General features: G+C 39.8%; 1 protein-coding gene across 2 annotated transcripts; it reads right to left on the bottom strand.

Moving 5' to 3' along the window:
- Window positions 1-20,865: 20,865 nt before the first annotated feature.
- SLC6A2 (solute carrier family 6 member 2) lies at window positions 20,866-93,808 on the bottom strand. 2 transcript variants are annotated; one of them, XM_061469028.1, is made up of 15 exons: window positions 93,498-93,808; window positions 91,363-91,654; window positions 69,681-69,812; window positions 65,784-66,021; window positions 48,887-49,025; window positions 47,965-48,099; window positions 43,578-43,681; window positions 42,042-42,166; window positions 41,179-41,291; window positions 38,310-38,438; window positions 36,391-36,490; window positions 31,274-31,374; window positions 28,399-28,566; window positions 26,167-26,238; window positions 20,866-24,561 (listed from the first exon to the last, which is right to left on the bottom strand). In XM_061469028.1, exons 1-15 carry the CDS (start codon window positions 93,525-93,527, stop codon window positions 24,538-24,540), a joined length of 1,902 nt encoding a protein of 633 aa, XP_061325012.1. In that variant the 5' UTR covers window positions 93,528-93,808; the 3' UTR covers window positions 20,866-24,537. The 2 variants fall into 2 exon arrangements, with proteins under 2 accessions (XP_061325012.1, XP_061325013.1); XM_061469029.1 differs by lacking the exon at window positions 93,498-93,808 and having other exon boundaries at window positions 91,363-92,140.
- Window positions 93,809-114,758: the final 20,950 nt, after the last annotated feature.

A 114,758-nucleotide genomic window follows, 5' to 3' on the forward strand; every position in this document is an offset into this window, starting at 1 on the left:
ATACCCAGAGTTATGGTCAAGCTTAGAAGGACGTATAAGATAGCTTTCTTAATTGGATCATTTTATTAATTTCAGTGTGTTCATATTTTTAAGGTGGCCTATTGTTCATAAGCAACAGTTCCTCAGCTGGAATCACTAATGAGAAAAGATAGATACTTTGGAATAAAAGAGAATGTTGTTGGCATATACATTAATGTGCAGAGTAGGTGTGATTTAATAGGTAAATTATAGTAAGTATGGTCAGCAGTAGTCAGACAGCTTTGCCTGTGGAGGTGGGCTGCTTCAGATCAGTTAAAGGCTGTGCCGACGTGTGATTTTGTTCTTTTTATTATCAAAACTTGCTTGATGTTCCTATTATTTCAACAGGCTTATTATGTTGTCATGGTTTAACCCCAGCTGGCAACTAAGTATGACACAGCCAATCATTCACATCCCCCTTCCTCTCCTACTGGTGGGATGGGGAGGAGAATCAGAAAAAGGCAAAACAGCCAGGTTGAAATAAACACAGTTTAATACTTGAAATACAATAAAATGGAATAATAATAAAAGGAAAAAGAGAGAGAGGAATAAACTCCAGGACTGCAAGAAACCCAAGTGATGCACAGAACAGTTGCTCCTTACCCACTGACCAATGCTCACACCATCCCCAAACAGTGGCCTGCCCCTTCCTTCCAAATCCCCCAGTTTCTGTACTGAATTAAGTGTGAGTAATCCATACTGGATTACTCCTTTGGCTAGTTTGGGTCAGATGTCCTGTCTCGGTTGTCTCCTGGCTTCTTGTGCCCCTCCTCACTGGCAGAGCATAAGAGACTGAAAAGTCCTCGATTTAGAGTAAGCATTACTGACCCACAACTAAAGCATCAGTGTGTTATCAGCATTATTCTCACACTAAATCCAAAGCACAGCACTGCACCAGCTACTAAGAGGAAAATGAACTCTATCCCAGCTGAAACCCGGACACATACGTCATAACAGGATGTGGGTTAACACTGATTAAGGTTTTAATGCTGCTGCCTGTCATTGTGATTAATGACAGGTAGCAGCATGGCTTGCAGTATTTCCAAAATTGTCTCTTCTGGCTAGAATGTAAGAAGTAGTTTAGTGGGGCATCCAGTGTTCTTCCATCAAAAGGGAAGGGAGAATTTTGACAGTAGTAGTACAGGGGTGTGTTGCTCCTGCTTTTCTAATATGCTTAGTAATATTGTAAAAAATAATAGTACATGACTTAGCTGTAAAGTATGTACTGTATGGAATACCAGATTTCAGTGACCTCTTAGTACATTTTTAAGGGTTCTTCAGACCATAAGATGTCAGAGTTAAGTATGGGTAGACATGGGATTTTTAGTCAAGACAGACTGTGTGAGAGAATAGAGGGAACTATGGAGACAGGGTTAAATTTAGTCCCACATTTAATGTCCTGTATCTTGTGAATCCTTGGGAAATTTCCTCCATGTTGAACGATGGTATCTGACCCTTTCTGCAGCAGTTATTGGATGGGCAACTCTCAGTAAGGCAGGCAGTACTATCAGAGAATACTGCTATTGCAGGCCTAGAGATTACAATAGAAAAACATTTTCTGGTTTGTGAAGTTTTTTCTATGATTTTTTTTTTCCATTTTTCCAAATTAAAGAACAGGCTGAAAATACGCAATATTGATTATGAAGCTTTCAATTTTGCAGTTGAATAGCTGTAACTGTGGTTGTTTCAGTCATGTTCAATGACAAAATATACAAATTTCTCACAAGATTTTCTTTCATGGGTACCACAGAATGAAGTATTTCCTTTCTGAAATGTAGTAGTATTGTTTCTCTGTCAGAAATGATATCTTTTAATATTTGCTATCTACATGTGCTTTATTTCTGTTGTCTGGGGAGGCTTAAGTAAGAGTCATGAACCCCAAAATTTAATGGGAATATAATGATGTACGTGCAACTTTCAAAGGGAATGGAATTTCCAGTTAACATTAGGTGACAGCAATAGGTAAGAAGAAAACTTCAACTGCACAGTCACTGCCAGGTTCAGAACAGGGTCAGGAACAGCTTAGTGTAATATATAGTCTGAAAGCCAACCTGTGACACTGAATCACAATGAATAATATTGTGTAAATAGACAAGCAATTTAAGACTGAGATTAAAAGTAGGTCTGCTTGAATTAGAATATGATTTGGAACTGGATCTCTTGCATTCTGTTCAAGTACTTACCTATCAATTGGATATAGGGAGTGAGGAATAGAGCAACATCTCAGTTAAGACAGCTTGAACTTCAGGGGTTGTTTTACAAGACCAGTATATAGATAATTTGTGATCAGGAATTTAGAAAAGCAGTATTGACCAACAATATTCTCTGCTTGATTGTTTTATGGCTTTGACAGGAAGGAAGGAAATTACAAAAAATGGATTTTCATTTTAAAAATGTTTCAGTGTTATGTAAGTATCTTAAATCATGTTGTTTTTATTGGAGTCTCAGTAACTAGGTAATAAGGTACGGGTAATAAACCCCCAACATTTATGCCTTCTGAAAATGTATGCAGTGTCATATATTTTGGTTAAAGTTGATTTCTGTCCATGTAGTTTGAGAACTAAATCTCTAACAAAATGGAAATCAGTGGTTTGACCATACATACATTTTGCCTGAAACAACAGTAAACTTTGCAATTTGATTTTAACAAGACACTGAAAAGAGGTGGATTAATGGGTGTCTGAACTTAAGGTATAAGCAGAAATTAAGACCAGTAGGTATTGGTGTTCAGCTTTTCTGTTTGGTTCAGTGATAGTGATTTGCATAATGTAGTTCATTACAAAGTGTACACCTTCCCACACACACTGTAGATGCATAAGAAGAATTTGATTCTTTATTGCAAACCACAAGGGGAAAATTAGAGTTGGCTCTGCCTTATCTTGCACAAGTGATGCTTAGTCCAGAGTGATTTATAAGACCAGGGATTCCTTTTCTTCCACTAGTTTTCTATGTCTATGTCAAACAAAGCCCCCCAGCATCAAACAAAACCCCTCAACATCTGTCTCTTTCTCAATACTCATTACTCGGTAATATAACTCAAGTTGTATTCTTAAATGGAGTTTTGAGGAAATGTTTGCTTATTTAAATATTTCATACTTAGGGGGGAGGGATAGTTCTGCAGTTAGTGTGTCACCATGTTTGATTTTGCAGTAAGTTGCTCTAATGGTCCTTTGGAGGTAATGTTGCTATGAAAGCTTGAAGAAAAAAGGACAAGCAGTAGGAAGGAGTTAAACAAGTAAACTGTTCATCAAACGTTTTCTAGAGAATTTCCTTTCATGTTTCACAGTGGAGACAGAAAAGTGTAATGAACACCAAATAGCAGTGCTGGCTTGTGCTAGTAACCCAGGTCATCAAAATAAGTCACAATCTTCATCTGGCTGTAATTTGAGTATCAGAGGAACAAGTTAATTTTCTTTAGGGTAACTCTGTGTAGGAGGAAGAAAGAAATTATTCTGTTTGTGTTTGGTTTTCAGATTATTGCATCAAAGCAGGAAATGGGCTTGAGGTATATCAGAAGAAATTTTTAGAATGAATTAAGCAAACACTTGGAGCTGACAGCCTCATCAGATGTAAGCACAATAGCCCATGTTTCTGCAGCATGACATGCTTGTTTGGTGCCTTGGGGTTTTGCTTTTCTAAAATGGGCCCAAAGCAGGGTAGTGATGCTGAATTGAAATTCTTCTGTGCTGTAGTTAGAACAGGTAGGAAATTAAGTTCATACAGAAACCATAGAATAGTAGTCTGGTTTGGGTTGGCAGTGACCTTACAGCTCATTCAGTTCCAACCTGCTGCCACGGGCAGAGACACCTTTCATTAGACCAAGTCGCTCCAAGCCCCATCCAACCTGGCCTTGAGCACCCCCAGGGATGGGGCAGCCACAGCTCCTCTGGGCAACCTGTGCCAGTGCCTCACCACCCTTACAGGGAAGAACTTCTGCCTTGTATCTAATTGAAATCTACTATCTATAAGTTTAAAAACAGTTTATATGAAAAAAAACTTTGCTACCAGGTTTAGTGTGTATGGTTAATTGGACTAACTCTCTGTATTAGGAAAGAAAGAGTTGTGAACAATAGGTTACACTTGTTCCTCTAGAAAATCTGGCAGTTAGATGATTGAAATTTAAAGCACTCAGCTTTTTGTACTCTAATGGGAAATGCAGTCACATATCTGTAAAGATCATCTAACTTGAAACACATTGAAAATGTTACTTTTTCTGAAGTATTTCAACTGTAACTAATTGAATTTTTTTTTATAACAATAAAAATAGAGAAAAAGAAGTGTTAAGGCACATGAAAATCAACAAGGTGCTTGGTGACAGCCAGCATGGCTTCACTAAGGGGAAATCCTGCCTGACCAATTTGGTGGCCTTCTATGATGGGGCTACAGAACTGATGAACAGGGGCAGAGCAGTTGATGTCATCTACCTGGACTTGTGCAAAGCATTCGACACTGTCCCACACGACATCCTTGTCTCTAAATTGGAGAGACATCAATTTGATGGATGGACCACTCGGTGGATAAAGAACTGGCTGGATGGCCGCACACAAAGAGTTGTGGTCAATGGCTCAATGTCCAGCTGCAGACAAGTAACGAGTGGTGTCCCTCAGGGATCAGTGTTGGGACCGGTCTTGTTCAACATCTTTGTCGCTGACATGGACAGTGGGATTGAGTGCGCCCTCAGCAAGTTTGCCGATGACACCAAGCTGTGTGGTTCGGTTGATACGCTGAGGGGAAGGAATGCCATCCAGAGGGACCTTGACAGGCTTGTGAGGTGGGCTGTTGCCAACCTCGTGAAGCTTAACCATGCCAAGTGCAAGGTCCTGTACTTGGGTGGGAGCAATCCCAGGCACAGCTACAGGTTGGGCAGAGAAGAGATTCAGAGCAGCCCTGTGGAGAAGGACTTGGGGGTGTTGGTTGATGAGAAAATGAACATGAACCGGCTTCGTTGTCCTCTCACAGCCCAGAAAGCCAACCGCATCCTGGGCTGCATCAAAAGGAGTGTGACCAGCAGTCAAAGGAAGTGATCCTGCCCCTCTGCTCTGCTCTTGTGAAACCCCACGTGGAGCCCTGTGTGTAGTTCTGGTGTTCTCAACATAAAAAGGACGTGGAGCTGTTGGAGCAAGTCCAGAGGAGGACACAAGGATGATCAGGGGACTGGAGCACCTCCCCTATGAAGACAGGCTGAGAAAGTTGGGGCTGTTCAGCCTGGAGAAGAGAAGGCTGCGTGGAGACCTCATCGCAGCCTTCCAGTATCTGAAGGGGGACTACAAGGATGCTGAAGAGGTACTCTTTGTCAGAGACTGTAGTGGCAGAACAAGGGGTGATGCATTTAAATTTAAACAGGGGAAGTTTAGATTGGATATAAGGAGGAAGTTTTTTACTATGAGGGGAATGAGGCACTGGAATGGATTGCCCAAGGAAGCTGTGAATGCTTCATCGCTGGTGGTGTTCAAGGCCAGGTTGGGTGGAGCCTTGGGTGACACGGTTTAGTGTGAGGTGTCCTTGCCCATGGCAGGGGGTTGGATCTAGATGATCTTGAGGTCCTTTCCAACCCTAACTACTCTATGATTCTATAACAGTTTATTTGTAAAAAAACTCAAATATAATTGATATTGTCTAGAAAAAAATGCAGGAATTCTTGAAGACTAAAGGTGTATATAAGTTACATATCTTCCTCTAGCCATAATTTTTTCCTGTTATTGGGTAGCTGAGGTTTAAATGTCAAGTGAGCTTTGCATCTATTTGGATGAATTCCTGCCCAAGGTAACGTGGATTGGCATTGTGTCAGATGTGGCAATTTGAATAAGAATCAGCCAGTATTATGAAAATCTAAACATGTACAGTAAGGATAATACTTAGCTTTTACAGAGCCCTTTTCATCTGCTAAAATACTTTTGTCCTGGGTTCAGCAGTAGCAGTCATGTTTCTCCTTTGTGGTAGCTGGTGCAGTGCTGTGTTTTGATTTCCAGCCTGGGAACAGTGCTGGTGGTACCGATGTTTTCGGTTGTTGCTAAGTGATGTTTACCCTGACCAAGGACTTTGTGAGGCTCATGCTCTGCCAGGGAGGAGGGGAAGCCGTGAGGAAGCAGAGATGGGGCGCCTGACCCAGGCTGACTGGGAGTTACGCGGAAGGACACGGGCTTCCAGGTGGGACTCGTTTCTTGGCCGGTGGTATCGTATTCTCTTCCCTTGTTATTTTCTGTTATCATTGTTGTAGTTGATGGTAGCGGTGGTGATTTGTGTTGTACATTGGTTGCTGGACTGTTCTTGTCTCAACCTGTGGGAGTTGCACCCTTTCGATCCTCCTCCCCGTTCCTCCGGGAGCGGGGAAGGAGAGAGCCCGGGGTGGGGGGGGGGGGGAGGCCTTAATTGTTGTCAGCCCGGCACCACTCAATGGGAGTGAGTGAACAGGTTGCCTGACTGGGTTTAAACCACAACAGTTCTTTTTGGCACCCAACGTGGGGCACGAGGGGTTGAGATAACGACAGATCAGACCGGATTAATAGTCACTCATCACAATGCTGATTTATTGGCTCTCAAGGTTGTTGCTCTTGATCTCACAGTTTCAGTATATCGTATCTTACTTCCATCCGGTATTTGTCGTATTAGTGTTTTTCAAGTGTGGGGCTTGGGCTAAGGTTTTTGTCTCATTGTACTTTATGGTAATGACTTGTAATACAATAGAATCATTGATCATGAAACTGATCCGGCTTATGTTCCCAGTGTGGTCACCACCTTTATACTTTGGGAGGTATATAGTAGAAGTGCTTAGCAATTACACATCTTTTTTCTCCTTCTCAGGTGCTCAACCTGTGAAGGAGACATCCTTTTACCCTCCCAGTCGTCCCCCCAGACCATTTACATTTGAGAGTTTTGAAGTTTTTGAATTGCCTTTTAATGCTGTTGAGACTTGTTTGCTGATCTTGATGGGAATCACCATGCTAGCACGCATACAGAGTGTGTTTTGCCCACGACTGATTTCAAGAGTTAAGCAGAGTCAGGTTTGAGTCTTGTCCGGGGTCAACCAACGATGTAGGAGGACCAAGAGGTTTTCCCTGAGGCTGGACAACCATGAGCGGCCGGGTGTGTGGGATAGTATGGGCAAGTATCTAGGTCAGTGGGCCCCTCCAGTACTTTGGAATTTCACTACCAAACAACTGCAAAATCCAGAAGAATTAGTAAAACACTTAAATGAGGTGTGTGGTCATTCTGGCCATACCGGAGATGGACAAATCATGGCAACGTGCTGGGGCTTGGCCTATGCTTACAGGGCCTTGTTCAACACTATCCAGCACCTTCAAAAGGAAAAGAATGTTGGCGGATCTGAGGGCAAAGCAACAGCCAGCGCAGCTACTCCAGCTCCACCAGCTTCACCACAGCGCAGCTACTCCACCACAGCAGCTTCACCACCCCCAGCGACAAGTACAGTCGCTACTCAAACTTTGGCTGCAATGAACAGCGCAGCTACCCCAGTGGCAAGTACAGCAGCTGCTCAAACTTCAACTGCAACAGACAGCGCGGTTACCCCAACTCCAAGCACAGCAGCTGCACCACCCCCAGCAACAAGTACAGTCGCTACTCAAACCACAGTGATAATCACTGCAGCCAAACCAGAGGACCAATTTGTACCAATATCGGTTGCCCCTGTACGCAAGAGAACAAGTAAAAAAGAGGCAAGAAGGGTGAAGCGAGATGAAGAACCAATGAATTCACCACCCGTTCCAGAATCTGATCAGGAGTCATCATCAGATGACGAAGAAGAAGAAGAAGAGGTAACTTCTCGACCTCGGACCTCAACTGAGCTGCGGAATATGCGAAAAAGATTTTACCAGTCAACCAGGGGAGCACATCATCACCTGGTTACTCTGATGCTGGGACAATGGGGCCAATGGACACGAACTAGAAGGTACAGAAGCCAAGCAGCTGGGATCACTTGCTAGAGAAGGGGGAATTGACAAAGCAATTGCAAGAGAGAAAAAGTCCCTCAGTCTTTGGAGGCGGCTCTTGGCAGCTGTGAAAGAAAGGTTTCCACACAAGGACGATGTTACGAGTCATTTGGCCAAATGGACTACTATAGACAAAGGCATCCAGTCTCTGAGGGAATCAGCCATCGTAGGGATGATCTATCACATCAAGCCAAATAACGGGGATACACCCATAGATCCAGATGAAGTTGAATGCACACGACCCATGTGGCGAAAACTTACACGGAATGCCCCATCATCATATGCCCATTCATTGGCAACAGTAACCTGGAATGACATAGTACCACTAACAGTGGATGAAATGGTTCATAAACTCTGAGAGTTCGAAGACAATCTCACCCCTTCCATCATCTCAGATGTGGAAAAACTGTCCCAGGACCTCAAACAATTGAGGGATGATCTATCTGATTTATCCAGCTCCTCACATGTACCAACACATGTCTCAGCTATTAACAAAAGGCGTCCTATTGTTCAAGAGAGGAGATACAGGAGGTATACGCCACGGGGTCCCCTATGGTTTTACCTGCTGGATCACGGAGAAGACATGACAAAGTGGGATGGAAAACCTTCTTCAGCTTTGGAGGAACGGGTGAGTGAACTGAAGAGGGGAGCAAGGGCCAAGACTGATCGTCCCATAAGAGCTACAGCTTCAGTCTCTGGTGAGCAGTTTCCCAAATGGAGCGGAAGAGCTGATTTTACTCCAGCTCCTGTGATAACGAAGAATAATCCCTTTCACCACAACTTAAGTGTCCAACTCTGTGATGACCATTAGAGGGGCCCTGCCTCCAGCCAGGTGGAGGTGGGGGACAATCGGATTTACTGGACTGTGTGGATCAGATGGCCTGGCACATCAGTCCCACAGAAGTATAAGGCTCTAGTAGATATCGGTGCACAGTGTACCCTAATCAACCTATCAAGGGGTGGAACCCATCTATATTTCTGGAGTGACAGGAGGATCCCAAAAGTTGACTGTGCTGGAGGCTGAAATCAGCCTGACTGGGAGGGAATGGCAAAAGCACCCTATTGTGAATGTTCTGGAGGCTCTGTGCATCCTCGGCATAGACTACCTCAGGAGAGGGTACTTCAAAGACCCAAAAGGGTACCGATGGGCTTTTGGTATTGCTGCTTTGGAGACAGAGGAAATTGAGCAGCTGTCCACCTTGCCTGGTCTCTCAGAAGATCCCTCTGCTGTGGGGTTGCTGGAAGTTGAAGAACAACAAGTGCCAATTGCATCCACAACAGTGCACCGGTGGCAATATCGCACCAACCGAGACTCCCTGATTCCCATCCATCAGCTGATCCGTAGACTGGAGAGTCAGGGGGTGATCAGCAGGACCCACTCACCCTTTAATAGCCCCATATGGCCAGTGCCAAAGCCTAATGGAGGATGGAGACTAACAGTAGACTATCATGGCCTGAATGAAGTCACACAACCATTGAGTGCTGCCGTACCGGACATGCTAGAACTTCAGTATGAACTAGAGTCAAAGGCAGCCAAGTGGTATGCCATGATTGATATTGCCAATGCATTTTTCTCAATTCCTTTGGCAGCAGAGTGCAGGCCACAGTTTGCTTTTATTTGGAGGGAAGTCCAGTACACTAGGAACTGACTGCCCCAGGGGTGGAAACACAGCTCTACCATTTGCCATGGACTGATCCATACTGCACTGGAACAGGGGCAAGCTCCAGAACACCTGCAATACATTGATGACATTATTGTGTGGGGCGATACAGCGGAAGAAGTCTTTGAGAAAGGGAGGAAAAAAATCCAAATCCTGCTGAAAGCCAGTTTTGCCATAAAACGGAGTAAGGTCAAGGGACCTGCACAGGAGATTCAATTTTTGGGAATAAAATGGCAAGATGGACGTAGACAGATCCCCACAGATGTGATCAACAAGATAACGGCAATGTCTCCACCAACTAATAAGAAAGAAATGCAAGCTTTCTTGGGTGTTGTGGGGTTCTGGAGAATGAACATCCCAAATTACGGTTCAATTGCAAGCCCTCTCTATCGTGTGACCCGGAAGAAGAATGATTTTAAATGGGTCCCCGAGCAACAACAAGCCTTTGAGCAAATTAAACGAGAGATAGTTCATGCAGTAGCCCTTGGACCTTTCCGGACCGGGCCAGATGTAAAAAATGTACTGTACACTGCAGCTGGGGAGAGTGGTCCTACCTGGAGCCTCTGGCAGAAAGCTCCAGGGGAAACTCGAGGTCGACCCTTCGGCTTTTGGACTCGGGGACACAAAGGATCTGAGACCAGCTATACCCCAACTGAGAAAGAGATACTGGCAGCCTATGAAGGGGTTCGAGCTGCTTTGGAAGTGATTGGCACTGAAGCACAGCTCCTCCTGGCACCCTGGTTGCCCGTGCTGGGCTGGATGTTCAAAGGCAGGCTCTCCTCTACACATCATGCAACTGATGCTGCATGGAGTAAATGGGTTGCACTAATTACACAACGAACTTGAATAGGAAATCTCAGTCGTCCAGGCATTCTAGAAGTCATCATGGACTGGCCAGAGGGCAAAGATTTCAGAATGTCACCAAAGGAGGAGGTGATGCGTGCTGAAGAGGCCCCACCATATAATAAACTGTCAGAAAGTGAAAAGCAGTACGCCTTGTTTACTGATGGGTCTTGCCATGTTGTGGGAAAGCATCAGAGATGGAAGGCAGCTGTACGGAGTCCCCGATGACAAGCTGCAGAAACTGCTGAAGGAGAGGGTGAATCGAGTCAGTTTGCCGAGGTGAAAGCCATCCAGCTGGCCCTGGACATTGCTGAACGAGAAAAGTGGCCAGTACTTTATCTCTACACTGACTCATGGATGGTGGCAAATGCCCTGTGGGGGTGGTTGAAGCAATGGAAGCAGAGCAACTGGCAACGCAGAGGTAAACCCATCTGGGCTGCTTCACTGTGGAAAGATATTGCTGCCAGGGTGCAGAACCTGGTGGTGAAGGTACGTCATGTAGATGCCCATGTACCCGAGAGTCGGGCAACTGGGAAACACCAGAACAACCAACAAGTGGATAAAGCGGCTAAGATTGAAGTGGCTCAGATGGACTTAGATTGGCAACATAAAGGTGAATTATTTTTGGCCCGGTGGGCCCATGACACTTCAGGCCATCAGGGCAGAGATGCAACATATAGATGGGCTCGTGATTGAGGGGTGGACTTAACAATGGACACTATTGCCCAGGTTATTCATGAGTGTGAAACATGTGCTGCAATTAAACAAGCCAAGCGGTAAAGCCTCTTTGGTATGGAGGACGATGGTTGAAGTATAAATATGGGGAGGCCTGGCAGATTGACTATATCACCCTGCTGGTAACCCACCAAGGCAAGCGCCATGTGCTTACCATGGTGGAAACAACCACCGGGTGGCTGGAAACATGCACTGTGCCCCATGCCACTGCCCGGAATGCTATCCTGGGACTTGGGAAACAGATTTTGTGGTGACACGGCACCCCAGAGAGAACTGAGTCAGACAATGGGACTCATTTCCGGAATAACCCTACAGATATTTGGGCCAAAGAGCATGGCATTGAGTGGGTATCTCACATCCCCTACCATGCACCAGCCTCTGGGAAAATCGAAAGGTACAATGGGCTGTTAAAAACTACACTGGGAGCAACGGGTGGGGGAACTTTCAAGCATTGGGATACACACTTACCAAAGGCCACCTGGTTGGTCAACACCAGAGGATCTGCCAACAGGGCTGGCCCAGCCCAGTCAGAACTTTTACATATTGTAGAGGGGGACAGAGTTCCCGTGGTGCATATGAAGAATTTGCTGGGGAAGACAGTCTGGGTTATTCCTGCTTCAGGTAAAGGAAAACCCACTCGTGGGATTGCTTTTGCTCAGGGGCCTGGATATACTTGGTGGGTAATGCGGGAAGATGGGGAAGTCCGATGTATACCTCAAGGGGATTTGATTTTAGGGGAAAACAGCCAGTGAACTCAATTGTATGCTGTTGCCTGCTGTGTAATACTTTTATAGCCCATCAACTAGACGTCTTCAGGTCACCAGCGACTAGCCCTGACTTCCCTCCAGCCATCATCCCAACAGAGAATGAACTTTGATAGAACCAGATGCGTTCTGCAGTAAAGGAATGACCAGCATCAGCAGGCAACGATCCAATACTGCACACAGCCTTTCCTGCCCTGAAAGATTGTTACAAGAGATGGAACCTGACATCATGGACCGAATGGACTTGGCGGCATTATAGGGATTGGTCCATGCACTAAGAAAATGATTTCTTTCTCTTGGTCTGTATGTATATGGATCTATATATGTGGGAGAGCGATGGTGTATTGAAAATGTGGGATATGAGCATGACGTGAATGGTATGGAATAAGGGGTGGATAATGTCCTGCGTTCAGCAGTAGCAGTTGTGTTTCTCCTTTGTGGTAGCTGGTGCAGTGCTGTGTTTTGACTTCCAGCCTGGGAACAGTGCTGGTGATACCGATGTTTTCGGTTGTTGCTAAGTGATGTTTACCCTGACCAAGGAGTTTGTGAGGCTCATGCTCTGCCAGGGAGGAGGGGAAGCCGTGAGGAAGCAGAGATGGGGCGCCTGACCCGGGCTAGCGAAGAAGGTATTCCATACCACAGCACGTCATGCCCAGGGTGGGGGGTAACTGGGAGTTACCCGGAAGGACACGGGCTTCCAGGTGGGACTCGTTTCTTGGCCGGTGGTATCATATTCTCTTCCCTTGTTATTTTCTGTTATCATTGTTGTCGTTGGTGGTAGCGGTGGTGATTTGTGTTGTACATTGGTTACTGGACTGTTCTTGTCTCAACCCGTGGGAGTTGCACCCTTTCAATCCTCCTCCCCGTTCCTCCGGGAGCGGGGAAGGGGAGAGCCCCGGAGGGGGGCCTCGATTGCTGTCAGCCCGGCACCACTCACTGGGTGTGAGTGAACAAGTTGCCTGACTGGGTTTAAACCACGACAACTTTACAAGAGATCAACTGCCTTACCCTGATTAGCTGTTCTGATGAAACATGAATTGTTAGAGTGTGTGCCTGTAAAGAATTTTATTATTTTTGATTCCTTCTGTTATCCTTGTGTCTTACCCTTTTAAGTCTTTTGCTGTTTGAAAACACACTTGCTGTTAATATTTATTTAATTTGCAAGATACATCAAGATTCTGAATTACTGAAATATTTGATAAGGAGCTGTCATGTTTTCACTTCCAAAAATTCCTCTGGGTTTCAGGACAGATGAGGAACTGTTAGCTATAGAATCCATCCTGATAATGGGAAACTGAACCTATTTATTGTTATTTCAGTTCTTCAGGAGCTTCTTTAGAATGTCTCTATGTTCTCTCAATCATCACAGTTATTACCTGATCTGATTTGATGAGAATCTGTACTTTTCAAGTATTTAAGTCCCATAAGCGAGTACAGGGCAGAACACTGTTCGTTTTCTGCCTTGTACAACCTGAAACAGAGGTTTTCAAAGTAGCACCTACAGACTTACCTAAAGTTGTTTGATGTGTAGATGACCAGCCTCATTTATTTTTTACTTTCATTTATTTTTAATCTGTCTAAATAAAAGGAAAAATCTTTTAGTTCTTAAATCCTGAATATTTCGGGTTTGTCCTTTCACCTCTGCTTGTGATGCAAGGCAATCAAGCTGGAATTTGTGTTTGTGTATTTATTTTTCAGGTTTATTTTTTCCTATAGAAGTGTTTGGGCGTAAGTTTCATTTTCTATTTTTTTCTGCTTTTTAAACCTCTTTCTTTTCTTAAGTATTTCAAGCCTTTATAATGGTAATGCCTGGATATGAGACTTTCTCTGTATTTTTATGCCATTTAAACCTTAGTGTTAAAGTCAGAAGGAAATGAATTCTCTGTCATGATTATCTTGCAAAAGTAATTCTGAGAATAATCTAGCACAGTAATTTGTTTAATCATGGCACCAGCTGTGTATATTTCTGTCACAACTCATCACACTCTGTTTGCACATTTGCCCATAACTAATGGTGTTTTCCAGTCTAATGTAAAAGCAACCATGCAGATTGTGCTTGGATTTAGCCTAATGTTTTGTTTTTTTTCTTGGTAGATACCAACTTTATGCAGCTCTAGAAAGTGTCATTTTATTTTGAATGTGCAAATGGAAGATATGGTGGTCATTCCCTTCAGCACCTTATGTGTATGTCTGTGTAATATTGCTCCTTTAATTGGGTCCATGCTGCCTCCAGATTTTCAGTGTTGGCAGAGAAGGACAGTTAAATCTAATGAGCTGCTTACAAGACCAGAAGATTGGTTCATTGCACTGTTAGTATGAAATTTGATAGAACTGTGCTTCAGAATGCTAAAGATAATCTGATAGCTAGCATAAATCAGTGGAAAATAATCGATATTTGGATGTACATGCTGCCTGGACTTATAAACTTATGATGTGCTGTTGTTTCTGTATTCTGAAGGAGCATGATGGCACTGACCTATTCTGCCATGCCACAGAATTATTAATCTGATAGCAAGAGTATAAAAATGATTTTAATCAAAATACGCGATAAATTGTGATAGTATAGGCAAAGATGGTATTGCTGTAAGAAGAAAACTGTAGTGATTTTTCAAGTCTGTCACTGGCCTTGTGAGTGTTCTTTCTTTTGCAACTTTGTCCAAATCTAGAGCAAGACCCACGAGGGGCTTGGCATCCAAAAGCGTAGTTCTTCAGTTCTTGACTGGAATCCACAGTACTGATTTAGTCAGTAAGCTTCCTGTATATATGTGTGCGTGTGTGACCTTCTCGAAGAGCAAGGTCTCTGAGAGGAGATGGTGAACCTCTGGTATGGTGGGCGAAGGCATGTACAAGGTGTATCTTGTATAGCTGGACCGTTGTCTGCCTGGGACTGCTGTAAGTGGCATTAAGTCATGCTATTATGAGGATGTTAGGCAGATATAGACACAAAGAGGCTACTTGGTTGCTTTCAGAAATTTACCAAACCTTCCCCCCCTCCCCCAACTCATAGGTGACTTTGAAAATAGTGCTGAAGAAACTAAGATTAAAAGAAGCAGACATATGGCTGGATTGGGTGAAGAGGAAGCAGGCTGAGGCAGATAATTTGCCAGAAAATTGTTGAAAATATGCTCAGAACCATGTAAAATGCAGACCCTTTCAGAGACCCTTTGGTACTTGACTGATTGAAAGTCCTTAGCTTTAATATTCTTCATGCAGAAGTGAAAGAAAGGTAAGGCAAACTTCTTTCCAAAATATAGGAGAGTTTATAGGAGAGTACAACATTCTGGAGGCTTTTTTGTGCTTTAGTAAGTTTTAGTAACTGTCAGAGTGAAGAGTTCTATTATTTGCCTTGTGCATGCCATTGCTTTGGTCTGTCCAAGATCTTGTAGAACTTCTATGGAGATATGCAGTATTATCACTGCTTTCACATTTTATTATCACTGCTTTTACAGTTGAGGAGGCAGACAGCCTTTCTGTTCTCTAGGAATTACTTTTGATTTATTGCTGGAATTGCACATTGGTGGAATATGCAAGTGGGCATTTCTGGTTCTCTCTCAGTTATAGCAGTATACTGTTAGTTTAAAAGAAAAAAAAAGCTTAGCTGGTTTCTCTTTAAACTTTCTTTAAAAAGTAAGACTCTGTTACTTGTAGTTACTTTTTAAAACACATCTGCTTTTTTTCTTCATCCTCTTTGCCTTTACAAGACTCCAGTGTCTTAACTTTTTTGGCAGCACTGTTAATTCATGTTATAATGAAAAAAAAATCAGATATATTCTAATTTTTCTCCAGCCTTCAGTTTTCTTTTCAAAGATGACAATTTTTTTTTGTAGTAGTTCTGCATTTTAAAATAACTATAAATATATAAATATTGGCTTATGTAGGAGGACAAACTGAAATTTCTTACTTGTACAATCAGAGGTGCTGAAGCAGTTGACTTTACTACAAGCAGCATCAGTACCGACTCTGCCTCTTTGTTTTGGGTGTTGAAGAAGGATGTAACTAAAGTTCCTGTATTTAGAATAAATTGGGGGCCTATCAGAGGAGATGATGTAGTTATCCAAAAGCAGATAGGAAACTGGCTTTCTAGAATATTTCCAGGAAGACAAAATTCCTCCATTATTTTAAGCCCTGCCTAGTTTTGCTTTCATAATAGTATGCTAGTGGTGAGTCTTAAAAGAGTTACCAGTTGACGGAAGCTCATTGAAAATACTAAATGGGAGAATGAAAAGGAGGGACAAATGAAAATTTTGTAAACGGGCTTTTGTTGAAGAGGAATATAGATTAAAGAAAACTTCTGTGAAACCCTAACAGAACTTTTAACTTGATTATTGTAATACTAACATGTGGTTTGGAGTGTTTTACCTTATTAAACACTGATGTACAAACGCTTTATTATTCAGTTTTTCAGATGCATCAAAAATAATTTAAACCATGTTTTTCTCACTTGCTTGAAGGCAGTAGAGGAATATGAAAAATTGAAGTCTCTACCTTAATAATGTTGAGATTTGATATAAAAAAAAATTGTGGACAGAAGTAGATTAGTCCCTGTATGTGTCAAGTATGAAATTGTTTGTAGATAATGGAGATTACCTAGCAAACTGTACCTTAGGAAATGGTGTGTCTCATCATTTTGCGAAGTCCTGTGCAGAGAAATACAAGAAAAAAGGCCTGAGTTTAAGTAAAAAAAGTCACTGTTGCCTACTGTTCCTTCATGTTGGATAAGAATAGCCTTTTCCTGACTGATACATAAATTAAGACTAATGCTCTTAGGCTGCTGCTACTTAAGGCAAAGTTAATGGGACAAAAGGAATTGCTTGTAAAGAGGAAAACAATGTAGCCTTGGGGAATTACAGGTTTTGGGCTGCGCATTTTGATTCATGCTCCTAAGAGGTCTTGATTCGTTCCTTTCAGTGTGTGTTTGTGAAAGCTGCATTGCACCACTGTAATTACATTCCTGAAAGGAGTTCACATGCAGAAATGAATCTGTTCACTACATCTGCTGGGCACTGAAAATATGTGAAATATCTCATGAAGGTTGAGAGCTTTATAGGGCTCTGGCTTTTGGGCTTTTGTTCTTGGTTGTCTGCCAGTTTTTACAGCCAGCTCCAGGCTGGCTTCTAGAGGCTCTCTTGGCACTGCTGTTGGACAGGCTTGCTCCAGAATGCCTGTGCCTGGGAGGCAACCCTGCCACTGCTGCAGTAGTCACCGTGGAACTAAGGACCGGCTGTCACTGGGAAGCTTTTGTTGGGAACAGTATTGACAACAAGCAAAACTTTCATTTAGGCTTTTAATTGGCTGTCATAAGTAAATTCTTGGTACATAAGACTTTTCTTTATACTCTTTTTAGATGCATATTTGTCAGTTTTTATTTAAATAATTTTATACACAATATTGGATAATTTGTTACATTAATGCACAGCTTAAAACAGTTCTTATTTACACTGATCACAGACAGAGGAATGAGGACAAATACTTTACATTCACCATCTTTATCAGCATTTTAAGTATAGTTAACCAGCACACATCACACACATCCATATCCGTATTTATAAGAAATGTAGTTGTTTCTAACCACACACATGGACATGTAGGTGTCTCCCTTTCAAAATAAAGAAATAAATTGAAATGCCATTTCCCCCAGACAACCAAAGACTTACTTACACAAAAAAAAAAGTCAAAAGGACTTGCAGATTGCACAATTAATGGAATAGGAAGTGGAAATGTGGTGGCTATGTTTGGACGCTTTTGGTCACTGGGCACTTTGGAGAATATTTTTACTAGTGACAAGTTTTGAACTCTTATGAAAACTTACTCCTGAAAACTGCAATGTGATCTCTTGCTTTGGAAATAGACTTACTGGACACTAACACATTGGGTTTAATGTTGTCTAACAACACAAAATTGCAGCTAAAGGATGCTTTGGATTTGTGTTTTTAACTTTTTTTAGAATATAAAGTAAAAACATATGACTTCTTTTATGAGATTAAGGCAGCAATGGAGAAAATTGTGCTACAATGTGCATTCACTGTAGATAATGTTCTATTCTTCTTTTTCACGTTTTTACATTAATAATCAAAGGCCAACATATTATTGAACTAGACTGGTTGACTACAAAATCTTTTAATGAAGAAATAGGTCTTGTGTGATAACCATGGTACATCAAAGTTGAATTTTTCGCCTTACAATACACACTTATCTCTATGAAAATTAAAAAAACATGTAAAAATATTAAAGTATTTCCTGTATAGAGGTACCCTTACCTAAGGTAAAGTCTAGTCACTGCTATAAAAAGGTATTAAAAATGAAGTAAAACACTAGTGTAAACCAAGTAAATTCTCGCTATAAAACTTTTATTTGTAAGGCAAATCTTCCTTAGACCTGTAGAAGCTATCTTCAAAATGTACTATTTGGAGATTTCTCCCTTTGTAGCTGATACTACCCATGGCAAACAAAAGCAGAGTCCTGTAGATAGGTTCACAGAGAGTGCAACATAAATTGCAAACGCAGGTCACCTGCAAGTTTGAGGCCTCTTGACAGTGACCAAGAATATCACCATGACACCTTTAGAAGAGAGTTGGCTTAAGGCTTAGTAATTATGCTACTTCACTGAATTTGTTCAGTTCCCTTATTTAAAAGAATAAGCAATTTTCATTTACTATGGTAGCTAAACAAACATCTTTAAAAAGAAGGAAAGCAAAGCCCAGAGATGGCCCAATCTTGTCAATTCTTAGGCAAAAAAAGCCCACATGAAAACTGAAGGCAGGAATGGTTAACTTACATAAAGGCTGCACTGCTGGGCTGAGACCTAAGCCTCTCTGGTTCTCCCCCTCTCATCTTTCTGTCAATCACTTGCATCTGAACACTTACATATTTGTCTATGAGGGACAGTTTCACTGTCATGATATCTGTGTTACTTGTAGTCTTCTGGCCGCCTATTGTTTCTCTGTGTGCTTCTCAGTTGTTAATACATGATTACAATTTGTCTAAACATATTCTGGTTTTAAACAATGAAGGAAAACTGATCAAATTCAGTAGTTAGGAGCAGCTATGTTACACTGCTAGGTTTTTCTGCTGGTTAAAGCATCTTTATCTGCCATCTAGTTCTCTTTAGTAGTCTCTGGTGCAGGTAGATGCACCTAAATTCAGTCTCAGGCAGTGAACAGTAACAATGTATGGATTAAGCCCCAGCTGATGATCTTAGTCCTATGTTGATTTAATTTTCATTAGGAACAGTGTGCAAAAATTTAATTCTTTTGCCCTGGGAAAAGTTTCTTTGTGCATGGCATGGCTTACAAGTCTTGTCATTCACCAGCTAAACTTAAGCAGGCAAACCCGACTAATTGTACTTCTAATCTCAGCTATGGAACACTTGCATGCCGTATTGGTCAGCCCAAGTGGTCTTGGCTGACTATCAGCAGAAAACTGTTCTTTGAGAATATGGACTAGAGGGGAAGAAGCGCTTGGTGAAATGTTCCAGCTGAAGTCTGAGTTACAGCAGCCTGAAATGGATGACCAAAATCCCATTTTCCAGCACAGAAACACTCAAACATGAATTCTTTGAGATACAGCTATACCCTGTATATCATCCTCACTGAAACTCAGTGATCACAGATGTGGCAGGGTTTAACTGGAAGCTTAACTTCTGTAAATTACTTTTTTTTCAGACTGCTTTGCAGTATCCTATACTAGTGTACCCTTTACCTAAATAAAGCCAGAATGTGTCTGGTTTTCTCATGTGCCAGCTAATATTAGTTGAGTAACTGGTGATCTTTAACCATCCAGGTGTCCAAGCAACTCACAGATTCAGTCCTGCATGGTGATTTCTGGCCAGCTTTGCTTAAAATAGTCCATAAGCTACTTTCAGCTTGTATATGGATATGAACCTAGTAAGGTCATGACAAGGTCCTCTTTCTCACTTGTGTGATGTATTATGGACAGTTTAGCTCCATATTCTATAGCTTAACTTTCTATGGGTCAACTAGGTCAGCCCACAGGAACAGGAATATGAGTATGAGTCAGAGGAAGGCAGACTGAAAAATTGTTTCCCTTTGGGGGAGATTTTCTGGAGGTGTTTCCAGAAGATCTGTCTCCCTTTACTGCAGCTAAAAGACTCAGTCTTTTCAAGGGTCTAATCTGAAACATCATGTTGGCCTTTAAATTAAGGAGATTGAGTTCTTGCTCATGACCTGATCTATGGACCTTACGTATTCTTAGCCCTGGGAAAATAAAGCGTATAAGAACAAGTATATTCTATTTTACTGTTTTGAGAGGCTCAGAGTGCACACATAATTTCTGCAGGTAGAATATATACTGCCATTTGTTGAGCTGTGGGAACTGCCTGATGTCTTGAGTCTTTCAAGCCCATTTAAAAATGTTTTAACAGGGTACTGCAAATAAAATGTAAACCTTGACTCTTTTGAAATTGCTGATCTAAACTTAAATTTGGTTCATAGGGAAGAAATTCTTAAATATTTGCTAGCGTCATGTGAAACTTGGTGAATCAGGTTTCAAGACCAGGTTGGACGAGGCCTTGGCTGACATGGTTTATTGTGAGGTGTCCCTGCCCATGGTAGAGGGTTTGGTACTAGATGATCTTGGGGTCCTTTCCAACCCTAACTATTCTATGATTCTATGATATGAGCAAAAGCCATTTACTTACCTAAAAACAAGTATCTGCTAATTAGTGCTGTATGAATCAGAAGAACTGCAAGATATTAAAAGCAAAAGAACTTTCTACATGGCCTCCTACAACCTAACGCTACAAAATAAATTGAATTTATGTCAAAACAGTAGTGTAAGAAGTGGATATACATCTGAAATGTCTGGGATTGACCTTTTTAAATAATAGCATTCAAATGGTGTTTTGCTGAGAAAAAATGTCCAATTATAGGAAATTTCCTCTGGGGAAATTGTATACAACATACTTTGCACATGCAGTTAAGGAACATGTACAACAGTAACTGCCAAGGATCTCTCCTACATTCTATATTTAAAATATCATGTTTGATCCTGGTTTTCCTGCAAAATCCTTCACTATGGTAAGATGTCTTTCAAATGTTGCCAGGGTGGATGCCTCAGGACATGACAGAACACAAGAGGGACTGACAAAGAGATACGGTTCAAATAGGGGCTGAACACTAAATAGCACTAGTGCTTTTTGGACTACTGCCCAAGAAAGAGCTGCTGTGTCTACCAGAAATCTAATAGTAATGTAGCTTTAGGAGAGTATCAAGTATATAAAGAATTACTCTGCTAAATGACAGCAGAAGGAGCACAAAGAAAATGGAGGATCTCTTTCCTTGGTGCTAACTTTCTGTAGCTTGATGAAACAATACAGATCATGGCAGAAAAGAAGGTCAGAAGAAAGATTATGATGTATGACAGCTGCTTCCTTTATCAGATTAAAGAAGGCTTTGAAAAAAATATTTTCTGAAGCTGTCAAGTGAGCTATTTAACTGCTTCACTAAATTCTTCCTATTGGCTTGTTACTAAAACAGACAACATAATTAGCAAGCAGATGATACTGCATCTTGAATAAGCTTGTATCAAATATATTCCTTTGGAAGTGGGCTGCCTACTCCATCTGCATACACTCGCCATCCCATGAGGGTGTCTCGGAGAGAGGGCTTTTTCCCACAGTACTTATAGCTGAGTGAAAGAGTGAGCTGTCCGGCTGAAAATTCAAGACTGAATTAGAGAAAGGCTTGCAGTTAAAACATATGGGTGGTAAGGACCTGGATGGTTATTTTGTTTTAAACTACAAGTGGTTGAACTGAAGGGAGATGAATATGTTGGTGGCATTTAGTATTTTCCATACTGAAAACGTATTCTGGAGCTCAAAACAGGTGCTTAAGAGGAGCTGGATGCCAGAGCCATGGCTTCTTATTGGACTGTCTGCACCATATCACAGAGTGGAGAAAAAGAGCATAAACTGTTTTTCACAAATGTGTTTGTCATTTGAATGAACACTATTTAATATCTAATGGCATCATTCATCATCCAAGAGGCATGAGGTAGCTGAGCATTTTGTTTTGTAGAGAAATGAAGACATTGTTCTTCATCTCTGGGATATAAGTTGTATTATTTTTGGGGATACTTCCTTTGGCTAACATCTTGAATTTAAAATCTAGCTGTGCACTCAGGCAATGTGTATTATCTTTCTTTTTCATTTGGGCTATCCCTGGCAGTAAGATTCCTGCTTTCTCTGACTTGCCTATCATCTTCTATGCAGATTGTGAGCTCTCTATAAAGCCTCAGAACAAGATGGCAGTAATGCAGTGGAGTTCTGAGCTATAAATACTACCTTAAACCTAAGAAGTTATTCAGTAATAGAAATAATGGAGTAGATAATTGCCTTGTGAGTTGGGATTAAAAATACAATCAAACCCTAATATGCTGGGTAAAGCTGCTTGCACTCCCATGTTAAAATAGCTTTGCTCCTATTTCAGAGCAGAGGGGTGATGACATGCAACTTCTCCTGCGTGGGTTTTGCTATATGGATGGTGGTGATGGGGTGTGTCACAAGTGATGTAGGTTGGTAGCATTTCCAATCATGAGTGAACCAAACAATGCATAATGTGACAAGCTATTAAAGCTCCATGTAAAAGAGCCCCCAGGAGTTTCAAGCTTAGTACTATTATATCTATGCTAAGAAGCTTTAGAGCCATGCCAAGACAGTGACTGAAGCTGCTGTATTATTGAAAAGTAAGCTTTATAACAATGAAAGATTCTTACATAGTTTTTCAAGCAATAAAAATGGGATTAACTATGAGGTTGGTAGGATGGCTTTTTTTGAAGCCCTCAACATATTTTCACTGTTTGGCCTCTTGAGTAATTACAGGCTACCCTTGAAATTCCTTTATTATTGAAATATATTTTATAACAGGTTTTAAACAGCTATCGACTATCAGCTGGGCCAGTAAATATGACTTTATGATTAGGAGAAAGTATCCTTTGGGTTTAAACCTTACTTAAGTAAAACTACTGTTTGTCACAGGAACTCTTCAAGAAAAGGACAATTTGTGATATATTCCAAAGTATTGATGATATTGGAGAAGACAGGTGAATAAGGAAATTTCCCTTCCATTATTGTGAACAGAAATCAGTGTTAAATGGAAAAGTCCAAAATCACTTAGGACTTTTAAATTGGGCTATTTTTAAAAAATTAAAGAAAACCTCAACAAAAATTGTTTCATACATAAAAAAGCTCCATCCTTTTAAAGAGGAACTGCTACATACATTTGAAAGATGAGTTCAATGTATAGAGGCTAAAAAAATCAGAGGTAAGTTCTGGAGGTAAACTCTGGGCTGGATTCATGAGAAGCTACTGTCTCTGAAAATTGCTGTAGATGTACTGACAAATAAGTATAAGAAGTAACTCAAAGCTATCAGATCCAGTGATCACTGGGAAGATACTACAGTGATAAGTGACCACAGCATTAGAACAGCACCCAAATGCAGTTTGTTCCGTATCTTCTACCTTGCATAACACTACCAGAGAGAAGAGCTGGAACATGTTTAGAGAGCTGAGTATGCCGGAAATACCCTAGACTATTCAACAGAATCTTACTACGTGTTGTAGATGACTCCAGGTTAAATTATAGTAATAGCATATTCACAGCAGGAGAATAAAGCCGAAGTTTGGTATTTTTTGTGCCTCTGGGTAGATTACGTAATTCTAAAAATTGTTCTATCTTCCTATGCATTTTACATTCTTTATTTCCAACAAAATATAACACAAAAATGAATGTCATTATTTGGGTTTCACGTTCATACTTAGCTGAAAAAGTCTGTGGAGTACGGATTGCATGATAAAACTATTTCAATTGTTAACATAAGGGAATATATCTTTCATGAAGTATAGGGTGGTAGTAAACTGTATTCTGTACTCAGTGTCAACAACAGGAATTCTGTTCCTGCTGCTCTTCAGCTTGTGTAATTAAACTGGACAGGAAATGGCATGGACATATATAGGAGAGACAACCTTCTTCACAAAGAGAAGAAAACCAATATCAAACCACTGAAAAAGTAGTAATGAGTTTTCAGTTTATATCCCCAAAGATAGTATGGCAAGAAAGCTAATGATATTAGTACATAGTTAAAATTGCTCTTTCCTCATAATGGAGATGCACTCTTTCTTTAGGTCTAAGAACGTTCAGGTGTTGTTGGTTTAAAATAGGTCGTGGCATGAATATCTGAAGTAATCATTACTGTCAGAAAATTTTAATTGACTTCTTCACACTAAAAGAGCATTTAACTTATGTTGATTGCTTTTTTTCTCTGCTCCCGCCTCCTCCACTTCTACCAATAGCAAAACTCACAAGTTTTGGTCATGTAGGGATGTCATGGCACCAAAGGATGTAAGGAAAATTAAACAGTGTCTTTAAAGATCATTTGAAGCCAAGTAATAGAAGGGAGGCATTGAGAACAGAGAGTGGATGTCTTCCCTCAAAGAGTCAGTAGATAAGCTCTGAGCCAGCCTGGTCCAAGCATTGTCGAGGGAGCTTTGAAGTTGACTTTCCTGTATTCTCAGTTTACCTTAATATATTGACTTTTTCCTCAACCTATTGGTTGTCATATTGTTAGCCAGTGTTGAAGCTGTAAGGGAACAGAAGTATTTGTTAAATAACACCATTGATTCAAATGATGATAGTAAGAAAGTTTTTAAATACAGTGGTTGACAAATCTAGAGTTACGAAGAGGTTTCAAAGTAACATAGAGATTGTAACTAAATTTCTGTGGATTCCAGTTTCCAATGAGAAATGTGGAGAATAGAAAAGCTATTTTAGTCAACTCCTAGTTCAGTTTTAAAATTCAGAACTGCTGAACATATATGAGCAGGAAATTTTTGTACTTGTTTGGTTATGGTAGTCAGTGTTTTGTTTACAAGCTCAAATATTATGGACAAAGCACAACTATGAACTAAAGCATAACTATGCTTTAGCAATAACAAATCTATTCTTTGCTGTTAGTTGAAAACAACAAATCAATGCTCCCTAGTGTTTGGTGTGGTTTGAGGTATTATTAGAAATTTATTTCTGAGTACAATCTTTCCTAATTTATGTGAAATTCATTTGCTTCTTTTTTTGCCATCAGAGATTTGGGTTCAGAAGAGCAGTACTCTTTGTAGGAATGGTTGTTTATAGCCCATTCACACAGGACCATCTGCCTCTGGAAAAATCAGGTTATTATTTACAGCTGGAACATTAAATCCTCAGACAACTGAGGGCAGGAATGAAGGAAAGAAGGTAGGAAAAGGTGCTGTGCTAGTTCATATTTTTGGGCACATCAAATAAATTGTGGTCATGAAACAGGAAGTCTTTTCTTCTTGCTTTCATTCTGCATCCCATAAACCTACACTTGGATTATATCTTATAAAATTAAAAATTATGCTTCAAACACTTTTTTTCAGAGTAAGCAAAAGACAAATTTCTTTTTTCAGTACCAACGTACAAACCACCGCTATAAAATCTGGGTCACATTTTGAGGTGGTGTACATAATTCCAGTTGCTTTCAACTTTGAAGAAAGAAAGTGGTCAAACATGAACGCTGATAAGTGTAACAAGCTTCACATTTGCATCCTTTTCATCTTCTACAAAAAGGACTTTATTTCAATAAGCTCATTTTGTTTGCAGAAAGGAAAGCACGATTTGGAAGCCTATAGTATATTTTTCATGGCTGCTTAATTGAAAGTCTCCAGCAGTACTTTCAAAGAACTGCAGGCCTGTGGGGAAAGCTAATTCCACATAAGCTATCACACTATTTCATTATGGCCGTTGTGCCTAAGATCTGACACTGGCTATTTATTTTTCTGTTTACCATGTATTGTGCTACATAATTGGAGTTTAGGAAACATGACTTCAAACTGCTGTGCATGCCTGAGAGACTATGACCTGTACAAATGTATGTGATAGTTTGGAAATGCCTTTGTCTCTTAGTGAGATCTCACTGTGTTCAGATTCAACCTAAAACACTGGATTTGGGTGATCTGTAAAATAATGGGTTCTGCTTAGTAAAAGAAGGAAGGTACCAAAAGCCTTCCAGAAGAACTGATGCGTACGGTACTGATTCCTTCTGCATCTTGTCATGCTGGCAGAAATAAAGGACCACAGACCTGCAGAGGTTTGGCGCAAACCTGTAGCTGCTGCTAAAGACAGAAAAAGGTTGATATTGGGAGACAAGTTTGGTGAAAGGAGTACAAACCTTAAACTGCCTGACATTTCCTTGGGCCACGAGTTGGTGCTCATTTTCAGGTGTGATGCAGTAAGCTAGTCTCTAAACCAGATGGGAAGAAGAGAAAAAAGTCAGCCATATGAGGTGGGGTTATGTCTGTAATCCCCAATCTATAATGGGGAAGTAGCATGAACTTTATTTAAAATGGTAACTTAGATCTTTAATATCACTGCATCATGTGCCTTTAACTTAGTCACTGAAAAAACAAGCTTATTTTAAACCCCTTGGCATTAGCCTTTAATATAAGAAGCAACAGTAGAAAGTTTATGCAAATACAAAGTCCAAATATTTAGCAAGTGCATATGGAAAAGAACATCAGGAACAAGTTGGTATCATAGGCCTTAATCCCCTAAATTCACACTTTTCTGTTTGTGCTGTAATGGGATTGCTCAGTCCCAGTGGGAGTGAAAGGAGATACTATTTCTTAGCTCATCTCCCTTGCCTAACCACTCTGCTGGGATCACATGTGGGTTTTGTCTTATCATTAAATTTTAACCAATTTAAGGAGTTCCTATTAGACTAAGAGCACACCTTTCGTCTTTCTTCTAAGAGCCACAATTTAGGGTATCACCATATCTTGTGACAGTTATTTGGATGTAATACACTAGACTTTTGCTATATTTCTCATGAAGTGACTGGAGAATTTCTAACTATAGGAGCCTGTACTATAGTACAAGCCAGACTAGCTGACACTACAAAATTAATGAGAAAATGTGGGTTTGGTCAAAGTTTTTTGCATTCCTATTTTCTGCTTAATTCTTTGTGTGGTGGTGGTTCAGTGATTTGCTTAAGAGCATTTCTGTCTTGCTACACCATTGTCTAACTCCAGCTGTAGGAAAGGAGAGCAATAGAACCAGCTGTAAGTGTGAGAGTCTAGGTTAGGTTGCAAAATTATGACATGATGGGATAAAAACTGATATTATAGAATGGTGAGGAGTCTTACATCTGAGCACCATTAGAAGTTTTAAAACTGTACTTAATTTGCTATGGCTGTAAAATTAGTACCATCATAAGACTGATATGGGCAGTGAATTATAATCCTACTTCTTTACCCTTCGGGGTATGGGATTATAGTAGAGAAGTAGCAATTGGTAGAGAGGTAAGGGAGGTGAACTGTAAGGAAATATAGATGTGTTTCTTCCTTTTGCATAGGTTCTTTTACAGGTTCTTTTACATAGATTTATTACTACACTTAAACATATAAATGAGGTTAAAAGAACACTATTAAGGCTGTAGGTTTAAATGTCATTAGGCAAATCATTAGAATAAGATGTTCACAAATTGTTTCTCCTCAGTTTCTTCTTTATTCAGTGCACAGACTAGGCATATAATGCATGAAGTGAGTTTATGTAGTGCAAGATGCTGCTGTCTAGCGCCTTGGTTCTTTTACCAAATTAGTTAAAAAGCAACAGGCTAGATGAGATCATAAGTGACTATACAAGAATTTTCTTGATTTCCAGATCTATGCCAGCACCCATCTTGAATATTTTTTCAAGAATTCTAATATTACTGATTAAATCAAAAGCAAGATCTTCATTAATTATAGCCTTCAGAGAATGTCGAAATAATTCCAGTAAATAGAGGATAAGGGCAATGGAAATCAAACCCGAAGTGGCTGCTGTTAAAGGCAGAACACATAGCTAAATGGACCTGTTGCTGTCACCCAGTAAGGCATTTCTTCTGCCCTTGATGGTTGTTCATTAAATGAACAAAGGGCAACTCTGGGGGCATCCCACTTTCCCAGCATGTGGATATATATTTACAGACTCTTCAAATGCTAAGTTAGGAGCGGTCTGAATTAACTTTGTACTTATAACAGTTTACAACACTGCGTTATAGCTTGATAAAGCATACCTTGGACTGACCTTTGTTTAGATAGAACTGTGTGAAGACTATATCTCACAGATGAATATGAAGATACCATGATTTGTATTTTTTGTTAATAAGAAAAAATAATCTCATCAATTGCATTAATTACATGCATCAAAAATATTTTTTCAGAATTACTGTGCTGAATGGAAAGGTAATTTCAAACAGCATGCAGTAATCCTACCTCAAAATTCCAATCCATCTGATGGTTGAATCCAAAAGGTCATTCACAAGTAATAAGTTGTGGGAGTAAGAGAAACAAACTACCAACTTGGATCCAGCCATTTAATTACACAGCAACGTACCACGACATTTTATGAGTGTTCCACTTACCTCTTTAAAGGTCCCACGCACATTCATGAATTTATAGATAATATAGGCAGGCACAAGTATCATGGAAGACAATGCTATTCCCCAGCCAATGCGATTTGCCCAGAGAGGGAAGGTGTAGTCATCATAGGTCAGAGGTTTGAAATTTATTATGCTGACTATCACGACAAACTAGGGAAGAAAGAATAAAATGAACCACAGTTTTGAGATGAAGTAACTTAGTGAAAAAACAATTATATGTATTTTATTAGGCAGACCACCTAAGGTGTATTTCAAACCAGTTTTACTATTTACCTTCATCTTATTTACTTTGTGCTTCTTACTGCTTAAACTGCTGAAGTTCTTTATGCATTTTCTAATATTAAATGCTCATTTTAGCTACTTTGGACACACACAATATGAAAATTTGGTGGAAAAAGCAGGTGGTTGTCTGCTACTGCTTCATTTAAACTTGGTTACAGATGTAAAAAAGGGATTATGTAGTCAAGAAAAAACTCTGCAGGATCTGTTGGGTTTCATTTCTTTGTTTCCCAGAGATATTAGTCTTCATTTTGAAGTTTTGTACTCATTTTTCAATGAGAGATATAATGCAAACTCCAGTATGACATTTTTTCTGAGGAAAGGTCAAGCAGCCTTAAGGCCTAGAGAACAAAGGTTTTGGGTTTATTTTCTGCTGGTGTTATCCTGTCCAGTACTGGATGCATGCAAGTAAGAGTGGAATACTACCCTATTTCCCTCCTGCTAAATCCATATGGGTTGTGTAGCATGTAGAGTTCCTTGGTTTGGGTCTCTAGGCCTATACATTTTCCATTGCTCCACATAGCATTTTCAAGTTAGAGTATTTTGAGCTGAGAGTTACAAAGGGAGCAGTAGTGTGGGTTAAAGGAAGTTGATACTGTGAAATCTGGTTAGAAAACACCAATTCCATTTTGAGTTTCTTCTTGGGATGATGTCCATAGCTGCAGACAATACAGAGAAGAAGAACCATGGCCATATTTCCCGGTATCAGATACTTGACCAAGTCCAACTTCTTTTCTCTTAAAGATAATTAGGAACTGCTATAATACATTACTAGTCCCAAACAGGGGCCACCTTGCACGAAGCATAATGGGATTGTTAAAGCAAGAATCATACTGATGTCTGACAATCTTGTAGCCTTTTCCAAATTAATCTGTCATTTTTGTAATTTGTATTTACTACGCTTATGGTCTCAGTCTGTTCTTGTAAGAACTTTGTATGCTTCATGCAGGTGGTAGAAAAAAATGCAGTTTCTTAGAACAAGTGGCCAAACGTCTAAAATTTGTAGGTTTTAATTATGTAGGCTTTTAATTCAACTACATAGGTTTAATTATGTAGGCTAACGTTGGACTATCATTTTCATTCTAGTTGCTATCTTTTATGGTTTTCACTTACAGATCAAGTTAAAACATTTTGGCCAATTTAATGTAATGTGCTTTATGAATGTATTCAATAATGAACCCAAAAGATGGACTGTGAGAAGATATATTATTTTTACTTTTCCCCTATAAAGTAAGATTTTAATGTCCCTGTTGCCTTTTAGGAAATTGAGACAATGTACAGCTATAACAGAACTGCCCAGTGTTCCCTACCCACTGTGATATCATTCCTATGGGCTTTAAAATATATTCATAGCCATAATTAAGTTGGTAGCACTGGCAGCTGGAAAAATTTGTGTGCTGTGACGGCTGAAAGATGCATTACCTACAAGTTTGTTCTGACCCTTAGGTTAATAGTAGGATGGTATTGGGGCCACTTCACCAAGAAATCCTAAGCTACCTGAAGGTTAGACAGATTCACTTCAGCTTTCTCTAGTGAGCTTGCTGGAACTCCCTGTACAATCTAATTTTTCAACAGTCTCCTAATGTGAAAACCTAAGGATGTTTGGTGCAGCATTTTTCCATTCACTTGAGTCAGCCTGTTGGAACTGCTGCAGGACATGCTTTCATACAAGCTTCTTTAGAGAAAAGTGTTTAAAAGGATAATCAATACATGCTTAATAGGTGCTTACTGACAAGTTTTGGGACCAGAAGTTTTTGTATTTAAAAACAAAAAAGTGGACCTGAAAGCTGTCATAAAAACCTACCCAACATCTTTGGAATACCAGTACTGCTTTCAGAATGCACAGCTTTGATGAGATTATTAGCCTACTAAAAACATAGAGAGGTCAAATTTCCATACTATTCAACCTGACCTTTTGATTTACAAATATGCATAGGAAAAGATCCTAATATAAAACTGTATTTTAGTTTTGAATCTAAACTTTACACAAAGAAACCTAATTCACACAGTGGGTTTTATTTTATTTTTTTCCCCTAGACGTAATGAAGCACTTGTTTTTCACATCAGGCAGGCTTTTAGCGTATATTTACTACATATCTTCAGTGTTTCACATAGCTAATTTGTGTAGAAGTAGTTTGTCTGAGGTGTCATTCAAATAGCCAGTGATCTTGGTATCCTCCAGTGAAAGATAAATTTCTGCTAACACCATTTATTATGCCTGGCTAGTTTATTTTCCTAACAGAATGATTTGTGTTTAACATGAACAGATGTTGGCAGGACAGACGATACCGCTTAAGTGTTCAGCGTTCTGTAAGAAAAACTGCTCTCTTTAAATCCTGCTAAAGTGAAGGAACAGAAGATGCCCACAGCCACAATTAGCTTCTCTTTTACAACTGAAATGTATTATACAAATATAACTAATGCCATTGTGGAAATAAAAGAATTAAACAGGAGTGTCTTCTGTTCAACCTGACAACACCCGGCATAGCAGTGGATATCCTGCTGTTGGTACCTATTACCTATTCTAGAACCAGTACACTGGCATTCTTTCCATGATGAAATAATTATCTGCACTTACCAATAAAAAAGCAGGGCTAACAAATTTCCAGCACAGTCTCCAGTAGAGGCCTGGTTTGAAGCCCATCATTTGCTGGATGTCTTCACTGAATCTGTCCACACCTATAAGGGATATGAACATAAGACTGGCATAAACCTAAACTGACGTGATGCTGGCAACACCCCAAAAATCTGCTTTTTTAGTAAGCAGACACGAATGATTTCCATACCAGAAAACATACAAAATAACAACATTGGTCTCCTTTCAATGATGTGTCTTTGACGTCACTGTATACAAGACTTAAACGCCTGTGAGCATTTAAGGCCTGTTGCAGCTGGCATTACATTGAAAAGTGTCATTGCACAAATAACTAGAATTTAAGCTGCGAATGGGACACACATTTTTTCAATAGTTGTGGCCTATTGTGACCTAATTATTCAATACGATTACAAGTATGCAGAAGGAAAACCCAGAACCTTACTCTTCACTGCTTACTGATAATAAGGTAGATTCGTATGATTCTTAATTTATCAAAGGAGTCTTTTTTTTCCACTTATTGATATACTTTACCTACTTTTCAGTGCTTTGCTGAATACCACAGAATATTCATTATACTTGACAAATGTTATTTCATCTTTTATCACCTTCTAAGGAACAAGGGAGATGCAACCTCTGTTCAGTGTAAATATGCACAAAACTACATCAGCTTGAAACAGGTGGCCTTTTTTTAAAGTATCCTCTGTGTTTTTGAAAATTATAACACCAACTAGAATTTCTAAAATTGTTAATTTTTTAATGCAGCTAAATATCTAGTAATGTAGCTGTTGTAGATACCTGAGAAGATACATGATCTGTTCATGTGAGTAAATACATAGCATGCTAATTCTGTATCTGAATACACATTAGCGTTACACAAGTATAACATGCTTTCTGTGAGTGGTGCTAGCCTAACCTAGCTAAAGATCTTGAATCATCTACAAGTCTATAAATCAAGCTTGTCTGTATGTGGGAAATGTATTTTCTTTATTTATTCTAATAATATTAATTCGTATGAACTTGCATGCTTTGAATTTTCTGGAAATTGTCTAATCCTCAGTCAGTGGGGCGTTTTCTGCCTTCAGTATTTATTAGAACTCTTTTTTTTGCATTAAGTGATATGCTATAATTTACTATAGAAAGTAAATATGCACTATAGAGTGACTGTAAAATGCCTGAATGGTAGCTTCTTCCCTTTTTTTTTTTAATTGATTTTATTCTGGTAGGACTTAACTAGCATGAAGTATCTTGCAAAAATTTAGTCTAAGCCCATGGTATTTGGCACACTGTATTTTAGAATGGAATGATTATCGCTGATATAAATGGAGGAAAAATGTCCTCAGTTTTCTTTAAAAAGCAAGTAATCTCTTAACTTTATGCCTTAGAGACACTTGCTCACAGATAAGTAATTCTTTCTAGTGCAATCTGTCATGTCAGACTATTAGTTTGTAATTTATTATACTTAATGTGTTTAGGAAGTTTACTTTTAATCCTGAATCCCATCAGGTAAACAGCAGAAATGCAGCTTTTTGCTATGAAGATTTGTTTCTTAGAGAGGATGTTTAGTTTACCACAGTAATTGTTTCTTTTCATGTGGATCAGTTAAGTAGGATTTACTTAATCTATTTAATGTAAATAATGGTGACGGCTTAAGTTAATCCTTTACATGCAGCCAGGATGTAGCACATTCATAAGGTCTGAACATTAGAGTGTAAACTTCTCTTTGATTTTTCCTCCCTTTCCCCCCCCCCCCCCCAATATTATGTACAGTTGAAGAAAAGTAGCCAAAAGGATCTGCAAATGCTCTTTAAATTTAATCTAATTCTGTTTGCAGGGCCTTCTGTGAACTTTAAAATGACTGAATTTCAACTGCTATGAATACTGAGTGAAATTTATCATTGTGCAGAAGGTTAAAGAAAAGGACTAGATAGCTGCAAAAACGTTATTCATAGGTTTCCAGACAAACATACACACAGCTCAAATAGTGCTTGGTGTTCAATTTCTACTGGAAATGGGAGATAAGTAGGCCATGCTCTCAGCCTGCTTTTTTAACAGCATGCTTTCTCTGTACTATGTGTCTTCAAAAAACTGTTGTAAGAATCAACATGTAAAATAGAACACAGCTACAGCTACAGGCAACGGCACCTGTAGGTTTGTACACAAATTAAGAGCTGTAGTAAAACTGCTTCATTAATGAGTCCTATCTTTTGGCTCCTGGAAATTACAATAAATCATAGAACCATGAAACTCTTCCTTTTGAAGGAGTTCTTGGGAGGTCTCTGGTGCAGTTTCTTGCTCAAATCCAGGTCAGAACAATTCAGAACAGCTTTCTCAGGGCATCGTCCCATTAGGCCTTGAAAACCTCCAAGAAAAGAGTCATCGAGCACACGCTGGGCAAACTGTTCCAATGTGTATTTATCCTTATATAGAAAAATACTTTTCCTCCTTTCAATTTGATCATGGTCTTCTGTCCATTGTGCACCTCAGTGAAAAGCCCAATTCTGTTTCTTGATAGCTTCCTTGTAGGTACTGCAAAGCCACTATTAGGTCCTCCTTCAGACTCCTCCAGGCTAAACAAACTCAGTTCACTAAAATTTGTTCACAGTGCATGTACACAGCTCTTGAGTATCTTGGTGGCCTACCACTGCACTCTTGTCAGTTTACCACCACAAACTTTTACTGAGGGTCAAAAGCAGGACACAGTATTCCAGGAGAAGTATAAGTGCCAAGTAAAAGAGAGTAATCATCTCCTGTATACTCCTGGCTATGCTTCTGCTATAGCTCAGTATGCACCTACTTCCTGTCTTAGTGAGTTTGCATCTATCAAATGAAGAACCCTAGTCATACCAGCCCTCATCCAGGAGAAGATGAGAAAAGACCTTGCTTTTTTCACACAGTTCAGCAGTCATTGGCCTTGAGAGAATGAGAAAGAAGGGGTAAAAGGAATATAAAAGTCATTGTGGAGTGTTCATTTGCAAATCCTACAGAATGCAGAACAAGGTATCTGTTGATTAGACATGTAGTGAAGTAACAACCACTGTCCCTTTTTGTTCCTGAGTCTCCTTTCTAACTCTGGGGCAATACTGATACTCATCGATGGTGACCCTCATGTGGTGGCAGTGAGGGGAGTAAGCCATATAGTACCATTACCAAGGAAGAGCAGCTGAGTTAACGTAAAAGCAAGGAGAACAGTAGGAAACATTCACCTCCTTGGCAAAAAGGGTAATAAGCCAGCAGCCATAACTAAAATACATCTGTATAATAAAACAAACCAGCTTTCCCTTCTCTCACAAATACAGCTGGCCTTTGCAAGAGGAAACTTCACAGTGAGTGGTCACAGGTATAATTTGAACAAAATTTCCATGATTTTGGTCTGTGCTAGAATGTCAATGCTTGCCTTCAGGCTGGCTTAATATTCATCTGGGTCATTAAGGCAACTAGTAAAAAAAAAAAAGAGGTAGACAAGACCATGCCAGATTTAATCAGTTTAAATAGCACCTGGGGCTGCAGTAAGTTCTTTATACAGCAACAGGTCATGCTGTGTCAGTAAAAACACAGGTCGAGTGCTCAAGACAAGTGAATAGCTATTTTCCCAGTTACAGGGAGGCAGGAGAGAGGAAGGAAAGGATGGTGAAGGACAGAAGATGCAACAAGCAAACAGAATCTGACTAAACTTGGCTTGGTCTGTGAACCACATGCAAAGCCTAGCTATTGTAAGGTGCAGTAAATCCTATTTTAATAGTAGCAGACAGCAACTTGCCTTTACTAACTGAGGAATATTTTTATGTTTCTGCTTCCAAATTAAGCTATCATCACTCTTCTGCATCCAGCTCTTTTACAAGGATTAGAGACAGTTGTCTGTCAAAAGCAGTGCTTCCACTACTTTGACAGAGAACAGCATATGAGCTGCTAAGTCCATGCTGACATTGAGTGACAGAATTATTACATTAAAGCTAAAAACTATTTCTTTAGTAGACTGCGGAGCTTTATGCATGAATGCCATCAACACTTTCTAACTTCAAGAGAGAGTCTGACTAGAAGAATATGGTGGCACAGAACTGATGGATAAATAAGTGACTGAGGGAGGTAAATGGCATGAGAGTGATAATGTCTAAGAACCTTCTGAATAATACATTAATTCTGAATACAGTTATATACTGAATCATACAGTATCTCTGAATACTAATGAAGGGGGGAGAGAAAAATAAGTCTTTCTTTTTTTCTTATGAAACTTGTGTATCAAGTGTCTTGATTTTTATTTATGTTACTTTATGGAGGCAAAATATATCAAAAGACCAAATAAGGCAAGGGAAATTATTTAATAAGATGTCCACATCATCTGAGACCTGCCTTCAATTGTGAGTGGTATTTTTTCAGGGTACTACAGCACATCACTGCACTCCAGTTGGCACACAGTGATTCCAGCCTAGTGCCAGAGATCAACTGAATACTCCTAAAGCTTGCTATACAGGGGATAAAGTGAATTACTGCACCCTTTTTGTGGTGCAAATTAGTATGAAATACTAGAAATAGTACTATTTCTGGTATCTAGGATGTTGGGTATTCCATATCAGGCTGTGAAATTTGGTACATTTTAAACCAATAGTGCTTTACAATGAAGTAGAATATTTTCTTAGACAAAAGAGAATAACATAGGAATAACCCTCTAAAGACAAACTACTTTTATTTGTATTGCATGGGGAGAGCTTGAGATTGGCCTGGGGAAATCATGAGAAGGAGGAACAAGTGCGTCTTTAGGCTAATCTACTTGCTTTGAAAGTACCAGATGTAAACCTGCTACTGCAAATCATCAGCTATGTTAAGAGCTGCAAAATACTGACAAAAGTAGCAACATTTCCATCCCACTGCAGTCTCCTTTGTAAGGTAGGGTTTTCTTTTTGGCTTTGTGTAGAGTTTCAAAGCTTGGCCCAATAGACATCTGCATTACTGGCTATTCATAAATCAGATGAAAATCACTGTGTGACACCTGACTTGTGGCTTCATGTACACAAGACTATGCTGGTTTTCCTTCAACGTGTAAACTTGTCATGAGCACTTGGGATTATAGAAAAGATTTTGCAGGTGTAAAATGAAGCACTTACCATAAAACCAGGAAACCCCAATTGCCTCCATTAGAACTGCAAATAATATCGAAGTTCCAGCTGCAAATGTGTCCAGAAGTGTGAGCACATAAATTCCACCCTAGCATTGGGGAGTTAAAAGATGCAACAAAACGAAGTTACAAACAGAATTATCTCAGTAGCTTAGTATCTAATTATCAGATATCACCTTTACTTCAAACATTATCTCAACCCAAGTATTTTAATATGGAGCTGATGCCGCAGACACGGTTTCATGCCTGTATACAAAACAGTGGAATCAGATTGAAGCTCTTCTGAAAAGGTTTCCTTTCACCCATGTCCTCACTTAACTGGGAAACAGAAGCCTCAGCTTGGTGTGATTAATGGGTGTTCTTGGCACTCTGTGTTCAATGGAAGCTGAAGGCACTGGCTAGTCAGGGAATGCTCAGCAGCTTGTAGGAAAGGGCATGTCTACAGAAGTGAATGAACACCTTTCAAAATTATTAGCAGGGATGGAGCACTACAAGAGTTGCCACAAGCCATTACCACTCAGTTTGTTTCTAAAGCAAATTATTCTGTAGTCCAGTGAATCTGCAGTCTTAGACTGTTTCCTTTTCCCAGACTGCTGGTATCTCTCTTTTCCAATGTTCCTGCAAAGCAAGCTGTTGCATGTTAAGTCCCTGTTCCCAGCCCAGTGTGGAGGCAGCTTAGCTTAGTTTGGTTTCTTGGCTGTGGTATTAGTAAGCCTTTGCTCAATGAGAGAGCAAACTAGATCCTCTTTCTTTCCAAAAGCACATTTCTGTTCTTCAGTCGTTCATGACTGAGAACTGTAAATGCATTTACTACAGTCTAGTTTCACTGATACAATTTTATTTTTAGCTCCAATTTGACTTCTTTTTGCCTCATTTTACAATGTGGTATGAATTTGTCTAAATTATTGCTTATTTTATTTAGTTTGGAGCAATGAGAAATGAAGGCCATGGTATGGTTACTTGTTTTAAATTAAACCTAAATAAAGAATGACATGTTTCAGATCATTCTTTGTCACATGTAAATAACTGAAATGTTTGCAGTTGCATTAAGTTTTTAACTTTTCTCTTTTTGTTTTTTTTTTTTTTACAACAGAACTTGATCTAACTATGCCTGCTCAGAAGTGGCGGACAAAGGAATTATTCTGCATGGTTTTATCAATGGTATAAAGGGCACTTGGAAAATTTAAATCTGTAGGTGATTTTAATCTCTGTAATAAATTGGTTTTCTCTTATGAAATGTGGCTTTCTGAAACAGCTGTGCGTATTTACAAATAGAGAGGAAAGAGTACTTAGGCCTTGTCTAGATTTTTAATTCTGTGGCAAAAAAAAAAAAAAAACCTGGTGAGGCAGATCATGCAGGATGATGGTAGTACTAAATACAGGTCACTAGATGTTCAGGATGAGTTATTTGTGCGTTTTTTCTGGTGTTAAATGATACGATCTATGTACATGATGGAACATAAAGAAACCTCGGGTGAAGGAGATCATTATTCTAAACTTCTTTCACATGAAGTGAATGCTTCTTATTTGCTTCAAGAAGAGGATAGGCAAATGACCAAGTGAATGGTCACTTAAAATTCTTGGTTTCTCACACAGGACTAAGCACTCAACACAGTTACATTTAACATGAATTAAAAAACAAACCAAAACACAGAAACCCAAACAAAACCAACAGTAGCACAGACAGCTCCTTGGAAGAAAGAATTGTAGGTTCTGTTGATAGCTAATAATCTTGTGCAAAAAGCGGAGCAACTTCATGTAGTTTAGACTGAGTAATGTTCTGACCATAAAGTGAAGTGTTAAAATTTATAACAAAAATAGTCACCTGAACCTATTCAAGTTTCTATCCAATGATAAAAACTTGCATTTTTAAGGTAGTTTATGGATGGAAATTTTTGTTGTACTTACATTGGTGATGCAAAAAAGGGCAAGTAGAAAAGTGCCAAAAGAAACACCAAAGGTGAAGAGCTTTCTGTGCTGCTTCAGAATTTGGAAATCATCCGCCAAGCCAGTGATGACAGCCTCCATTCCACCCATCTGACGAAGAGAAGGCAAGAGTTTTGCTTGAACACTACCGGCTGTTGCAAACTCAGATCAAAGAATGTAAAGCAACTTGTATAAATAATTCCTAACCACTGTATGATTACTGACATTTCAGCTGTAGATCACTGCCATTTGGAGGTATGTTTTAATACCTGTGGTAAAGAACTGAGTGAGAGAGCTGGACATCAAGTGCCATGGTTGTTGGCTCAGTAGCCATATCCTCTGTGACCATTTCTTGGCTCACCAGGACAGTAAGCAGACAGTACTTTGGGAAAAATAATATACATTTTAATGTGCTTTGGGGAAAAAGCTGGTAGCTTAAGCAACCAAACTCCTTAAGAGAATTCCAACACAAAGACAGACACAAGAAGCACTTAGGGGAAACATAATGAACAAAGATTCAGTTTAGCCGTTGAATAACCAAATCCAGTTTGACAGAAATCTTTATAGATCTGAGAGATTCCCTCCATAGGAAGCTTGATATCTTTTGTTGACAACATGAAAGAATTTTATTCTGTTTTCTGGAAGTTAATGCTGAACTTCAGCCACTGTGCCTGAATTAGCAATTATTGTGCAATATAGGAAAGGTACTTTCCATGCTTTCATTGAAATTGCTGGGTTATGTAGGTGGTTATAGATTTTAATTTCTTTCCACCATTGAAAGCATTCTGCCTCTGCTCCACTAGGAAGTTGAAAAAAAAAATTCCGGTTCCTTGTCATAATAAATAAGTGTATTTAATGTTCTGGGGAGGCTGGATTCCATGCTGGCATAGCCTGTCCCTTACCTGTAAGAATTTGATGAAAGCAGTGTTTTTGGTTGAAATCAGTAGCAGAGGATTATCTCTCTACAATGTGAATGATTCCAGTCTAGAGCCAAATTGGTGGAGGCAGTGGATCGATTTCTTTTTTTTTTAAAGGTAACTAATATTCACAAGTAAAATGTCCCAAAGCCTCATGTTGGCTTGTACTTCTTAATGTCTATGGGTGCAACAATGAGTGCACTGCAGTTAAGATGGGTTAATATTTGATATTCTCAGAAGTTGTAACTGTGTTGGCACCTAAATAGTCTTGGAGAAGTTGAAACTGGAAAGAGGAAGTTTGAATGATTTTGTCTAAGGACCACTCCTTAATGTCTCACGGTTTATTCTTCTTGTCAGCTCCCTATGCCAAGTTAGATACCTACTCTAAAAAAATGTCTACAAACATTTGTTCCATTTTCTGTCCTTTTCATTGTTTCTTGCTTAAACCTGCATGATCAGATTTCTCTTTGCTTAAACATTTTGACAGTTTCGCACAGATGTCTGTATTTCTGTGCCAGTGCATGCTTATATGTGTGAATAAAGGTAGTTCTATATAATTATTCCTCTTTAGTTTTAGGGTTATTTGATTTTTAGCTTTAAAAATTTTCATTGTCCCTTCAGGGACTTAATGTGGGGGATACTTGAGGAGACCACCATAAAAAATACCCTATGACCTGACTTTTCTTGAGTAAATTATGAAAAATCATGAACAAAACATGAACAAACAAATTCTTCACCTTTTAAACAGAAAAATCTAAACTTGGCCACAGTTTCTCAGTTCACATTATTTTAGTCAGCTCCACAAAAAAGAGCTTTCTCCACCTGTAAGAAAACTATGTTCTGTGATCTAAAGGCTTGTGTATTTTTTACTCAAATATTTCTTTGTTGCCTTAAATTTACTGCTGCTGCAAAGTTAACTGGTTTGGATCTAAACACTTCTGAGCATCTGTTTTCTTCTTAATTCTGCCCTCTTCTACTGGTCATTCATGCTTTTTCAGTGTGCTAAACCCTTCCTTTCCATTCTTCATATTTGCTTACAGTTGGAAAGTGGCCAAGCTACAAAGCCAGACATAATCGTGCCTCAGACTTTTGAATAAGGATTCAGATATTTGTGTATAAAGACAAACTTTATTGAATGTGAGCTGGAATCCAAAAATCCAAACAAGTCAGAAACATTTAGACCCAAATCTGACCTTTACGGCTCAGGCCTCACTCCACAAGATCTCATTCTATTTGCCAATGATTACCAAAGTTTCCTTCTGCAACCTTATTTTACTCAGTTTTGTTCTCCTCTTTGTCAATTCATTCTCTCCCTCTCTTGCCCTTGAAAATGAAGGAAGTTTTCTAAAGTTGTAAGCAATGGAAATGCTGTGTTTTGCCATTTCCAGCAAGAAATTTCTAGATTAGCTGCGTACTTTCAGAAATACCAAAGACACTTCTACGCTTTAGAAGAGTAAGAAACCCCTATCCTACTAAATGCGTTAAATGCTTTGTCATGGTTCACTATTTCTTAAAGACCCTGGATTTTTGCCCCCCAGAAATTAATCAACCTTTAAGTGGAATATAATAGGATGTCTTGATGTCTCTTTGGCAAGAACAAAACAGTGATGTTAGGTCATACTTTAAAATAGTAATAACTCTTGGTGAACAGCCCCTCTTATAAGGTCATAAAAAAGCAGCATTAAGTAATTATTTACTGGCTTGTAAGAGACTTGATCTTTTCCTAAACCTTTTAAATATTGTGAGCCTTTAAAATATACGGTCAAGATTCGTATTATTGGTATGTTGGCTGTGACTGTGAAAACAGATTCAGGGAACATACAGAATGTTTATTTAAAATGTAATAAAGCCCCTGTTTAAGGCTGATACCTCTCCAGTTACAGAATATAATAGTAAATGAAAGATGTCAAGGCTTGAAGGAAAAAAATACTCACAGAACTGTCTATACCAAGAGTAAGGAGCATGATGAAGAATACCACAGCCCAAAATGTAGATCCTGAAAGAGTTGAAATTGCCTCTGGATACAGGATGAAAACTAAACCAGCTCCTGAAATAGGAACGAAAAGATTAAAAAAAAAACAAACACCAAAAAACAAATGATGTTGCTTACCCTCACAAAAGGGTTCATTTTAAAAAAATAAAATATGATTAAATAGACTCTTACATCAGTTCACATCACACTCTGAGTAGCTGTGAAAAGAAAATTTGTGTTATACCAAAAATATATTCAAAGTACTTTAATAACGTACTCATGACAGTTTCATACTAAGAAGAAAAATCTCTATCCCATTCTTTTTCACTTCTATTAATCTTTTTATTGGATTTACATCCTTGCTAGCTGTTTTTCAACTGTGTAGTAGAGAAGGAGCCGTGCGGATGTGGACCTTACTGTTTGGCAGGAGAACTTGGATGTGATGAGAGATACAGGAACTGAAATCATGAGTGATCTGTTAACAGTGAAAGGACTCTACCAGCTAAACTTATGAGAACCATCCAAACCAGTAAACTGCGGTACTGAGCAGCAATGCTTTCACAACATACTATGCAGGGGTAAATGTCGCTTTGTTGCACCGGCTAAACCTGTGAGGAGCTAGATGTTTGTGAACTTCATTTCAGAGGAGGCAAGATGAATCAATACCACTTAGAGTTCACTTTTCAGTAGGACATATACACACAAAGCTTTAGCTCCAAATAAGCTAATTCAAGTAATTTGCATAAGGTTTTCACACACTGAAACAAATATAAACACATTTATTGGATGAAAAAGGGTAGAACTAGTATAAAATTAACTTCCTACCTTCAGTAGCTACATCCTCAATTTTAACTTTGTGCTCATGAGCCATGTAGCCCAATATGGAGAAAATTGCAAATCCTGAGATGAAGCTTGTGACACAGTTAATGGTACTAGTCAGCAAAGCATCCCTAAATGGAGAGAACAGCCCAGTGGAAAAAAGTCAACAAAAAATACTTTAAGAATAGATGGGGATTGGTTCATAGGAAGATTCTCATCAAAATGCTTATTGTAAAACTCTTTTGATGACCTAAAGCTTGTATCATCACACTATGTTAGGAAATAACTTCTGTTTACTATTTGGATTTAAACCAGAGTTCTGTTAAACCCACAAACCAACAAAGCTCTATTAAATATTAAGATACGAAAAAGCAATGTGTTGTAAATGCTACTGAATTGAAGTGTGCTTTTATGGTTATAACTAAACCACAGTACTCAATGAAAGTACAGATTACTCTTACACGGAAGGCCAGGCTTATGAAGTGATATTGAACAAATATGTTAAGCTAAGAACTATATAATATGAATTTGCATATAGTCTGTGGGGGTATTTTCTCAGGTTCAAGTGGATTTTTTTCCATTTTGAATCAAAATTAGAATACAGAAGAAAAATACACAGCAGCTATAAGATAAATGTAAAATTACTTGAAGATGATGGTAACTATTATTTCGGAAGACTGCTGTGGTTAGCATTCTAACTGAAGGGTTCTCAAACCTTGTAATAGTACCTACTGCAAATAATCAGCTGGCAACCCAAAGCTGCTTTCAGGTAAGTACAAAACTCTGAAGTTAGTGGAAGTGTTCCATGATTTTGGCTTTCAGTCTGCTTAAGGCAGTTCCAATCTATGCATTTTCTGTTACCTTCTCATTTCAACATTTATTTTTTTTTTTGCCATCCTTCAGTTCACAATGTATTTATAACACCTGTACTTTCTGAATTTATATTTCATGGGAAAATTTAAAGCTATGATTGTTTTCATTCCAAAACGGAATGTTAACAAGACTTCTAAATGTTGGAAGTTCTCAGAAGGTGCAGAGCAGTTCTGGCTGAATTTCCATGGTGGTGATTCAGCAAAATACTTACAAACTGACTTGATTTAATTTAAAGTGCATTGTTAAATTAGAGCTCAACATAAAATATCAGAAATAATCCCAGGGCACAGAAACACTGCTGGAAACTGGAATCCTTCTTCTTTTAGTTCCTGAACCAATAAGACTTCATCCTGTGTTCACTGTTACACTTACTGGTGCTTTTGAAAGGCAAACACAAGCACAGTTTACACAGCTGTCTAAAGTCCAAACCTAATCCCATTCTGTTTTGCTGTACAGCAGATTTGTTGGCAGGTTCCTGATACTAAAATTTCAGTAAGGAAGACAGTGTTTCAGGATTTGGGTTGGCTGCTTTGTCTGCACAAGACTAAGCATTAGTGATAAATGACTGAAGATAGAAAGATATGTGAGTACTTACTCTAGACGCAGTTCAAGTAAAATAGTATTGCTGTGAAACAGTAAAAGAACATGTGAAAGAACAGGCTGTCTTACCTGTAACAGTTGTTGTCAAACTTATTGTAACTGGCAAACGCAATTAAAACACCAAATCCGGCTCCTAAGGAGTAAAATATCTGAGTAGCTGCATCAATCCATACCTGCATAATGACACCAACATTATCAATGTCAGTTCAGTCCAAAAGATACATCAGGAAAATGCAAGAAGTGTACAAGACAGATGGCTTTTGAAAAATGATCAGCATTCAAGCTCATGGGAGTGTGTTTCTCAGTCTCATGAGATGTCACATGGAGCACAGTCGTGGTCCAGAACAGCTTAACCTGAAATGGTAAGGGCTGAAGCAGTGGGCAAGCGCTACCACAGTGTGGGGTACTAGTTGAATCTGTGCTTCTGAGCTTTTACTGAGTACTGAAATGATTGCATGACTTTTCTCCTGGGTGGCAGAAATGCATTTCCAATAGCTCTTGTTCCAAGATAATTTGGACAATCAGAAAACTAAAAATATACAACGGGTCATGAGTCATAGGACATCTTCTTTCCCATGAGAGAGCTTTCTTCATGGGATTGTTAGTACATTTTATATGATGCTTTCCTGTTTCAGAAGCTGAGGCACAAGTGATGTGCTGTGAACAGAACCACACATGTTATCGGTCACTCTTCCTGCTTAGGTGGAAAAGGAGTTATTCCTGTGGTACTCATTAAATTTCAGTTTAGATGCAGCTTGGTAATTTTTAGGATTGTGCACCAAAGAAAACCTGCTATTACCGCTATACCATTTTCTAAAGTGACCATCCAGCTCAGCATCCATGTGCAGACAGCAGTCAGGAACAATGCACGCTGCTGGTGTCCTGAAGCAGAAGCCTGAAAATAGCTTACCCTGGTTAATTGGGGGTTCCACATATTAAATTTTTATGAAGAGATATTTAAACAAGAATCTTCAACAAAGGTCTGGAATTCAAGACTGCAAAAAGTACTGGATTTATCTCCACCCAGCTCTATAAAATCAGATCTAATGTATCTGTTTAGCAGTGGCATTTTAACAGATCTAAGCTGCTTATAAGCTCCATCTACATGGGGGCTTTAAGCTAAGCTCTCGCATTTGGCCCAGTGGAGAGAGATTTCCTTATCCCATCCTAACATGATATATGAAATCACATTAGTGATCAATTTTTTTCCTCGGCATAAGTGATAGATGCTTTCAACTACTGCGTGTTGAAGACTGTGACCATTTACTGAACTCTGGATTTGTAGAGAAACTTAGTTTTATGAGTTTTAAGTTAAGTACTTGAAACATAACATGAAGAACAATCTACGTGTTTATTGGAAACCAGTGGATAGGCAGATATGATTTCTCTCAAACTGCAGTTCAGACAGGGCTTTCAGGTATCATGGATTTCTTTTACTAAATAGCAAAATGATCCTGTAAAATTAATTCCTTGATCATTCCTTTTGTGTACCCAGTTACACCTTCATGTTCTACCTCCACATAAAGGCTGGTATCAATGACGATTGTACTCTCTGAAAAGTGCTTAGGTGGATAAGAGTTCAGGACAGGGTGATGCAAAGCCTCCTGTACCTTTTCTTGCTTTTTAAAGCTTCTTACGAGTTGCGTTGTTAACAAATTTCCTGAATTTTCTTAAAATAATTTTTGCTTACACTGTAACTGCCACCAGCTACTTGTTTTTAGTGGCTCTGTAGCTCGTTGTGTCTTGGCGGTGGCATTGTACTCATTATTGCTTTCTTAATATTAAAGCATCGTTCAGCACATGCTTAATTCCTAATGATTCAAATAAGAGGTTAGCACTTGCTGCCTACCAAAAGAGTTAAGCGTATGCCCAAGTACCTGTCGAGAAGCTGAATGGCTTCTGATTGATGCATAGTCTAACATATGTTATACTAGGGTATTGATTTTGTATGCATTAAAACTGAAAAAAATATAAACCTTTTACATGAGGCAGTCACCACCTTTTGAGCTTTCTTCATAGTTTAGTTGTTTATGCCATTGTAAGTTTTGTGCATGTTCTGTCTTCTGTATGTGGATTTAAAGAATTACTGTGCTGTGTGAAAAGGAAACATTGCGTGTTTCTTCAGGAAACTTGTTAAGGTGTATAAAAGACTGAGTGTCTCTTCCTCACATATGATTTAATTCTGTAACACATTTCTTTAGGAGAACAGAAGTGTAGCTGCTGTTTTACACAGGTGTTTAATGTACCCATCTGTGTGGTGGAGATGAGCATTGTGGCTTTGTAGCTCCTGGACAGTCAGGAAAGAACACAGCTAAGTATTGGTCTAGTTAAGAGACATGAGTATCTTTCTTTCCTTTTTATAGACACATTCTTTGTGGATTCAGTATTCCCAAAAATTCACGTCTCAGGCTTTGCTCAGTGCTGTGCGGTATGTGGCTCCATAAAATGAAGCAGAGCTTGACACAGATCAGGATGCTCTAAGGTCTTTCAGAGGAGCATTGGCCGAGGTCATTACTGTTTGTGACTTACAATGTTCCTTTGTTTGATTTTTCATGTGGGAGAAGAAAAAACGTAAATCAGAAAGATTCAGGAACTCACAGACATAGAGCTAAAGCAGGAGTCTGTTCTTTGGAGCCTGAGGACAAAGATTAAACACACAAGTGTATTGCATCAGCAGGTATCTCAGTCTCCGAGCAGGAGAAAGGCTGATGTGCCAAAGCAGTTTGTGAAAATTCTCCTTATAACTGATCTTTAGTCTTTTATTATTCCTGAGCAACTTTTTTGTTGTTGTTGCTGTCTGAAAAAAATTAGTCTTAGAAACAAATAACTTCAGGGTCATCCAAATAGCAGCTGCAGAAACATTAAGCCAAGGAGGAGCAGTGCACAGAATATCCTTCCAAAAGCAGAAGGCAGAAATGATTATGAAGGTCTGGATTATGAGCTGATGCCAGCTGGCACAGCTCCATTGACATTTTTTGAACTTGTGATGTTCTTTTCAAACAGCACTTAAAATACTTAAGAAAACTTTAAGCACCTACTTTGTTCATCCTTGCATCTTTGTATTTATGTGTATGCATGAATGTGAACTACTGAGGTGGCTACTGCCTTGGTGGCAAAGGTGAATGAAAGACCTATACCTGAAGTTCAGTTTGACTATTTCAAAATGGAGTGAGATGGGGTCTGGGTTCTAGTGGTAACTTCTGTTGTGAAAGAAACGCCAGTTTCCAAATCCAGTATCACAAAGCCAAGGAAGAATTGGTTTGCTAAGAGTATATAAAATAGGTCTGTATTCTAACTCTCAGGGTGTTTTTAAATATTCATGGAATAGATTGCCCAGGGAGGTTGTGAATGCTCCATCCCTGGCAGTGTTCAAGACCAGGCTGGACAAGGCCTTGGGTGATATGATTTAGCGTAAGGTGTCCCTGCCCATGGCAGGGGGGGGGGAACTAGATGATCTTAAGGTCCTTTCCAACCCTAACTATTCTATGATTCTATGAAAAATCAAGATAGGATGCATAGGTAATGTGCAGTGCCACTATGTACAGATTACAGACATCTCTGAAAGCTGAAGATTTTCTGGATAGTTTGTTTCATTCCGGTAGAACTACATCATTGATTTTTACTTTTGCAACCATTTGAATGGCCTCATGACCCATTCACAGAGAGACCAGTCTCTTAGAAATTATTTATGATATTTTTGGAATAGCATAATGGTATGATCACTCTAGTCACCGGATCATTGTTGTTTGTGGGTCTGAAATGCTGCTAACTTTGTAAGTTAGTGACTATACTCTTAGATCTGGCTTTACAATGGATGAAATAATTCTTAGTTCCAAGGTACTCCTCAAATTGAGTTGGTTTGTATATATTTAGTGAGAATGTCTTGCAATGTTGTTAAATGATACAGTGAAATGTACATTACTTTCATTAGTAAGATAAGAACACCATACTATTGAAAATTTCTTTCTTATGAAGGACCATGATTTGATTAGGTGAGTTAGTTCTGATTTAGTATGTTTAGCAAGGTTTTCATAGGCCAGGATTTTTGTTTACCAGGTTAATATTTAACCTCATGATTCAAAAAGCAAATTTTTTTTTATTGACAGCATTCTTAGCCTTTTGAGAACTGACTTTTGCATGACTCAATTTGCATGTATAAAGGATACTGCAATTCACAGCATCTCAGTCAAAGCATGAACTTTTTAAGGGACTATCACACCTGAAACTGCCCTTGCACAGGTTTACTGTGATCAGAACAGTTTGAGTTGAGGCTGAGAAAGTTCTGTAATGGAGAGTGCTGGAAAGTTAGACCTTTAGGGACAGTGGACTAGCTCTTCTGCAAAAGCAGAATTGTGGCTATATAATTTGAGGAATCAGCTGTAGTATTTTCATCTGTAATAACAGGGGCAACAGGTTTAATAGTAATAAGGGAATGAGAGCAGAAGAGTACACTTACTGTGGCTTCTTTTAATCTTCTGAAATCTATGTGCAGGTATGCATTTATTCCATTGTATGCACCAGGCAGGGTTATTCCATGTATTAACAAGACAAATAATACAACATAAGGCAAAGTGGCTGTTATCCAAACAACCTGCAGACAACAGAGACCCCAAAGGTTAATCACCTGTTACAGAAGATTTAAGAAGGAGTGAAAATTACAGGTAGTGTTTTCTTGGGTTTGCCCATTCAGTTCAATGGAGAAGCTCTTTATAGGATGCCTTGGGGGCAAAATGCTGTTATGAGTCTTTATGTATATGTTTACTGATACTAGTAGGGGACAGTTTAGACAAACAGAAGACTTGGAATGCTTACACATTACCAGTGTATTAGACTACTGATTAGCTATTCAGCTGCATATTCATTTACTAAAAAAGTACATTTATTGCCTGCTGTTATTTGACACCTTCATGACAATGTACAGAAAGCTCTCAGATGTATCCAACCCTAGAATTGCTGTTAAGGTGTTTTCTGAGAGATGTAAAAGACTAATTTCAAATTACTTCATTGGCTATTTCTCCTGCCATTATTATATAACAAAACCAAAGCATCTTATACCATTGAAACATTGGTACTTTTGGCTAAGAAAAGGAGGCATGTTTCAGACAACTTAAAAGTCTTTCAAAATATTTGCTGGATGAGACCATTAGTGTTGAATCAAAAATAATCTGATAATAGAATTTCCAGTAAAACTTGTAAATAAGATAAAGGCTGAATTGGGATTGTGTATTTCCACTGTACAAATGTGAAGGTCTCTCACATGGTTTGGTCCACATGGCTCCCTCAGAAGCAGTGATTTAGCCTCTTGCTTTCTAAAATCAAGAGACTTCTTAAACGAGACAAAGAAGGTGGTTGAGATAGAAGGACAATATTAGCTCTACCTTTCCTGAAGTCTTCACGCCTTTCCACAGACTAAAGAAAAGAATGATAACCACCACCAAGAGGCAGAGGGAAAGTTGCCAGCGAGGCAAGCCAAGGTCATGGATTCCACGGCTTTCGTGCAGGTGCAGAACTCCTCGCCTACATACCAGATATACAGAAACAAAGAAGTCACTTGGAGAAAAGGCTCTTACATATCTCATGGGCAGCAGAAATGGATGCTGCACTGCAGCTGTAGTTGCCCTACTGACATTGCTAGCAGTTAGTGGAATCTGTTTTGTGGAGCCATGTATTGTGGTTCTTCTACAATGCCTTTATGGTCTCACTGTCCAATCATGTTTGTTTGGCACCATAGTGCCGTAATGATAGCACTCTCCTTCACTGGAAGTCTGGAAGTGTTTGGGGATTTTGGAAGTGTCATTTGTTGGTTCTTGCTTGAACAATGAAGACATGGAGAATCTCCACCACTGGAGATTTTAAAACTTGGCCCATAAAAGCCTTTGAGACTGATTTATTTTTGAAGTTAGTTAGCCTTGAATTTGTGTAAGGAGTTGTATTAGGTGACTTTCAGAGTCCTCTTCCAACCTAAATTATTTTGTGATTCCAGGTAAGCAAACAGCTGGATTCCTGCAACTTGAACAGTTTCAAAATTACTTTTGATTTCTATTTGAAATAGGCTATTGCTAGGCTCCAAAAGTGGCTGGGTAGGAAAAGCAAGTGCTGGAAAATTTAAACTGTTATAGTGCTCTGTGGTGTTCACTGAGGCAATAGAGTGATAGCAGAGGAAATTTTGTTGCTCACCAGGACAGGCTAATTCTTTTGAGACATCTACACAGTGAAGTGGATTGAAGTGTAAAAAAGTGTCCTCATAACTGGTGACATCTACAATTAGAGTTGTCAAAACACAGTGTATGCAACCGGCATAGGGAAATGGGAGAGATGTTACAGTGGATCTTGTTTTAGTTCAGATCTATGCTACTGAAGTGTCTCTTGCTGCTTTTACAAATCTAGAAAATGCAGAAATACTTTGCTTTACTGAAAGCTGTACTTGCACAGGGGAACGGCACTGTGGCTGGAGCCCTGCACTAGAGGTGAATTGCAGAGCTAACTTCTGGTTCTGATATGGATCTACAGGATGCTGCCTCAGGGATTCAGTTTCTCAGTGTTTCAGTGTTCATCCAGATAAAATGGAAAGAACCTTCCTTGCCTCCTCCCTTTTCTTGATCAGCTTTTATTTGTTATGCACTGCTTGGGTAGAACAGAAAGTTGATCCCTGTTGGCTTTTCTTACCACCGTGATAATGCAAACAAATCAAATCAAAGAAACCCTTTGGTTTGGAGGTCCTTGACATATTTTAGGTAGGTAACTACTTTTAGAGAAACTGAAGAACTGATTGATGTGACCTGCATGACTGCAGACATGCAGAGACTAATTAGAGGAGTCTAATTCCAAACCCATTGGCTGTCCTGATACAATCTCTTACTAGATAGATGGTGCTTCAGAATTAACTTAAATACTTTTCTTATCAAGCCAGAGCTGAATGAGATAGTTGAATAACTTCCAAGATAAGGCAAACCTTTGACAACTTAAATAGGGAAAACTGAATTATATCTCTGTATTACTTAAACTATAGAGACATGCTGGGAAAATTAAGGCCCATTAGAATGATCCATCTAGTAACATGAAAAAGTTGTACACAATTTTCTTTTAACCCCTAAAGCATCAAGATATGATCAGCTAAGAATTGTATTAGTTCCACATCTGTAGTTTCTCATGTGTAATAAGAAATTCTATGTTTCTGAATTGTTTCTATGATTAATCCTAGGTTGGATGAAAGACACTTGTAGAAAGCATCCTCCTGAATGAAGCAGCTGATCCATTTGTGTTGCATTGTAAGGCTAACAATAAGTAAGGCATCAAAAGTGTAGTGACCATGTGTTTGTGGCATGTATTCAAGAATGTTCCTATTTGGAAAGTATGAGGTGAGTTTAACTCTTACTATACAACAATATACCAACTTAACAATATAGCTGTTACCTGTGAAAGCAGTAAAACATAGAGACAGACTTCTTTATCTCATCTGAAAACCCATTATCTTTAATTAAATGTAAATAAATAGGTAGGTCTCTAACCTTTGCTTAGAGTGCGAATGAAAGCTATTTGCATTTCTGCTAATAAAGTATAATTTGCCAGAGGATCCCCAGACGTAAGTGAATCCTGGGCAGGGATGCCTGACTCCCTTCTAAATTACCAGGCTGGGCAGTGATAAATACAGTCAGGAAAAGCTTCATGAGTTTCTGATCAGAACATTTTTCAAGGATCTTGGGAGGGTTTTGGCAATCTGTGCTGTTACAGTTATGCTGCTATCAGTATTGGAGCTGGATGTTGTAAAGAAAGTCCTTTGGATTATAATATTAGATGTCTACACATAAGAACTGTATCTGAACTTGTATTCTTTGGGCCCATTTAACTTTTTCTTCTTCTTGCCTAAATGTTTTTTCTGGATTTGTAAGGAAGCCTACTTCCTCGTGTGTTTGCTTTCCAAGAAGCAGCTTGCAATGTATCTTGCTGTCTGGAACACTTGCCAGAACTGCCATTTCAAATGTGGGATTCCCAGGATTTTCAGGAGCATCTCCACTCCAAGTGTTCTGCTTGCTTAATCAGGGTAAGGGATCATAAAGCAGGAAGAGAAAAACAGTAACCAGTCAAGACAGCTGTGTAACTAGGCAACTACACAAGGAAAACTTCATAGACAGCTGCTGTTTCTGAGCTGTAATTCTGGCAGGTTTTACTTCCTTTTCTTTTTTGTTTTTCTTTGTGACCTCTGGAGATAGTAATAGAAGCTTTCCAACAGATGCCCCTTCAGAGGGTTGCTGGGAAGTAGTTCATGAATGTTTACCTACTAGAAACTACATTTCTGTTCCAGCAGCACTGTAAACTATAAAATATCCAGTGGTAGACTGCGATTTAGCTGAAGATGTGCTGACATGTGAATAGATGGAGGAGAGAAGCAGTTGCTAAAGGGTTAGATAGACTAAACCTTCTTGGTTTGAAGGACTTGGCTTTATTCTTTGAAAAACAGGCATTTTTTGGAGAAGGGCAGATTTGTAAAGAACTTTTCATATCGTCTTCATCCAAGTTTGCATACATCAGTGACGCTATAAAAAATCCAGTTAGCTCAATCATGCCACAGTTATTCTTTTTTCAAGTTAAAAAAAAAATGCTTGTACTTATTTCAGGAGCAGCTGAGGCTGTTTTAAACCTGTCTATGTTAAGACAAGTTGAGTGATAAATCTCTGACAGGCTTCTTTCAATTATACTCCATCGCTTCCCTTATACTGCTCACAAAAAGAGAAACATGAAGTAAGAGATACTGCAAGATTCCCCATTCAGGAAGCTCTGAGGTCAAAACACCTGAATTTTTAGCCTTTTGATATTATAGCAGAATAATGCAGTGTGCCCAGTGACTTTTCCTAAATCGAGGTTGCTTCCACTAGCTGCAGGATTGACCCATTACCCAGTCTATAAAGGCATGTACAAGTCATAGACAAAATAGCATAAACTGGTCTCTCTTAAATCCCTGCAGGGAACCAGAGGAGATACAACACCTACAAATGTCAGTTTCTGTTGTCTATCAGCTTCTTTAAATCATGTCCAGAGCTACAGAGAAAGTCTTAAGTAAAAGCTTCTGGAAGCATGTCATGGATTCTTGGTTTATATGCTAGAGATGTATGTCCAATTCTGCTCCCAAAAGAAACTCTCATAATTTAGAATGCTAAGTCAAAGAGAAAGGAAGAATCAGAGGCAGTAAGGCAATTGGAATTAGTATTTTGCTTATAGTGTGTTATTGAGAAAAGAATAAAAGTAGATGAAAAATATGTGCAAAAAAGGAGAAGAAAATGTCATAGGGAAAAGAATGGCAACAAACATTAGCAGATGGAGCTGACAAAGTAGAACAGGGACCTATTATATTATGCTGAGCAAAATGCAAGAGGAGCTAATAAATCATTTAAGCTTTCTGATATTCTAGTCAGAGCTCTAGCCATATTTAGTTAGTATAGCACCAAGCATCAAAGAACATGCATTAGAGATCAGAAATTCTTTTCTTTTTCTATCAGGGTTTTGTGCATAGGAGCCTGATTTATCCTAAAAGTGCTTTCCATGTAAGGAAGTAGAAATTACATTTGCAATGACTTTGAGACTGTACATCACTGTACCTATGGGTCCCAAGAGTCTTCCTGCCTATCTGCAAGAACAGCAGGAAGGTGGTTTCACGTTGAAACGGCATTCAGAGATTTCAACTTCTCTGTCTGGGAGATTTGTTCTCATTCTCTCTTTTCCTGTGCTTTCTGCTGGGAAGATTCCCCTAGTCACCCAATAACCCTGGCACCAATTCTTGCCTTACTTCCACTCTGCATTCAGTTAAACAGAAATAGTTCACCTCTGCTGAAATCAGTCAACAGCCATTCATTTGCTGGTACCATTGTCCTCTGCTTTGTCTTCATGCAGCACCTGGGTCCTCTTTAATATGGTGTCAGAACACAAAGAGCCATCAGGAAGTCCTGCTGTTTGGAATTCACACATAAGCCCTACTAAAGACAAATTATTGGGGGGGGGGGGGGATGCTGCTCAGTGGGACTCAGTAAATGAAGAATCCAGTCATAATTTTAGTAACAGCTAATATTGCAACCAATAAATCCTCTGTGTTTTAGTGTTCTCACTATCAAATAAGGATTGTTAGAAACTTTTGCTTTTACTCCACTGAGCAATTCAGAACATACTGTTTAGGGGACTTGTGAGTATTTGAGTATAAACAGAGAGCCAAACCAAAGAGAAAAGAAACACCCAAGGATAGTGGCCTGAAAATTACTTTGTATCTTTTTCAATCCAAAATACTTAATCTGTACCCAGAAATCAGGAGGTGAGTTTTTGGTGTAGAATTCTCTTAAACATTTTTGTCAGACTAGTTCTAAGCACTTTCTAAGGAGCCTTTTGTATTACTTAGCCCTAGGCAGATTTATGTCATGGCATTTTTGAAATTTAGAAGGTTTTGCATAAACAGTTCAAGTGAAGGTCTTGGAGCAGACCTTGTTTTTTTCAATCCCAAATCAATTATAATCTTAGATTTCAGTCCAAATATGATTACACACCTCTCTAGGCTCATTCTTTTTTTATTAAAGGCAAAAGTTATCTTCCTAAATTTGATGTGATCAATGGAAGGGTGTCATTCATCTAAACAATTTTTAGATGTGTTGTATGTGTTGATGTATGTTAATAAACATACAACATGTATGCTAATAAACATTTGGATTGCAAAAATGTCATCCGCTTGTCAAAAAATCAGTATGTAAACTAAAAAATGTATTTCTTGATTAACGCATTAAGTACTTCTAAGAATTTCCGAAAACTTCTAAAAGTTAGTAGTCACTTCTCTGGGATCAAAAACAAACGGCATGTATGAAATAAGTATCAGCAATTTGGCTAAGATATAAATAGCCATATTAAAAAAATATAAAAATATATAAACAGTCCTGGTCTCCTGAGCTCCATTCCCTACTCTGGTAGTTTTTTATGATTTAAAACTAAATGCAAGTTATCAACTGAAGATGCTAAAAGGACTGTCAATGTATACAGTGTGCAATCTATAGAAATTAAATTACATACTCTGTTTAGAAGGCAATTTGAAGCATGATAATTGTGCTTAATGCAAAGGCTCTCCAACATACATCTTCTTCAATATATATTTGGGCAACCATAGTTCAGTCAATGCTGCCAATTTCCTTCAGAAATTGGTTGGTTCTTTTATCTGTGGAAGGTTAAGCTGTCTGTATTGAGCAGTCACAGATAGAGTCCTTTGTGCACAGTTTGCCAGGCTTCAGGTATTTTTACTTCAGAAACAGCTCTGCTTAAATTCAGCTGTAGTGTTTGTATGGGAGTTTGTGTCTCAAAGGTGTCTATCCACAGCTGTGTGAGGCAGAGCTTATAATGCAAACCCTGCAGACCTGAGCTGGCTCCATGCAGGTAGAACATCACTGTCTACTCACTGTAATTGTGGGGCCAGGGGCACACTGCAGAGATAGCAGTGTGGCTCTACATGAAGTCAGCAAGTGCAACAGGGTTAGCCTGGCTCTGATCCAGCTCTGCCAAACATACAGCCACTGATGAGCTGCTTTGGTGCCTCTAGGTGCTGCAGAATGATAGCCTGAGTCCAGGAGAGTGCCAAGAACAAAGGAGAGTGGTTCCAAGCCATCTGATGTGCAATGCTACATGTGCACTATGTAGCTCTCCCCTACCATGGAAAACTGGACACACTTCAGAGGTATGCCAAGGGCTCTGCAGCACTCAGCTTGGGTTCAGCTGGGTGTTTTCACTACAGCTTTGTTGGACACTACTGCACTGTCTTTAGCCAACACCTTTGTTGTCTGGGTTTTTCTCAAGATATTACAGCTCCCTCTTGTGTTGGAGAACGTAGCTGTGTAATGGACTTTAAGCTAGATTTTGGGAATCACAGAAAGATAATTTACCAGCGGCACCTTGGCTGTCATATAATACATTATTATTTATACTGAATGAAATTTTGCTTCTTTTTGAATCATGATAATCCTGAAATTATATGCAGCCAATAGGACTAACCTGTTCATTCAGTGAGAATGCTTAACTCACTGAAGTCTTTATGTAGCTTAATTCTCCCATTAGCTTAATAGATCTGACCTCTCCTCCCATTTGTGCCCCACTTCAGGACATTCAAGTCTGCAAAGCTCTCTGAAAAAAAGATATTTTCAAAATCTGCTTTTAAACCCTTTATATTATTTGTAGATTGGAAATTCTTGAATTCCATCCCCCCTATATCTAATGACCATATAAAATTTGAATAATGAATAGAGGAAGTTTGTTGCTTGAGGATACATGGAAAAACAGCTAAAGCACATGTGCTGACAGCTGCCCCAGCACTTATTCAGCAAGTTAAATGATGCTTCAGCTGTTATTCTCAAAAGGCTGTGCACTGGCCTAGACAGGAGAGTCATGAAAGAAGAGCTCCAGCCTTTTCAAAGAAGTTGTTGAGTTTTCATGATGTTTTTCTGATTTCAGAAGAGCTGCATGGAAAGACATAAATTGCCAGAAGAATGCCAACCACAGGAATAAGCCCATGCACCACAAACAGAGGAGTACTGACACATTTAAACAAGTGAATGAAAAATCATAGAATCCCAGACTGGTTTGGGTTGGAAGGGAACTCAAAGCTCATCCAGTTCCAACCCCTGCCACAAGGAGGGTTACCTTCTGCTTGACCAGGTTGATCCAAGCCCCATCCAACCTGTCCTTGAACATTGCCAGGGATGGGGCAGCCACAGCTTCTCTGGCAAACCTGTGCCAGGGCCTCACCACCCTCACAGGGAAGAACTTCTTCCTTATATATAATCAAAATTTACCTTCTTTCAGTGTAAAGCCATTGCCCTTTCCTGTCACTATGTGCCCTCGTAAAATGTCCCTCTCCAGCTTTCTTATAGGCCCCTTTAGGTACTTGCAGGAATGCTCATTTTAAGATTTGACATTTTGTTACAATGCTTGGTCTTTTACACAATAAGGTGAAGTTTGTAAGCTTTTCATGGATTAATGCTCAGGTGTGAATGTTTTGGATGAGCAAACACTTCTCCCATAGGAAGCAATGCATAAAATACTAGTGGAGATACTATGTCAGTACTGTGTTGTAAAGAACATTTGATGAGAAACCGATGAAAATAATGGGTGTTAAGTTGTGTGACAGCTTTATTAGCATGGCCTTAAGAAATATACGCAAGTGGGGATGTTCCACAGGGGAAAGACTCTGCTTCTGCTTGCCAGAATTTCAAATGCAAAGTAATGTAGGGGAGGTGCTGTCCCACTGACCTCAGCTGCCGTAATTATTGCTCAGAGCCTGGCACCACTACCAAACCACAGAGGATTCTGTACAGAAGTATAAGCAGTTAGAATTCCTCCTACAAGTTAGTACAAAGCAAGCCGATTGCATGAAGCATAATGTGCCGCTCCTGACATTTGCCACATCTCATAAACCTCCCATGCAAATCTAAGTTGGCAAAGTGGTCATTCTTCCAGTCTTTGGGACTTGCTACACAAGGGCGTGTTGTGATTTAGGAATTGTTTCCATAAAGCTGTCCAAAGCTTAGGAACATATGTATACATTTACATGGATTGACTTCCACTGTATTCACATTTAGTTTTTCTCTTTGTGTAAGTAAATATGTCAACAAATGTGAAGATGCAAACATATATGAAAAGTAAGTTTCACAGCTGCACTTTGTCGTGGGTTTAAACCACGACACACATGTAAATGTTTGTGGAACAGCTGTTCTTATTTTATGCACTTGTACCAGAAATTTCTGTGCAATGAAAAGGATTGAGTTACTTAGTCCAAAAAGTCAATAGAGTCAAAAGTAAATCTGTAATGTGTTGGGAGGGAAATATGTTAGTCTCAGACTATGGATGCATAAAGAATGCACCCAAACACTTCCTAAATATGCCTATGCAGTTAATATAGAATTGATATTTAAAGCAGTTTGCTTATTGCTATTCAACAATGTGACCATGAATTTCCTACATAAAGCATTTAATAATGTACCTGATTCTAAGTCTACGGTGTTCAGAGTTCTGTTATAGTCAAGGGATTTTCTAGGTGTGAAGGTACAGAACTTGGCAAAAATTATTGGTAGCCTTTGATTGCACGATCTCTGTAAGGGTAAACAGATGACTGCTATCTGACTTCAAACCTCTCGGAAACATCTCACAACTTTCTTTTCAATTAAGATGCAAAAGATGAGTAAGCCTAAATGTCTAGAGAGGCTCTTAATTTGCCATTGCTTACAAACCCTCTAATTAGTTTGTAGGGTATGGATGTTGCATGAAGAAACCTCTTAAAGAAGCTCCAGATATATTCAATGGGAATTTGTTGTCCAGGAAAGTGGACACATTGAGAACTGCTGTTCATGTTTAGCATAAGCTTAGAGTCTTTTCTTACCAGATATGGTTAGCAGAATATAGGGCTGTCTACTCTCATTTCTTGTTCTTGGATTCACTTTTCAAAGGCATTTATAGGCAGAATTGCTTGTGCTTAGATTTGAAGTGATGTTTCTTCTCTTTAGGGAAAGTTTGCTTCTCAGTTGTTTTATAGGAATAGGTTCCTGCATCTTCCTCTGGAGCACATAGTGTTGATGACTCCCTTTGATGTAATACTGAATTATGTGGACCCTTTAGTCACTGGTGGTATTTCTGATGAAGGCTTGTACCGTGAAGCACAAACCTGTTGGCCTACAAAAGTAAGCTTTGCTGTATAGGGAGAGGATTATATTCAGGATATTCGTGGTTCACATACTCATAATTTTATATACATAAATATGGTAGATGCAGACTACCATGACTGGAAGTTGTCTTTATTCCTTGTTCTTAGGTAGCATTTTGCGATTACTCACTTGTGGAACACTTGTCAATTTTATGAATTTCCTTTACTGAAGCTGGCATGAAAATTTCCACGTAAAAATGTGTTTTATTTCTCAGGCAGAAAGAATTGATGACAGCCCTGAGAAAAAGGATTATCTGAGGAAAATAGCTGTAGCTCATTACATCTGTTGGCAACTTCACTGTTTTGTTTTAAAAGTCTCCAGGATTTATCCATATACATCATGAATTTTTACAGACACAGTACCTTGTAAGAAGAATAGTGCTTTTGTTCCTCCAAACTGGTATTTTTTTAATTGTCAGAGTAAATGAAAGCAAGATGGCAACAAACATTTCCCAGACACAAGACTGGAGAGAACAAATATAAACTACGTCTGTATTCAGACAAAATATTTGAATAGGAGTGATACAGAGCAGATAGGGGAAATTTATTTTTTTTTTTTTTGCAGTGATGCACTTGTGTTTTTCCAAAAAAAAAAAAAGTTTATAATGAATTATTTTAATACATGTTGAAAGGATAGAAGGTCATTTGCAGTTTGTGAGTTTAATTCCAAACCACTGAAGAGGGAATTAAAGTAATGTGGGTCTCCAAAGAAATGACATTTTATTCCCAAGTGGGTTACTCTTATGGCTGACTATTAGATTATTATAGGCTCTCTAGAAAAGAGAGGCCCGGCAGATGGGGAGGGGGAGTTTATGTTAGGGATAGACTGGAGAGTATGGAACTCTGTCTGGGGACAGGTGAGCAGTCAACAGAGAGTTTGTGGGTCAGGGTTAAAGGGAGAACAGCGATGTGAGACATTACTGTGGGGATCTGTTACAGACCGCCTGATGAAGAGGACTCTGTGGATGAAGTGCTCTGTAGACAGATAGGAACAGCCTCACGCTCACAGGTCCTTGTCCTCATAGGGGACTTCAACCACCCTGATATCTGTTGCAGGTATGTTACAGCCCGGCACAAGCAATCCAGGAGGTTCCTCGATTGTGTGGAAGGAGGAGCTGACAAGGAGAGGTGCCATGCTTGACCTCGTGCTCACCAACAGGAAAGGGCTCGTTGGAAATGTGATGCTCCAGGGCAGTCTTGGTTGTAGCGATCATGAAGTGGTTGAGTTCGTAGATCCTCGGGACAGTGAGAAGAGCGTGCAGCAAGCTCACTGCCCTGGACTTCAAAAGAGCAGACTTTGGCCTCTTCAGGAACCTGCTCAGTAAGGTTCCATGGGACATAGCCCTAGAGGGCAGGGGGGCCCAAGACTCTTGGTTGATATTCAAGGATCACCTGCTACAAGCTCAGGAGGCCTGCATCCCAACCAGAAGGAAGTGCAGTAGGAGGGCCGGGAGACCTCCTTGGGTGGATAAGGAGCTGCTGAGGAAAATTCAAGTGAAAAAAGAGGCTTATAAAAGGTGGAAGTAAGGACAGGAGGCTTGGGAAGAATACAGAGATAATGTCTGGGAAGCTAGGGACCAGGTTAGGAAAGCTAAGGCCCAGTTAGAATTAAACTTGGCTAGGGATGTGAAAGGTAACAGGAAGGGATTCTATAGATATGCAGTGAATAAAAGACAGACTAGGGACAACGTGGGCCCTCTCCAGAAGCTATCAGGACTACTGGCTACCCTGGATTTGGAGAAGGCTGAGGTTCTGAATGACTTCTTTGCCTCGGTCTTCACTAGCAAAGGCTCTGACCTCACCACCCAAGTCTTGGAAGGCAGACGCAGGGACTGTGAGAATGAAGACCTTAGGCCCGCTGTAGAAGAGGATCTGGTTTGAGATCATCTTAAGAACCTGAACATGCACAAGTCCATGGGCCCTGATGAAATCCATCCGTGGGTCCTGAAGGAGCTGCCGAATGAAGTTGCTAAGCCGCTGGCCATCATATTTGAGAAATCATGGCAGTCAGGTGAAGTTCCCGATGACTGGAAAAAGGGAAATATAACCCCCGTTTTCAAGAAGGAGAAAATGGATGACCCAGGGGATTACAGACCAGTCACTCTCACCTCTGTGCCTGGCAAAATCTTGGAGCAGATTCTCCTGAAAGGCATGCTAAGGCACATGAAAATCAACAAGGTCCTTGGTGACAGCCAGCACGGCTTCACTAAGGGGAAATCCTGCCTGACCAATTTGGTGGCCTTCTACGATGGGACTACGGAACTGATGGACAGGGGCAGAGCAGTTGACGTCATCTACCTGGACTTGTGCAAAGCGTTCGACACTGTCCCACACGACATCCTTGTCTCTAAATTGGAGAGACATCAATTTGATGGATGGACCACTAGGTGGATAAAGAACTGGCTGGATGGCCGCATGCAAAGAGTTGTGGTCAATGTCTCAATATCCAGCTGGAGACCAGTAATGAGTGGTGTCCCTCAGGGATCGGTGTTGGGACCGGTCTTGTTCAGCATCTTTGTCGCTGACATGGACAGTGGGATTGAGTGCGCCCTCAGCAAGTTTGCCGATGACACCAAGCTGTGTGGTTCGGTTGATACCCTGGAGGGAAGGAATGCCATCCAGAGGGACCTTGACAGGCTTGTAATCTGGGCTGATGAAGTTTGACCATGCCAAGTGCAAGGTCCTACACCTGGGTGGGAGCAATCCCAGGCACAGCTACAGGTTGGGCAAAGAAGAGATTCAGAGCAGCCCTGCAGAGAAGGACTTGGGGGTGTTGGTTAATGAGAAACTTAACATGAGCCAGCTTCAGTGTGCGCTCACAGCCCAGAAAGCCAACTGTATCCTGGGCTGCATCAAAAGGAGCATGACCAGCAGGTCAGAGGAGGTGATCCTGCCCCTCTACTCTGCTCTCGTGAGACCTCACTTGGAGTACTGTGTGTAGTTCTGGTGTCCTCAACATAAAAAGGACATGGAACTGTTGGAACAAGTCCAGAGAAAGCCCATGAGGACGATCAGGGGACTGGAGCACCTCCCTTATGAAGACAGGCTGAGAAAGTTGGGGCTGTTCAGCCTGGAGAAGAGAAGGCTGCGTGGAGACCTCATAGCAGCCTTCCAGTATCTGAAGGGGGCTTGTAAGGGTGCTGGGGAGGGACCCTTCATTAGGGACTGTAGTGATAGGACAAGGGGTAATGGGTTAAAACTTAAACAGGGGAAGTTTAGACTGGATACAATCTTTACTGTAAGGGTGGTGAGGCACCAGAATGGGTTGCCCAGGGAGGTTGTGAATGCTGCATTCCTGGCGGTGTTCAAGGGCAGGTTGGACAGAGCCTTGGGTGATATGGTTTAGTGGGAGGGGTCCCTGCCCATGGCAGGGGAGTTGGAACTAGATCATCTTAAGGTCCTTTCCAACACTAACTATGCTATGATTCTCTGATTCTATTACTACCAGAAGAGCACAAGTTGTTTTCAGATTGTGGAGTGCTCCCTTTGCTAAGTTTGCAGCGTACAAATGCTTCCCAAATGATTTTTACTGTCTCTAATGAAGTATTGTAGAGGTCCCATTTCTTCCTGCCGTAAGCAACTGTCCTGTTGATGTCAGTGGCACCTTAGCCTCAGATAAGCCTGAATGACTGAAACCAGATTTAGTAAAGTGAAACACTCTAGAAAACCTACACGTAGAACCAGTTCAACCTGAATTATTGCCCAGCTCTTAAGGCTTAATAACTAAAGCCAAACATGCTTGTCAAAGTCTGCCTGTCGCTGCCTTGGCATGGAAATTGAAATTTGAGGGATTTATTCAAAGTCTGAAATTTAGAGGTTTCTCCCTGCTTTCCCTCATGCTGGACCTGAAAGATTTGTTCTAGATTCTTAGCAAGTGTTCCTGTCTCTGACTGAATGTCAGTGCTGAAAATCAGCATATTTCTATTGAACTTAGCAGCGTCTTTCTTAAAGTATTAGACGAACCATCACATCACAATACTTCCACCCCTTCCGACAGTTTATTTCTGTGCAGGTAGAGATAGTCAGCTTTGGCAGCTGCATGGTTTTAGGAAATAATCTACTCTAAATTCATAGTCAGGTCATCTTTGTGTGAAGGAATCATGTCCCAGACAGAAGTGTCTGTTTCTCTTAAGGGTAATGACATCAGCTCTCTGTTTGTGGCCCATTCTGGACGTACCTTTTCTCAGTAATTCTCCAACTGTTAAATAGATGTTTATGTTTCTGGCCTCCCTGCTTCCAGTTCTGCCTGCCCACTGGAAGGCAAAGGTTTGCATATGTTCTTGACGTAAGTATACATCCTACAGAACCAAGTTCAAGGTGTACCACTTCCCATTTAGTCTTGAGGTTGAAGGCTCAAGTGCTGAGGTGCATTTAGCATCCTTAACAAGTTTTCCATAAGCTCTAGCACATTTCAGAAGCAAGTTATTGTGGTTGAAAAGATGACCCCAAATACTCCAAATTGGATGATCTCCCATAGGCTCCCAAGGAGAACAATGGAACAATGGAACTTATTGTCACCCCAACTAATAAAATCACTCATTTTCATGCTATTTTTACAGTGGGCACCAGTTTTCAGTCTTTGTTTTAATGATGCTAATTATCATATGTTGCTCTGTTAGTGCTGGGGCTGGGATTCCATAAGTATCCCACTGAAATTTGAGTGGCATAGTTTGATTTCCCTCTGTTATAAAAGTAGCTGCTCTATTTCCTTGTTTCTCTATTTAACTGATAAAATCTCAACATTTGAAATCTGCCATATTAAGTCTATTTTTGCAAAAATAACTGTTTCTGTTATTGTTAATATCTTGCACCACTGGATTACAGAGTCACAGAATCATTAGGGTTGGAAGTGACCTCGAGATTGTCTAGTCTACAACCTTGCCAAGGCAGGGCCACTTACAGCAGGTTGCACAGAAATATGCCCAGGTGGGTTTTGAATATTTGGATAGCAGTACAAACCTTGAAAGTAAACATGATCATAGAATTTGGAAACCAAATGAACTGTAGTTCTCCTCCAGCAGAGATGTGTTGATAAAGAAGTGACTAATGGCTATCTACTACCAGGAAGAATCAGATGGAATTCCACATAAACACTCGGGTCAAGTTCAGCAGTCATTCAAGCAGTAGTGCAATCTGGTATAAGGATACCCAATAAGATAAGGGAATATTCAGCCTTTACTTTACTTTACTTTACTTTACTTTACTTTACTTTACTTTACTTTATTTACCGGGTTTTCAGAGGGAATGTAGCTAGCCAAGACCCTTACTTGAGCTATTATTTAACATAATCCAAAAATGGTGTATCATTTTGGAAAGGCACTATACCGATGCAAATTTAATATTACATCATTACTTCTGCTTCTTTGACCCTGTTGCACATAATGTGAAACTTTATAATCAGAAGATTCATCTGTCCCTGTTGTAAAAAGCAGAAACACTGTTTTCTGAATTGGGCTGTCTTTGGTTTGTTGGATCTGAATACACTAAAACTTTGCACAAGTTTAGGTCCACACCTGAGCTGTACAGCTGTGCTTGATGAGCTAATCCAAATACTGGGTAAGTGAACACAATGCCCCTTGTGGTTCCCTGTTTTTACAGCTGGTGAAGCAAGTTACACTCTGTGTTACTCGAGTGGTGGTTATTAGAATCATAGAATCATAGAATAGTTAGAGTTGGAAAGGACCTTAGGATCATCTAGTTATAACCCCCCTGCCATGGGCAGGGACACCTCACATTAAGCCATGTCACCCAAGGCTCTGTCCAACCTGGCCTTGAACACTGCCAGGGATGCAGCATTCACAGCTTCCTTGGGCAACCTATTCCAGTGCCTCACCACCCTCGCAGTAAAGAACTTCTGCCTTATATTCGATATAAACTTCCATTTTTGCAATATAATGTAATTGCCAGTAAGTACATGGCCTGTAGACTTAATTGCAGCCCCCGAATTCAGGTATCAAAGCATAACAAAATGTTACATTCACTTTTTATTCTTATCTTCTGAAAACTGTGCCTTGAATCTATTTCATGTGAGGAAAGGAGCCTAATGTTTCAGTGTACAGGCGAAGTCACAAACTGAGTTGTTTCCCAGAACAGTGGAACGAAATCCAAACACTGTGAATAGATTCTACCACAGTCTCACCCACTACAAAGCTGTACCCCAAGCACGATGTGATAACTGAAAATGCATAGAACTACTTTAAGTCATAAAGGAGCAAAGAAATAATATAGGGATTGTGTGTTGCTTTGCAAAGGCATAAATTCAAGAAAATTATAAAGAAAATCTTTTTTTAAAATGTTGTTCAAATCAAAGTTCAGTAATGATGCAGCTCTTTGAAGATCCTGAATATATAGTTTCTTATAGTTCACTTCAAAGTCAGGTTTGTTAACTGACTACATGTCATAGCCCTTTGCTATAAATGATCTAGCTTTACATTTGAGTTATGAACACATCCTATCTTGTCTTTGTAAGGGCAGTAGATTTCCTGGCTGTCATTATTTGCCATTGTAGTGAGCTCCTTTGAACTCAACTCCTCTTATTGTTTTCAAAGCACTGAATTTAGTTTACCCAAACCCCTGCCAACAGTTTGTGTATCGCTCCTGATCTTTCACTGTGCTGGCCTCAGAGGACAAATAGCCACAGATGTTTCAGAACTATAAACGCAGACTCCAAGATCCCTGCTGTAGCAATGCATGGTGTAACACACACCACGTTATTTATTGTAACAGTTGTGTCCCTTTGTTTCTACATGGTTGGATGCACTACTCAGCAGGTGTGTGCCCTGATACCGTTCCATTCCCAACAAAGAAATAATCAATTGACTGATTATTCAGATTGATTCAAAAGCTGATTCAATCCTGATGCCTTTCCTCCTTCTTTTATCCTAATCAAATCCCATTTTCCCCAAGAGGTTCATAATACAATTATTTACTCACAGATCAAAGTTTTTGTTTTATTTTAGTTTGGTTGTTAATTTAGATACCTTTCTGGTTTTGATTCCATGTGTTTGATTTGAGCCTCTTTGCCTGTCTTGGCCCATACTGCAGAATGCCCTTTTGCTTAGGAATTGGAAAAAGCCCACCTTTTACAGTTGAGTCGCTCTCCTCCAGCTCAGTGCTTCCCCTTGCTTCATTGAAATATTGAAGCAGCTGAGCAGAGAACTACTTTCAAATGTTTTGCAAGTAGAGAAGCGGGCCAAGCCTGTTGAACAAATTATTACTTTAAAGCCCTAAAGTCAGCTCAGTTTGGAGTTCGTTTTTGTCAAAATATTGTTGTGTTCCCTGGCAAAGTTGGTGCAAGCAACAGTGGTACACTGGGGAAGATTTGCGTCTTTTGTCCAATTCCATTTTGCTCACTGGCAAGTATTACACTTGTACAGGAGAAACCAAACCTCACAGAGGCAAGAGTCTCAATCACAAGGGAATACAGATCAACATTACAAATGCATTTTAACCTTAGCCTTCTGACGCTTATTCTAGAGGCTGGATGCTAAGTTTTTATCTCCCAGAATAAACATTCACAGACACAGAATTCTGATTAAATAAAATGAAGTTAAGTCAACACTTACTCATAAAATTCAGCTGCAGGAGTGAGCTTGTACTTTGAGTATTTGGTACCGTTGCCAAGCACTGATGCATTGAAGAGTTTGGGATCTGTGCAGTTTGGACTGTTCCAACTGTTGTCACAGTGTGTCCAGGGGAGCTCAAACGTGAATGATGAAAATAGGTAATACAGAGACCAAGCTATGATAACGTTGTAGTAGAATCCCACATAAAGAGCTATGAGTATCACTGCATAGCCTACACCTAAAGACAAAGGAAAACTAGATTATACATCGTGTTTTACAAGCAGCAGTATACGCAAACACTGTAGTTACTCAGCCATACATAGTTGCAAATTCATTTTAGGTCTTCAAACTAATAAAAGGATTTTTTTTGACGTTTATGTACACACATGTAGAAACAGTGTCACTGACCTTAATCCAAAAAATTATGTTAATGATTTTGGAAAATGACTGGCTGTTGGCAAATCCAATTGTTTACCAGAAAAAGAAATTAAGCAGTGTTATGTCAAAATCTGCTCTTGTACAACTCTGTTGCTGATTTGCTTCCAATGCACAAGACTGCAAGTCCATGTTAGGAGTGAAACTCACTTCATCTTCCTAATGTCAGAGACCTTGGCAACTTCTCTTGGAAAAGTAGAGCTCGAGACTTAAGTGAAGTTTCCCTATGCCTCACGTTCCCACCCTGAGCTAGCTTGGAACAGACACTGATCCCTCTCCTGTTTCTTTCCCATTGTTACTCTTCAGATTGGCTTCCTTCAGCATGTGACTAGGTCCAAAACTTACATGAAGCAGTCTGTGGTGTTCCACTGAGGGGCTCTAAGGGGTTCTTGGGCACGCCAGTAAATCTTGGTGAATATCAAGCTTAGGGCTAAACTGTATGTGGACCTCCACACTATATAATTATCTCCCCAGGATTACAGAGTCCCCACTGCAAGAATTCTCTTTTGACTTTTAATATTTGTTTTGTGTTTTTGTGTACTGTGAAGTGTGCTTGGAGGGTCCCAAAAATGAGAGGGTCCCAGAGAGTGCATGTTCTCCTCAGGAAAATGGACATTTTTAAGTAGTTTGGGAGGAACCTTTGGTACCAATATGAGAGCAGAGCTACAGTTTCTTGCCAGACTTTTCAGGAAGCTTGCTTTACCTTGGCTTATATTATTCTTCCTTTACTGTGAGCACAGCATTGTTCTCTGAATCCTACCCAGAAGTTGTATGCGGAGATTACTGCTGTTTTATGACTATCATCACTGTACTGTCACAACACCTATGTGTAAACCTCGTGTTTTTTGATAAGGCAAGGAAGTAGCATACACTTTTGGTATCAATCCTTGGTTTAGAAACTGCCTGAGGAACAGATGCTGACCCTGAAGGAGTTGGCAGTTCAGAGACTGCTGCATACACCAGAGTTATTCTTTGCTCTTCAGGAGGCTTTTAATACATAGACCAGTTTGCTCATCCCTAACACTGGGGAAAACATTGTGAAAGTAAAAAAGAAATTGTAACTTCAAATCCTTGGTGCTTAAATTAATCCAGTACAGTAACACTCAAACTCTAGTGATGTTATGATCAACAGAATGGAGTAGAGCTGGGGAATCACCGAAGTGGATCATTCTTAAATATTAATGTGAATGCTAAGATACTAAAATACTAAGTAATATATGCTGCACTGAAATTTCATGACTTCTGTTTAAAAAGTCTTCCTAAAATTCCTCCAATTCAGGAGAACAATGATAGATATTTAGATTTATCAAGATTAAAAACTGCATCTTAACTGTCACTCCACTGAAATAATGAGATTATTCAGGAATGAATTTGCTGTCGTGTTTCTAGATCTAGCTTTCCTAAAAGTAATTCTGGACCACTCACACTCTGAAACAGACCCTGGAAAATGCAGAGGTGAAACCAGACTGTTGTAAAAGATGCAGGTTATGTTTTTAATTGCACATGTTATGAGAAATCTCATTAGAAGTAAAGCCCTTAGAGTTCATAGCAATAATATTCATAGCTAAAATTAGTACTATAGTGCTGTTGCTTTAGCGAACCTGTTACAAATTTGTGTAGACTGTGTACTTTTTATTTGAGTGAGAGTTTTGAGTTATCCCAGAAACAACACCAAAGCATTAGCAGTAAAATCTGTTTGCATGTTATCAGAAGATGTGGTGAAAACTTTAAAAGTACTGAGTTTATACTAGTCCTGAGGTGCAAATACAACTCAGTGCTTGTTACCTTTTACGAATCAAATAACTTACGCTATTCTATATCCCAGTAACAAGAACACTTAAAAATCAACAGTAAGGTATGTTTAGTCCACCTTGAAAATGTCAGCTTAAAAACACAGCCATAAAGTCAACAAGACTATACATGAAATAAGTTCTATTTTCCTTTCTCATCTTTTCAATCCTGAAATCAACAGAGTGCCTCTGAGCACAGTTGTATTTGGCTCAAGCACTTTGAGATCCTTAAGGCCTAATTTTTCAGTTAGGTTTTCAGAATCCTCACTGCTATCCAAAGGCATTAACTGATACTGGCCGGAATTTTCACTGAGCAAGGGTCTTCAGGTTCTCAGGTGCTGGGATGAGTTTTGCCTCCCATGAAGGGATTATAGAAGGGTTAGGTCTGTATGAATTAATTTTAAAATTGAGGAGCATATATTTTATTAATGTTCTTATTTATTTTTTATCTCTCTTAACTTTGCTGTGAGTTTTGGGTGTGAATGATAACAAGAAAACCCACAGTTTTCTTATTCTGCACTAGACTCCTTGAAGAGGAAAGCTGTATTTTGAGAAAGATTAACACTTACTCAGTGTAACCTATATCCAAGCACCGGATCCACCAAGTCTGTATTGTATTGTTAAGCTCCTCAGCTTTTATCAGTTACATGGTCTGAATTTTAAGGATGTAGGGTCAACTGAGCTTGAATGGTTTCATTTCAGATAGCTCTGTGTTGAAAAGATTTTTACATAAGTTTTTAGATACAACCTGGTATAGATATAAGTGAATTTACAATTTTTACTGGTAAGCAATGCTTAAGAAGATTCTTGAAGCTCCTTAACAGGTATCTGTTTCATGTACAGAAAGCATATGGCTTCTTTTGCCCAGAGGGATTCCTTTATCCCTAACCAGTGCCAGACACACTGATCAGTATCCAAATACCTAACCTGGGCTGGTTTTAGCTTACAGAATGGTTGCAAGTTAGCGCACCAGACAACAATCTACAGCCTTTTATTCAGTGATGCTGGAGAGTTATCCCTAGTGGAAAACATTCAACAGTAATAGTAAAATTCATGTTTTATTGAGTGTTTTTTTATTGCTAGATTTGAAAACCACTTTACAAAGTCTATTGGAATAATTGCCCACATTTCATAGGTAGGAAAACTGAAGTACAGAGCCACCAATAACTGGCGTGAGGTTACAGGTCTAGTGGCTGAATGACAGCCTTCACAACTCCGTTTGAGTGTTCTAGCCACTGTGGCATGCTGACTTCTGCAGAGCTCCACACAATGAACTGAACGGAGTCAGTGGTTATATTAGTCACCAGGGAAGACAGAGTTGAACAACTGACCTGTGTGAGATTTTGAATTTCCAGCTGTTCTCATTGCCAAGCCCTCCCTCTACCTCAAGGTACCCAGTTCCTCCCACATCTCAGTATGCAGGGAAGGGAGAAAATATATGATCTGCTCCTGCTCACTGCTCTCTATTTCACTCCTCAGCAATCACCCTGATTTCTGTGGCTTTTCCCATTTTGTGCTCCACCCGTGATAATAAAAAGACTTCTGACTTCAAGGGTTAGGGAAAGGTCAGCAAATATCATGCTGTCTGTGGGAAGATGAGAGACCTTTACTTTGTGACCACGAATGTGTGGCACCCTCACGGTGCTATTCAAGTGAACAGAGGAGCACTTACCTTTGAAAACTGGACAGATTTTCCACACAGTGGCAGCCCCTTCTCGGTTATACTGTCCCAGTGCTAATTCCATATAGAACAGGGGCATTCCAGCAATGATTAAAAAGAGGATATAGGGAATAAGGAAAGCACCTGGAAAGAGAATAATTAGTCATTGTAGTCTCGGTTTTGGTTGCATTTTGCTTTCTTTATTGCTTACTTTTACTGGCTAAAGACAAAGCCAGTCTTCGGGAAGTAGAAAGGAAATATGAGGAAGGAGGAGCCCATGTTCTCTGGTCCATTTCTTGTATTTTTAATTTTTTTTTTTTTAAGATCTCAGAGAAAGAAACCCTGAAAAAAGCTGTAGACTGTGGCTCCTATTTCCCTCTAATGTTTTCTGACTGCTTTTTGGCTTCAAAGGGAAAAAGATATGTCCCTGAAAATTAATCCCTAACTGCAGAAGAAATTATGCACTTGCAGAGCTAAAAGGGAAAAGGACTATGAAACACTTTGTTAAGTTTTCATTAGTGCAGTATGTTCAAAAAGGAGCATGGAAGTCATCCACTGAGGGAAAAAAACGTCATGTGAGCTCCTGTTATTGCAGTTTAACTCATACTGTGTAAGGTGTCTGCTTGAAAATGGATCAGTGTTGGTTAGTTATATGAAATTTGGGTTTCCATGGTATATTTTGGTTTTTGCTACAATTCCCTCATTCTTATGAAAAGTGGTAGACAACAGCCCCCTTTCCAACCCAGTGATACTTTGCTAACACGGAGCGTACATTAACGGAGTATGTACCAGGTTTCACTGCTAGGCTCACTGCTACATTGCAGCAGGACAGTGCCAGTCTGCTTGCCTGGAATACATTACTTTCCTTGATGGAGGATTCTCCTGTGAGTTCATACCACAGAAGCTGTCACCTCTGGAAAAATCCTGATGTGTCAGTGCTACTATCATAAAAAGTATTGCGAACTGAAATACAGAAGAATCATTCAATACAGAAACTATCTGAAGATTTCTTAGCTCTCTTATATGATCCAGGTCACAGGAAGAAGAATCCCCCATAGCGCATGGCTATATATGGTACTGTAAAACAATTGTAGTTGGTGTCATGTTTAATAACTGGATACTCTGTCAATTCTCTGCTTTGTGGTACCAATCAGGTGTAGCTTTTATTTTATTGCATAGCTTACTTGGTCCAGAACTGTTCATTTCATGTAAAATTTGTCAGTATTAAAAAATCATTAGATTGTTTTGATAAATATGGAGCTGCCAGAGTAACCACATATACTGAATAAACTGACTGCTGTCCTTAGAAATTATGGATGAAAATGAAAATAGATTGTGAAAATTACGGTTAAATTGTTCAGCAGAAGACAAAAAGAAAACAGCAGCAGCTGTCTATTTCTCCCAATAGCAAGTAGTAGGAACTTTCACAACCCTTTAAAATCTGCATGTACTGGTTTAGTAATTGGAAAACTTTCCTTGCGAAACAAAGTAAGTTTGCCTTACTTCTAAATACATAAAGAAGATAGGTGCAGTCTATAAAACAATAAAAGCTAGAAACATGACTGTAGCTATGTAAAACCTGCCAGTAAGCAGAGTGAATTGCATATTTAAAAGGTATTTCTGAAACTACTGTAGTGCTTTGAAAGGTCTGAATACTTGTTGCCCATTTACTTTCCAAGTTTGCTTTTCACAGCTATTATCAATGCAAGCTGCCTAGCGTGACTGTTCAGAGGGAAAATTTAAAGTATATACTGGAGAATAAGAATGGAAAAACAAACTGTTCTCTTAGTCATACTACAAATCTAATTTGAAAAGTAGCATGCTGGAACGTAATGTAAGGACAATGTATTCAGCATTCAGTTGTAAGTTTAGGCATTTGAAAGCTGAAATCTTGCGCTGAAATGAAGACAAGGTACCTCAACAGAGATAAATAATAGCTTAAAGCTTTGACAATGTAACCTAAAAGCTGAAATTATTGTTGTATCACTGTGGGGCAGGAATCTTCTTGTTCATGGTGACTACATGTAGCGTAGTGTACTGTAAATGCAACCTGCATTCACATTAGCTACTACAGTAGTTTTAGTTGTATTTCAGTGTTGTTCGTCAGCTGCTTTTATCATGTCAAACTGTCATATTGTAGAGGAAAAAATCATTGTATTTAACAAATACTTGATACCCTGCAGTTCTCATCTCTGTTCTGTGTTGAATCATACTCTGATAAATCAATCTGGGATATTACATATTGCTTTTGCTGTATCTGGGATCTATAAAAAATATTTCAGGTGGTGTTACTGTCAGATTTCTGATAAGTGACAGCCTTTGAAGTGCTGTACTTGTCTTGCTTTGATGGTATTACAGTGTGTGGAGCTGACTCACCAGCCTAGCTTGCAATTTGGAGGTATGGAGTCTGCACAACGTTGTTTGATTCACGTGAACATCAAGAGACTGTGGAAAACATGATGCCACAAATTGAATAGGGAAATTTGTGTTTCAGAAAATAAATACTGGCAATGTGTAGTACGCATAGTTAATAAATGCTAGTTAAAACTATGTGTTTTTCAAGTATGGCTAATAGCATGATGAACTGTAAAGTTTACTGTACTTAGGCATACTTGCTTTAGCGTCATCTAGTTGGCTGCAAGACATTCCAGGCTTTAGTTGAAGGAGATTTCTCACTTTTTTTCTTCTCCTGCCCTGCCCCCACAGGGATTAATAAGGTGTGGTGTCATTTTCAGTAAAGAGCAGTTATGGCAGGATTTCATAGCTGGGTTACTTTTCAGGTAACTAAGTGACTGAAGTATTTTGAAATTGAGATAAAGATGAAAGTAAGGGTGCTTAGTCACATTAAGTTGACTTACTTTTTTGGTGGCTTCTGAAAACTTCTTGTTTGGCAAGTTCTGATTAGGTAAAAAATAACAAGTACTCAGGTGTATTGTAAATATCTTGATATTTGCTCAGCTCTTCCCAGCCAATATCCAGAACCAAACCTCATTGTGTTCACTGAACCCTTTTCAAGATTATGGGCACTTCAGAGGAAAATAAATGATGGTCAAAGTATCATTCAAATTACTGCAAACTATAATGGTATGCAAATGCTTATAAACAGCATATGCGTGATCTATGATCAGCTTCACTCTGATTGCACAGGGGCTTCATCACAGCACTGTTTGTGTACAGTATCTTACGAACACGAGGTGTTGTTCTGAAATAGATTTTGTTCTGTCCTGCATGTGTGAACATCTTCCGGGCTAGGGAGAAGGCAACCGGCATTCTGGCGAGTCTCTTGCTTTAGGTACACTTGTGGGAATTTGTGTTGAGCATCACACCAGACATCTCTGAAGTAACAGCCTCATTGTTAATGCCTTCCTGGTATAGGAAGTCAAAATAAGTTAGGAAGAGTGACACGTTGTCAGCTGTGTCACTCCCACCTGTGCCACTGGCTCCAGAAACTGCTGTGCTTGAATTGTGTGATTCTAGTCAAATTTGTATAGCCCAGACAACTGAACTGGTAGGAGCACACAGTTTGGCCAGCACTTCAGACTAGCTTGCCAAGACCTACCTACCTCAGTGAGCTGAGAGAATGCAATTGTGGGACTGTTGCATTGGCAGTAACATACTGATAGCACTCAAGGGGATTCTGCTCCCCCGCTGTGTGATGGGATAGGGCTGAATGCACAGCTGCATCCCACAAAGCAATACAGGTTTCAGCATTCCCTAATTTCCCTTTACAGCTAAGAACCTGAAATAATTAACATCTGTAACATAGCCCTGGCATAAGAGCCATACTTGACTTGCTACTGAGTCACATGCAGCTCAAAAGCTACAGGTTTACTTCAGACTGTTGTAAATTGCTCTATCTGTCGGTTAACAGATTTCATGAGATCCATCTACATCGCTTAAGGCACCAGTGTGTCCACAGAGTTAAGACAGCCTTGTGTCTCAGGCAAAACTAGATAAGGTCAAACTCTCAGCTTCTACAAGAACCATCTGTGTGAAACTTAAAGTAGAAACTTTAGGTTTTAAAAAACCTATTACATTTAGTTAGTGAAGGACAAAATACAAGACTGGGTTTGCATTCCTGTGTTCAGTGCCAAAAAAACTTAATTTTTATGCAACAGAATCTATGCAAGGAGTGTGTCTTTCTTTTGTACTTCAGCATCCATAGTGGGAAGCAAAGAGGAATACTGCTCTAAATACTCTCAGTCCTAAGGGGAGGTCCCATCTCCCTTTTAAATACCAGAAAAGAGGAAGCATTAATTTACTAATGACTTACAAAAGATCATTTCAACAGCTGCTGCTATCCTGGAAGGACTTGTTGGTGCACATACAAGAAGCAGGCCAGCCCAGCGGTAGATGAAACAACTCTGAACTCTGTGCTTGTTGGCCTTCTGCATTTGTTACCATGGATATTCCAGTTGAAATGGCAATTGGCAGGATGTTAAAGGCGGGATGCTAAAACAACAAACTGGGTGCAAATATTGCAGTGTATTTTCAGATAAGAATGTTTCCAGAATTTGTGCGGGAAAAGAATCTAAAAAGAAAGATCTCCCAGTTGGTGAATTGAAATACAAACTAATCCTGTGTCTCATCAACGCTGCTTGTTTCTTTCATACAGAATAAGTAGTGCTTCAAACAATACCTATAAACAGTTGATAGAATGCAGTACATCTGCTCTGATAGTGAGGAAAATAAGTGGAAACTAATTTGTCCAGGCTCTTGTGAGTGAAAAAAAGAGTTCCCTGATGCAGAGATCTTGAAATCTAGATTATGCAAGATCACCATAGGTAGAAAAACTAGGTAATGGGAAAGGTGGACATTTCTTAGTACATAAACATTCATCCGGGCTCTCCAGCAGACTGGTGACCATCTGGTTTGCATAGCCACTGAGGCTTCTCTTATGGAGGGGAGCACAAGCCTGTGCTGACCCTGGGGAGAGAAGGAATGGAAGGGTAGATCTTTACTGCCCTGAGACTGAAAGTAGTAAGGGTTTGCATGGTACAGCAAAGAGAAGTCAGAGATAAAAACAAGTGTGATGTAACTTCAGTGTCAAAGCCAAGCTGATGATTTTAATAGAAGCTGTATGATGATGGTGAACTCTGCCATAGTAGTCAAAAATAACATTTTTCTGCAAAACAGATCTCATGACATACTATAAAAAATTCAGCAGCACTTTGCACATATAAAATCCTCAAAGTATGCCATAAAATCTTCCAAGTATGCAACCTTTTTCATGGAAAGTATTTCTGAATCATAAAACTTGTGGAGCTATACCGTAGTGATTGACATGTTTCTTCTGAAGCCCTTATATTTAGCAACTCAATCATTGCTAGATTTAAACCTGTTTATATTTCTTCTCTCAATTTGGGCTCAGAACCTTCAATTTCTCCAGAATTCAATTATAATAGCCTTCCTTTCACTCAAAAGGAAGTGAAAACAAAGTTTCCAGAAATGGTTCAGTGCTGTCCATGGGCTGATGTTAGCTGAAGCCTGCATTTCTTGTCTTGAGCTGTTAACCTGCTACTGCCTTGAAATCATTTGTGGTGACTGGAAGTGCAGCGTATTTATAAACTGGTTGCTGATTTGTAATAAAAAGTGTCACCCAAGCCCTTCCATGCAAAACCAGTAATCTCTCTGGCTTTTTGTTACAAGAGTAATGATCTAAAGAAACTCGTTAGTAGCTATTTTGAACAAATAAATGACAGTTAAATATACCCAGCCACTCAGAGCAGCATGATTCATTCATAAATAACACCCAAGTAATTGGCTAAGGTCATATATACATAAATTAATGATCACATTTACAACAGCGTGTAGTTTAAGGATAATTGCAGGAACATACAAGAACAGAACCCTGGCCTATGTTGTTTGATAGGAAATTAAAAAAGAAATAGACATGGTGGGTTTGGTAGCATATAAATCAGGTTGGCCCAAGATGGGGCAGTGGGAGCTCTTGAGTTTTGTGAGATGTTTCTGCTGCTGACCTTCACAACCCTCTCACTGCTGCTAGCTTAGGAAGTTAAGCCATTCCCATCTTCTGCCATGAGTGTGACCATAGGAAGTCCAAAAATCTGCTTTTCAAGGAGCAGTGACAGCTTTTGGTCTGCCAGTGTGCCTCCTTATAGCAGAGGTACTATTGGCCTGATTCCTTTGAATAAATTAGCATCAAGGTGAGTTTTGACAGTAGTTGAATAAGTAAATAACCTGGAGTTTGTAACAATGTCTAGCTCCTAAAGTCTAGCTACTAAAATTCCTGTGCAAATCCATCCTGTTGATTTTTTTTAGCTATCTGGCTGGTTTAAACAAGAAATGGGAGAGTGAGCTGGGCTGTGGAGCCAGCTTGTAGCCTGTTTTGTTATGTGATTTATAAAATCCCTGTTACTATGTTCAGTAGGACAGTGTTTGTAGGAGTGGTTAGTATCCTTTCCTGGAACAGTTAACACTGTTGGGAACAAACCAGCAGACTTTGTAGTTCACAAGGTCTTCAGAAGGTGCTAGTCAGGGGGAAGTCTGTAGTACTGGACTGCTGGGTCAGTGTGCAGATGCCTAGCTGGTGAACATTGCTGCTTCACCACAGACATGAATGGAAGCTTAGGAGATGCTAATAAAGAAGAAGAAATACTATTCTAGCATTTCATTACTAGGAGTGTTATATTTGGTTGGTTTCTTTCAACCTTGCCATTACTGGGGTTGACACAAGGGTATATTCACCTGCAATTATGTATCTATGTAAGGTGTAAGTAGTACTTCAGATGTATAAATTCAAGTGTCTGTCAGAATGTAACCTGATTTATTGGTGGCAGAACATCCATGGCTAAAACCATTTTGAATTAAGACATCAGAAGCTATTTGCTGTGAGCTTGTGGCTCAAAACAAGCAGGTTTTGATAGATCCCAGCTGTAGAAAATCTGTGCGGTAAGTTCTGCTTGAAATGTGGTTTGTGAAAACCTACAATCTGTAATGTGTGGAATATAGTCATATATGTGAAAGAAATACTACTTCATCAGCTTTAACTGTCTCTTAAATGTGGGGAAGTCCTAGCTTGGTGCCAAGGAGATTTTGGAAACTCCAGTTTTACTTTGATTTAGATACACGCTGTTAGTCATAGTTTTACCTCCCTTCTCAGAGAACTTTTATATTTATGTGTTTTGTCTCAGTCAACTATAAACTGAGTGTTTTCAAAATTAATGAATCCATGTGATTTTGATGCCAGAATGGTTAGATACTTTGATCTAACTTCTTGTTTAACATAAAACATTTTCAGACAGAAAAACATACAATTCTGATTTAAATATACCAGGCAGATCCTTTGCTTTTTTGATAGTTTATTTCATAGATTAATAACTTTGATGTTATAAAAATATAATTTAAAAACCGTCATTATTTCTAATTTGAATATATCTGCCATCTGATTGTGGCAGTTCTTTCCCTGATAAATTAACATACCCTGCAATACTTTCTATTTCCCTCCTGTAAAGATTCTGAAGTGCTGCAATCAAGTGTTCCATTCTTCATTTTTATAATCTGAAGAGACTTGAGTGAACTAAACTAATGAATTACAGTGTTTGGACTGTAATTCTTGTAATTTTGACTAAGCATTGGAATAGGTTGCCCAGAGAGACTGTGGAGTCTCCTTCCCTGGAGGTACTCAGGAGCTGACTGGATACAGCCCTAAGTAACGTGCTTTAGGTGACCCTGCTTGAGCTGGGAGGCTGGAGTAGATGACCCCCAGTGGTTAAATCCAACCTCAACCATGCTGTGATTCTTAATAATGATTCCTACTTTTCTGTCTAAAATTCCCACCTTATGGTATTCCTTGGTGTAGCAGGTTCGTATATTGGCAGGTTGAACAGTTAATGTGGGCATTTTTTATATCCACATTAAGTTACAGTACTCACTCTCTGAGCTGCACTTTTGATGTTTCAAGAATGCCAAGTTTATATTCCTGAGGTGATCCTGCACCTTCCTAGAAAAGAGCCTGGGATGAATCCTCTGGATTTCAGCCCCTCATTTAGGCAGCATTACTCCTCGCTTTGGTCTTCTCCTTTTAACATTCTCAGGATTGCCCTTGCGGGAGTTGCTCACTGTCCTGTGTATACTGGGTATACATGGAGAAGTATACATCTCCTAGTTATGAAACCTCCAGTGGGTGCTTAATACAAGGTGATACAAGTGCCCTGGCAGAGCTAATTAGAGCCACAGCAGTTAGTAACTAATGTGCATAGTGATACATGGTGTATTAAATGTGATTTTTTCTGTGCATGTAATAGTGCAATTGCTGCTTCACAACACAACTTCAGATGCAGGGTGTTTCTCTTAAAGACTGCTTTTCTTTTGCAGGTTGTCAAAATAAAAAACAGCCCAAAGTTAAGCACCCTCTGAAGAAGACTCAGTACCCATTTTAGGCAGCAGGAGATTCATAACTGTGCCAGAGTAAAACAAAGTGCTTAAGACATCTTAAATCAGCCCTAGACAAATGCCAGGCAGCTTTCAAGAGGATTAATGTATAAACCAATAGGAGGTAAATGCCTTGAAATTCTGCTAGAGAAGAATCAAGTATAAACATTCTCAGGTACACTTAAAGCTTAACTTACTGTTTAGTGATTAATCCAATTTTAAGTTGTAACTCCAATTTTTGGACTCAATGACCAAAGTAAAACATTCCTTTTCCTTCCAGGGTTTATTAGAGCTTTATCTGTAGTAGTGTAATACTTTCTGTAGCATTTTAATCATTACAAACTTTCACAACAGAATCTCCTAAATTCCCCCTATCAGTAAAAGGCTGTACTCTACCACAGAAGTACTAAACTGCTATGTATTCCTATCTATAAGAGTTGTAGTAAATATAACTTTTACTCTGTCATTATAAATGAAGCCTTTGGGATGAATGTTCTTTCTGATAACACTAAAGGAAGCAGAATAACTGTACTGTAAACTACATGCAATGCATGTTTATAAAGATTTTGGAAAATTTACTATTACAGTGATGGCTATTACTGCATAATTGTGTAGAACAATGCAACTGTTGTCAAATGTACTCTTATCAAAGTACAACATACTCTTATCAAAGATTAGAGTCACCACTGGATTTTGCTAAAATTTTGGAGGCTCTGGGTGAGGGTATCTTCCAAATGGCTATGGCTTCTTTATTTTGTATATTTCTGTTAGCAGAAACACAAGTATTTCACAAGAACTGTCACAGTATTCTTCACAGGAAAGCTTTCTATTTGGGAAAAATATGTGTTTGGCCTAGAGTAGTACTGGCAATATTCTGTACGCGATGCAGAGCCATCAGGTGGGTTCTGGAGAATTTGGGCATTGTGGGCACAAAGCAGAACTTTTCAGCAGTGTTCCTGTTGCAGGACTATAAAAACTACTTCTCTTTACATTCCCTTACACTGATGGGTAAATCGAGTCTCATCTAGGTAAGTGTAAAACCACAACAGTGCTGCATCAATCTCACTGTACTGGTTAGCAACACCCTACCTTCATTCTCTGTCCAACTACTTTCCCTCTTTGGTGGAAATTGATCAGACAAAATCATTTACTAAAGGTTGAAACCTAAGTCTACTGTTTGCTCTTATTTGAAGGACTATTTTCCTAATAGTCTTCAAGCAATGAAGTAAATTTTCCCCTCAGTCCAAGCTGTCCAGTACATACTTTATCATTGCCATTCTGCACAGGACCTCCTAGCTTAAAATACAATAGCAGAATGTGAAAATGACCTCAGGGCCCATCAGCTCACTGCCAAGATGAAGTGGAGTCCTGTTAACAGTTTGAAGCAAAATCCTTCTTGTTTCATCACAGTGCAAACTTTTGCTAGGACAGATTGAGGGGCAGTTTTGTTCACTGATTACTCAGACCTTATGATAAATCAGTGTGGCTGAGCTTTGTGTTTTCAGTTTCTGAACAGCTTTTAAACACATGCTACCTCATGACTGTAAAACACTATTGAGAAAGAAAAATGTAGCTGATCTTGAAGATCTCCAAATCTCTTAATTTAGGGTTATAGACAGTGATTTTGTCATAAGCCTCTGTATATGTCACTATAGGTTTAACCTGCAATTTAGGAAAAGCCTGGTAAATGTTCTCTGTTACTCTTTTAGGGAAGAGTCAAGGGAGAGACAATGACCAATGCCAGTTATATTCCTACAACCGCCAATTTCAAAAGTTCAGAAACTATGTGTTAGGCCCCAAATGAATTTAAAATATTTTAAAATGGAACATCTTCTAGTTCATCCCCTTTTTTACCTGCTGGCTTTCAGTCTTGTACTTGCTCTGTATTTTTCCAGCTTTTCTTTTTAGCATTGAGAGAGTGAATGAGATTTTTCCCTAATAATTTGTCTTTATAAAACTGTGAGTAAAAAACACTTCTTAAAATAGTACTTTCTAAAAATTGTTGTATCTGGAGCCATACAGAGGAGAATGCCGAGGTAGTAGTCTAACTCGCACAGAGTAAATTCATTTTGTGCAATAATGACCATCATTATTACACAGTACATCCTGATAGTTTGCTTCTTAAGTAAAATGTTGAGCTGTTGCTCTGAGTGAAGATAAGTTGTTAGTCAGTGGAAGTCTTCTATATCAGTTTGGTCTGAATAGTTTTTTATTACTTTATTTTTGTTCTCACATAATTCTTAGTCTGGAAATTCTGTCTACTTACGAGTCCTTAAGAGAGAGACGTCTGTTATTTGGGTTTAAATCCTGACTCTGATGACGTCAATGGAAAAAAACACCCATTGACTTCAGCTGGGTCAGGATTTCTCCCTTGTGGTTTATGAATTTATTGATTTCAACTAAGGCTATAGAACTATACATAAATGAGACACAAACTGCACAAAAGGAGTAAATGATCAAACTTTTCCACAAAACAAAATCCTGGGGTGTCTCTGGTCTCACCAGCACCTGCCTCGTGATCTATTGACACATCTGTATTTCTTTTTGGAGAGGAAACAAAAGCACTGCACAGCACAAGCTATTCCTTACTTTTATGATAAATCTGATTTCTAAGACGCCTGTGTGTAGTTAAAATCACCTCTCAGCTGGGGGCATGAGATTTTGAGCTCTCTTCCAGCATCAGTCTTATTTGACATCAGGAGGCAGATACAGTCCTGCATGCTGACTGAGAGTCATGTAGCAAAGATACTTCTGATTAGCTTCTAAGGGGTCAGATTGATGTTTTGATAACACTTGGCCTTGACCTAATATCACATATTGTGTGTCTGATATACTTAAATGTTCTTTGCTTTCTGTTACTGATGTTGTGAAATAATCATGCTTCTGCCAAGAAGGCAAGGTGCCAAGACATGCTGCAAGGCGGGTCATGTTAACATTGAAGAAGGAAAAAAAAAGTACTCTGGCTCTTTATTGGAGAGCGGTAGAGAAAGCATGCGTGGAGCTTGCTTGTTTTCCAAAGGTGGATCTTTTGAGGGGACTGCAGAGAACAACCTCCTACCTTAGTATTTGAAAAATTATTTTCTCCTGTATCATTCTTTGAGGGGAGACACTGTATCTTGATCATAATATTACACTAATTTTAAAACTGGTTAACTGGATGTTCAGAAGTAACATCCTGTTATTGGTGGATTGTCTCTTTGCTGTCATTGTGACAACGCCAACAAGTGTGCTCCTTGAGGTGAAGTTGACACTTCACAAAAAGCTGCCACTCCTATAATGTCCTGATAAATGAAATGGAAACCCAACAAGGGTCTGCTTGGGAACAACCTATTACTGCGCAGCTCCAGTAATTCTTTTTCTTCATAAATGCAGTCGGTTGCTGTTAGGTTAATTACCAGGTTGAGATCTACTAAGACCTATAAGGATCTACTGCGCCACCTTGTGGTCTGAAAAAAGTTTTCTGCTATTCTCTGTAGAGTGTTGTGTCAGAAGTCCAGCCCACAGGAATTCGACTGGAATCAGTATCATACTCGGTCTCGAGATACGGATTTTAAGGGCAATTAATGTGTTGTCACTTCTGGCATACTTCAGGATCGACATTGCACGACATGTTTGATTACAGAGGAGTAAAAAAGAGGAAAAGAAATGGAAGCTTGAATTAGTGGAGAGTTCTACTAAGTGCACATAGTTCAGAAGGTGCAAATAAATTATAAATACCTAGCCAAAATTAGGATGCACAATACTCAGCTGCTTTTCTTTCGGTACATGCGCAAGGCCCATAGTAACAGCTTGCTTGTAAGGTCAGTGACGCAGTTGGGGTGTATTCTTGCATGCTGCTGATGGGCAAGAAAATCAGCAGTTTCCCACAGTCCTGCAGCCTTCAGTGAAGATGAATACTCTGCAATTACCTGTTTACAATCCTTCTTGTACATCAATGCCATTAAAGCTGTTTCTCAACCTAACAGGACTGCTATAGCAAAACACTACAAGAAAGGCTTTGTATTTGTGTACTCTAACACCACCAGTCTGGGAGCATTGGATCCTATTTTGGACACTTCCATTAATGTATATTCTTGAACAACAGTAATAGCCAAACAACAGCAACCAGCTAATACCTACATTAAGAGCACAGCTTCTGCAGTCACTTGTACTTTTGGAAGTGAGTAGTTATGCTTATAAAGCCTTAAAGAGTAGGAGCTGGAAAAATTACAATCTTCTATAAAAAGGCTTACTGTATAATAAGGGCAGCTTGCCTTACTGCATACCAGCAATGAGAATGCTATTCGTAAAAACATTTATGAACTGACAAAAGACAACTGCCTGCCCAGTCCTGCCCCAGTTTTGTTTAGTAATATGTTGCCATGGAATTCCATGCACTGGAAAGTTGATAGTGTGCTTTGGATGAGCACAAGTGCAAAGGAGTCTGTATCTTCTGTAGCCAGACCTCCCTGTGGATAGTTTCTGTTTCTGAATTGTAAGACCCTTCTTCTCAAAGTGAGGTACTGTGCTGTCACCTTTGTCATGCTTCTGAAGAGAGATTGCAAAAGTTGCTTAAATAGAGAATAGAGGAAAGGAGAAAGAAGAGTGAAAATAAAACAAAGGATATCTTTCGTAAGTAGTTTAGAGGTTCTTTCCTATGGTCTTCATGAAGAGTAGTATGTCACAAGGCAAGGAGCTTAACTGTTTCCCTTTCCCCTTCTTTATGGATTATAGGTTTCAAAATACAGCTAAAATTAAGTATGTTGAATATATACAGAATACAAATTCATATAAGTTAAGACACTGAATTATACTACAGTTATCTCCACAGAATTTCCATGATAACAGAGATTATTCAGCATTACTGGGGGCCAGGCATTTTTGTGCATGTTTCCTGAAGAACAGATACTCATATTCAAGAACTGAAGTTTGGAGCATCAGTAAAGCCTTTCATTTGAAACTATTCTGACTTGGTGTCAGTGCTTAAGATCTACACAATCAGGATGAAATTTTGCCATGGAAGTTGCCTACTTAACTCAGAGGCAGGGAGAAGGAAAGGTGAAGATTAAGGAGCTGTAGTTGGAGGAGGGAATTACAGGTTGTAAAGACATGGGTAGTAGGTTACTAACATGAATCCTTTGTCTCCAAATGCCCCAAGGAAAGGAAACTGGAGATTTATAATCAGTGTGATATTCCTGGAATCTTTACACTCTCTTCTCTGAAACTGGATTGAGGCGTTGGAGTTGTCTTGAGTACAACTTAGTTCAACTTGTAATAATAAGAACAACAACAACAGTATCTATTATTACTGTTGTTGTTATTTCTTATTTTTCCATTTCAAGTCAAGAAGCCAAAAGTCACTTGCAAGATTCCCCCAAATCCATTGTCATGTTTTCTTATATTCTATATAAAGCACTAAGAGAAAGGTAGTACTGAAAGACCTAGAACTATGTTACAGAGACACTAATTTAAATTTGTTTCTTGCCTTCTGAATTACAATATTTTAATATAAATATATATCTAAATATAGAACTTCTTTGGTTATGGTTTGTTATTTTGTAATAGTGCTGACAGCAGTTAGGGACATCATCTCATAATTAAAATGTATGTAAATGCTATGAGTTCACAGTGCAAACTGATATTAGAGAGCCATACTAGAGTTCTTAGCATTTAATCAATTGGTTAACCTGGTACAAAGGCTTTAGAAGTTGGGAGTTGCTGATGTGCTTCCCATTAAACAAAAACGAAAGCATGAGCTATTTGATGCTGCTCCTCAGAACTGCTCAAAATTCTTTAAATGGTGTTTCCATTTGAACTCACAGCAAGAGGTTCAGTAATTTGCAGACTGATTTAATCATCATTTCCCTCACAGCATATCTAAATGCTCACTAAAGCTGTATGTTCTCTCTGATCTTACATGTAGGTAGTTGTCTTAGCATTCTGTTTCCTGTTGGTGTAAGTATGGGGTGGAAAATATCTGTCTTGAAATAACATCTTTAGACTGCTGAAGTTGTATTCACATATTCACTGAACTGAGAGATGGATTTGTGATATTTTACCAAAAGGTGAAATGGAAACTCTGCCCCAAAGCCATGTTGATCATGTCTCAGTCTCCTTAGAAATATTTTGGTTTCTTCAGTGAAGAACGGCTGTTAGCTGCTACACTCCAAATATGGCATTTCTGGTTTCCATTGCTCTCAGAAAATTTAATAAAGAGTTCAAAAAGATATTGGTGAGAAAACAGACTAGAGACAGGTGAAGCTGAAGACCCTGATCTTTCAGCTCGAATGAACCTGAGACCCCCAGCCAAACTACAAGGATCTCATGTACCCATTATAATAGGTATTAATATGAATGTAAGAGACTTTCTAATGTGACTTCAGAATTTACTTGCCCAGGAGGGAATATATCCTATTAGATATTTCGGTTCCTCAGTTTCTTGGTGAAATTGAGAATGGTACACAGGAATGAAGAGCGGGGAGACCTTAAGCAGAGATTTTAAATTTCCAGACAATGGAACTAAGTTTACTACTTGATGCCTTTTCTGCCTCTTACATTAGAATAAAGTGCTTCTAAGTGGTAATCGTATTCTTTCAGCATGCTTAGGAAGAGGTATCTCTGATTTTGTCAGAACAGCTCATTTGATTCACACCAGCATTTTTATTGGCAACTTGGAGGGACAAAGGTAGAAAATCGGTTTGGTGACTGGAGCACTCCTTAGATCAGTGCTTAATGCTTTCCCCACATTAGACACAGGATTGTAGTGTTAAGCTACATATTATGAATCTTTTCTAGAACCTTTCTATGCTTGTGTATCTCTAGAACCTTTGCACAATTGTCAATCTAAGGGTTGCTAGAATTGTTCGGGGACAAATAATTTCTCCCCTCAGGCAGGTATTTAGCTGAGTCCATGTATGTACCACTTAGACATTCTTTCATGGTATCTTACCCCAGAGCTGGAAACAAGAACTTTAGAACTGATGAAAGATGTGAGTGAGAAAGACTCAGTTCTTCCTTATCAGCTATTCAAAATGTTTCATAGGTAGTAGGTGTACGACATAGTAGCTTATAACCCTGCAGACATTACAGTTCTGAAGATGTGTTTTGCAGAGCCAGCAAAGCATGCAAAGGAGAACACAGAATTTCACAAGAAGCAGCTGGCAACCAGCATGTGAGTGACAGTGCTGGTAATTCTGGGTAAATCTGTGCTTTGTGTACACCAGATGATTACTGGCTGATCAAGGAAAGGAAAGAGAAAGGAGTAAGTCACATGAGAAAGGGAAGAGAGCAACTGTGAGCTGGCCACTGAGTTCAGATCTGAGGAAAGGGGTACTGTCACACCACAAAAACTGAAAATTGTCCCCAGTGTCACATGAAGCTCAGAAGGCCAAAGCTCACAGTCACAGTGTGGAGATCAGCATGGTAGTTTAACCTGTTTGAGGTTATTGGCTTGATGTGCTAATGGGAACTAAAAACTTCTTATTAAGAAATCGAAATCTCTAGAGTTGCATCTAAGCTTTGATTGATTGATGAGTCAAACTCTTGGCGTAGGCTTTGCAATGAGATTACTTCAAAGTTGACTTAATATTATCATCATCAATGCTATTTTGGAATATAAACCTTGATATTACAAGGCAAAGGTCATCCATCTTTGAAGCGTAAAATGCCAAATGATATTCTTTCCCAAAATAGTAATTTAATTTGGTGGCAGACACTTGGCAAAACTTAGGGGATAGAGTCTAGCAGGAATGCAAGCTGCTGGTGGTCAGCATCATAGCTTGCTTTTAGCCAGGTTCATAGCTTTGTGGGAGGTGATGCTTTCACAGGTGTCGTTCTCAGTGTGTGACAGCTCTTGGCTCTTGACTTTGTGCTGGCCTTGTTTGGGGGTATTCAGATTCAGTTCTATGCTGTCTTGGTACCTATGATATGAGCGCCTCAGTCCTGCATTACAATTTATGGAAATATGAATAGGAAAGGAAGCATTAGGATAAATGGCAAAATACTTCTGAGATGTACTGACTGCTGGCAAACTGTTCTTTGAAGCCAATGATATTTTCTAGAAATACTGTAGTCTAAAACCACTTAAAAAATTATGCTTCAGAGATTAGAAGTGCATATTATGATAGCTAGAGAACTATTAAAAAGTTTATCTGCAGCTATTAGTTAGTTCATGAAAAGCTTAATCCGATTCTTATGATAGAATAAGTCTCCAGTGACTAATCCGACAATTCCTAATGAGTAGTCTGAACATGACTGACCTTGTGAATACTTTGACTCACAAAAAAGTACTTTATGATGTTGGTAAATTCTTTTTCCACAGTTTTCAATGAGAAGTGTTAATTTTGCCAATGACTATGAAGGAAAACAAAGCAAAAATGATCATTAATACTAAAAGTATTTTCTACAAAAGCTACAATAGCTTTGTTAACTAAGACTGAGCATTGTCCTCCCCCACTGTAAGCACTACTCCATTTGGCATCAGTAAAATTGTAGATGTAATCCAAATATCAGGATAAATATTTCCCAAAGTTGAGGAGAGTCTAATTTTAATACTTTTCTTACACTTTATTCAGCATAGCCTCTTACAGCACTGGGGAGTACTTAAAAGGCTGGCTGTATTATGAAGACTTATGTTGAGCACACTGATATTGACCACTTGCAGAGAGTCTTACAGATAGGGAGCCTTTTCTTAAGAAAGAGAAATGGACCCTTGCCAGAAATGAGTTATAATAAGGATATGGCACTTGTGAGGACAGGCAGTAGGAGTGACCATAGCTGATGATTTCTCCAGTAACATCCACTGCTCCTTGAAATTCTTACAGAAGGGTTGCGTAAAATGTACTTGATTCACTGCAAACAGAGCCTTTAGCTTGTACTGGGAGCACCAGTCAAATCCATGCAAGTTGTGGTATTTATTGATCAGCTGTCCTGACATGGTGATGTTTCAGAATTTCTGCTGCCGCACTGTTGCCTTATCTGCTTAATGAGAGCTCACAGAATTTTACCATTTGTATAGAGACTATTGGTAATCTTATAAAGCAGTTTAGAGTGGGAGAGAGTCTTTTAGTGGGTATATCCTGCTTCCAAGAAGTCAGGGAGGGCAAGTTCTCATCCAGTCTGTTCATACTAAAGTGTTCTGAAAGTTTTCTGTGGCCCATTTCATATTCTAATACAGCCACTGGATCTGTCTGTGCCCTTGTAAGGCAAGCAAGTCCTATGGAAGTAGGTATCTGATATGAAAAAATAAATGCTCTAGCTTTTTAAATCTTACTAAAGATTGGAAAGTATTACTATTATTATTTTAATAGCAGAAGAATGTTTCCAAAAATCAGTTGCTCACAGAAGGGTTACATTCTGCCATCTATCTTTGTGCATAAGTCCCATTGGGGTCTCTCAGCAGGCTACTCCCAAAACACAGATGTTTCTGGCTCTTCATTCAGCATTTAATTGCTGTTGGATGCTTCTTACTCTTTAGCTTTTCTGTTAATGGGAGCTTGTTAAAATACAAATGGGACTTTCTGTTAACACTACTTGTGCTGTCTTCAAAGTTACCTGACATAAAAAAGTCTATGTAACTACCACTGGGTGGTGTATGCCTCATGTACATAAAATTCACTCAAGTAAATTATCAGTTTTGTATTTGTGGAACTTGAGATCTAAACCCAAAAGCCTGTATGTTTTAGTTTTTAATCAAGAAAATTCCCTGGACTTTATCAAAGAAAGAAATTCAAGGATTTGGCTAATAAGAAAGTGATAGTGTATATGCATCCACGTTCTTCTAAAACTTCAACTTCGAATAAGGGAATATAGTGTGTATTTATACTTTCTTTCTGAATTCCTCTAAGTTCTCACGCTTTATTGAGAACCACTTATTTTTAAAAGCATGGAAAGGCCTTCAGTGTGTCTACTGGCATCTTAAATTGATCATAGCCAGTCATAGGCACATAACAGTCCATACATCACCAAGTCACTTTGTTCAGATGTAAAGGAGAACACCATTTTCTACCCCTTCCATGTCCTTGATGCTGCTGTTCAACATCTAAGAACATTTGTGAAACTTTTGTGTGCGCAGATTTTGGAAGGATAACAGTATTTCTTTTTGCTATGCTGAAGACAAGTGTTAAAATATTTCAGTAGGTTAAGACTTATGGCATTGCAACATGCTGCCTTTCCACTGTCAATTTTTTATCAATCCATTGAAGATACACAAGTTGGTAATCGTGTTTGAATGTTGGTAATCATGTTTGACTGTCTTTGTCTAAAGTCAGCTCTAGGTAAATTGCTGAGACTGAGTAATAGCTGATGCTGTCAAAATAAAGAGCAACTGTGGGAGAAAGAGGAGAGGAAACCATTTAGAGAAAACCATTTTTTACTTTATACATGCCATCCAAGTCAAGCTTAATATGTTTTTCTGGGTTTTGTGGTTAGTTTTTGTAGGTTGTTGTTGTTGTTGTTGGTTTGTTTGGGTCATTTTTAAGCCTTGTCTAGCTTCTTAAAAATATCAAAAAGCCGACTGTAACCCTATCATGAGCATCTTTGTAAAACTCGTGTTAAAGAGCAATATGCTGTACATGTATGGAAACATCACCTGATTGTGTCTCTTTATCTTGCCTGGCAGTCCAGCAAAACTATGGAATGATAATGAAATTAAATTTTCTCCATGTCAATCAGTACCTTTATTCTTACATCTTCTGCATGGAGATACATAAGCCAACAGTTACATGAAACACATTGAATTATTCTTTTGAAATAGCAAAACTTGCACTAGTGCTAGAGAGGTTCTCTCCTGTAGTAGCTATATGAGGTGGGGGAGAAACTCAAATGCTCAAGAATGTCTGTGATTTAGGACTTAGTTACCCATAGTTACCCATAATATAGTTACCCATAAAGCAAACAAGCTCCCAAACATGGTTTGAAAGAGAGAAAGGGCTGTGTTGGCTTAAAACTCAGTACTTTTAGAGTCTGAATCTCTTACAGGAGTTTCTACTACATGAAATTGGTATGTGTGTGCAACACGGGAGGAAATGGATGGAAAATTGTTAAGATACCATAGAAACAATTGTTATAAAAAGAAGGAATAAAGCTGTTAACCAATCCCTGGCTCTATTTCCATTCCCCACTTCTCAGTGCAGGGTTTATTCTGGAAATTCTGTTCTGACTGAATACTAGTAGGTGGTATGCTGATGACCATATTTTATTGAACAGCACAGAAAAAGAAAAATAATCTCAATATCTAGATTGGATTAAACTTCATTATACCACCAGATTGTAAAAATTAGTTTGTACCCCTACTAGCCACAGACTATGCATCTGCATCCAGGCTAGCTGCTGATGTCTTCCATGAGAACACCTCCTTAGGAAAAGCCCACTATTGATGGATTTTGTCCATCGGGACTACCCCAACTTTCATTTTATGGTAAAATAAGTCTTTTAAGCACCTATAAAGGATGTTGTGATGCTATGTATGTGTTCAAGAATGACATCCTAGGTTGAGACACTTCATACTGCAGTTTGTGCTCTATTGAAGAGCAAAGTAAATGAGTGGTTATAATCTGGTTCCAGTAAGCAGCTATCAGTGCTTCTAGAGACTTTGTTAGCATAGGGCCTCCCTACCTCTGCTTGTAAAGGTCTGATTTCTCTTTGATGACATGGAAGAATTGGGGTAAACTTTTCACTGAAGGGTGCCTTTTGTACCTGTCAAATAGTTAGCTTTCTCCCCATTGCAATTTAGAGGTACTTGAGTTAAAAGATACTAATGAAGACACTGGTTTCTCTGGCTGAACTGACATAAGGTAGTATGTGGGGACCAAAGAAAATGGAAGAGAGTTGCGGAGTTGCTCAGTTGCTTCAATGCCTGAGCAGGTAGCAAATTATCAAGAAAGCAGGTTAGGAAATTATGTGACCCAAAATATGATAGAAAATAGTTCAAGCACTCTGGGTATCAGGGTATCACCTTGTGCAGTGTGAGCTAGGTGAATGTATCTCTTTTCCTGAAGACTGGCAGCGATGTCTGTGTACTTAGTGGCATGAATGATGCTGCTGCCACACCTGCACCTGATACAGTGGATCCCGCTGGGTTCGTGATGCATTATGCTGCTGCCCTGGGAGTTGCGGGAATTATTTCTGGACATAATGAAATAAGGATGGAGGTTATTTTTCACAACTAATTACTTTCTGTCTGGGTGGTAAGCAGGGAGATCTTTTGATTTAATTCAGAAATTCTGGAGGTACCAGAACAGACCAAGTATTTTGGAACCAGCCCTTTTTGGTATCCTATAAAGTTCCAAGGGCAGATGTAATTCCATGTTAATTGGTAGGGATTTTCCCATCTTACATTCCTCTTCTCACAGGAAGCAAGGATTTTATGCTACAAGTGTGAACCATTAGCCTTTTATCACCAGGCAACCACGTTATCAAGATATACATAACTATCCTACAGATCACGCTTTTTGTCTCACAGCTACCTGCAGTATGATTCACCGTTCACACACAGTCCCGCATCTGCTGGGCAGCGGCTGCTCCTCCTCCCTGGGATCTGGAAGCACACCAGTGCCTGCCCGGCTTTCAGGGGCTGTTACTCCGTCACGGCATGGTATCATCACTACACAGCCTTGTTCAGGGAGATGGTAGGGGATGCTGGAAGTTAGGACTTGCCGAAGATGTACCAGACAATCTCATCTAACTGTAGTTAGTGAGTCTAATTTTGTTGTTGCTGTGCCAAACTGTGCAGGAGGTGAGGTTTGGTTTGTAACGACTCTCCTACCTTCTCTGGAGGGGGGTAGAACCCCCAAACTTCAGAATGGGGGGCAGAAGTCCTGATCTCACGTTAAAATTGTCCCTCAAAACCCCTTCTCACGTTAAAACTGTCCCTCAAAAACCTTTCAGTGGCTCGGCGCTAACTTTTCTATTCGAGTGATTCTGGCTTGGTTGGTTTTTTGGTTTTCTTTTTTGTGTGTTTTTTTTTTTTCCCTCTATGCTTTTTTTTTTCTTTTTTTTTTTTTTTTTTTTTTTCCGAACGAAAAAAGCGTTCAGCAGGCTGAAGTGGAGGCAGAAGGCAAATAACACCCGTGTTCACAACGAAGTTACACTCCGAAGGGGAGCGGGCAGGGTGCGGGGTGCCCCGGCCGGGCGGCGGAGAGGGGAGCGAGCAGCGGCAGAAGGCAGAGACCCGCTCCCGCGGCGAGCCTCGGCGCTCAGCTTTGCCCCTGAAACTCCGGAAGGAGGGAAGGGGATGCCGCACCGAGCGGCGGTGCGGCTTTGGGGTTGTGGGGCCGGTGGGGGAGTGTGGGGTGGAAAAAGACCTCGCAAGCGGTACTCTTACCCCCTCCATTTTTGTAGCAGAGGTACGGAAAGCGCCAAACGTTCGCCAGGTCCACGGCGAAGCCGATGACGGAGAGGAGGAAGTCGATCTTCTTGCCCCAGGTCTCCCTGTCAGGGGGTCCGTGTCGCGGGGCGGCGGGCAGGAGGTTGCTGCTAGTGTACTGCACTCCGTTGTGCTCCTTCACCAGGATCAGCTCCACGTCCTTCCGCGGCGGCGGCGGCCCCGCGCGCTCCGGCAAGGGGGCCACCACCGACACTTTGCGGTCGGGCTGGATCTGTTTGTTCATCCTTGCCTTAAACATCCAGAGAGAGCGAGCTGAGGAGGGGGAGCGGGCTAGCCGGGGTGCGGGAACGCAGATAACGGAAGTGCACTTCCCGCTGGAGGCGACTCCGCCGCTCCAGCCCGCCGGTGTCAGAGCGGCAGGAGCGAGGCACGGCCGTAATAAGAGCCATGCAAATGAGGCGGGAGAGGGGGGACCGCTGCCCCCGCGCCAGCCGGGGAGCCCCCGGGGAGCAGCGGGGCTGCCCGCGCCCTTCCTGCCTCCGCCGGCGAGCAGCAGGGAGCGGGAGCAGCGCCACTGCCCGCAGCCTGCCCAGAACAGCGGGCGCACCTGGACACCGCGCCGGGCACCAGCGGCAGCCTCCCGACCTGCACCGTGAGTTGCGGGACCTCTGCCCTGACCCTCCGACAGCGGCGGGTCCACCTTGAGCTGGGCAGCTCGGGCTCGTTCTGCCGCGGGGCCCCGCTCGAGCAATCGGGTGGTGCCGGGAGCGGGCAACAGGTAGAGCTAAACCGGACTGCTCATTTCCCTCCTTTCCCGGCCGAGCTGCAGTACAGAGGCAGCTTCCCCGTCTGTTAGAGTGGCCTTGGTTAAACCATACAGAGGCAGCTTCTCCCTGTCTGCTAGAGTGGCCCTAGTTAAACAGTAGAATTTGGCTTTTGACATCAGGACCTGGCGGGGTGCAAGTTGACTGGCAGAGCTGGACGCTGCTGATGTTCGTATGCCAGGACGGATGGATGCCCAGCTTTTTCTTTCCTGGCAAGAGTGGGCCTGGTAGGATTCAGTTGTCAGGTTGAAGTATTTGCAGGACGTTAACTATTTGCTGCTATTCCAAATGGGACCTGAGTCTTTTACATGTAAAATGAGCAAAAAAAATGAGCTGGCAGAACAACAGGGATTAGTGCCAAAAGTTGGCTAAATACAGCTGCAAAAATGGCTTTCAGGGGCTGTTCTGTTACAGCTGTAAGCAGTAATTCTAGGTTCAGTCTCTGTTATGGGAACAAAATTTGAGCACATAAGGCAGAAATGGGTTCCCCTTCCCCAGTGTGGAGTAGCTTCCCTTCTGCCTGTCGTCAATGAGAATAGGTTGGACTGCAGAGGATGCTTGGTGGTGGTGCCATTTACTGCTCTTACTCTCTCTGCTAGGACTTCCCAGGACTGGTAACGCAGGGTTGTAATCATAAATGTGAAAAAGAGCCCCAACTCAGAGTTAAAGCTCACATACTGGCATATTCCCCTTTCTCTCTTTAGGCCAGAGACTAAAAAATGCTAGTAAGACAGCTTTTGACAATTTGCAGATTTTCTGCCTTCACAAAAAGCTCTTGGTTCAAGGTCCAAGACCCAAGCTGTGACTTGGATCCTAAAGCTGTCATCTGGGTGCCGCATTTGAGCTGTGGCTGTGCTGTTTCAGAGCAATTGGATGCTTAGAACATGCAGCTCATATGTTCTCTATTGGTTACTCTCTGATTTCACACCCTCATCTCTGAATACACCTCATAAGACCATTTCCTCTCTTCTTTTTGACACTTCATGCCACACATGCTGAAAGTACTTCCCCTATGCAATCATTACATAGTACCCTGCAAACACTTGCTGTAAAACCCACATTTTTACACCCATGTGCAGATACACTGCTACTTGTTCCTCATAACATCCCTCAGTCACTGCCACCACATGCATCAAATACAGACCCATAATATGTGCAGTGCCCCCACATCTGCCCCATTCCCCTGCTTTGCAGTGAGCATCACACCCATTCTCCCACAGCAAGTCAAGGACAAGCTCTTCTCTGGGCATGAGGAGAACCTCTGCTTCTCACTGCAGAGCCCCAAAGCCATCTTGCAGACAGACTCACCAGGTAGCACTGGGGGTGTCTCTGTCCCATTCCCTGGTACCTATGGGAGGGGGAAGATGACAGAAGGGGTATTCCTCCTCCTTGGTTCCACCACTCGGGTACTGCAGTCTCTCTGGGAGCTGAGGCTGTAGCCTAGCCAGGAAGGAGCTTTTTAAACCTGGTTCCCCTCTCTCCACGTGACTATTACTGTCTTAATGATCTGCACAGACTTCCTATGCTAGACAACAGCACTCCCATATTGCTTCTGGAAAAAATAAGGCCTTGTTAAGGAGCACCCTTTTCCTCACAGTGCCTCAATTAGCTGAGCTTGATCATGATGTCTATGGTGGGAGGAATCCAGAAAGCCCCCACCTATTTCCCAAGAGAATTAAGTCACTCTGCATATATATATATGCCTTTAGTACTTGCATGGGAAGTGTGCACAATCTGGTTAATGTAATATCAGCTGCACCCTCAAGGTAAGAAAGTCCTCAATTGGATTTTATAAAAAAGTTGCTTAATCTTGAATCTGTCTGGATCTCATTATGCCTAATGGAGCCTGACAGCGGGTAGAGTTGAAGTCAGAGAAGGGAATATTGTATACAGAAACCTCAATGGAGCCAGGTAAGTTAGCAGGGTGCTTGTGATATTCCACTGTTGGCTGGGAAGTTTACTTTAGAAATATTTAATTCACTATAATTTACTATAGATTTGACTTCAGAAAACATGTGTTGTTAGGTTAGTCATCAATTATTCAAATTTCTATCATCCTCTTTGCAATGTATAGAAAAATGTACTGTGTGCTGTTACAGTAAGCTGGGATTGTTGCTCTCATATGTTAGTATCTATGATGAAAATACCCCAGCCTAGTGAACCACTATTTAGCATGTCCTTCCAGACCTCCATTTGCTGTTGGTGCGAAGGCTCACTGTGCTTGCTGTCTGCAGGGTTTGAATTCTTCCCGTTTGGCAGGACAGCTCTCTGCCACTGAAGGTGCTGAACTTCAAGAGCTAGCTACTCTTCTTGCTTGAGAAGGGCTGTATCAAACACTTGGAATATATGTTGTAACTCACTTTATGGCTAGTGCATTTCTTCCTTCACGTTATGTCTGATACACTTTTTGAAAGAGCTTGGCAGCTGAGCCAAACAAAACAGGGACTGAGAGGAGATACGATTGCTTTATTAATAAATTGAGGTAAATTTCACCAAGAAAAATACCCATCGCTATTTAAACCAAAGGACAAAAGAATCATAATAAATTTGCTATCAAAGCAGTCAATACAGGAGGAACTAAATACCTGGGGTTTAGGATACTGTTTTATGAGCAGGGGTGTATTGCTTGTGAGAGCTGGGACTTGGGCTTGAAGACCCAGGACAATCACTTTCTTATTATAATCCAAAATAAAACGAAAAGAGTAAAAAGGGGACAAGGGATACATACACTAAATATTTAATTTCTCATCAGGTTCATCAGAAACTGAGCTCATTCTGGCCTTGGGGCTTCTGGGTACTGAAAGACTAAATATTTTTCAAACGAGGTGCATAAGCTGAATGTAGTTAGTTTTGTTTATTCTGTTATAGAAGAAACTCGGGGAACAGCCAGTTGCTGCAGGAACTGGGAACAAAATAGACAACAGCCTTCTGCCTGAATCAATGTTAAAATGATTTCACAGTGATGGGAACATGGCAGTGGCAGGGGTACCCATCCTTCTAGGTTAGCAGGTAAAGGATGCCATGCTGTAGACTGTATCAGACACCTTTAATGATAGTGGGTATGTCAGCTTCAGCTTCTTGGACAAGTCGGTTGGACAGGTTTTCTTCATAGTATCTCTAAAATCATATTACCCTTCCAAATGCAGTGTTTACTTAGCATTTAAAAGCTTTGTGTTTATTGTTAGCAGGCTATTGTCATAGTATCTCTTCCATAAAGCCAAAGAAATGGATCTCTTTCACTGAGAGGGCCCATTTGGATTGGTCCAACCCTGCATTTCCACTGCCAGTGTCTGTCATGCTACAAACTGTCTTCAGACTGAAAATAAATATTACAAAAGCACTCTACAATGTTTTGGTATTCCATTTATGCAAGAACGCAAAGTTCAAGGGGAAAACAAGGTCTTTCCCTGTTTCCTACAATAGTAGCATTTGTATCTTTCTTACCAAGTTGCTTTGGATTGTCACAAACACATGGGTCCCAAGCTCATTTCATCTGGGATCTGCTACCCATGGCACCAGGTGACCTTGTTCAAGGGAGACGTGTCACCCAAGCAAGCTATCCCATGGCAACTTCATTGTTTTATCACATCTAGAGTATCTCTGTGTGTAGAAGATGATGTTGAAGTCTAGGAGGTTTATCCCTCTCATTGCCCACCCTCTTTGGGCACACTGTCTTCACCTCTCTTTGGCCTCTTCCCAGCTTACTAGCACTTACTATCATTTAAAGTTTATAAATTTATTTTTGAAAATTTTACACCAGTAGCAGTTAAGTTACAGCTTCAACAGTATTCTTTATTGTTATTTTGAATCAGTAACTCTTGCTGCTGCTTTAGCATCATGTTTTTTCTATCTCGGACATAGTTGTAATAGAGTAATTTGTAAAGCTGCATGTAAGTGGGGTGAAACTGGGAGCACTCCCAATTTCAGTCTAACTGGACTCTGCCCTCCTCACTTCATCTTGTCTTGTGCAAGAGAGAATCCAGGTGCAGGGTCCAGAAGGCAGCAAGAGGACACATCGACCGAGTACCTGCTTTGAGCAGTGAGAGAACCAGAGCACTGTAGTCCATCCTCTGGGTTCACCATGTGCCCATGTGATCTTTCACTTTTCTAGTTGGAATAAAACTTTCCTGAAGAAAAATAGCCTAGATTTCAGATGAAGTCTTACCAACATTTAGTGCAACAGTAGTAATTCCCAGACAAGACTTTAATAAGAAGGAGATCTCACTTGCCTCTTTCACACCTTCATTACATGTTTATCCACAGACAGGTTATAAACACACAAGTCATTCTGCTTTATCATTTCTCTAATTCTGAAAGGCCAGGTTTAAGGTGTAATTCTATTCACTTCCATCCCATTTCTGTTACTCATGATTTTTTTTTTTCCCCTGTGTGAGTCCCATTCTTCACTATTTAATATTGGTGGCCAACTTAATACTCTTCAAGTTTCATTAGCAAACACAAACTTTTAGGTGCATATTACTAATGCAAATATTTAATAAGATCATTCCCAATAACAGATCTTTCAGGATGGGCAATATTACTCCAAGCCTGTAATTATCCTTGCAGCACAGCACAATATTATATCATCTTCAGTCAGTTCCTTTCCTGTCTTAACAATTCTATTTATCTCTCTCTCTTCTGCTCAGACTAACAATTACAAGTGTCATTGTAGCAGCTGCTTTTGTGAAATAGTGATAGATTAATATCTACCACATTTTACTTGCTTTTATAAAAGGTGGTTATCAAAATAAGGTAGCAGATAATCTGGCTTCCTTTGGGAAGTTTGTTTTGCATGTAGCAGTCTTCTGTGCTTATATTCCCTATGGGTAGAATTCATGAAAAGTATTTTAAATTTGGGACTCCATATGGTCATAGGATTATATGCATCTCCATAAATCAGAGCTTTTATAAGATACTTCATAATTTCTGTCATCTGCAAACCCCAAAGAAGACACCTTGCTTGATGTCCAAAGCTAGACTGAGAGATGACCCAAAGTATTTTATGATACAGAAAAACTCATTGAATTTCAGATGATCCTAAGATTAGATTTTTCACTGCACTTCTGATGGCAAGATGCTGGATATCATTTTACTCCTGTTGAAAAGACTAAAAAAAAAAACCAAACCAGAAGCAATCTGTCCTTACTTGCTGGGAGGACCTGCCCTTTCACTTGGTGCCAGTCTCTTGCTGATATCTCTGCTTGTACAGCAGTAAAATATGTCCAACTGTGCAGGCTGCAGAAAAGACTGAGAATGAGCTCTGATATTTTGGTTAATTAGAAATAGGCACCTCAATATGGGTTTCTGATGTGAAGTTTATTGTGTTCTACACTGATTATGGAATATACTCAAAGCAAATCATTACATAACCTCATTCATTATGAGGCATCATGCACCTGTATCTGAAGACATGATAGCACTGATTCTTTTTATAAATGCAAAACAATTGATTTCACTGATTACACTAAACCCAAACAAAGAGTGAGCACATTTAAATTATATATTGTTGTTTCATTAAATTATGCACTGTGTTTTCTGGTAGGCCTAATATAAACATTTGGGACCAAGTTATTTCCTTTGGTATAGAAACAAAACTCTCTTTGTAGCCAGTGAGAATGCTATACACAGATCTGGAGAGGAGATGTGGGAATGAAACAATCCTCCCTTATCTGAATTCCGTTTGTCACTTTTGGCTTTTCAAAGAGTACTCAGAAACAACTCAGTTGTGATCAGTAAAGTTGCCTTTTCAGTAAGGGAAGGTGTGCAAGCAGCAGATCACACTACTGTTGCCCAAGGCTTGCACTGCAGATCCAAATCAGAGTTCTGTTGTGCTAGATGCTGAACATGCACAAGCACAGTTAGATTCACATTATCTACTTAGAAGCAATTAGCTGGTATCTTCAGAAAGAAAGGACTACTGTGTCTGTCAGTAGTCCTAAGGCAACTGATTTCCTTAAGCTTTTGATAGTCTGATTACATCTCTCTGAGACAGAAGGAGAAAAAAAAACAGTATCTAACTGAAAATAGTCTCCTCCCAAACACTGAATGAGACCAGTTCTTTATTTCTCCTAAACCCAAAGTGAATCTGTAAAAATACAAGCATTCAAAAGGATCCAAGTCTCCTCATAGGTTATTATTTGAAGAGCAAAACTAACTTCATCTCAAAGTTCAAGAACCTTCGTGTCTATTTTGCCATATGTAAGTTTATACATTCATCTGACAGGTGTTTTCACTTGGTCCCCTCATGTATATGTTCAAATGGGTTTTACTTATTTTTACTGGCTAAAGCTTTTACAGTTCTATAGCAACAGGTCCATCAAGTTGTCAGCTGATTTAGTACTTGGAAACCTCCAGTTGTCCTCAGTTGTAGTGTTTATCAAAGTGCAGCACTCAGTAGCAGATTAGCTTCTAGGCTAACATTGACTAGTTTGGACAGTTATAAGTAAATTGTTTTTTGTTGGGCTGATTGTTTTAAAATTAAGCCTCCAAGCACCGAAAGAATCGGCAATGCCAAAGGAGACTCGGAGCCTTGTCTTCAAAGTTATGACAAGTCAGGCACTTGGCAGTTTTCACAATGACCTATATTTTAATATGGGCTATTGGATTATTTCTAAAGAGGCTTCTTAGCCATAAAAGAATTATGCTCATTGGCTGGGCTGTGGCAAAAATACAATTGAATTAAGGATTGAAATAATTTAGAATCCAGCTGGACAAGTTGTCCCTGCGGCTGAGCTGTAGCAGATGTATTAAGCATTGGAAATTGCACAGAAAAAAGGTATAATTGATCTAAGGTAACCTCACTACTTTGTATTAAACAAATCAATGCTGATAAGATGACAGGTTAGAAGCAAGAAGCCAAATTGAAGGAAGGTGGACCTGGAAAAAAAAAAAAGCTTAGGTAAACCAAGTTAAATTCTGGATCCTAAATGTGGTCGGGACTGTGGACAATTAGGCTCTGTAAGTACAGTGGCTATGAGTTTCCAAATCAGCAGGAATGCTGGGGAGTGATGGGAAGAGTGGAGAAGGAGATACCAAACTGTGTGTCCTTACAGAAGGGACATGTTTCCTAAGTGAGAAAATAAATTCTAATTAGCCACATCTGTGTTAATTTGGGCACCTGAAATCATTTGCCACTGAAAATCATTGGTGCCCCATAGCCCTCACACTCACACAGATTTGTACCTGTATGTATTGCTGCATTTCACCTCTGAGATTAAAAGCTAAGGCTGCATTGTGACAATGGCAATATGCAGAGCAGCTGATGTTTAAGAGTGCAGTGTGTGTGTGTTGTGTTAGTTAAAAGAAACAGGTAAAATTAAAATGTTGGCTAGCAATGTAGGATATGGTAAATTCCTTCTGGAGGCAGTGCCTGAACACTAGCAAATGGAGTGGAAGGTGTCCACGACAGAAGGCTATAGAATAAAGAAAAATAATATTTTTCTAGTTTTCTTTCAAAACACAGTGAATTTTAGAGGGAGTGACTTCAAATAACTCCTGTATGTACTTAATGGAGATAGAAATACTGGCAGTATTTCCTGTTGTTACTCACCTAACTTCTTTTTCTGCATTCCAGACTGAGCCCAAATGGTTTCATAGTCATTAACCTTGTTTTTGCAAAGATTGAAAAGATGCAGAAAAAAAAAAAAGATAAATGCATGTGTTACGGCTTTGGGTGTATGTACCCTAAAGTGAACATACACTCCTGTGGCTATCGACACTGAGAAAACGAGGCACATAGACACAGCGTTGCCTCCAGGAGAGCGTTGTAGCAAGTTCTCTTGCCCTGTGTCCAGAGGAGCAGATGAAGCCGGTGCCAGGATGGGGGTGCATTTCTCCAGATTGTGTTATTGAGTATTAGAGAGGTAATAATTACAGTGCTTTGCCTTCTGCTCTCTGAATAGCTCTGCTTTTCTGGCAGGAAGCCTTTTGAGGCGGGTGGTGGGGCTGCAGTGAAGAGAGATGCTGCTGTCAGTGCTGTCAAGGGTGGGCCATGACCCGTGTTCCTGCGGCTGTGAGGAAAGGGTAGCGAGCGGTATTCCAGCAGCTGCTCGGGAAGGCAGGGCCGCGAGCGTTATTCCTTGGCTTGCCCTGAAGCTCCACCTGCTGGTTCTTCCCTCCAGCGCAGGGATTAGCGGCGGGGCGGAGGGGGTGCTGCTGTGCAAGCAGCGGGAGGCAGGGAGCTGGGGCTCCTGGTACTGCCGAGCCTAAAACTTGGGAACAGCCCTTCAAGGGAGCAGGGGCTTGGCTTGTGTGCCTCTCCTCTTCCTCCTGTTAAATACTATAGACCTCTAAAACGACTAGAGCTCAGTGGTTTTCTACGGAAATTAGACACCTGCTTTGAAAATAAGGAAGACAGAAGCTCCCTTAATTGTCCAGCAAATATGCTGATTTGAAACACATCATAGAATCCCAGGTTGGAAGGGACCTCAAGGATCACCTGGTCCAACCTTTCTAGGCAAAGCATAACCTAGACTAGATGGTCCAGCACCCTGTCCGATCTTAACAGTGTTCAGCACTGGGGAATTCACCGCTTCCCTAGGGAGAGATTATTCCAATGTTACAATGGCTGATTGTTGATGGTTCTAATTGTGAAAAATTTTCCTCTTGTGTCCAGTCAGAATCTCCCCAGCAGTAACTTGTGCCACTCACCCTCTCTCTTTTCTATGTGACTCCTTGTAGAAAGCAAGTCTCCATCTCCTTTATACCTGCTCTTTAAATACTGGCCTCTATGCATTTGAGACCTATGAATAGCAATGTTGAAGGCCAGTCCAAGTGCAAAGTCAAGCAATCAAAGTTCAGGAAATGTTGTTAAGATAACATTTTAGTTAAGATTTTGCTGTGGCACAAGCAAATGGAAGAGCTGATGTTAAAACACGGTTATTCCTCTGACAGCTCCCTCTCTCTCACACCAGGCATCTTCTGCCTCTCTGCCATTTGCAGGAATTGAAACTTTTGTGACCTAGTAATTCCATGTAGCTTTCCTAAAGCTAGTACCAAATTTTGCCTGATTGCTCCTTGTCTTGGGCAGACAAGGATCTTTGATGTAAAATATAAGTGAATGAAAGTGTGGATTTTGAAGTTAGATGTAGATTTGAAGAATCACTTGTTTCTTTGTTCATTTCAAATAAATGAGATGTAACCAGCAGATAAACATGCAGCCATCCATCCTTGGTGTGATTGTTCAGTTTTCAGACTGTTCTTAATCAAGGCACAGCACTTGCATCTCAGTAAATCCTAAGCATAGAAAGGGCTAAACATCGAATTATGTAATTAAAAAAAATGATGGTACTTTGCCCAGCCAAAACCTCACTATTTGTTTACTGACAGAGTAGTAATACCAGAAGATTAATTGTTATGAGAGGTTCTTTGTGAGACATTAAACACTGAAGGAAAGATGGGTCATTCAGATGCATCCTCAACATGAAAAAATGTCTTTTGCTTTCTGAAAAATTGCATGTTGCATTCTCTTGCAGGTGTTCAAGTTATGATGAGATAGTGTATAATTCCTCATGGTCAAGCTCAAAAATTATCGCCCATTGGGAAAGTATGATGGGGAAGTTGAATATACTCACCTCTATACTGTCATTAACAATTTCTGTGCTGTTTCTAAGAGAATATTGTGACTTCTTTGATAGCAGAGTTTAGAACCCTGTTGTAATAGCAAGTCTACAGTGGACTTCATCCTGTGCTCATGCACAGAGACAGAAGAGTATGGTGGCAGCAGATTAGGGAGAAAGTAGAAAAGATAAATGAACAGTCGCTCAGTTTTTGTTATGGAAGATGTCATCTGCTACTCCATCAGATCCTCTCAAGTTTACTTCTTAACTTTTCTGCAGACTGAGGATACATCTGAAGACTAGACAGTCTCTGTTCTACCTGAAATCCAGCTTAATATTGGGGTAACTGCTTTTTGATACAAATTAGAGTACAAAGTTTTTCACATTCGCAGAAGAGATTATGGCAGCAAGTCTCGTAACATGAAGGGCAATGGTATTCCATATCAGTGACTGGGTTCCCATTGTAGTTCATGAGGTATAAGGAGGACTTACTTTGTTAAGAAGAACTGACAGGTATGCTCCTTTCTTAGTGAACATGTGCATTTGCTGTCCCCCTGTTCTCTATCCCACTGGTGGTCTCTTATGTCCCTTCATGGATCATCATTATTAGCTAGATAGTCCATGTAATCTCAGCAGAAGAATATTCTGCCTGCCTTCCCTGTGTCTGCAATTTGGATATTTTAGATTTGTAAAGGCAAAGTTGCTACACAGCTGATCTCCAAGCATGACAGAACATTGTGCTATGTGCCTGCCTACCCTTCATCTGTGCTTTTACCTCTGGTGAGCTGCAGCCACTGTTCTTTTTAGGGTTTGATACAGAAGAGGAGTCCAGGTGCCACCACTCCTGTTTTAAGGGACACTTTTCTTACGCTAAGGACAGTGCAATGGGAATGGAATGAAACCTGGGCCTGTCTTCACTGGGTAAGGGAAGGAACTGGGATAATACAAATACAGTTGCTCTTCTGGCCATAGAGAGGAACTTGTAAAAACAAGCACAGGGTGGGACAGCAGTTCATGCTCTGGAAGGATCTGCTGCATAAGGGGATCTCTTTAAAAAGAGCATCAGCGAGAGTGCCAGCCCCAGGGAGTGCCTGGCAGTAAGATGAAGTTGGAATAAGGTTGGGGAAGGCTGGTGGGTGCTGTGTCTTGATGCAGATGGGCTGCTATACTGCAGCTCCCCAGGGATCCTCCATCTCTGTGGGTGGCCCAGGGATGCCAGCTTGCCCTAACCTTGCAATATTTAGGGTATTTTGATGAAGTTCCACCATCTGAATTCATGTGATTCTATTAAAAACCTAGTTTCCATTCAGGAATAAAAAGTTACATTGCTAGCTCATAAGCTGAAAATATAAACCATAAGGGCTCAAAACTGGAAGGATAATAAAAATAAATGCCTTACTATTTTTAGGAATAAAATAAAATATAAATTTAAGAAGTTGTTTTGTTTTTTTTTTCTGCATGGCTTTGAATGCCTCCAGGAAAGGGAAACCACTTGAGCTTCTTTCTGTGCATTCAGGGAGACATCTCAGAACCTTTCTAAGATATTTCACATTCTGCAGGTGTGTTGTGGTAGGGAGGTAGAGATGGGGAACCAAATTAGGGATCAGGCCCTCATAACATTATGTTCCACTCAGCTTTGCTTTCCTGGAACTGTATAGTGCAGAAACTTCCTGCACAAAGGAGCACATGAAATTTAAAAAATAAACAGATGTGTGTGGAAAGCTGTTAAAACAAATGCAAACTAGACATTATCACAGAAAATTAAGGTGTCCTACCATACACGGTGTGTGCTTCTGAACATCATAGAACAATGAGTTGTACATGCTCACTCCTATTTCCTCAAAGAAGCTTTTGCTGTTAAAAAAAGGCTGTTGTTAACTATTAGTCTGCTTGTTATTAATGTAGGCAGTGCTATTTCTTAAATCATTCTTGCAATCCTAGTGTTTCATATTGTTTTGTTTGGTTTAATTTCCAAAGTTTGGAAAAGGACCTGCCTGAGCTTCCATGTATATTGCAGAAAGAAATCAAAGGGCCTGTCTCATTAGCAGTCTGCAGGTTTTCTGGAGGAGGGTCAGGTATGTTCAGTACCTCTTCAGGTGGGACTCAAACTCCTGCAGGGCCACATAGAAGCGTGGTTTGCCTTGAGTCCAATTCCAGCCAGGAGCTCAGAGTCCTTCCAGTAAGCGCTCAGAGGTCTAATGCACACGAGTTGAGTTAAACCCAAAACTGCCAGAGGAAGTTGGGAAACATGGCTTCTCCTTTTATTTCAACATCTCCTTTCCTATGGGTTTCAGCTCATGCAACTCATGATCTGTATGTCTGTAAGGAGGCACAAGCAGGATTTAATGCAGCAACAGCACTTCAGTATTCTCTTTCTCAATAAATTAACCATTGACTCCCATAGTGTTTGTCTTCTACTTTGCCCTATTCTTTTTTTTCTCTTACCCTTATTCTTTTTTCTAGTTTTCTGAGTTGATCTGAGCAAAACTTTGTTCCAGTACCTGCTCTTAGAGAAGTCTGGAACCCCTGCAGGGAGAAGAAAGTGGGTCAGAGCTACAGAGACAGTAGCAGGGAAATAAGTCTTTTTACTGGAATGAGCATGAGGCCAGGAACAAGAGAAATGCTGGAAGCTTTGTGCTGTATTTCTGTGGTATAACAACACAGCTCTGATGGCCCACTAATTCAGTTTTTTTACTGTTAGGAACCACTAAGGCAGTATTGATGCTTCCTTAACTGTGCTAGGTCATTATCATACAATGTAATTATCTGATGCTGGTGTATGGTTTGTAGGACCTATTTTCAGGGGCCTGTTTCTGGGCAGATCTACCTGATAATGCAGCTTCCAAAAATGTACGTTAAAGGGTCAGATTGCTGTGCTGAATAAATAATCATTTATAATTTGGTTGTATTAGGGGCCCTGTTGTGATAGGCTGTCTAAAACATCTGAATTAAAGGCCAGTACAAGTTCTAAAGAACACAAAATTAAACCCAATAGCTAAAAATATGTGATGGACTCAGGTCAAAATCCAGCCTTTTGGAAGGAATTTGGATGTAAGTCGGAACTTGGCAGCTCTGCAGAATTTATAATAAAAAGATGCCAAGTAAAACTCTGGTAGGAGCCTTACCATATCACTGCTGACATTAACATTAGGCTGCCTCACTGGGATTGATAGAGGCTTTTTCCTTCTTGTTTAATAATGTATTTCCTCTTAGAGGAAAACTGTGGTGGTAAAACTCAGCAAAGCCAACAATGTGTCTCATAAACAAATTCATTTCCTTCTTCAAACATTGTTTCATTCAAGAGCAATACATTCAAAATCCCTTTTAGCACTGGGTCTTTAATTGGTTCCTTTTGCAGGAATGAAGCAGCCATTCTTTGAATCTCCCTTGAAGTTTGCTGAATTTGTTAAAATCTGCTGTGTTACCTCCTGTTGGGAATGTATCCTTTACTGAATTGCAGCAAGCGAATGACACTGATAACATACATGGTGTATGACTCTATTTGGGGTTTTTAGGAAAACTCCGCACATTGATTTTTAATGGTGAGCATTGGCCTGTAATACGTTAAAAAAGCCCCACACCCTTAACATTTCCCTATGGGTATGCAGTTTTGTTTCAGGATTTTTTAATGATTTTTGAAACAAAAAAATGAGGGAGGCCTGTTCCTGCAGGGAGAAGATCTCATTTCATCTGTCTCTGAGAAAGCTGCTCTGCTTCTCCAGAAACTTATTTAGTAAGGCCCAAGGAAGGGGTAGTAGGGCACTGCCATGTGTTTAACATTTGGCATGGCTTTTGCTGCATTTAATTGATGTTTTTTTTTTCAATTTTTACTACTGTAATGGACAGATGTGATTTTAATACAGGTTTATTGTTTGTTTTTTTTTTAAGTTGAGACTATACAGGCTTCTTGCCTGCAGTTAGTAAGTGTAGTTATTTGAAATGCAAACATATCTGTGTTACTTCCAGTGTATAATGTTCTGCACAGAGAAGAGACAGAGATGGAGAAAGTGAAAGTAAAGGAGAATCCATGCAATCGAAAAGATTTTGTGGCTTAAGGCTGAGCACTGACTAAATCTGTGAGGCATAATCACTCATTTGGGAAGTGTTTTAGCAGTTAGAAAAGCTAAGTTCAGCTTAATATATTCTGTAGGAAGAAATAAAAGTCAGATTGCTAGTTGCCAGACATTCAACACAACTAAAGTTACTCAACTAAAGGCACCCTGATTTTAGCATTAGTGTTGCCTGGAAGGGCATTAATATTTCCTGGAAGGCTGTGTTTTAGGTTAGTGGTTTGTATTCCCTCCTTTTCATGTGGTTTGGAATTTTTAAAATATTTTTAAAGTATCCAATCAAGGAGCAGAGGACACACTGCAACCATGTAGCAGGACTGGTAAGTAAGGCTAAAGCTGTGGAAGATGGTCTGAATATGTTGAATTGAAAATTCTCCCATGATGCGTGGATTCCAGGAAAATCAGCCCTGGCTTTTGAATCATTTAACTGTTAATGAGAAACCAAAGTCGTAATTACGAGTGAGTATGGTGATGACATTGGCTAGTTACAGAAGATTTATAAGCAAGAAGATGCCAGAACAAGATCTGGCGCAGTGGCAATGTTTCCTCACCCAGCCCCAAATAATGAAAGAATTGAATAGAATTTGCCATTGTTGGAAAAAAGTTTACACATGGACCTGCCTTGCGAGCTGGCACCCACTTACAACAATAACTAAGTCTGTGTGCTACTGAGCCATATAAATGAGCTGAGCTTCCTCATGCATAAAGGAGGCTTTTAGCAGAGAAAATACATTGGGTTTCTTGCACTGGGTGGCAAACACTTTCCGTTAACCCTGGAGCAATGATGACTGGAAATTACTTGGCTTATTACTTGTAAACCCCAAAGTCCATGTCGTGCTGCTCCCATGCCTCTAGTTGCAGCTGCCTAATAACCAGGATGAGAGTTGTTCTGCCAGAGCTAAGAATGCTGCCTGGCTTCTCATGAGTCTTTCTTAGCTCTAAGAAAACAAAGCAGTGGAGAAAGAGTGGCTTGTGCTTTTTTACCAGTCCTGGGCTTCAGTCCTCCAGAGCTCTTATTTCACAATTAAAATGGAGTTAATAGGGCTTTTCTTCTCTTGTGTCATACCCTCTTTACACCCTGTGCTCAGCTGGGCTGTGTTTTCTGGAGAAACTGACTGACAATGTATTTCAATGATACTTGGTCCTCTAAACTGTAGGTGGTTTTTGGAAAATGGTACGTTAGGCACAGAGGCACCTTTGAGCTTTAAACAACATGACCTTTTGTCTGTGGTGCTTCCACATAGCATTTATCTAGAGATCAAAGTAAATTTTTATCTATCTGAGATCCTTCCTCTGAAGTAACTCCTTCTGAAGAAATAGAAGAGAGCTCCTGATTTCTTTTTAATCATTCCCCACTGTCTGCCAGTGGGTCACAGGTATCTGTCTAGTGGCAAATATCTACTGCAGAATGAATATTCTTGTTTGATGGTTCATTTCACCACTAAAAACACGAGCCATAGACTCCTAGTAACTGAAGTCTTCACAACTGTATATGTTTTATTCCTTAGACTTTGGGTGACCTGATTTCAACAGCACTGTTTCAGGAGAGAGGAGATGCCAACAACCATCTCATCCTGGCTTTATTATAGCCAAGGCTACATCTGAAACAATTGCCATGGTGGTTTCTTTACTGATGTTTTCAATTAGGTAAGTGTCACCAAAAATACATTTGATTCGGTTTTGCTGTATCGGTGCCATTTATTATGTTCAGCCTCTTTACAAGGGCATGTAGTGATAGGACAGGAGGGAATGGCTTTAAGGTAGAAGAGGGGACATTCAGGTTAAACATGAGGAAGAAGTTCTTCCCTGTGAGGATGCGAGGCCTTGGCATAGGTTGCCCAGAGAAACTGTGGCTGCCCCATCCCTGGCAGTGTTCAAGGCCAGGTTGGATGGGGCCTGGAGCAACTTGGTCTAATGGAAGGTGTTTCTGTCTGTGGAGCTGGTTGAACTTTAATGTCTCTTCCAACCCCATCCACCCTAGACTTCTATGTTGCAATAATCCTCATGAGAGGAGCATTAAATCTATGTAGGTGGCTAACAACTTAATTCATTATTTTATCCTTTCTCAGAAGATGGTGGAATAGTCTGATAGGTAGGCTTGATACAGGATCAGAATAGAATCTGAATATATCTTTAATTCAAGAATAGCATGGGAGTTTTGATATTTCAAAGAAAGGTGTGAAATACATAATATTTATAGCACTTATGGCACAAATTACATTCAGAGAAACATTCAGTGATTAGGAATGATCCAGTCTTCATGAATTACCCTGCCTCACACAGAGGTATAGCTAAAAGACACTTCTGGATGACTTTGTTTGCTATGACTGGTGTGATATATTCCCAAGAGACTGAAGAGCTTTATAAGGAGGGAATACATTGTCCTCATTGCATCAATAGTCCTGTCTTGGGTACATTGTGATGTTCTTTTTGTGGGATGTGTTTGTCACCATGCTGATATGTGGTAGATGTGTGCGTAATGAATCCAGTGGAAATAAACTGTGTTTTCCCCCTTATGAATATTTGATCTATGATTTATTTATCCACCCAGACTTGGACTAATAGCATGTCAAATGCTGCCTGTTTGTTTTCCTGTTGACATATTTCTATCAGCAGTGTCTTCTGTATTATGGACAGGAAAAATATTAGCAGACTTACAAAACAATGGCTTAACGAGACCAATTCTTTGATGTAAGCTAGATGGACTCCACTTGGGAAAATCAGAAAAGATTAGGTGGAGGGGAGGATTTTTTTTGCCTACTGTGAAATTATTCGCATTAGGCTGGAAGAAGAGTGGATTGAGACTGACTGACTCCACCAGAAGGTCAGACACTGACTGGTGCTGACAGGCTAGGGTCTGCGAGGGCGGGGCTTGCCTGCATACCCCTGTGTAACTTTATGGACACCTGAGAATTCATTCTTTCGCACCTTTAGAGTGCACCAGGTCATGGTGGAAAGAATCAGGCTTGATATCACTGAAAATGCCTGTTGACAGCAAGCAAGTCAGAGATAGCTGCAGGTAAGAAGCATTTTGATAGGGAAAAAGGTGGTAAAAGAGTCTAAATGCACCATGTTTTCATAAATGATCAAATCTGTTTAATCTGCTTTTCATGATCTGGTGCAGGGTTTGCTGCCTTGATCTGAAAAAAGAAGATTATCAGTGGGAGTGTTAAAGTGAAGAATGTAAAATTTTATTACAGGGTTTGAGTCCCATGAGTACCCATGGGTAATTCACTTCGTCAGGAGTCACAACTACTGTATTTCTGACTCTGCTATGCCCATACATTCCCATGTACCTTTTGGCAAAGTAGTCACTTTCTTTTTGCCTTGTCTATTTATAAACTGTTAAACGTCCAGGAAAGGTAGAAACCCTTATATATGTTTTATGCAATACTTAGTTCAATATATTTCAATCTAGTTCAATTTTTTTTTTTTTTTTTCCCCTGCTAGAGCTGCAAAGTCCACTTGAATAAAGTGGATAATAATGGAGAGTTTTGTGTCTCATTACTTGTTGCTGCCTGAGGGGCTGGTTCTTTTTGGTACACAGAATATCTCTTCTACTAAAAGAGAAGTTTCTGCTATAAAAGGCATAGACTTTTGCCTTTAAAATTGGCAATAGTAAAGTAGAAAGAATGGCTCCTGCTAGTATATATTTCAAAAGTTGTTTTAGGTTTCATGTAGCTTTGAGTTAATAATAGTTCAAGCCTGCATTCAAACTGCAAAGGTGAAATTGCTGCTCTTTCTCTGTCCCCGGTGTATATTGACAATATACTTTTCTGCTTGCAAGAGACAGGCTGTCAAAGACATGTAATTAAATAACATTATGGAGGTTGGCATGCTTTCATTCAAAAGAGCAGCGTACAAAATCTAAACATTTTAAATTATTTCTGCTTTGAATGGCTGCTGCAGTTCATGGCTGGTTATCTCCCATTTCAAAGACTTCCTCCATTGAGGAAAACAGCTTTCCTAAAAGCTGCTGGCAGTTCTGGTATGACTCCTTCAAGTCTCCTGCACTTTTTCCTGTTCATTTCTTTTTTTTTACGTTTTAAGAAAACATTTTGAATTTTCCTGCAATCTTTGATACCAGGAGATAGGAGCAGAAACACAGACTTACGTATCCAATTGTGCACTTGGCCTTATCTTTGTCTGCAAGGCTGATGTTTACCTTTCAAAAGGAAATTATTCTTTTTGAACAATTATAGCCTCTGAGCTTTCATCATGTCTCTCTAATTTCTAGTGCTTTGCTTCTAGTGCACTGTCAGATGCTTAGTGAAGTTTTAGGAAGATAATGTCCTTAACAAAAGGAAGTAATATATATGGGTTTTTTTAATTGGAGAAAGTTGTTTTTAACAATAATCTGAGCTAATCAAAATATTCTTGATATTCTTAAATTCAATAAGGATAAAGCTAAGATGCTGCAGTAGGCAGGAAGGGGGTTAAGGAGCAGTTAATTAGGAGAGGATCTAGACCTTACAGATCAGTGATAGCTGTATATCAAAGGGCAATACGGTGTTGTTTTAGAAGAGCAAAAACTTCCACTGGTTGTGTATGAGCAGGAATGCTCACTGAAAACTCTGGAAGACAAGACTTCTAGTTTGTTAGGGAATAGTGGGGCTGGACCTAAAGCAAGCAAGAAAGGTTTTGTGTTTTGGCTCAAGAAAGACAGGCTAGGAGACGCAAGGGTGAAACAAACATGCATGATGATAAGCTCTGGGTATAGGTATATAAAGATATAAATAGTTACCCTGCAGAGAAGTAAGCACCAATTCTCCTTCAGCAAGGTAAACACAAGACCTGGTGGCTTCAGCTGAAGAAGTATTCAGGTTAGACAGTGAGAGGAACTTTTCTAATAGGAAAAATTGTTAAGCAATGCACTAGATTGTCTGGCAAGGCTGTGCAGGCTCCCTCTGTGGAGACCTTTAATGACAGATTTAGTCTAATGAATTCTCACTTCTGCAAACAAATTCTGTTTGCTGGGTGTATAGGAAGAGAATGACTTTTTCACGTTTTTATTGGTATTTTTGTAAAAATCAAATTCACAATGAAAAGAAAACTAAGTAATAGCCTTAAAATGCCTCAAGTTCACTTGCAATTCCCAGAAAATTCCCCATCTCCTTTATAAAACCCACAGGTAGTTCAAATGGCTCCTGTTGTAGTATTGTTATACTCCTGAACAGAGCCTCATGCAGCCATTGCATAACCTCAGGAGATATCACACTCAAGGAGACTTGTAGAAACTAGGGAAATATGTTCTTACCTGTGGCCAGTTTAAAGCAAAGCAATGTGCATCCAAGCATAATTTAAAAGATGAGCCTCATTTAAACCTCATGCAAAAAAAGATTTTCAATAGAGTATTTTCTAGATTGTCTATTAAAATTAACTAATGAAGTTAATATCTTTCATTTACTTTCAGCACTTAAGCTTGTAATTGCATGGTAATGTATTAGAGAAGGTGTATGTATTTCAACCTGTTGTAGCCCAGAGGGCTTAAAAAAAGGCAAGTAGGCAGTGCCTAGCTCAGGTAATGAAGTATTTCCTAGTATAACATTGTCATATGTCTCTAAAGTCTTATCAGTGAGGTTACGGTTATTACAGAATGTCTTACATTATCAGGATGGCATCCTAAATTTAAAGTTCCAAAATATGTAATTAATTGTGATACTGTTTTTCTTGGTGAGGGTGGTGTAATTCTTACCCATTAACAATAACTAGCCATGGAAATTTTTCCTGTTTTCTGATTATAAGTACTATTGTGTGCTTTTAATAAGTACTGAGTATCTGGTTGATGCCCACAGGATTAAGCATGCACTTAAGTGCTTAGCAAAAATTAGGTCCTTAAATGACCCTTATATATTTCCTTTGTCATGGCACTAAACCTGCTGTGCTTCTTGAACTTTATCTGAGTCAGTGCTTCATACTGCATTTATATCAGAAGCGGTTTTTTGTTTGCATTTTGGCTTTATGAAATGTCAGAATCAATCTTATACTAATGAAATGTCCAAATTTCATCTCAGCTATGAACATGGCTGCTAATCCTATAAGATGTTTACTTTCTGCCTCTCTGGCTATGTATAGTAACAGAGAGTCTGCCAACTTAAGCACTGCTGACAAACGTCTCCTACTGCTAGTCAGTCTAATAAATGTTATTTCATTGAGTAAAGATTTGAAATTAATTAATTAAATGTTATTAAAATCCCTTGCAACCTTTGACAAGTTCGCTTTGACTGCAGACCAGTAAAAGTAGCTGAGTGCTGAATGCGCTCCCTGAATCCCACCTAATTCAATGATTTTTATGTTTACTCTTACCATTTCTTAACTTTAATCAGTGGAATAAGTCTTTTAATGGTAGTAGCTACATTTTAGGTGGAAACATGGAGGGAGAAAGTACAGGGAAAGGTAGGCTGTTCAAGGGATGCAAAACTTAATAGGAAAAATGTAAGCCAAGACCACTGACCAGTCCAGCCTTCCTAGCAAATCGTACAGTATAACCGCAAATCTCCCAAGCATTTCTTTAATATCAAATATGAGTTATTCTTCCTGTGGCATTCTCAAAGTGAGAGCTATGTAATTCTCAGCATGAAATCTCAGGCTCCTTTCCTTGTTAAAGGCTATGGCCAAAGTTCAAATTCACAAGCAGACTGTCCACAGGGGAATTGGGGGTGTGTTTGTGTATGAGGGAACTTTTCTTACATTTGGTTTCCAAGCTGCAGGGCCTAATTTTCCACATCCATGAGTTATGAGTAGCCCTTGGCACCTATGCAAATACCACCAGCAGCCTGCTCAGGCAGAATGGTGTATTTATTTGCACTGGAATAGTGTCTGAAGAATTACCCAGCAATTGGGCCCTAGTGTGCTGACCACCATATTAAAGAAGTCAATAAAAGTTCCTCAGACTTCTGATACCCAGAGAACACTTTGTTTTAAGCGAGAATTGCTAGGTAGATGACAGTTGTGGCCAAGCAGCCCTGACCCTGTGCAGCAATCCTATGAACGGTCATTAGACCTGTCACACAACATGACCCTCTTTTGACTCCCAGTGCTTCAAGTCCTGCTGAGTTCTTGAGAGGGATTGAAGAGGTAGAGCACACAGCTGTCCTGCAAAATCTCCATTGCAAACCATTTGGGAATCACAGAACTTCCCCCCTTCCCCCCCCCCCCCCATTATGGAGCGAGCTGATGAAGAAGAGGAGGCAACACCTACAGGAAAATTGTGCTAATACGATTTGTTACCTAACTTGTTCTGATGTAGATGAGTACAAAAACAGCCACTGCCTAGCTTGGTACCTCTGGCTGATGCTGCATGGCTATTGACTGTGAAAATAGGAGATTCTTTTTTGGATGCTTTCAATCAAAGTGTTGCTGCTCTTCATAGTTCTACTGATGGACAGCAACTACCCAAGTATCACGTGATTTTGTCAATGTAGGGCCAGATCTTATAGCAGCATGATCTGACATGAAAGCTGGCTGTGCTACACAACACAGAAAGTACAAATAGTTGCAATTTTCTTGGCTTGAAGGATCTTTCCCTAGGAAATCAACCTGTCATGTGGCCAGTGGAGACCCTGTTGATTCACCTTCCTTAAGCAAATTGATCAAGATTTACAGTATTAATGTCTTCCTTGTTCCAGGGTGAACAAGGAAGGTCCACTTTTCTAGGTGACCTGCCATTGCCTTTCATGTGTTCACAAACAGGAGCCTTGATTTTAAAAAATATAAGTAAGATTTATTCTTGGTGTATGTACATACTTACCAGAAACCATGGAAAACAGCAGCCCATGGGCCTCTGTTCTTGAGAATTAGTTGTGTATTCCTCTTGTAATATGCTTGTCCTTGTTTGAGTCTCATCCTTGTTCAGTCAAGATTGTTAGACCTTCTGTATACATTACACAATTACATTATTTTGGTATCTGTGAAGGATTATCAGCAAATCCATGTTACAGTATGACACAAAAGTACCGATCAAATAAATGATGTTCCCTACAGTAACAAATACACCTACTAGCTCTATAGTGCAGGACTCTAAAAGTTCCTTAAGCAGCCTGTAAGCAGCCCATAGACTTAAGAACTCATACCTCAGGAAGTCTCAGGCAGAAAGGTGTTACCCCTCAATGCCTGATTGAGAACCATTTTCTGTTTAGTATTTTTAACCTTCTTCTTCTGTTTAGTTCCTTAGGCACTTAATGTAATGCCTGTTTACTGCAGACTGCTTTTAGTTTGGTCCTGTAAAAGCTCCCTGAGGCACAATAATGCCTAGAAATTAATATATTCCCTTCCTGCACATCAAGCAGATGTGTGTATATTGAGTTAGTGTCTGTAACGTTTAGCTCATTTCTTTTCAGAGCATAGTTGAATCACTGCTACATACCAAGCCCATTTGTGGCCTTTCCTCCTTAAACTACTGGGATATATAGATTTACATACACAGTATTTTTAGCCTTAATTGCAAAGTGCTTGTGTGACTTGCAGGTTTTTGTAAAATCAATAGTCTTAAACATGCTACATTTTGGGCAGCATGGTGCTCCAGTTGTTGAATGTGGCTAGACTCAACAGGAGCATGTGTAAGGAACCCTTGGTATTCCAAGGCCTTGATGTGCTTGTCTGTGTTGTCTTTGCCCACCCACCTTTTTCTTACTGGTTGGAATAAAGTTGTCTTTGAAAAGATTACTGTTGGTTGAGAAGCTGAGGACTTTGGTTAATGTGCTGGGTGAAAGTGTCCTTGCCACAGAATTAACATGCATTGCAGCTAACTGTACAGCCACATCAGGGTAACTACTGCTTCTCCTTCTCTTAAAGAAAATCCTTTCCTAATGTTTATGTTACACAAAGACATGATTGTTACTTCTCAGCTGTGGTTGAGTTCACTCATTGTACCTGTAAATGAGGTGTTATTTTCCATCAGATACCTTATTTTCCATCAGAAAAACATCTGTGTTTTCTGTGTT

The sequence above is a fragment of the Pezoporus flaviventris genome, unplaced genomic scaffold (assembly GCF_033815535.1).
Source record: "Pezoporus flaviventris isolate CSIRO_AGI_PZ_B2104156 unplaced genomic scaffold, CSIRO_AGI_Pfla_v1 ptg000054l, whole genome shotgun sequence".
In the NCBI taxonomy this organism is placed as follows: domain Eukaryota; kingdom Metazoa; phylum Chordata; class Aves; order Psittaciformes; family Psittacidae; genus Pezoporus; species Pezoporus flaviventris.

Coding starts and splice junctions, on each gene's coding strand:
- SLC6A2 (XM_061469028.1), bottom strand. CDS start 93,527: ATGGGACAGAGACACCCCCAGTGCTACCTG. Junction 91,655..93,497: donor GACACCCCCAGTGCTACCTG/GTGAGTCTGTCT, acceptor TGGATGTTTAAG/GCAAGGATGAACAAACAGAT. Junction 38,439..41,178: donor CTCTTGGTATAGACAGTTCT/GTGAGTATTTTT, acceptor TCTCTTCGTCAG/ATGGGTGGAATGGAGGCTGT.